Source organism: Chiloscyllium punctatum, chromosome 24, assembly GCF_047496795.1.
Source record: "Chiloscyllium punctatum isolate Juve2018m chromosome 24, sChiPun1.3, whole genome shotgun sequence".
NCBI lineage: Eukaryota > Metazoa > Chordata > Chondrichthyes > Orectolobiformes > Hemiscylliidae > Chiloscyllium > Chiloscyllium punctatum.
Genome location: NC_092762.1, coordinates 82531289 through 82642653, shown reverse-complemented (window position 1 = coordinate 82642653; position 111365 = coordinate 82531289). Strand labels below are relative to the sequence as shown.

Genomic DNA, 111365 nt, shown 5'->3' with positions numbered 1-111365 from the left:
CGGTCTGGGGGAGGAGAGAGAGAGAGAGAGAGTGTGTCGGTCTGGGGGAGGAGAGAGAGAGAGGGAGTGTGTCGGTCTGGGGGAGGAGAGAGAGAGAGAGAGAGAGGGGGAGTGTGTCAGTCTGGGGGAGGAGAGAGGGAGAGAGAGAGGGGGAGTGTGTCGGTCTGGGGGAGGAGAGAGAGAGAGAGGGGGAGTGTGTCAGTCTGGGGGAGGAGAGAGAGAGAGGGGGAGTGTGTCAGTCTGGGGGAGGAGAGAGAGAGAGGGGGAGTGTGTCAGTCTGGGGGAGGAGAGAGAGAGAGGGGGAGTGTGTCAGTCTGGGGGAGGAGAGAGAGAGGGAGTGTGTCGGTCTGGGGGAGGAGAGAGAGAGAGAGGGAGTGTGTCGGTCTGGGGGAGGAGAGAGAGAGAGAGAGGGAGTGTGTCAGTCTGGGGGAGGAGAGAGAGAGAGAGTGTGTCGGTCTGGGGGAGGAGAGAGAGAGAGAGAGAGTGTGTCAGTCTGGGGGAGGAGAGAGAGAGGGGGAGTGTGTCAGTCTGGGGGAGGAGAGAGAGAGAGGGGGAGTGTGTCAGTCTGGGGGAGGAGAGAGAGGGAGTGTGTCAGTCTGGGGGAGGAGAGAGGGAGTGTGTCAGTCTGGGGGAGGAGAGAGAGAGAGAGTGTGTCGGTCTGGGGGAGAAGAGAGAGAGAGGGGGAGTGTGTCAGTCTGGGGGAGGAGAGAGAGAGAGAGAGGGAGTGTGTCAGTCTGGGGGAGGAGAGAGAGAGGGGGAGTGTGTCAGTCTGGGGGAGGAGAGAGAGAGAGAGAGGGAGTGTGTCAGTCTGGGGGAGGAGAGAGGGAGTGTGTCGGTCTGGGGGAGGGAGTGTCCGGGCCGGGAGTGGAGCCGGGGCCGGAGCCGAGGCGGAGGGAGCGGGAAGGAGCCGCAGCCCCGGGGCTGGGGGGTTCCGGGCTGTGTGTCGGTCGGTCGGTCAGTGAGTGTTGGAGAGTCGGTGCCGGGAGCGGGGCCCCGGGGCAATGCGGTGGAAGCTGCTGGTGATGGTCTTGTTGGGATTCGGTCTGGGGCTCTCCCTGTGGCTCCAGAACCTGAGCATCAGCGGCCGGAGCATCAACCCCTGGAACATCCCCCAGCGCTGGCACTGGAGGGACAGCGGCGGCAGCACCCCCCGGGGGACAGGTACCGGGGGGGGGACAGGTACCGGGGGGGGGGGGCAGAGAGAGGGAGGGGGGAGGGGGGAGAGAGAGGGAGGGGGGAGGGGGGAGAGGGGAGAGGGGAGGGGGGAGGGGGGAGAAGGGGGGGGGGGAGAGGGGACGGGGGGGGGGGAGAGAGGGGACGGGGGGGGGGGAGAGAGGGGACGGGGGGGGGGGGCAGAGAGAGGGAGAGGGAGGGGGGAGGGGGGAGAGGGGAGAGGGGAGAGGGAGGGGGGAGGGGGGAGAGGGAGGGGGGGGGAGGAGGGAGGGGGGAGAGGGGAGAGGGGGGGAGAGGGGATGGGAGGGGGGGAGAGGGGACGGGGGGGGGGGGGAGAGAGGGGACGGGGGGGGGGGGAGAGAGGGGACAGGAAGAGGGAGGGGGGAGAGGGGAGTGGGAGGGGGGAGAGGGGACGGGGGGGGGGAGAGGGGAGGGGGGGGAGAGGGGACGGGGGGGGGGGAGAGGGGAGGGGGGAGAGGGGACGGGGGGGGGAGAGGGGACAGGGAGAGGGGACCGGGGGGAGAGGGGACAGGGAGGGGGGAGAGGGGACAGGGAGAGGGAGGGGGGAGAGGGGACGGGGGGGAGAGGGGACAGGGACAGGGAGGGGGGAGAGGGGACAGGGACAGGGAGGGGGGAGAGGGGACGGGGGGGGGGAGAGGGGAGAGGGGAGAGGGAGGGGGGAGAGGGGACGGGGGGAGAGGGGACAGGGAGAGGGAGAGGGGAGAGGGGGAGAGGGAGGGGGGAGAGGGAGAGGGGGGGGAGAGGGAGAGGGAGGGGGGAGAGGGGACGGGGGGGGAGAGGGGAGAGGGGAGAGGGAGGGGGGAGAGGGGACGGGGGGAGAGGGGACAGGGAGAGGGAGGGGGGAGAGGGGACAGGGAGAGGGAGGGGGGACGGGGGGGGGAGAGGGGACGGGGGGGGAGAGGGGACGGGGGGGGGAGAGGGGACGGGGGAGGAGAGGGGACGGGGAGAGGGGGGGGGAGAGGGGACAGGGAGAGGGGGGGGGAGAGGGGACAGGGAGAGGGAGGGGGGAGAGGGGACAGGGAGAGGGGGGGGGGGAGAGGGGACAGGGAGAGGGAGGGGGGAGGGGGGAGAGGGGACAGGGAGAGGGAGGGGGGAGAGGGGACAGGGAGGGGGGAGAGGGGACAGGGAGAGGGAGGGGGGAGAGGGGACAGGGAGGGGGGAGAGGGGACAGGGAGAGGGAGAGGGGAGAGGGGACAGGGAGGGGGGAGAGGGAGGGGGGAGAGGGGACAGGGAGGGGGGAGAGGGAGGGGGGAGAGGGGACAGGGACAGGGAGAGGGAGGGGGGAGAGGGGACAGGGAGGGGGGAGAGGGGACGGGGGGAGAGGGGACGGGGGGGGGAGAGGGGACAGGGAGGGGGGAGAGGGGACAGGGGGAGGGAGAGGGGACAGGGAGGGGGGAGAGGGGACAGGGACAGGGAGGGGGGAGAGGGGACAGGGACAGGGAGGGGGGAGAGGGGAGAGGGGAGAGGGGACGGGGGGTGAGGGGACGGGGTGGAGAGGGGACAGGGACAGGGAGGGGGGAGAGGGGACAGGGACAGGGAGGGGGGAGAGGGGAGAGGGGACGGGGGGGTGAGGGGACGGGGGGGAGAGGGGACAGGGAGAGGGAGGGGGTAGAGGGGACGGGGGGGGAGAGGGGACGGGGGGGGAGAGGGGACGGGGGGGGAGAGGGGACAGGGACAGGGAGGGGGGAGAGGGGACAGGGACAGGGAGGGGGGAGAGGGGACAGGGAGAGGGAGGGGGCAGAGGGGACAGGGAGAGGGGACAGGGAGGGGGGAGAGGGGACAGGGAGAGGGAGAGAGGGAGAGGGGACAGGGAGAGGGGGAGAGGGGACAGGGAGAGGGGACAGAGAGAGGGAGGGGGGACAGGGAGAGGGGACAGGGAGGGGGGAGAGGGGACAGGGACAGGGAGGGGGGAGAGGGGACAGGGACAGGGAGGGGGGAGAGGGGACAGGGACAGGGAGGGGGGAGAGGGAGGGGAGCGAGAGGGAGAGGGGCAGAGGGAGAGAGGGGGGAGAGGGGGCAGAGAGAGAGAGAGAGAGAGGGGACAGGGAGGGGGACAGGGAAAGGGAGAGGAGACAGAGAGGGGAGGACAGAGAGGGAGGGGGGTCCAGGAGAAGGGGGGGGACAGGGAGGGAGGGGGGGGGTCCAGGAGAAGGAGGGGGGACAGGAAGGGTTGGACAGGGAGAGGGGACGGGGGGACAGGGAGAGGGAGGGGGGACATAGAGAGAGGAAGGAGTGTGGGACAGAGAGAGGAAAGAAGGGGGAGGGATGGAGGGTGTACAGAATAGAGAGATGGGGGACAGGGGCAGGTTGGAAGGAGAGGGAAGGTCAGGGAAAGAGGCAGGGAAGGAGGAGAGGGGCAGGTAGGGAGATAGGATTGGGAGTAGGGGCGATAAAGGAGAGTGGAGGAGTGAACGGTTGAGGAAGAATGGTGATGGGGAGGGGGAAGGGGTGGAGTTGGGAAACAGGAGGTGGAAGGTGGGGGTTTGGGGAGAGAGAGAGAGAGAGAGAGAAGGGCAAGGAAGGGAATGAAGGGGAATGGGGTGTGTGAGAGGTGGGAATAGAGAGAAAGTGACCTTGGGGAATGAAGTGGAGGAGGAGAGAGGAATATGGAGGGGAGAGAAGTAGGGGGAATATTGGGAAGGAGGTGAAGTGAGGAAGGTAAAGGGAAGAGGTGGAGAAGGAGGACAGAGGGAAAGAGATGGAAAGGAGTGGAGGTGGAGAAAATGAGGCGAGAGCAGTGAAGGGCTGAAGGGAAGAGGTGGCAGGGATAGGGTATGAGGAATAGAGGGAAAGCAAGGAGGGTTTACAAAGGCAGAGTTAGGAAGACAAGGGAAAGGGACAAACATCAGTAGAAGAGAAGGAGAGTTAATGGGAAAGAGTTTGGGATAGAGGGTGACCAAGCTTGGCAGAGATGGGAAGTGAGGTGAGGGGGTGGGAGCGGGGTGGGGGGAGGGAGGCGGGGTGGGGGGAGGGGGTGGGAGCGGGGTGGGGGGAGGGGGGCGGGGTGGGAGCGGGGTGGGGGGAGGGGGTGGGAGCGGGGTGGGGGGAGGGGGGCGGGGTGGGAGCGGGAGAGAGAGAGAGAGAGGAGGATTTGAGGAAAGGGTAAGAGACAGACTCTCCTCTCTCGTTATGGGGTTAGATTTCTGTTCACTCAGAAAATGGCTGTTATGACTGTGCATTATTTATTGAAATAGTTTGAGAGCTGGAGCAGCTGTGGAGACTAAAGAGCTGTTTCATATCAATTTCTCGCTGCATTTGGGAACACTTTTCCCTTAGAAATAATTGTAGAAGGAAATAGAATTTTACCTTTGCATTTTGTCCCCTCATCACTACCCCAACCCAAGGGAGAACCTGGAAATGTCATATCTTTCAGTACAGGTATTAAACCACGCCTTCACCCAGGGTGAGGGGGTGGAAATATAAAAGACATTCTGTTTGCATTATTGCACATTAGTTTAATCAATATCCCAGTCATTACCGTCAGTTCAGGAGGCTGAATTATCTGGGTTCAGATCATGTTCCATCTGTGGGAGCTTTCTGAGTGCAAATTAGTTATTGTGTTTCCTACATTCAAAGTGCTGTCATTGGTTGTGAAGTGTTTTGGGAAATTCTATGGCTGTGTAAAGAGCTGTGAAAATTCTTCCTTTAATGGTAATGATAACTCATCAAGAATTTTTGGGACTGAGCCCAAGTGTCTTTAAAGGGACAGTCGGTTGCAGCCTGTAATTCATAAAAGGAAAACCACAGCAAGAATGGTTGTACAGAGTGTCGCTGTGATTGGTGGCTCAGTGCTGAACATTGCTGCCTCACAGTGTCAGGGACCTGGGACCTTCTGAAGCAAAGCCATACCAGACTCCACTCTCTCCACGATTCGACCTGTTCAAAAGGAAGGACTGTAGACTGCAGTACATTAAAGCTTTTGTTTAATAAAAGCTATGTCCACACAGCAGTTCCTTTACAAATACTGGTACAAACGGCAGAGAAGTTTAAATATCAAAAGTTGAAAATGAAACTTATTTCAGTGCCTGTTTTAAGAAAGGGTCCTCAATTGCATAGCGCAAACATCATCAATGGCTACTCTGATGATGCAAGAGATGCAACATCATAAGATGTCACCAGGAAGTAAAGGATATCAATACAGAGAGTGGCCTTTTAAATGGGAGGGTGTGTAAAAACAAAACAACTTCAAAATGAAGAAAAAACTTTAAAGAGTGACACTTCAAACATGGCTTTTAGTGATTCATATTAAACAGTTTATTTTCTTGTGTGTACTTGCAAATCCCAATTAACTTTTGGGTTAGAACTGTGCGATTGAAAGGGTTATAGTTTGTAAATCAAGGAGCATTATTTATAAATTAATGCATATCAACCAATAGAAGACTATTCATGACTGACTAATTTGCATGTGTTGATGTTGGAAATATGAATTTTCAAAACACATTTAAAAATACCTAATGACAGCAGACTTGGTAGTTGAATTGAGTTAAATTGTGAAGGATTAAACTTGTTTATCAGCTTCGATGCAGTGGACAGTGCTGTTGCCAAGCCAGCATTAGGACCACAGCAGTCTTTGAGTAAACAGTAAAGACCTGGATAGGAAATCTAAGAGTTGTAACTACATGGAACCATGGTAACATGCAGGACAGAAAAGGCTCCTTGGCCCATCACATCTGCATCAATAAAAAAACTACTTTTAAATCTACACTAGTCCTACTTCCTGGCACTTGGCCCATAGCTTTGATTGAATGTTATGGCACCTGTCAGAATGTAGTAAATCGCAAGGATGAGATCAGGTATCAGATGTAGAGGGACAGTGGAATGGACACTCCCATCATCAGGTGAAATTTAGGGGTGTGGGTGGTTTGAGTGGGAGGTAATGTAAGTGAAATGAATAGTCTTTGAGGTACAGAGACAGAGAGGTATGTAGTTGGTTAGTGGGGTGGGGCAGAGTAGGTTTTTAATAGAGTCCAGTTGGTTTGTTGCAGTAAAAGGAATGCTCACTAAAAGACTCAAATGAAAGATAAAGAAAAGTCCAGAGACAATCTGAGGAAATCAGGTATTTAGATTAGATTACTTTACAGTGTGGAAACAGGCCCTTCGGCCCAACAAGTCCACACCGACCTGCCGAAGCGCAAACCACCCACACCCCTACGTTTACCCCTTACCTAACACTACGGACAATTTAGCATGGCCAATTCACCTGACCTGCACATCTTTGGACTGTGGGAGGAAACCGGAGCACCCGGAGGAAACCCACGCAGACACGGAGAGAATGTGCAAACTCCACACAGTCAGTCGCCTGAGGCGGGAATTGAACCCGGGTCTCTGGCGCTGTGAGGCAGCAGTGCTAACCACTGTGCCACCCACAAAAATTAAATAAACAGCAAATTGTTGTGTTCTGGAGCGGTGGAACCAGAATAAATGTCAATTTTCAGAAGATGTGGAGGTGCCAGTGTTGGACTGGGGTGGATGATGTTAAAAATCACACAACACCAGGTTATAGTCCAACAGGCTTATTCGGAAGCACTAGCTTTCGGAGTTACCTGATGAAGGAGCAGTTCTATGAAAGCTAGTGCTTCCAAATAAACCTGTTGGACTATAACCTGGTGTTGTGTGATTTTTAACTTTCAGAAGGGAATCGGCTGAAATTTCAATGTGGAACGACATTACAGGGCTATGGGGGAAAGGGAGGGGCAAAGCTAATTTGTTTTCTCGTGTTGCTGCAAGTTTCCTGGCCATGATCCTCCAGGGTTTATTATCTGATTGTGCCAATTATTTCCAGTCCTTATCAGTCACACCTCTTTAATGTCTGACTGAGAGACAGCCTGTTAGCAGGGCACTGAAAGCTGAGTTATAGTTAATCAACACTGAAATGAAGCAACCTTGCAGCTTTTGAGATAATTATACATCTCAAAGAGATTTAAGGAGAGATATTGAGTAAATGTTGACATCGAGAGACGCACATGGTTAGGGCAGATGACTAAAAGATCATGTTTTTAAAAGTTCCAGCCGCATCTATGGAGGAATCATTTCGAGTCTGGGACTGAAATGTTAGCTCGATTATCCTCTTCCATAAACAGCACCAGACCTGCTGAGTTTCTCCAGCACTTTCTGTTTTTGATTTTTATAGATTTCCAGCAACTGCAGTTCTCTTTTGAAACTCTAAAATAGTGTCTTGAAGGAGGAAATTCCAGAGTTGATGGTGTCAATAAAATTGGGGATGTGTAGGGTGCCGGAATAATGCAGCTGATTCAGGGCACGTTGTTTGGATGGGACCTGGTCTGAGATGGTGTAGATGCAATGGAGATTTCACAGGCCTCAGTGCATGCAGGTGGTAGATGAGAGACCATTCGAATGCATGTTGGCATAATTGAGAGATGCCAATGGCATGCAGGGGAGGGTATCAACAGGAGATGAGCCAAGGCAAGGGAGGAGAATGTGATTGGGTTGGAGAGTGACAGACTTTGCATTGGGGCGAATGATCGTAAGCCCATCTTCCAATGCACTGCAATTGCAGCAACAAAACAGAAATTGCTGGAGAAACCCAGCCGGTCTAACAGCATCTATGAAGAGAAAGCAAAGTTAATGTTTTGGGACAATTTACCCTTCTTCGAATATGATTGTAGCCAAGAAAAGGTGTATACACTGAAGCCATGGGTTTGGAGTGTGGTGGTTTGGGTGTAAGGAGTGTGTACAGGTGGGGCTGGAGCCCAGAGTGGGAGAGAAGCTGGTAGGCAGAAAGGAATGGATCAGGGTCAGCCAGGGATTTTGCGAAGCTGATAGTGGGGACCATAAGTTGGAGAAAATGGGTTGGCTGTGTTGGAAGCAGTCCATTGTTGGGGTTGGGGTGGGTGGAGGTCCAAGATTGCAGAGTGGTCTGGTTCACCCTCAGGTTGTTAGTGGCAAATGGGGGGAAATATATCCAAAACAACCAGTATTCAGTTGGAGGAAACAGCGAAATGTCCTAAAGGGAAACATAAAGCAGCAAATTGCACCAAGTTGATAGACCCTCATGTTGAATGAGATGTGTAAACTAGATGGGAGAGGATCATTTTCTGGGATCGTACTGTGCATGACTTGGGTATTGTTCCGTACTTTACCCCATGAACCTTTGGAAGTGCTCCATTGTCTGTGAAATACCATGGATGGGTCCTGAGCTGGTGAATTGCATGTGTACAACTCCAGATCTTTCCCTGCACAAGTCTTACAGGACACTAACAGAGGAACTGAATTTTCTTACCAGTCATGGCTGGCCAGGAGTTAATGGGTTAGGAATTGGGTACAGTACGCTGATGCAATTGGAGCTCATTGTTAAATGAAACCTACCCTAAACAATAGGGTGGCCAACATCATTGTCGACCCCAGAGAGTCAGATCCACAGCACAGAGAAAGGCCCTTCAGCCCATTGAGTCTGGGCCAGTCAAAAACAGCCACCTAATGATTCTAATCCCATTTTCCAGCCTTTTTGCCCATGGCCTTGTATACTTTGGCACATCCAAATATTTCTTCAACGTGATGAGGGTTTCAGCCTCTCCCATCCTGACAAGCAGTAAGCACCCAGATTCCCACCACCTTCTGGTAGGGGAAAAAAAACCCTTTCCTCTCATCCCACTTCACAAAAACGTGATCTCCAAAATCTACATTCCCCATTTCCCCCCACTTCACCAATAATCCAATTACACTCAATAATCTAAACTGGGTCTCTATCTTTCTCTTCATGAACCAGCCTGCTAGCTTTTGAAATGATTGTTGGTTTTTGTTCCTGAGACTGAAATGTGTTTGACCCATCTTTGTAAAGAGTCCTGGCGGTCAGAGCCTGAGGAGCAGTCTGTATTTTTGTGTTTTCCCCGTTCTTGGTTGTGATTTCTGGGGGCTAGTAAATGTCAGCCAGTTCCATTACGAGACCATAAAGAGCAGAATCTGGCCATTCAGCCCGTCAAGTCTACTCCACACTTAAGTGAAATCATGGCTGATCTGACAATCCTCAGCTCCACTTTCTTGCATTTACCCCTTACTGATTAAAAATTAGTCAATTGCAGTCTTGAATGTACTTAATGATACAGCCTCTGCGCTAAAGAATTCCACAGATTCACTCCCCCCGAGAGGAGAAATTCCTCCTTGGCTTTGTTCTAACTGAGTGACCCCTCACTCCAACGTTAGACCCTCTGGTGCTACTCTCCCATGAGGAGAAACCTGGGAGAACTATCCTGTGCTTTTTTTTGGATGGTGTCTGTTCAGATAAAACTCTGAGGGCAGTGGGGGCCCTGGGTTTAGTGCCTCCACTGTAAGGTGATACCCCTCAGCACTTTGTCAGTCTCAGGCTGCTGAAGTGATGCCTGGATTTGGAACTTAGGCCTCCGGCATCAGACTTGAACCCGTGTCAGAGTAACCCGGAATCTAATCAAGAGAATAACACACCATTGCCACCGCTAGCACAAATTTAATTTTGACAGGTTCCCTTTGGGCCTCTGTTGTTTACCCTGGCACCTGGCAGTTTGCTTGAATTGAATAGAAATCCCTGCTCTCACTGATAATGTCCAGCTGGGAGACAGCCTTTACAGCAACACTGCACAAAGAATGCAGCAAAGTCTGAATTAGGTGCTGCAGAGAAGCAAAAGCATTCACAACAAGTCCATACATGTTGGTTTGTGAGACAGGACAGGGATGTAGAGAGTTAGACACAAGCCCTATTCTGGCAACACTGGCAATAAAGCCAAGGTCTGCCTGTGTTTAAATTTCATTGATGCATCCTGTTCCAATGTTGAATATTTGGAGATGACTTGACTGATATCTCCAGCTGGCTAATTTCCCCTCCCCCACAAACCCTGGAGCTCCAGTTAATAGCAAGCTGCGAGAGAAAGCTCTGAGCACTTCAGTCTCTCACACGGAACCCACCCTCTGCCTATCTGATCCATGAATAAAGAGTGGGCATCCAGATTTAGAGGGATTGGCAACAGAGTCCCTGGTGATGTGAGAGGACACCTTTATGCAATGAGGAGTTAGGATTTGGTTTGGTTCTCATTAATTGGCGATGTCTATGTCTTTAAGTACCTTAGAGTGTAGCTGTGGTGTGGAAGGAGATGCAGGATGGATTTTCAAAGGGGAATTGTGAAGGAGAACGATGATGTTATGAAGGAAAAGCAAGGTGGGGAGGACAGGAATTAGATGTCCATTCAAAAATCCAATCAGGGGACAGTAGCCTGTATGGTCTCTTTCTGGTTTCTCACTTGAGGATAGTGCTCTGTCCTTGACCATTCCTAATCTGGCACTGCTGGTGAGTGTTGACATAAGGTGTTTCTGACATCTCTGGTCACACAGTTATCCTGTGCTATGCCAGGAATGCTTTGAGTACTGAGACTCTCAAGTACCGTACTTGGACTAACACAGTTCGAAGGTTGCACAGTGTGCAACGTTGTTTGGTTAATTGTGAACCAAAACTTTCCAACACGTTATCATTTTGTTGTTCCGTTGCTGTCTGTGGGTGCTTGCTTTACGCAAGATCACAGCTGTGTCTCCTGCATTACAACAGAGCGTGCTCTGTAAAAAATATGTTGTTGACTCTAAGAGGTTTTGAATGTCCTCGGGTAGTGAAAATCTAGATAGAAACGTAAGTTCTTTTTTGTTAAACTATTCACGGAGACCCGTTTAGGTCAAAACAGACTGCGAAGTGTGAAAGTAGTGCCATGAAAATCATCTTAAATCTTCTCTTTTAAGCTTCTAATTGAAAGAGGATTTGTGTCAAGTGTTTGCAGTATTTCTCCAATTTAGCTCTCTGTTTGGCAGCAAATGAGAGACGAACCACAGGGGATATTAACACCAAAGGAAAGCACACAGCAAAGTCTCACCAAGGCAGCATCAGTGATTTGGAATCAGTATAATGACGGAAGCTTTGAGAAGCCGAGTTGATTTTTACTCGTGGAGATTGGCATTTCAGCAAACAATGGAAGGACTTGATGAGAGTAGGGAGGAATTTCTTGAATGGATAATAAGTGATGGAGAGGCATCTGTTTATAAAAAGATGTCACAAAAAGACTGAGGAGAGGTCCAAAGACATTTCTTTGTAGAGTCATGGAACAGAAAGGGGCCATGTGACTCATTGTGCCAGCCCTTCAGGGATGAGGCTAGATTGAAGAAGTTGGGACTGTTCTCTTGGGAGAAAGGAAGATACCAGAGGGGTTTTGATCGAGTTTCCAAAATGTAGCAGGCTGCATAGTATACATAGGGGGAAGCTGCTCCTATTCATAAAAGAGATTGAAAGCAATGTGCAAAGAAAACACGCATGATGTAAGCAGAAACGTTTCTTTCAGGGTGTGGAATGCACTGCCTGGAAATGTGATGGAAGCAAGTTCAATTGAGTTATTCGAGAGGGATGGTTACTTGAATAGAAATAGTGAGCAGGGATTTGGGGAAAAGGCAGGAGATTGGCACTGGGTAGTAGAATCAGTGCAGGCTGAATGGCCTCCTCTGCACTGTAACTATTCTGCTCACATTTTGAGAGAGCCATCCCATTAATTTCACTCCCATCTTCCTCCACATGGCCCATCAAATGTTTCCTTTTCCAAAACATTATCCTGTTCCCTTTTGGGAAGTTCCTATTGAATTTGCTTCCATTGCCCTGTCAAACAGCACATTCCAGATTACAACATCCTGATGCAAAAACCTCATCTCACCCTCCCATTCATTTGTCACTTCCCTTAAGTTTGTGTCCTCAGGTCTGCAATTCACCATGAACAGATTCTGTCCATCAATTCCAGTTAAGCCCCTTACAAAATGTTTAAACCTCTCTATGAAAATCTTCCTTGATTGTTTTCAGTCTGAGGTAAGTGATCATAGCCACTCCAGTCATTGTTATTCAAGGGATGCTTTCTTTTTTAGAAAATAAATCACACATCAGATGTGGGCGTTGCTGGTTGGCCCAGTGTTTATTGCCTATCCCCAGATGCCCTTGGTTGTCAGTTGTCAACTGTCTTCTTGAGCTGCTGCAGTCCATCTGCGATAAAGGTGTATTTGAAGTTGAGATCAGTGCAGCTTCTAAGACGTGAGGGATTCAACATTTGAATTGGAAGCTCCGAGCTCTGTAGAGAAAGCTGGACTATGGATTTTCTCCTTACCCCACCTCATCCTAGTTTCAAACTTCCAGCTCAGTTACTGTCTCCTTGACTTGTCCGACCTGCCTATCTTCTTTTCCACCTATCCACTCCACCCTCTCCTCCTTGACCTATCACCTTCATCTCCTCCCCCACTCACCCATTGTACTCTATGCTACTTTCTCCCCATCCCCACCCTCCTCTAGCTTATCTCTCCATGCTTCAGGCTCACTGCCTTTATTCCTGATGAAGGGCTTTTGCCTGAAACGTCGATTTCGCTGCTCGTTGGATGCTGCCTGAACTGCTGTGCTCTTCCAGCACCACTAATCCAGTATTTGGTTTTCAGCATCTGCAGTCATTGTTTTTACCTTATGGATTAGACTAGTCTTGTGCTGGAAAAGCAACAAGCACAGACACAGCTTGAATGACTCCCCATAATTTTGGTAGAAGCCTTCATCACGGTTCGAAACACAGAAAAATAACAAACAGGACATTATTAAAAGATGAGAAGCTGGGCAGGTTGTGTATCCTGGGGACCTGGGTGTCCTTTCTCATGAATCACTGTATGTGCAGCAGGCAATTAGGAAGGCCATTTGCCTTCATCGCAAACAAATTTAAATCCAGGAGTAAAGATCCCTTTCTGCATTTGTATAGAGCCTTGGTGAATCATGATGTGAAGTTTTGCTCTCTTTATCCAATCAAGATGAAGTTGCCACAGTCAGAGTGCAGTAGAGATTGCCCTGTGTGCTACCTGCGATGGTGGGATTGTTTCTTGAGGACAGTGTCCTGGAGTTTTGAAGGAGGAGGTGGGTGACCTCATTGTAGTTGACAGTATTCCTCCAGGGTGTGAGAGGGTGGATGCAGGAAGGACATTTCCCCTCGCTGATGAGTTTGAAACCAGGGGATCAAATCTCCAGATAAGAGGTGGACCATTTAAGAGTGAGATGAGGAGGTAGTACTTCACCTGGAGTATGCTGAAACTGTCGAATTTACCATCCCAGAGGGTTGTGGCAGTTCAGTCAATGAGCAGGTTCAAGATAACAACTGGCAGATTTCTGCAAATGACGTTAGGGGATATAGGGAGATAGAGATGGATAGAGCAATAGAATCTCACAGCACACAAACAGGCTCTCAGTCCAGCCAGTCCATAGCGACCATGATCCCAAACTAAACTCCTCCCACCTGCCTGCGCTTGGCCCATATCCTTTTCGTTTTCATGAACGTTTCCAAATGTCTTTCAAACATTCTAACTGTATCTGCATCCACCACTTCGTCTGGAGGTTCATTCCACATACAAACCACTCTCTGTAAAATAAAAGTTGCTCCTAATATCCTTTTTAAAAATTTCTCCTCTCACCTAAAAAATATACCCCCTAGTTTTGAACTGCCCCACTCTAGAGAAAAGACCTTTGCTATTCACCTTACCTATGCTCCTCATAATTTTAAAGACCTCTATAAGGTCACCCATCAACCTCATACGCTCCAGTGAAAAAATTGTCCCAGCCTCTCCTTATAACTCAAACCCTCCAATCCCAGTAACATCCTGGTAAATCGTTCCTGAACCTTCTCCAGTTTAATAATGTCCTTCCTATAACAGGGAAACTAGAATTGCACACAGTACAAGAAGAGGCCTCACCAACATCCTTGACAACCTCAACATGATCAATCATGATATAATTACAGACCGGTCAGTCTTGCATGGATAAAGTATTGGAGAGGATTCTGAGAGACAGGATTAATGGTTACTTGGAAAACCATAGTTTGATTAGAGATTGTCAGCATAGCTTTGTGAGGGGCAGGTCATGCTTCACAAACCTTATTGAATTCTTTGAGGATGTAACAAAACATGTTGATGAAGGTAGAGCAGTGGATGTGGTGTACATGGATTTTAGTAAGGCTTTTGATAAGGTTCCCCATGGTAGGCTCATTCAGAAAGTAAGGAGGTATGGGATACAGGGAAAGCTGTCTGTCTGGATACAGAATTAGCTGGCCCATAGAAGACAGAGGGTGGTGGTAGTAGATGGAAGTATTCAGCCTGGAATTCGATGGTGTTCCAGGGCCTCTACTCTTTGTGATTTTTATAAATAATGGTGGAGTTGTGAATAATGTGGAGGGTGGTTGTACATTGCTATGCGACATTGACAGGATGCAGAACTGGGCTGATAAGTGTCAGATGGAGTTTAACCTGGAAAAGCGTGAAGTGATTCACTTTGGAAGGTCAAATTTGAGTGGAGAATACAGGATTAAAGGCAGGATTCATGGTAGTGTGGTGGAACAGAGGGATCATGGAGTCCTTGTCTATAAATCCTTCAAAGTTGACACCCAGGTTGATAGGGTTGTTAAGAAGGCTTATGGTGTGTTGGCTTTCATTAGCAGGGGGATTGGTTAAGAGCCTTGAGGTTATGCTGCAGTTCTATTGATTCCTGCTTAAATCACATTTGGACTATTGTGTTCAGTTTTGGTCGCCGAAAGATGTGGAAGCTTTAGAGAGGGTGCAGAGGAGATTTGCCAGGATGCTGTCTGGACTGGAGGGCATGTCTTATGAAGAAAGGTTGAGGGAGCGAGGGCTTTTCTCATTGGAGTGAAGAAGGATGAGAGGTGACTTGATGGAGGTATATGGGATGTTGAGAGGCATAGATAGAGTGGATAGCTAGAGATGTTTTCCCCTGGTGGAAATGTCTATCACGAGGGGGCATAATGTTAAGGTAATTGGAGGAAAGTTTAGGGAGGATATCAGAGGTAGGTTCTTTACTCAGAGAGTGGTGAGTGCATGGAATGGACTGCCCGCAATGTTAGTAGAGTCAGATACATTATGGACATTTAAGCAACTCTTGGATAGGCCAGGGAAGTTAGTACAATGAAAGGTAGGTCGGTTAGTCTGATCTTTGAGTAAAATAAAAGGCTGGCACAACATCAAGGACCAAAGGGCCTGTACTGCGCTGTACTGTCCTATGTTAAGGGTTTGTACTGTGCTGTAATGTCCTATGTTCCATATATATGTTCTTGGAATGGCAGAACATGCTATTCCCAGGTTTCTGTCATTAATATATTCATCCTCTGTCTCCTTTCTAATTGAAGGGTTATAGAGAGCAAGCAGGAAAATGGAGTTAAGGTCAAGATGAGATCAGCCAGGATCAGATTAAATGTTGAAGCAGACCCAAGGGACTGAATGGACTATCCTGCTGCTAGTTCTTTGTTTTTACTTTATTCTTAAGGACCGTGCTACCTCCCTCAATTATTTTTATGTTGTGACAGCTCCTACCATCTGCCAAGTCACTGAGAGTCTACTGTTCTCTCAGCTGGGATCACAGCACCCATAGGTTATAGCACCTCAGCTGCTTATCCACCTGTTTTTAACCACCACTGTTTCCAACAACAGGTTCCAGACACCCACCTCCAACCGAAATAATTAGCAATGCCCCCCCTCCAAAATCCTTCTGAATACTTAAATCTACGCCCATGAGTTACTGACCAGTTAGCTAACAGAAAAGGGTCTTTTCTATACACTCTGTGTGAATGCATTACTTTATACACTTCACATAAACTTTGCCCTGGCCTGCTCTGTTCCAAAGGATCCAACCCTTGCCTATCCAATCTCTTCCCAAACTGAAGTTTAGATAACCAGATAACTTCCTCCCAAATTCTCTCTGAGCCCTCTTTCACACAGTCACATCTCTGCTATATTATGGTGGGCAGAATTGGAGGGACTATGTCTCATCCACAATAATGGGAATGCTGGAGCAGACTTAAGGCTGAATGGACTTCTCCTGCTCTTACGTTGCGATATTCCTCATGTTTTATCAAGTTCTAGCTATAGGGAAAAGGCAGGAGAGAGTGGCATTGAGGATTATCAGATCAGCCATGATCTTATTGAACGGTGGAGTGGACCCAATGGGCTGAATGGCCTAGGTTTTACAGCCTCCTCTTATTCTGTGCCACAGTTAATACAGGAAACTGCCGTGCCCCTCTCTGATCTTATCCACATGTCCCATCACTTTTGTGGATCGTGTATACTCCAAGGTCCCACTGTTTCTACTCCCACTTTCAAAGAATGAATGTTTTAATAAGATCCCGTCAAGGCTAGTGCTGCCCCTTTTGGACATTGGGCCTGCAACACCCAAATGTTTTACCTCTGGCTCACAGCTAGTGGCCAAAGTTTCTACTTAATCAGAAACAGAAATTGCTGGAAAAGCTCAATCTGTGAAGAGAAATCAGAGTTCACGTTTCGGATCCACTAGATCTGAGGAAGGGTCACTTGACCCAAAACATTAACTGATTTCTCTCACAGATGCTACCAGACATGCTTTCGTTTCTGATTTACAGCATCCGCAGTTCTTTCGGTTTTCCTTCTGCAGTCAACCTGGCAGTGCGTACACGATCTGTTGCCAGGGCTTCACAGAGTCTGAATCATTGTGGCAAAGTGCACTCTCCCTATGTGTGTTCTAGACAGGAGTAGTCAAGGTCCGATTCTTTCTGTCATGTGGCTGACCTGAAAACCCCTCCTGCCTTCACTGCCTGCCATTGACGCATGTTCAGGAAGGTTAATAATCAGCTGCATTATGTACACACCTTCCCCAGACCCAGAGCTTCCACCTCAGACCCCCGGGACATAGGCCACTGTCCCACATAGTCCCACATAGATCCCCCATTGTGTCCGACCCTGTGAAGGGCAAACCTAACTGGGAGTACGTTGTAGCAGCAAATGGACCATTTATATATTTATGCCAACAGTTTGACAAGTTAGAATCCCTATAGTGTGGAAACAGACCCTTTGGCCCAACAAGCCCAAACTGACCCTCCGAAGAGTAACCCAGCCAGCTGGCACCCTCCACTCCTGCCGAAAGTGTTGCTTTCACGTTCCAGCTGATGCTGTTAGTCACGTGCTGAATAATTACAGTGAATGGAAATTAAGTGCAGTTCAGCTCACTAACCTTCTCACAGGTAAACACAAAGGTGGCTGGAGAAACTCAGCAGGTCTGGCAGCAACCGCGGAGAGAGAAACACAGTTAATGTTTCGAGTTTGATGTGACTCCTCTTCAGAACTGGTTTTCAGAGAGTTCTCTCAGTTCCTGACCATTCAGTGAGATTGTGACTGATGACAGATCATGTTTTGTGTCTTCTCCCCACCCTTCCCCATGTCTCTCCATATCCTAAAATATCCTGGACTAATAGAATCCTTGATCTCCAATATAGGACTACAAGATGGAGGAGATGAATGATTAGATTAGATTACAGTGTGGAAACAGGCCCTTCGGCCCAACAAGTCCACACCGACCTGCCGAAGCGCAACCCACCCATACCCCGACATTTACCCCTTACCTAACACTATGGGCAATTTAGCATGGCCAATTCACCTGACTTGCATTTCTTTGGACTGTGGGAAGAAACCGGAGCACCCGGAGGAAACCCACACAGACATGGGGAGAACGTGCAAACTCCACACAGTCAGTCGCCCGAGGCTGGAATTGAACCCGGGTCTCTGGCGCTGTGAGGCAGCAGTGCTAACCACTGTGCCACCGTGCCGCCGTGAAGTAGGTGATTCAGCCCATCAAATCTGCTGCACCATTCACTGAAACCTGATGATCCTCAACTTCACTTTTCTGTCTTGTCCTATAACCCTTGATTCCCTCGCTGATAAAAACTGTCTGTCTCAGCCTTGAATATACATAAAGACCCAATGGTAAAGAATTCCGCAGATTTGCTACTCTCTGAGGGAAGACATTCCTCCTCGTTTCTGACTTTAACGGATGCCCATTTTGAAATAACTCGACAAAGGCCAGTATCCCCTCACCAAGTCACCCTTTATTTACATGTGTGTAGTACAAACTCTGGCCCAGCTAGCTCACAGCCAGCTCCTAAAGTGAGCAGAACCCCTGACCCTTTTTTAAAATTATTTTTTCTTTTTTTTATGTTTTTTGACACTTGCCCTCATTTTATTTGTTCATTAGACTTCTGATTTTCATCTTTCGCAGGAAAAATACAATTTTTTCATATAGAAAAGGCAACTCACCTGAAATACAATCAAAATTAGAATTCTGACAGTGGAACTGGAAGCCTCAAATTTGGCAGTGATTTACATTACCCATTCCAAGCATTGCAGGTCCTCACTCACCTGCTGTATGACTAACAGATGTTGTGGTGAAACTGTAAATGTGCATCGGGGTAGTTGACACAGTTTCCACCAATCACCAGCCTTTGTCCCTCCTCTATCTGTCAGCCAGGGCTTCCTGATTGGACCAGGTTAACAGCCCCAATCAGGGAACTCATATTCTGTGATATCCAATCCCTACACCTTTATTCTGAGATGATGATCCCTAGAGGAAACCATCTCTTAACATCTACCCAGTCAGGTCCCTATGAATCTTTCAATAAAGTCTCCTCTCATTCTTCTAAATTCCATTTAAGTCTATTAATTGAGTTAGTATTGACTGTATTTTGTGGGAGAGAGTTCCAAACTTCTACCAATTCAGGCACGAAGAAATGTTTCATAATTTTTCTTTTGGATGGCCTGCCTCAGATTTTCAAGTTGTTCACTTGTCCTAGACTTCCCCAATTGTTTAATATTTCCTACTCCACCAACTGTATCCAACATCCTAAAACCTCAGCTGTAGTTACCCAACAGCAGGGATGCTACACAAGAAGGGAATATTTTTCCAATGCGATGTTATAAATTTAAATAGCACCTTTTCCAAACTCAGGGGGCCTCATAGAGGGTGTGAAAGATCCCAGGGTCTCTGTGACGGAGGAAAGTACAGCTTCTGATGGCGAGGCAAGAGTGGTGTCAAGAGGAAATGTAAAATATGTTTTCATTCCCAGTAAAGGAGAAGGCACACCATCCTCTAATGGCATTGTGGGTCAACCCAGAGCAAGTGCAATGCCAGTTCAAGAAGGCAGTTCACTACCACCTTCTCAAGGGCAGCTCGGGACAGGCAGGAAATGCTAGCGACACCCAGAAATGAACTTTTAAAAATCCAATTTCCATCTTCTCCCAATGCGAAGAGGGGCTGGGATTTTAGATTCCTAGATCATTGGGACCATTTTTAGGGAAGGGGGACATATACAATCAGGACCGATTGCACCTGACCCACATTGGGACCAACATCCCTGCGGGTAGGTTTGCTAGTGCTATTGGGAGGAGTTTAAACTAACCTAGCATGGGGGAGGGGGCTTGGTATCGATGCAACAGGAACACCTAATGCTACAGCAAAGGAAACAAGTCAGAGTGGGTTCAGCTATGTCGAGTGTCAAGAGAGTAAGGCAAAGCTGGGTGCTCTCTACTTTAATGCTAGGAGTGTAATAGCTAAGACTGATTTAATGGTGTGGATTGACAGGAAGGTATGATATTGTTGCTATCACAAAAACACAGTTGAGGGAAGGGCTGGACTGGCAACTTAAAATTCCGGTCTATTGGATCCTTAGGCAAGACAGAGGAGTGTTACCAACACTGGGAGCTATGTTGTCAGAAGGTGGGATAGTTTGGACTGGGATAGCTTCTGCAATTCAATGAACCAACTTGAGGATCATGTTGTTAGCACCAACTATAGGCATGAGGACCAACTTGTTGGCCACATATGGAGTATTAGTGGGACAGGAGGGGAAATGGCAGAAGCAACAAGTTTACGTGCAGGAATAGACGATGAACTCATTGACAAAATGCAAGACTGGTCCTTCATATAATTTGACTCACAAAATGACATCATCTCCCTGACTGGAATGTTTCATCTACCAGGACATTGGGTGTGCAGCAGGTGTATTTCTGAAAGATCACAACTCTGTAAACACTTGGCTCTCCATGAAAGGATGTCTGTTTTGTTTTTTTTTTGATGTTGTGAAAGGCTGCTACCGGTTGGAAAGATGGGACCCCGTGACCCCCAGCCTTCCATAGACATCGGAGTGAAATGGACCATCTAGCCATTGAGTCTGCTCTGTCATTCAATTCAATCATGGCTGAGTCAATAATTTCGAGCTCTACCTTCCCACGTTTTCCCCAGAACCCTTCGTTCCTTGCTGGTTAAAAATCTCTATCTCAGTCTTGAATATGCTTAATAACCCAGCCTCATCTTTGCGTAAAGAATTCTACAAATTTCACAATCCTCTGAGAGAATGAAATCCCTCCTCCTCTGTGTCTTTAATGTCCCTTATTCTGAGGAGACCCTCTGCTCCTGGATTCTCCCCACAAGAGAAACTAAGCTTTCCACATCTACCCTCTCAAATCCCCTAAGAATCTTGTACGTTTCAATAACATCGCCCTTCATTCTTCTAAATTCCAACAAGTACAAGCCCAATTTGCTCGACCTCTCTTCATCAGGCAGTCCCTCCTTTACCTGGTATTAGCCAAGTGAACCTGCACTGCACTGCCTCCAATGCCAGTATATATCTCCTTGGGTAAGAGACCCAAAACTGTTCATAGTGTTCCAGCTGTGGTATGATTTAATATCAAAAGGTGCGGTGCTGGAAAAGCACAGCAGGTCAGGCAGCATCCGAGGAGTGGGAGAGTCGACATTTCGGGCATAAGCCCTTCATCAGGAATGTGACTGGGCTGATGAAGGGCTTTTGCCCGAAATGTTGATTCTCCTGCTCCTCGGATGCTGCTGTCTTTTCCAGCGCCGCACTTTTCGACTCTGATCTCCAGCATCTGCATTCCTCACGTTCTCCATGGTATGATTAGTGCCTTAGCAAAACATCCATCAATGAGTCTGCTCTGAAATTAAAGAGGAAGAACATTGCGTTTATATGGTAACATGGTAAACATGGTCAGCTCAGGAATTGAATCCCCGCCCTGCATTGATGTAAAGTTGGAAACACAGCAGCCAATTTGCAAGCGGCAAGCTCCTGCAAACAGCAATGTTCTTTCATGATCATTTATCACTTATCTGGTTGCTCTGCAGAGTTTGGTGGTCAGCCATCTTCTTGAAGCACCCCAGTCCCTTTTGTTTAAATCGACTCACAATGCATATGATGTCCCTCAAGTCACAATGCTATATGGTTTGGGGAGGGACATTCACACAATGTGATTAAGATCAGATAATATTTGTATGAAGCAAACAAACACAGAAATTGCAGGAGAAGCTCAATAGGTGTGGCAGCATCTGTGAAGAAAAGATGCCATCGATATCATATATCGGCTATGGATAAGGTGAATGGCAGGTGTTTTTTCCCTTTGGTGGGGGATTTCAAGACTACGGGGCATATTTTCAAAGTGAGAGGAGAAAGATTAAAGAAAGACGAGGGGCAATTTTTTTAACACAGTGGTTCGTGTGTGGAATGAACTTCCAGAGGAAATGGTATTTATGGGGACAATTACAACGTATAAAAAATATTTGGAAAAGAATGCGAATAAGAAATGGAGGGATATGGGCCAAGCGCAGGCAGTTGGGAGCAGTTTAGTTTGAGGACAGGTTGGACCAAAGGATCTGTTTATGTGCTTTGTGGCTCTCTCATTTCAAAGAAAGGTCACAAAACTTGAAACATCAGCTACGTTTATCTCCACAGATGCTGAGTTTCTCCAATGAAACAAAGTACAGTAGTGCAGTTGCTGGAGATCAGAAACCAAAACAGAAAGGTTTGATGGAGAGAGAGCCAGCATGTCTAGCAGCATCTGTGGGGAGAGAAACAGAGCTCACTTTGAGTGCAGAATGGCAGATTCCTGAAGAAGGGCTCATGCCCGAAACGTCGATTCTCCTGCTCCTTGGATGCTGCCTGACCTGCTGCACTTTTCCAGCAACACATTTTCAGCTTGAGTGCAGTGACCCTTGTTCAGAAAAAAAATCCCTGTGAACTTCCCCTGCTGTGTGTTGCAGTGCTGACTGTGGGGTCACCACCTGAAAGGGCAGACAGAAGCCCCAGTTTACCCTGCAATCTTGAAGAGAGCGTCCCTGTCAGTGCAGCACTCCTGCAGTGTGACAGTGGATCGTCAGTCTAGATTCTGGAGTGGGGCTGTGACCGGACAAGCTGAGCTGTGTGTTGTGAGCTTGCTTGGTTCCCACAGCACATGACAAAGCCTCAGGAAAAGGAGAACCTGAAATGCACATAACAGTGGCAGTCAGCTTTTTCTGCAGCCATATCATTCTTGCATCTTCCCCTCCCCCCTGCACTTCACATTTCCAGTCTAAAAGCTCTTGGAAGCTACACTCAGCCACAACCTTCTTCCTGTCACATGAATTGTTATCACAATCCAGATAGACTCGCCTGTTCTTAAATGTATTTAAGGTCACGTTCTTTAGGAGGATAAGGAAATGGTACAGTAATCCTCACTGTTAATACGCTGAGAGATTATGAACCCACACAGCGTCGCCTGTATTTTAAGTGGAAAGTGCAGCCTGGGAGGTTATTAATTGTTCACCGCATGCTTTCACTGAAGGGTGAAAGTTCAAAGCAGTATTTAGCATTGGGCTGACTGCACCATTCATACAAAGGCAGCTCTGTGTCAGAGCCCAGGGAATGTGTTTGTTCCTGTCGCTCGTTCTCAGGATGTGGGATTTACTGTGTCTGAGCCAGCAGCAATTGCCAATCCTGAGAAGTTGAACAACTTCAATTTTTAGCGAATTGAAATTCACAGAAATGAGCCATTCGGCCTGACTCGTGTGTACTCTCGAGCCTCCCCTAACCATATTCGGGCATTTGGCAAGTAAACTGTTTTTAAAATATACTGTAGATCCAGGAGCACGGATCGTGTGCAGACAAGATGCCTGCTTTAGGGAAACAGTGGAGCAGAGACTGGGGGAGGGAAATTCACTTTCTTCCTGGGCAGCTGTCAGTGAATCCACTCCAAAAGCTCCTTGGCGATGTTTGTCGATTCCAGCAATTTTGCTTGCACATTTTTTTTTCAAATTTGGGTTCAATGTTTTTTTTAAAAGGCAGACCCTGCAATTCTAGGAGCAAGTGAGGATTTCAGATGCTGGAGAGTCAGTCGAAAAGTGTGGTGCTGGAAAAGCGCAGCAGGTCAGGCAGCATCCGAGGAGCAGGAGAATCAACGTTTTGAGCATAAGCCCTTCTTCAGGAATATGGAGTAGCCTGTATATCAGGAGAAAGTGAGGACTGCAGATGCTGGAGATCCGAGCTGAAAATGTGGTGCTGGAAAAGCGCAGCAGGTCAGGCAGCATCCAAGGAGCAGGAGAATCGACATTTCGGGCAGCCTGTGTATCAGGAAGGATAAGGTTGCATGAGAGAGGCCACTCCCCACATTCCTGATGAACGGCTTATGCCCAAAATGTCGACTGTCCCGATGCTGCCTGATCTGCTGTGCTTTTTCAGTGTCACACTTTTTGATGCTGGAATCCTAAGTCTGGCCTGTTTTTTTTCTCAGTCCAGGAACACTCATTCCACTCAGTAATGATACTAATCCCATGCATGAATAAAAGTTCTCGTTTGGACGTTCAATAACACAGTTTTTATTTAATCCATCAAAGGGATGTGGGCATCATTTGGCTAGATCAGTATTTATTGTCATCCCTAATTTTCCAGACAGTAACCAACCACACTGCTATTGGTCTGGGGTCACCTAGTCTGGCCTTACGCGTAAGGATGGCAGTTCCCTTCCCTGACGTGAACCAGATGGAGTTTTCCTTAATAGAATCCTTGCAGTGTGGAAACAGGCCCTTCAGCCCAACAAGTCCACACTGACCCTCCGCAGAGTAACCCACGCAGACCAATTCCCATACCCTGACTTATGCCCCTAACCTACACATCCCTGAACACGATGAACAATTTAGCATGGCTAATTCACCTAGCCTGCACATCTTTGGACTGTGGAAGGAAACCAGAGCACCCAGAGGAAACCCACGCAGACACTGGGAGAATGTGTAAACTCCACACAGACAGTCACCCAAGGCAGGAATTGAACCAGGGCCCCTAGTGCTGTGAGGCAGCAATGTTAACCACTGAACCACTGTGCCGCCCCCAACAGTGGATTCATGGTTATCATCAGACTCTTAATTCCAGATTTTTATTGAATCCAAGTTCCACCGTCTGACCTGGTGGGATTCTCTGGTTGCCAGAACATTACCAGGTCTCTGGATTACTGCTGGTGGGGGAAGGTGGCAAAGAGTACAATGGGTGAATGGGGGTGGAATGTCCTATCACCTCCATCCCCATCCCCATTCACCAATTTTACCTATCACCTTCATCCCACCCCCATCCACCCTTTGTACTCTTTGCCACCTTCCCCCACCCTCCTCCCTGACCTATCCCCTTCATCCCCACCCCCACTCACCTATTGTACTCTATACTACTTTCTCCCCACCCCCACCCACCCTCTTATTTATCTCTCCACCCTGCAGGCACTCTGCCTTTATTCCTGATGAAGGGCTTTTGCCTGAAACGTCAATTTTCCTGCTCCTCAGATGCTGCCTGAACTGCTGTGCTTTTCCAGCACCACTCCAATCCCAAGCGCATGAATAGGAAAGGATGAGAAGGATATGGGTCAAGTGCAGGGAAATGGGGTTAGGGTGGATGGGCATGTTGGTCAGCATGGACCAGTTTGGGCCAAAGGGCCTGTCTCCGTGCTGTCGGACTCTATGATTGGCCTCTGGTATATGCGTGGGCCATCTGAGCCTAAACCATGAGCAGTATTCCACGCAGGAAGCAATATCTGATTGCTCTCACACTGGGTTGGTTTTGTTTTTTAAGGAAGGGGAGGATTTTTAAAATTCATTTGTTGGATGTGGGTATTATTGGCTGTGCCAGCATTTCTTGCCCGTCCTGAATTGTCCTTTAGAATGTGATGTTGAGACAGGATTCCTGGTGAACTGGACAGGGTGGATGTGGAAAGGTTCTTTCCCCTTGTGGGAGAATCTAGGACTAGAAGCATCACCTCAGAATCAGGAGTCACACATTTAACACACAGAAGAGGAAGAATTTCTTCCCTGAGCATAATGAATCTGTAGAATTCTTTACCACAGATGGCTATTGAGGCTGAGACACAAAGGCTGAGAAAGACATGTTTTTAATCTGCAGGAGAATCAGGAGTTATGGGGAAAAGGCAGGAAAGTGGAGTTGAGCGTCATCAGATCAGTCATGATCTCATTGAATGGAAGAGCAGACTTGATGGGCTGAATGGCCTCGTGCTGTTCCTATGTTATGTCATTAAGATCTTGAACTGCTGCATTGCATGTGCTGTAGGTAGATTCACAATCCTGAATGGGAGCAAGTTCCAGGATATTGACCCAGTGACAGTGAGGAAGTATTTCCATGATGGGGTGGTGAGTGGCTTGGAGGGGAACTTGTAGGGAATGGTGTCCCTATGCATTTATTGCCCTTGTGCTTCGAGATGGAAGTGGTCATGGGTTTGGAAGGCGCTATCAAAGGAACCTTGATGAAAGGCATTCTGTCGTTGATGCGCACTGCTGCTACTGTGATGCTGACGTGAATTATTTCAACTGTGCTGTGATCAGCTAATTGGGAGAAAGAGGAGGGCGCAGATGTTAGAAGGATCCGCTTTAATAAGCTGTACTCAAACCAGATAGATGAGCCATCAGGACTGTGTGCTCTGACAATATAGGGGCAAAGTGCGTGGCCATATGGCCTATTGTGCCCATGCTAGCTCTTTTTCGAAACATGAAACCAAGGCACCATTTGTCTTTTCACGTGGGATGTAAAAGAGCCCGTGGCACGATTGGGAAACAGAGCAAGGGAGTCGCCCTGGACTCTGGGCCAATATTCATCCGTAACCAGACAGATTATTTGGTTCTTATCACATGATATCACATTTGGAGAGCTTGCTGTGTGCAAATTGGGGCTGTCAAATTTTACTACATTACAGCTGTAACTGCACTTCAAAACTATTACATTGACTGTGATGTGCTCCAAGTCATTTTGAGGTGATTAGAGGTGCTACATAAATGCAAACTGATGTTTAACCCTGGCCTGGGTCTGTCTCAGTGTAAAGACAATGGGTCTGGCTTCCTTTTGGGTTTACCCCTCTGAACAGGAAACCCAGCTTTCAAAAGATGCTTTTTTTTAAGGATTTACAAAATGTGAATTCAAGCCAAACCCATTCTGTGATGGGGAATGTTACCATTGACGAGAGTGTGTGCTGCTGGAAAAGCACAGCAGGTTGTGCAGCGTCTGAGGAGCAGGACAATCAATGTTTCGGGCAGGAGCCCTTCAGCCCTTCCTGATGCAGGGCTGCTGCCCGAAACATCGATTCTCCTGCTCCTCAGATGCTGCCTGACCTGCTGTGCTTTTACAGCACCACACACTCTCGACTCTGATCTCCAGCATCTGCAGTCTTCACTTTCTCCCAATGTTACCATTGAGACGGACCTCATTACTTCTCAGGACATAGAACTCAAGATTAATAGCCTTTCAAATATAGAGGTCTCCCTTGGGGCGGCATAGTGGCTCAGTGGTTAACACTGCTGCCTCACAGCACCAGGGTCCCAGGTTTGATTCCAGCCTTGGGTGACTGTCTGTGTGGAGTTTGCACATTCTCCCAGTGTCTGCGTGGGTTTCCTCCGGGTGCTCCGGTTTCCTCCCACAGTCCAAAGATGTGCAGCTCAGGTGAATTGGCCGTGCTAAATTGTCCATAATGATAGGTGCATTAATCAGAGGGAAATGGGACTGGGTGGGTTACTCTTTGGAGGGTCAGTGTGGACTTGTTGGGCTGAAGGGCCTGATTCCACATTGTAGGGAATCTAATCTCTCTCAGGACCAAATCTTAATCTTGAATTATGTTGTTGTTAAGGCATTTACGACTCTGTTTATCACAGCCCTCAGTCAGCTTCCTGTACCTTATACACTTCAGCTTAGTTCTTATTCTCCTTCTTCACAGATGGTACTTCAACCTTAAGCAACGCAACATCAGTCACCAAGTCTCCTGAAGCTAACCACTTGGAGAAATGCCCTGACGATCCACCAGAACTTGGTAAGTGAAGAGAGGAAATTGTCAAAGCCTCGTTATTGACACAGCATTTTTAGCATAAAAAGGTAAAAGTTACAGAGTCTTACAGCACGGAAACAGACGCTTCAATCCAACTCTTCCATGCTGACCAAGTTTCCCAAACTAAACTAGTCCTATTTGCCTACATTTGGACTATATCCCTCTAAACCTTGCCTATTCAAGTACTGACTGAATGACTTTTAAATGTGATAACTGTACCTGCCTATGTCATTTCCTCTGGCAGGTCATTCCACATATCAACTACACTCTGTGTGGAAAAAGTTGCCTCTCGGGTCCCTTTTAACTCCTTCTCTCCTCTCACAATTATGCCCCTTAGTTTTGAACTCCCTAACCTGAAGGAAAAAGACATTTACAATTTACCTTATCTAGGCACCTCATGATTTTATGAACTTGGAGAAAGATTACCCCTCAACTTCCTAAGCTCCAGTGAAAAAAAGTCCCAGCCTATCCTTGTAACTCAAACCGTCCAGTCACAGCAAAATCCCTGTAAATCTTTTCTGAACCCTCTCCAAATTAATAACATCCTTCCAATAGCAGGGAGACCAGAACTGTACATTGTCACTAGATGTTGAAAATTCCTCTAGTTCATTATCGGGACTAAAGTCACTATCCACAGACTATCACAAACTTCGCTCCCTGGGTGACAGTTCCATCCTCCTCAAAGGTGGATCTTAGCTGCTCACATGTCATATTGAAGTCAAGATGAACTTCCAACCTCTTACCTGTTTGTTCAGTGCTTTACTCCCACCCCTGCCTCAACTCGTCTGCTGCTGAAACTCCCATTTGTGTTTCTTCCCTAATCGCTGGTCTTGAATACTCTAATGCTACACACCGCGCCCCCCCAAATCCCCCCAGCCGGCCTCTCATCTCCCACTCACCGTGAGGCCGGACTGATCTCTCCTGCCTCTGTCCTAACTCTCACCAAGTCCTGTTTCACCATCGCCCCTCTGTTTGTTAAACTCCATTACCTCTCAGTCTGGCAAAAAGCACAGTTTTACAATTTCAGTATTGCTGGAAACAGACATATTTTCATCTTGCGCTCTTTAGGACAATTTGCAAGAAATACCAGTTCAAGAGGAAAGCAATGTTATACACAGTGAGGATAATAATGATTGGTTGGCAAATGGAATTTGATTGGTAGAGGCATTTCTTTAGTAGCAATGCTCTACCAATCAGAGTCCACTCGCCACCCAATCATCAATTTCCTTTGAAACAGGATAAATGTGTTTCCTTGATGTACACACGTTGATGGGGCCAGTAACATAAGTGACTGCACTCCATTACCTGCACTGTGATGTCATTACATGTGCAGACTGCCCCACTTTTAGTTAATTGTAATCAGTTTCCCAAAGGATCCCCCTTGCTGCCCTGGGCTCTTCCAATGTCATCTCTGTGACAGGCAAGTGGAGACCATGGCCTAGTGGTGTTATTCCTAGACCATTAATCCAGAGGCCGAGGTAATGTTCTGGGGACCTGTATTTGAATCCCAGCACTGCAGATGGTGGAATTTGAATTCAGTAAAAGTTTGGAAATAAGGGAAATCATGAGATCATTGCTGATTGTCAGAATACTCTGTCTGGGTCACTATTGTCCTCAGGGAATGAAAATCTGCTGTCCTTACCCAGGTCATAGAGTCATACAACATGGAAACGGGCCCTTCTTGGATTCATGGGAGGGTTTATTTTAGCAGAGAAGCCTTTAATTCTCACATGTAAAAGTTGGCATTATATTAACCTCTTCACTTGCAGGTAAACGTAACATGGAAACAGACCCTTCAGTCCAACCAGTCCATGCTGACCATTTTTTCCAAGCTAAACTAGTCCCACTTACCTGCATTTGGCCCATTTCCCTCCAAACCTTTCCTATTCATGAACTTATCCAAATATCTTTTAAACATTGTAATTGTACCTACGTGCACCACTCCCTCTAGAAGTTCATGCCACACACGAACCACTCTCTGTGTAAAAAACACAAGTTGCCCCTTATGTCCTTTATAAATCTTTCTCCTCTCACCTTAAAAATATGCTCCGGAATTTTGAACTCCCCCACCCTGTGGAAAAGACCTTTGTCATTCACCTTATCTACACTCTTCATGACCTCATATGTTTGGCTTATATGGATCTCTAGACATAGTGATGTGTTCAACTCACAATGGGCAATAAATGCTGACCTAGACATTGCTCCTGTAAATGAGTTTTTACAAAGCCCTTAGTTCTGTGTTCGTGGGTGGGTGGGTGTGTGTATGTGTGTGTGTGCGCGCACATTCCTGCATGTGTATGTGTGTGTGTGAGCACATTCCTGCACGTGTATGCGTGTGGGTGCACGCGCACGTGCGCATTCCTGCATGTAGATATGTGTATGCGCACACGTGTGTGTTTCAGCACATACGTGCATGTGAGTGTGCGCGTGCTTTCCTACTCAATGGGGGCATTCACATTAGACATTTTGATTCAGTAATGCTGCTGTGAAGCACCTTGGGATATGTTACTATGTTAAAGGCACTATATAAATGTAAATTGTTGTTGATTAACACAGACTGGATAGTCCACCTACACTCATAATCATATTTATAACTCTCCAGTAGTACTGGCTTAGTTCTGCACAGTGACAGGATTTTTCCAGCCCTCTCAGTGAGGGGGCTGGTTGGATTCACCGAATGGCAGTATCCCACCAGGGTTTGCTCTAGAATTCTAAGCCAGAGCAGCTGTCACTATTCGTCAAGGAGAAGGAGTTCAATATGTCCACCCTCTGACTCAGGAATATTACCACAGAGCCAAAAGCTGACTCCAGCCCTTTCTGGTTTTGTCAGTCTTCACTGTGGCTCCTCAGACATCTCGCCTGTCTCTGAATACAAAGACTGGGGTTCAAATCCTTTCAGACTAAACTCCAGACTGACACTGCAGAACATTGTTCTCCTTTAGACATTGTTTTAAACCCGAGGACCTATCTCCCTCTGCATAAATGCAAAAGACATAAAACTAAAAGCATGACGTTATTCTGAGAGCCACAGAATTCCTGGTCTACTGTTTATCTCTAAGTGAGCGGCATTAAAAACAGATTAACTGGGATCTTGCTCTATGAAATACACAAGCGTATTTTCAACATTAAGAAAGTGAGTACACTTCCATACTATTTAATTTACCACAAATTAGTGTTTGGTAATTATGCTAGTTTAGGTAATAGCATATGTAAAATGTTGTTCTAACATTTTACTTTCTATTTATAACATACACAGCATGCTATAATTGGGTGTCCTGAGGTGATGAAAGGGACTTTGGTTTGTAAACAGTCAGGTCTGTCATCCTTCAAAAAGATTATTTTAAATCAGTTCATCCAGGACAGGTGGGACTTGAATCCAGATGCTCTGGCCTGGAGATTCTGCATCACAAACTCCTTCTTTAATAGTTAGCTGAAAGAGACACAAATATGTTTACAGAATCACAGAACTGTAACAGTGCAGGAAGCCATTCAGCCCATCATACCTGCTGTCTGAGCAGTTTAACTTTATGCTGATGTCCTGCACTTGCCATAAAACCTTTCTATTTAAATAACCATCTCATACCCTCTTGAATATCTCAATCGCGTCACATTCCAGGCAATGCATTCCAGATCATAACCGCTCGCTGTGTGGAAACGTTCAATCACATGTCTGATTTGTTTCCTTTGCAGAACACTTCAAAATCGTGTGCGCTCACACTCGATCGGTTTCTGAACAGAAACAGTCTCTCCCTATCCACTCTGTGTAGACTGCTGATGATTGTGAAAATTCCAGTCAAATCTCCCTTTAACCTTGTCCTCTCCAACAAAACTAGTCCCAGCCTCTCCCTCATAACTGGAGCACCTCCTGTCCCAAAGTGATTGGCTCATGTGGAAGGAGTCTTTCAAATGAACCAGAGTCATTCAGGAGTTGGGACGTCATGCTGAGGTTGTGCAGGATGTTGGTGAGGCTTGTTCTGGAGTACTGTGTGCAGTTCTGGTCACTCTATTCTAGGAAGGATATTGTTAATGTGGAGAGGGTTCAGAAAAGATTTATCAAGATGTTGACGGGAATGGAAGGTTTGAGTTATAAAAATAGACTGGAACGACTCTGACTTTTTTCACTGGAGTGTAGGAGATTGAGAAGTGACCTTGTTGTGGTTTATAAAATCATGAGGGGCATGGATAAGGGGAATGACAAGAGTCTTTTCCCGAGGGAGGAGGATATCCAAACTAGGGGGCGTACGTTTAAGGTGAGGGGAGAGAGATTTAAAAAGGACATAAGGGCAACCGTTTTGCACAGAGTCTGGAAAGAACTGCCAGAGGAAGTGGTGGGTGTGAGGGCAGTCACGACATTAGTTACAAAAGACATTTGGATAAGTGTATGAATAGGAAATGTTCGGGGGTATGTGGGCCAAGTGCAGTCAGGTGGGGACCTGTTTAGTTTGGGATTATGGTTGGCATGGACTGGTGGACCAAAGAGTCTGTTTCTGTGCTGCATGACTCTCTGACTCTATCTGTGAGGACTTACTGTGCACAAATTGGTTGCTGCATCTACAACAGTTTAGATGTACTTTATTGACAGAAGAGCTCTTTGGGATGGCCTGAGGTTGCTTAGGGCACTATGCAAATGCAGATTCTTTCCTTATTTCCTCTTAACCAGACGATTTGTTCACTCATCATTGCTTGCAACTTTAATGGCTATACCTCAAATTACTGAACCATTTTAGGGGGCAGTTTAGTGCCCTCCCACATTGCTGCGGGTCTGTAATAATGTGTGAACTTCAGTGGATTATATAGTTGGGTAGATACTAACTTAATATTTTGGATTTTATTGAATTCAAATTCCCCAGCTGCTGAGGTAGGGCTTGAGCCCTTGTCTTCAGATCATTGTGTGGAGGTGCTGGTTTTGGACTGGGGTGGACAAAGTCAAAGATCACACGACCCCCCACTTACAGTTCAAAAGGTTTATTTGAAATCACAAGTTTCAGATCATTAGTCCAGCCTCTGGTCTGCTAACCTGATGACATAACCCACTATCAAGGTGGCACAGTTTAGGGCTATTGACCTTATACAGCACCTTTCAGACCCACAAATACTACCATCTGGAAGGATAAGGGCAGCAGATACATGGGAACACCACCCCCTGCAGGTTCCCCTCCAAGCTACTCACCATCCTGACTTGGAGGTGTCTCACCATTCCTTCAGTGTCACTGGATCAAAATCCCTAACAGCATTATGGGTATCCCAGTAACCCATGGCAAGAATCCGCTCCCCCTCACCTTCTCAAGGATAGCCAGGGAGGGGCAATAAATGCTGACCCAGCAAGTGACACCCACATCCTCCTAGTCATTCTTTTAAAACGTGGACATATCAATGAACTAATCTTTCAGAGAGCCAGATCAATTCTCTGGTGACATGAGTTGACAGAAATTGGAAGCTGATGGAGTTTAAGTTTGATTAAGAAATGGAAACTATAAATCTAGTCTCAGTAATTTTTTCTTTGGAGCGTTGGAGGTTGAGAGATGACCTGATAGGAGTTTATAGAATAATGAGATGTACAGATAGAGTTAGTGGTAGTTGTCTTTTCCCTGAGGTGGGAAATTTCAAGACTAAGGGACACATGTTTAAGGTGAAAGGAGATAGATTTTAAGACATGAGGCAATTTTTTTACAGAGTGGTTTGCGTGTGGAATGAACTTCCTGAGGAAGTGGTGGATGTGGGTACAATTACAATGTTTGAAAGACATTTGGATGAGAACATGAATAGGAAAGGTTTGGAGAGATATAGGCCAGGAGCAGGCAGGTGGGACCAGTTTGTTTTGGGATTATGATTGCAATGGACCGGTTGGACCGAAAGGGTTTGTTTCTGTGTTGTAATACTCTGATGGGAATCATTGTCAACTAGCATCGAGTAAAACCCCATCTGGTTCACTAATATACTTCATGGAAGGAAATCTGCCACCCTTACCTGGTCTGGCCTACATGTGACTCCAGACCCACAGCAATGGGCTTAACTCTTAACTGCTCTGTGAAACAATCCAATGACCTACTGAGTGTGAGGGCAGTTAGAAATTGCCAGCGATACCCACATCCCACAGAAGAAAAAATAAATGCTACCATATCTCTTGAGTTATCTTCAAGTTTTTTCCAGTCATTTTCTTTTGAACTCTTATGAAGGATTGCAGTAGCTTTATTTTATCTTGTCTGTCTTGGGATTTATTGTCACATGTACTGAGATACAGTGAAAAGTATTGTTTTGCATGCTGTCCAGACGAATCATACCTTAGATAAGCGCATTGCTGATATTCTGTGCCTATCCCCAGTTGCCCTTATGAGAGTCGAGGACTATTGGGGGTGGGGTGAGTGAGACAGGAAAGCGAAGTTTGAGACCACGACCGGATTGATAATGAGCTTTTTGAATACTGGACCAGGCTCGAGGGGCCAAATGGCCTTTGCTCCTACTGTATTCCACACTTCAGAATGGGGCTCAGTATGACCAGTGTATTCTTTTCCAAAACCTTCTGGCATTTCCCAATAGGAACCAACGGGATTAACAAATTCCTCTGCTTTTGTATTTTTACTGGTTAACAGTTGGGCCCCTGAGGATTGTGTTCGATGAGGAGCAGTCAATGGAACAGCTGGTTGAATTAAACACCTACGTGGAGTTTGGAGGCCACTACAAGCCACCGGACTGCATTCCCCTGCAACGCATTGCCATTATTATCCCGTTCCGAAACAGGGAGCACCACCTCCGGCACTGGCTGTACTACCTTCACCCGATCCTGCGTCGGCAGCAGGGAGAGTATGGGATTTACGTTATCGAGCAGGTACCTCATACCTCCATTACCAGATCTCTGTCCTCCAAGGTGAAAGGGGGGATTTGACAGAGGCGTTCAACATTTTGGAAGGTTCCACTGGAATAAACGCTGTCTCCAGTGGTGGATGGGTCAGTAGTCAGACAATACGCAGATTCAAGAACCAGGGACACGAAGTATTACTTTACATGGGGATTTGTCATGATCTGGGATGTGCTGCTTAAAACTGTATTGGATGATCCAATAGATCCAACCTCGATCTTTTGATGTTTAGTCAAAGTCCAAGGTGACTTTATTCAAACATACAGCACAGAAACAGACCCTTCAGTCCAACTTGTCTATGCTGACCAAGTTTCCCAAACTAAACTTCGTTCCATTTGCATTCGTTCCATATCCCTCTAACCTTTCCTATTCACGTTCCTGTCCAAATGTCTTTTAAATGTAACTGTTTCTGCATCTACCAGTTCCTCTGGCAGTTCATTCCACACATGAACCATTCGCTGTGTGCAAAAGTTGCTGCTCAGGTCCCTTTTAAATCTTTCTCCTCATAGCTTAAAGTTACACCCCTGAGTCTTGAACTCCCCACCCTCATACCCCTTCAGTCTCACCTTCACACCCCCACACTCTCACCCTCACACCCCAACATTCTCACTCTCACACACTCTCACTCTCTCTCTCACACACCCACACATTCACCCTCTCACCCCCTCACTCTCACCCTCACACCCCCCTCACTCTCACCTTCACACTCACTCTCTCATACCCACATTCTCACTTTGATATCCCCACACCCTAAAACCCACACTCTCACACCCTAACACACACACCCTCACACCCCCACACTCTCATTCTCACACTCTCACCCTTACACCACCACAGTCTAACCCTCAAACACCTACACTTACTCTCACACTCTCTCATACATACACACCTCTGTCAGGAAACACAGCACTGAGGAGGGCATTATGTTTGTCTGATATAGCTGATGGGTTGGGGAGCTCCTTTAGAATGGGGCTGTTAGGAAATAAGTCCATGTTTACATTTAATCCAGTGGCTGGATGAAGTTTTGTGATTTAGACAGCAAAGTGTTGCTCAATAGAGATCAGCAATATCTGTTTAATGATTCATTCAACAAAACTAGGTCTGATTTTCCAATGCGATCACTCAAATCCAAGCCATACATTAGGTGGGCCCACTCAGTAAATCAGCTCGGCAACGGAAACCTTGGTTCTCCGCCCGTTCGTGTTGCCTCATTTCCTAGTATCGCTTTCTGTGTCATTGCCACGATTTTTGGTTAAGAGATACTTCTTGCAATTGAAGCAAAAATGATGTCATTTCCTTTTTCCTCTCCAATTCAAACAGTGTCCTGTGTAAGTCTTTAGCCCCAGCCTCCACCCCACAGAAAGGGGAAGACACTCCTAAGTTTGTGTCAGTATAGTTAGAACATAGGTCAGTACAGCACGGGAATGGGCCCTTCGGCCCATGATGTTGTGTTGAACATGACGTCAAACTAAACTAATCCCTTCTGCCTGCCCTTGGTCCATATCCCTCCATTCCTTGCACATTCATGTACTTGTCTCAAAGTCCCTTAAACACCCCTAAAATATCTGCCTTCACCACCACTTCTGGCAGCGAGTTCCACACTCCTACCTCTCTCTGTGTAAAAAAACTTGACCCTCACATCTCTTTTGAACTTTCCCTTCTCACCTTAAATGTATGCCCCCTAGTTTTGGACATTTCAACTCTGGGAAAAAGATTCTGACCGTCAACTGTGCATCTCTGCAGACCATGTGGTGTAGGTGGACCTATAATGGGCCACAAGTTTTTGGAACTCTCGGCCTAAGAGAGTATTGGAGGCAGGATCATTAAATGTCTTTAAGGCTGAGTTAGATACATTCTTGATTGACAAGGGAGTCAAAGGTTATTGAAGGGATAGATGGCAATATGGAGTTGAGACCAACAAAGATCAGAGTCAGGAAATGCACAGCAGGTCAAGCAACATCCAAAGAGCAGGACAGTCGACATTTTGGGCATAAGCCCTTCATCAGGAATCCCAAAATGTCGATTCTCCTGCTCCTCAGATGCTGCCTGACCTGCTGTGCTTTTCTAGCACCACACTCTCAACTCTGACCTCCAGCACCTGCAGTCCTCACTTTTTCCTAGCCCACAAAGATCAGTCACAATTTTATTTAATGGCAGAGCAGGTTTTTAAAGTGGTCTCTTGGAGGGAGTTCGAGGATTCTGACGAAGCAACACTGAAGGAATGGTGATATATTTCCAAAGGAGGGTGAGTGGCTTGGAGGGGAACTTGCAGAAGTTGGTGTTCCCATGTATCTGCTGCCCTTGTCCTCCTTGATGGTAGAATGTGATCGATGAGAAAAACACAAGGGAAGGTGTTCAAGAGGGTGGATGACAGGAGAGATGCAATAACAGGAGGCTTCATGGTGCATACTCTCAACAGTGTCTTGTACAACCATTTCCAAACTAAACCTCCCTACTTTTACCTTCTATTCCCTTAAATTAACTGACAACATTCCTTTTGGCTTCCTAATCACTTGTTATTCCAGTGTACTAATTAATTTGTGATTCATGTACTGGGACATCCAGGGCCCTCTGTATCTAAGAGTAGGTGTAATATGGCTTGGATCTTGCGGATCATGAGTGAATGTTATACATTGCAATATTCTTTTCCATCACACTCCTGACCTGTGCCTTGCAGATTGTAGACAGGCTCTGGGGAACCCGAAGGTGAGTTACTCACCAGGAAATTCCTGACCTCTGACCTGCTGCTCTAGCCACTGTGTAATGTGGTTCACCCAGTTCAGTTTCTGCTCAATGGTAGCCTCCAGAACATTGATGGTCATGCCATACAATGCAAGAGAAGTTAGTTAGAGTTTCTGTCGTTGGATTTGGTAATTGCCAGGCATTTGATCAGCATGACTGTGATTTACTGTTTGACAGCCCAAGCTTGGATATTGTCCAGGTCTTGCTACCTATGGACATAAGCTGCCTCAGTATCTGTCAATGAACATTCCCACTTTTGACATTATGATGGAAGAAAGGTCATTGATGTTGAAGGTCATTGGACTTTGAAAATCACCCTTCGGCATCCTGAAGCCAGGTCCATGATCAAGATAGGTCTGAGTGGATTGGCCTTCAGCAACCACAAATGACTCCAATCAGTGACGAGTTCTTCTCTGAATGCATGTTATAGCCAGCAAGATATTCTTGAGGCAAGGTATCCAATAGACAAAATGTAGCAGTCAGTTGGTGTGCAGCAAGATCCCATAAACAGCAATGCGGTCATCTGTTTTAGTGACACTGTTTGAGGGATACATTGGCCAGCATGCATTCTGCTCTGCTTTGAAGTACCATCGTGGGATCTTTGATGTCAGGTGAAAGGTCAGACTGGGTCACATTGGAATGTTTGCGTGCGTGTTTCTGAGCTTCAGGAATTGTTGTTAATCTGTTGGTCCCTTCCCACCAGGCTGGTGAAAACACCTTCAACCGAGCAAAGCTTCTCAACGTCGGATTTGTGGAAGCGTCGAAAGAGAACAATTACGACTGTTTCATATTCAGTGATGTCGATATTGTACCCGAGAATGACCGGAATCTCTATCGCTGCTCTCAGAATCCACGACACCTGGCCTGTGCCATGGACAAATTCGGATACAAGTAGGTACCTGAGCTGTAGCTGCTCGTCTGAAGAGCTACCTGTTCTCTCTTTTCATTTCCCCTTTTTCTCTCCTTTTCTCTCTTGATTTATTTTGTTTCACTTTATCTCCTAGACTCTCCTCATATCCTCTCCCTCTCTTTTCATCTTTCTCTCTTCCCATTCCTCCTCTCCTTTCTTTTGTCTCCCTCTTTTTTACAGTCTTTCCCTTTCTCCTTCTCTCTTTCCCTTTCTCCTTCTCTCTTTCCCCTCTCATTTTATTTCTCTTCTTTCTCTTTGTTGTTTCCTTTTGTTCCCTCTTTCCTTTTCTCTTTCTGACTTTTGTCTTTCTCTCTCTCATATTCTCTCTTGATCACTCTCCTGCTGTCTCCTTTATCTTTCTCTCCTTTTCCCTTTCTTTATCCCTCATGCATTCCGTAGTTCTTTTTTCTTTCTGTCGCTTTTCATGTTTCAATTTCTATTTTTTTCTCCTTTCCTTTTTCCTCTTTCTCCTTCCTTTCTGTCGCTCCCTTGTTTTCTCTCTCTTGCTCGTTCAGTTGCATTCCTTACTTCTTTTATTCCACTGACGTGCACATCCCCTTTTCCTTAGCAGCATTTTTCACTGAAATCACTCACAGAGACAACACCAGCCCCTTCCTCCCACATTGCTCAGGGTTTGGGATCCCTGCACCAACAATACAGTTGACTTGTTTGTTTGCCCCAATGAGTCTCTTGGCCAAGGGCAGTCACTGGCTGAGTTTTACCAAGCAAGAGGCTTAGATGCCTGGTCTGTGCTATCTTCGTCTACATGGTGGCTCAGTGGTTAGTGCTACTGCCTCACAGCGCCAGGGATCTGGGTTCACTTCCAGCCTCAGGTGACACACTGTGTCGCGTTGACACATTCTCCCCGTGTCTGCATGGGTTTCCTTTGGGTGCTCCGGTCTCCTCCCACAGTCCAAAGATGTGCAGGTTAGGTGAATTGGCTATGCTAAAATTGCCCATAGTGTTCAAAAGTGTGTTGGTTAGTTGCACTAGTCATGGGAAATGTAGTAATAGGTTAGGGGAATGTGTCTGGGTGGGATACTCTTCAGAGGGTCAGTCTGGACTTTTTGGGCCAAAAGGCCTGTTTCCACGCTATAGGGACTCTCTGATTATAATATTTTGTAATGAAAATCTGTGTTTTGTGTGTGTAGGGAGCACTGACTCAGGATGGCACATGTACAGATATCTAAGTGCACAGGGATTGGTTCAGCCAATAAAGCATTCTGTGGTCGAATAGTCTGCCCACATTCATAGACGCTTGTTCAAGCTAGTTGCCCTGTTGAGGAGTTGATGAGTCAAGGGAGTGGCATGGAAAGAAAGCAGACAGAGTGGAGACACTTTTCTTTAAACATTCCCTGGCGTGATATTGTTTGAACTCTCAAGTAGTTGGTGTGGTTTCTCAGTGGGTATTAACTGCAGTCGGATTTGTTGTTTCATGCACTGCTCCAGCACTTCTAATATTCCTGGTGTGTAATTAAAGGAGATGTAATTGGAGTAATGGGAGAACTGGTTACTACACAATTAAAATAGACAAGACGTAGAGTTTACAAGAGGGGCGGGGTTAACAGGAATGGGACAAACTAACTGTTGACAATACTGGGCGGTGTTGGTGCAAAACCATTCCAACTAAGCAGGGGTGAGTGATGGGCATCAGCAAACCCCACAGATCATTCTGTGCGAACAAGGGCTGGTATTGATAAAACCATAAGGATATAGGAGCAGAAGCAGACCTTTCAGCCTATCGATTCTGCTCTGCCATTCAATGAGATCATGGTTGATCTGACAATCCTCAACACCATTTTCCTGCCTTTGACCCATAACACTCAATTTCACTTGCTGATTTCAAATCTGTCAATCTCAGCCTTGAATATACTTAATATCCCAGCTTTGATGGTCCTCTGCAATAAAGAATGCCACAGATAAATGACCTGGAGGAGTGGCTTGAAGGCTGGGTGAGCAAGTTTGCGGATGACACGAAAGTCGGTGGAGTTGTGGACAGCGAAGAAGGATGTGGTAGGTTACAGCGGGATATAGATAAGTTGCAGAGCTGGGCAGTAAGGTGGCAAATGGAATTCAATGTAGCTAAGTGTGAAGTCATTCACTTTGGCAGGAGTAACAAGAAGATGGATTACTGGGCTAATGGTAGACTACTTGGTAGTGTGGATGAGCAGAGGGATCTTGGTGTCCATGTACACAGATCTTTGAAAGTTGCCACCCAGGTAAATAGCGCTGTGAAGAACGCATATGGTGTACTGGGCTTTATTGGTAGAGGAATTGAGTTCCGGAGTCCTGAGGCCATGTTGCAGTTGTATAAGACTCTGGTGCGGCCTCATCTGGAATATTGTGTGCAGTTTTGGTCGCCATACTTTCGGAAGGATGTGGAGGCACTGGAACGAGTGCAGAGGAGGTTTACCAGGATGTTGCCTGGCATGGTAGGAAGATTGTATGAGGAAAGGCTGAGGCACTTGGGACTTTTCTCATTGGAGAAAAGAAGGTTTAGGGGAGATTTGATAGAGGTGTACAAGATGATTAGGGATTTAGATAGGGTTGACAGTGAGAACCTTTTTCCGCATATGGAGTCAGCTGTTACTAGGGACACAGCTTTAAATTAAGGGGTGGTAGGTATAGGACAGATGTTAGGGGTAGATTTTTTACTCAGCGGGTTGTGAGTTCATGGAATGCCCTGCCAGTGTCAGTGGTGGACTCTCCCTCTTTAGGGTCATTTAAGTGGGCATTGGACAAGCATATGGAGGTTATTGGGCTAGTGTAGGTTAGGTAGGCTTCGGTCGGCGCAACATCAAGGGCTGAAGGGCCTGTACTGCGCTTAATTTTTCTATGTTCTAGATTAACTACCCTCCAAGAGAAGAAATTCTTTTTCATCTCTGTCTTAAATGTACGACTCCTTACTGTGTGAGATGATGCCTTCTGGTCCTAGACTCTCCTGATTGCTTTTGCAAAAGGAAGGCTTGAACATTGAAAATGAAGTGTTTCAACTAACTAAATATTGGCAAAATACTACAGATGCTGCAAATCTGAGAGAGATACAGAAGATGATGGAGAAAGCTAACAGGTCTGGCAGCATCTGTGGACTGAGAAACAGAGTTACCATCTTGAGTCCGGCATGCTTGTTCTTCAGAACTGAAGAACTCTGAAGAAGAGCTATACTGCACTCGAAATGTTAACTTTGTTCCTCACTCTACAGATGGTGAGTCGAAAAGTGTGGTGCTGGAAAAGCATAGAAGGTCAGGCAGCATCTGAGGAGAAGGAGAGTCGACATTTCGGGCATAAGCCCTTCTTCAGGAATCTTGAGGGGGGGAAGGGGCTGAGAGATAAATTGGAGGGTGGAGGTAGGGCTGGGAGGAAGGTAGTTGGGAAGGAGATAGGTAGATGCAGGTGGGGGTAACTGTGATCGGTTGGAGGGGTGGGTGGAGCCAAAGCCTCAGTTTCACTCATTGAAGAGCTCTTTGACATTGATCCCTCAGGCAACATTTACCTTGGTGCCTGTGGGATCTTGCTGTGCACTGATTAGCTGCTGCACTTTCTCACAGCAGTCAGTCAAATTGTGTTTCGAAATTTGTCTTATTGGCTGCAATGTGGTTTGAATTATCCTGGGGCAGTATGAAAATCTGACTCATTTTCCTTCTTCCCTGCACTCACCTGACGGTGCTCCCAGTTTCCAGCCTTGTCCCATGATGCCAATTCATGCAATTAACTGTCTGTCTACCAGAAATCAGTGCTGCTACTCTCTCGCCATCATCTCCGCCCCCCGCCCCCCAACCTTCTGTCACTCTCTTTCTCTCGCCCCCTCTCCCACCTAACCTTTCTTGCTCGCAAAAGCCCATCTGGTTTACTAATGTCCTTCAGGGAAGGAAATCTGCCATCCTTACCCGGTCTGGACTACATGTGACTCCAGTCCCATAATAATGTGGTTGACCCTTTGATACATCATCACAAGGCACTCAATCTGAGGGTTGATACTGGTCTTGCCATCAATATCCTTAACCCATGAAAGATTGAATAAAAATATCTAGTTAGTTCGCTCTCGCGCTCTCGCGCTCTCCCTCTCTTGCTATCTCCATGGTATCTCTCTCTCTCTCTCTTGCGCTCATGCTCTCTCTCGCTTTATGGGTAGCCCTGTCTCTCTCTCTCTCTCTATGGGTATATATATCTTTCCCTTTCTGTGGGTAACCCTGTCTCTCTCTCTCTCTCTCTCTCTCTCTCTCTCTCTCTCTCTCTCTCTCTCTATGGGTATCCCTGTCTCGGCTATGGGTATCTCCTAGTTCTTTGTTCAGTCTAAAATGAAAAACAGGAAATGCTGGAAATCCTCAACAACTCTGGTAGCCTTTGGGACAGACACTCATCGAGCATGGTTTTGTATGTGTTATGCATTGGTGCTTGGAGACTGGGACTAAGTGGGAGTCATATCCTACACAGTTTGACTCATACTCAGCTGGTACTGATTTTCCCTAAATTGGCCAATCAGTGGGCAGAGTGTGGGATTTTCCTTTTTCCATTCACAGGATGTGGCATTGCTTGATCGGCAAACGTTTATTGCCCAGATAGCAGTTTAAAAACTCAACCACATTGCTGTGGGTCTGGAGTCACATGTAGGCCAGACTGGGATAAGGATGGCAGATTTCCTCTCTTAAACAGCGTGAGTGAACCAGATGAGTTTTTTTGTGATAATCAGTAATGGTTTCGTGGCAGATTCATAATTCCAGATTATTATTGAATTCAAATTCCACCATCTGCCATAGGAGGATTCAACCAGGAGCCCAAAACAACACTTGGGTCTCTGGGTTAATAGTCTAGCAATTAATACCACAAGACTATCACTACCTAACATCGAGGAAACAACAGACTGCAGATTAGGGAGAGAGAGAAGGGTGCCTCAAAGTGGATTTCTCCTTTGAGTTATTTAAATGAACTCTCCGGGTACCTTTTCCAGGCCATTCCACGAAGGTCATGTTTGTATCCCACCATTACTGCTCTAAAACATTCCCATGGCATTTCACAACAGCGAGTGACATCATTTTTTTAAAAAATGGACCCCAAGACAAATTAAGAAGATATTGGGACCAGTGACCAAAAACTTGGTCAAAGAGGTAGATTTGAAGAAGCACCTTAGAGAGAAATAAAAGACCTAGTGGGAATTCCAGAGCTCAAGGCTTCTAGTAGCTGATGGTACAGCCCCAAATAAATGTTGGAATAAAGGACATGGAGGAACTTTCTTTGAAGTTATTGATGCATTTTTCTGAGGTGGCTCAATTGGGTTCTGGTGACATAATTAATTAGATTGATAGATATAAGCATGGAAACAGACCCTTCGGTCCAATTCGTCCATGCTGACCAGATGTCCTAAATTAATCTAGTTCCATTTGCCAGCATTTGGCCCATATCCCTCTAAACCCTTCCTATTCATGCCCCCGTCTAGATGCCTTTTAAATGTTGTAATTGTACCAGTCTCCACCAATTCCTATGGCAGCTCATCCCTTACATGTACCACCCTCTGTGTAAAAAAGTTTCCCCTTTGGTCCCTTTTAAATCTTGCCCCTCTCACCCTAAACCTATGCCCTCTAGCTCTGGACTCCCCCACCCCAGGGAAAATACTTTGTCTATTTATCCTATCCATGCCCCTCATGATTTTATAAATCTCTATAAGGTCACCCCACAGCCTCCGACACTTCAGAGAAAACAACCCCAGCCTATTCAGCCTCTCCTTATAGCTCAAATCCTCCAACCCTGGTAACATCCTTATAATTCTTTTCTGAACACTTTCATGTTTCACAAGATCCATCCAGTAGCAAGGAGACTAGAAATGAATATAGTATTTGAAAAGTGGCCTAACCAATGTCCTGTACAGCTGCAACATGACCTCCCAAATTGTTATTAAATTATTCACTACTCTTGGTCTGATTATTTATGAAGACTTGGGTGTAGGTTGCTCGCTGAGCTGGAAGTTCGTTTTCAGACATTTCGTCCCCATACTAGGTAACATCTTGAACTCCAAATGAAGCACTGGTGGTATAGCCTGCTTTCTATTTATATGTTTGGGTTTCCTTGGGTCAGTGATGTCACTTCCTGTGGTGACATTATTTCCTATGGTAATGTTATTTCCTGGGTTTTTTTCTCAGGGGTGATCAATAGAATCCAAGTCAGTGTGTTTGTTGATAGAGTTCCGGTTGGAATGCCATGCTTCTAGGAATTCTTGTGTGTGTCTCTGTCTGGCAGTCATTTCTGAGATGTCTTTGGTGTAGGGGAGAGTGGCTAGGGTTTCTGGACGTGTTTTATCTGCTTGTTTGGGTTTGTTGCTCAGAAATCGGCAGACTGTGTTCATTGGGTTCCCATTCTTTTTGAATACAAGATATAGATGATTTTGCTCTGCTCTGCATTGTTCCTCTGTGCTGTGGTGGCTCATTGAAATAATGTTCTAATGCAGCTTTGTTTGTGGATGTTGGGATGATTGCTTCTGTAGTTCAATATTTGGTCTGTATGTGTTGTTTTTCTATAGATGCTGGTTTGAAGTTCCCCATTGGCTGTTTGCTCTCCTGTGATATCTAGGAATGGCAGTTTGTTGTTGTTTTCCTCCTCTTTAGTGGATTTTATGCCAGTGAGGGTATTATTGATGGTCTTAAAGGTTTCCTCTAATTTGTTTTGTTTAGTGAGGACAAAGTTTGGGTTGGATGGTTGGCAGAGCTGTTTGTTCGAGTCTCTGCATTACTGCCTCTGCTAAGAACCCTGATATCGGAGATCCCATGGGTGTTCCGTTGGTTTATCTGTAGGTTTGGTTGTTGAAGGTGAAGTGGGTGGTAAGGCATAGGTCCCCTAGCTTGACAATACTGTCCTTGCTGATGAAGTTAGTTGTGTTTGGTATATGTGTCTTTGGGTCTTCTAATAGTGTTTCCTTGGCCAGGTTAATGTTGATTGAAGTAAACAGGGCTGTTCCATCAAAGGAGACCATTATTTCATCCTCTTTTATCTTGGTGTCTTTGATGGTCTTCAGGAGTTCTTGGGTGGAGTAGATGGAGTGGTGTGAGTCTTCAACTAAGTGTTTTAGTCTTTGGTGTAGCTCCTTGGCCAGTCTGTAAGTTGGTGTTCCAGGTAGTGAGACTATGGGTCTCAGGTTTGTCAATTTTGGGTAATCTGTAGAAGCATGGTGTGTTGGATCCATCTGGTTTCATTCTTTGCAAGTCAGTCTTATTTATTTCTCCCGATTTCTGATGTCTTTTGAGTAGGGCTGTGATTCAGTTCTCTAGTTGTGGGGTTGGGTCTATCGCTACTTGTTGATAAGTGTTGGTATCTGCAAGTAGTGCATTTGCTTTTCAATGTAGTCTCTTTGATTTAAGATGACTGTCAAGCATCCTTTGTCTGCAGGTAAGATAACAATATTTTTATTTTTTTTAGTGCTTTCTTTTCTTGTCTATTGAGTGTGTTTCCTTCCATTTTCCTGTTTAATGTTTGTGTGACTGTCTGTCTGATGGTTTGTTGGGTTTCTTCTGTGAGTTAGTTGTCTTTCAGTGTTGTTTCTAATGCCGATAAGAAATGTTTCTTGTCCACATCCTGGAAGTTGTAATTTAATCCACTTACTAAGGTGGCTTTTTCAGTGTCTGTTAAGGGTCGGTCAGATAGGTTTTTTTATCCATGCTTCTGTGTTCTCAGTATTGTTATTTTGTGTAAGGTTGTCTAGTTTTTTTTCATTTTCTGTGTTTGTCGCTGTCTAATATCTATGGCTTGATGTATTGTGTCTGTTGCATTAGTGAGTAAAGAGTTTTGATACAAAGTTTCACAGTTGTACTTAGAGTCTGTTGTGGGCATCATTAATCATTTCTTTTAGCATTCTGCAGCCGTTTTGCTCTGCTATTCTTTTGGTTAGCAGAAGTTTATATTTAAGATATTTAGGTAGCACCTGTTTCCTTCGGCATTTGTACAGGAAGTGCAGCTGTTTGCGGATGGCGCTCTGTTGGATGGCATTGGTTTCCCATTTTTGGGCCAGTTTTAACGTATTGTGATTATAGGTGTTAGCAAGTTTTGAGAAGATTTGTAGCTCAGGTTGAGTTTCTGGATGTAGGTTTGCTCGCTGAGCTGAAAGGTTCGTTTTCAGACATTTCATCACCCTACTAGGTAACATTTTCAGTGAGCCTGCGAATGAAGCACTGGTGGTGTAACCCACTTTCTATTTATATGCTTGAGTTTCCTTGGGCTGGTTATGTCATTTCCTGTGGTGACATAATTTCCTGTGGTGAAGTCACTTCCTGTTCTTTTTCTCAGAGGGTGGTAAATGGGATCCAAGTCAATGTGTTTGTTGTAGAGTTCTGGTTAGAATGTCATGCTTCTAGGAATTCTAGTGTGTGTCTATGTTAGCTTGTCCTAAGTTGGATGTGTTGTCCCAGTCGAAGTGGTGTCCTTCCTTATCCGTATGTAACAATACTAGTGAGAGTGGGTCATCTCATTTTGTGGCTAGTTGATGTTCATGTATCCTGGTGGCTAGTTTTCTGCCTGTATCCTTACATACAGATGAGGTACATACCACTTCAACTGGGACGACTGTGTCTGAAAACGAACCTTCCAGCTCAGCGAGCAAACCTACAACCAGAACCTCAATATGAGCTACATATTTTCTCAAAACTTGATTTATCAAGACTATTTCAGGGGGCAGAAACTTGCACGCAATGTGGCCTGATTGAGCTTTGCACCTTTACCTCATTTCTGTGTCTCTGTTTTGATCCAGGTTGCCGTACACAGGATATTTTGGAGGAGTTGTGGCATTCACAAAAGAGCAGTACTTAAAAATAAATGGTTTCTCCAACAATTACTGGGGTTGGGGGACTGAAGATGATGACACATACAAGAGGTAAATTAAAGCAGACTTTTTAAAACTGGCAAAGTGATGTTTGTTGAACTTCCAGATGGGGCTTACTCTTTAGATTTGAGTACAATCATCTCATTTTCATCTTCCTGTATTAACATTATAGATTTTGGATAGATGAAACTCAGATGCAACAACTTTGTATAAGAATTGCGTGTGTATTAACTTGGGAAGACTACAGAGTTTAGTGTGCTGTTTTGTATCTCACAACTTTAAAGGAATAAAACAGAGAACTGCAGCTGCCAGAGATCTGAAACAAACCTAAAATTGTAGGTGAGCTCAGATCTGATGAAGAGTCACCGGACCCGAAGTGTTCGCTCTGGTTTCTCTCCTCGGATGCTGCCAGACCTGCTGAGTTTCAACGGCAATTTCTGTTTCTGTTGCTTTTAAGGGACATGCTCATAATGTCATTATTATATCACTGCATACGCCATTCAACTCAGTGAGTCAGCTCCACCATTCAATAAGTTTGTGTCTGATCTGATAATCCTCAACTCCACTTTCCTGCCTGCCTTGTCCCCATTAGCCTTGATTCCCTTCCTGATTAAAAATCTGTCTGTCTCAGCCTTGAAGATACTTGACGACCCAGGCTCTACAACCCTCTGCAGGACAGAAAACATTTCCTGAGAGAGAATAAAAATCATCCTCATCTCTGCCTTAAATTGATGACCACTTATACTGAGATTATGCCCTGTGGTTATAGACTGTCTCACAGAGGAAGCAACCTCTCCACATCAACCCTGTTAAGCCCTGGAAAAATCTTATATGTTTCAATAAGGAGTTCTGTCATACTTCTAAACATTAATTAGTGCAGGCCCAACCTACTCAACTTCTCCTCTTGAGAAAATCCTTCCAAAACTGGTGTTAGCCTAGTGAATATGCACTGCACTGCCTACTTTGTCAGTATATCTTTCCTTAGATAAAGTGTTCAACACTGTTCATAATATTCTAGGTGTGGTCTAACTAGTGCCTTATATAGTTTTAACAAGACCTCCGTATCTTTATATTCCATTCCCTTTGTGTAAAGGCCAACAGTCCATTTGCCTTCCACTTACCTACTGAATTTGGAGCTAGCTTTTTGTGATTCATGCACAAAGACTCTATCGTTGTTCCTTTACCATCTTTTCTGCTAATCTGCATTCTCAATCCACACCAGCCTACTCTTCATTTATCACTATCTAATTAGCCTTATCTAAGTTTAGCACAGTTGTTCCTAAACTATGTTTCGCATTCTCAAACTGAATGCTTAATTCTACCTTATTACGGGCACTGTTTCCTGGGGAATCTTTTATCTGAGATCTTTAAATCAATCAGATCCAAAATAGCCTGATTCCCAGTTGGATCCACATAGACTCTTCATGGCTACCTCTGCCAGTGTGATTTCTTCAATATACGTGAAGATTAATATCATTCACAACTAATGTAATTCTTATTTACATGCCCTTGTTATCTTCTAAGCTATTCTGTAGCGTACAGAATAGTTAATATTATGGGGCCTGTAGTCTATGCCGACTAATAAATTCTTCCCTTGTTATTTTTTAGTTCCACTCATTTTGGATCTACTAATCCAGATCATTTCTTCTGATTGTATTTAAACAAAGCTACCCCACCTCTTCCAGCTTGTAGTTTCAAAATAACCCTGCATTTTTAGATCCTGGATTTGATTTCCTTTAAACTGTGTCTTTGTAATAGCAGCAAGATCATACCCATTACTTGATGCTTGTGTCATTAATTCATTTATATTCTTTAGAATGCTATGCACATTTAAGAGCCATTAATTTTGCTGCCTCACCATATTCCCCTCTGACACTATTTACTGCTTTCTTAAAAGCTTGTACACTCTATCCCTTCTTATTGCACTCTGGGTGTCATTATCTAAGTTGTTATTCTGCAATGCCACCACCAATCTTTATGCTTTGTAAGCTGGGGATGCCCCTTCTCAAACACACAGTACCCCCTCTAATTAGTGTAAACACATCTACTTTGTCCATAAAGCATTCCAGTGACCTGTTGTTAACTGTGTTCCAAGGTGCCAGACTCCAGGCCAAAGTAATAAAAATAACCAGTGATTAAGGAAGTGTGAAAACATATCATTTGTGGCTCATGGAAGAGACAGTTCTTTCAGCAGAGTCATCGGACTCGAAACATTAACTCTGCTTTCTCTCTACAGATACTGCCAGATTTGCTGAGTTTCTCTAGCAGTTTCTGTTTTTTCCTCAGATCTCCAGCATCTACAATTCTCTGTTTTTGTTTCTTTCGAACATCCTATTTGCTAGTTTGTTAATTGATAAACGTTCCAGTTATAGAGTCACTAAGTTGTACAGCACGGAAATAACGTATCCATGTTAAATTTTAAATTAATCTAGTCCCAGCATTTGGCCCTTTCTATTCAGATACCCACCCAGATGCCTTTTAAATGTTGTAATTGTACAGGCCTCTGGTAGCTCGGTCCATACACGCACCACCCTCTGCATGAAAAAGTTTCTCCTTCTGTCCCTTTTAAATCTTTTCCCTCTCTCCTTAAACCTGTGCTGTCTAGTTTTGGACTCTCCCACCCTAGGGAAAAAACATTGTCTATTCATCCTGTCTATACCCCTCATGATTTTATAAACTTCTGTAAGGTCACCCCTCAGCCTCCGACACTCCAGGGGGAATAACCCCAGCCTGTTCGGCTCCCCATAGCTCAAACCCTCCAACCCTTGCAACATCCTTTAAACCTTTTCTGTTTAACAACATCCTTCCTACAGCAGCGAGACCAGAATTGAACGCAGTATTCCAAAAGTGGCCTAACCTAGTTCCCACTTGTTAGATTTTACATAGGTCATTCAAGCTGGAATAGGTTGGATGATCCAGTAAGCCTGTTCTGCATTCAGTTAGATCATGGCTGATCACAGATTATATGTAAGCTCCACACCTTATACTATCCCCAAAATCCTTGTAGTCTCCAATAAAGGATCTTTTAGATACAACCAGCAAAACTAGCATCATTTACATAATACCATGCAAGAACTGTGGAGAAAAAAAATACATCGGACAAACAAGCAGGAAACTTGCCACCAGGATACATGAACACCAACTGGCAACAAAAAGACACAACCCACTATCACTAGTTTCTATACATACAGACAAAGAAGGATATCACTTTAGCTAGGACAACACACGCATTCTAACTGGAACTCCATCAATAAACACATCGATTTAGATCCCATCTACCTTCCCTTGAAAAAAAGAACCGGAAATGACGTCACCCACCTTAAGAAACCAAGACCTGTAAATAGAGAGGTGGGACATACCACCAGCGCTTCACCGGAGACTCTCACTGGTGATGCTCCCTAGTCATGGTGACGAAACGTCTGAAAACAAACCTTCCAGCTCAGCGAGCTAACTTACATATTATCATCAGCCTGAACTACAAATCATCTCAAAAATTGCTATGGATCTCAGTCTTGGCTGGACACAATTAGTGAGCACTAGTCTGTCTTGAATCCAAACCACACAACAGAATGCTACAGAAATGGGATTTGGTGGTGGTGTTATTGAAATGAGGAGTTAAATAATGCTTATCAGACCGCGTACTGAGAAAGTGTCTTTGTTCTATATCTCATAGAGTAACACTGAGTGGGATGTCAGTTGATCGACCCGATCGCAACGTTGGAAGAACCAAAATGATACGGCATCAGAGAGACAAAGGGAATGAGGTCAATGAGAAAAAGTGAGTCAAAAATTGTCACTTTGCACATGAGGGTGAAAGAGTAGTGATACTGGAGGTCAGAATCATTACTTTGATACAGCAGAATGGAGGTATTTGTCATGACACAGTGGCAAATGTTACAAGGGTGCAAGTATTTGTGATGGTTATGTAGTGTTTACAGTGGCATCTATTTTCATCCTCCTTAACATCACCCTGTTTTGCTACTGCCTCAGTGCATTTACTGAAGTCACTGTCCATGCCATTGTCATCTTCAGGCTATTAATCTGAGACCCAGGTTATCTTCTGGGGATCCAGGTTCAAATCCTGCCACGGCAAATGGTGAAAGTTGAATTCAATTAAAATCTGGAATTAAGAGTCCAACAGTGACCATGAAACCTTTGTCGATTGTTGGAAAAATCTACCTGGTTCACTAATTCCTTCAGGGAAGGAAATCTGCCGTCCTTGCCCCGTCTGGCCTACATGTGACTCCAGACCTGTAGTAATGTGGCTGATTTTTAACTGCCTCCTGGGCAATTAGAGAAGGGCAATAAATGCTGGTCTAAGCTTCATCCTATGAATGATTTTCAAAACCCTTTGTTGATGGCAGTCACCCAAGAGATCCTGATGGGTTTGATACAAAACTTTGTAACTCTCTTCCTTGAAAGACAATAGAGCCAGGGTCTTTGAATATTATAAGGCAGCGGTAGATAGATTCTTGGTGTAAGCGAGTGCGTGAAAGGTTTTCAGGATGGTGGTGGAAATGTGAACAAGTCTGATCAGATGTGATCTTATTGAATGGTGAGGGGGCTCGAGACTTTGTGTGGTCTATTCCTGCTTCTACTTTGTACGTTTATATACTTCATATCTAAAATTCTTGTCCTTTTCCCTTATTCCATTATAATCACAACCACCTCTAATTCAAAAAGCTTTGTTTTGTCTGTATCTCTTACACTCCATTTGCTCCACCACTGGCCACAGCCTCCCACTGTGACCTCTGTTGTTCCCTCCCTGAATCTCTTCAGCTCTTTCCCTCCTTTATTACACCCCCCTTAAAACCCATGTCTTCAATCAGACTTTAGATCAGCAGTCCATGTACCTCCTCTTTTGATCTGCAGTGCTATTTTGGCTGAACATAAAGGGAATTTGGATGTTTATCTGCAACAAGTTGTTTCAGTTATCAACATGTTTTTAGAGATTGCTGTGTCAGTGCAGGCTGCTCAATATGTGCCATTGTGTTGAAAGAAGCTAGACTTCACAACTAGTGCCAAGTAGGAATTCATCCAATGTCTTTGTTCCCGAGTCAGTGAAAGCTAATGTTCAATGCAGCGAGCAATTAGGAAGGCAAAAGTATGTTGGCCTTTATTGCAAGAGGAATTGAGTAAAATAATAGAAATATCTTGCCTAAATTGTACAGGACTTTGGTGAGACCACACCCCGTGTATTGTGTACAGTTTTTACCTCCTCATCCAAAGAAGGACATGTTTGTCATTCACAGCGAGTGCCATGAAAGGTCCCCAAACTGATTTTACAGATGGCAGAATTGTCCTCAGAGGAGAGACTGAGCCTGTATTGTCAAATAATCTCACTGAAGCCCTCAATTCTTACAGGCCTCATAAGGAAGGGTGTTGCATTCAGCTGGGGGCAATTAGAACAAGGCGTTCCGTGGACTTCACCAATTTCCTCATTTCCCCTCCCCCCACCTTATCCCAGTTTCAACCTTCCATCTCAGCACCATCCTCGTGGCCTGTCCCACCTGTCAATCTTCCTTCCCACTATCCGCTCCACCCTCCCCTCTGACCTATCACCTTTACCCCTTCCTCCATCCACCTATTGCACTCCCAGCTACCTTCTTCCCACTCAACCCCTTGCATTTATCTCTCCACCCCCCAGGGTCCCAGCCTCATTCTCGATGAAGGGCTCCTGCCCAAAATGTCTATTTTCCTGCTCCTCGGATGCTGCCTGACCTGCTGTGCATTTCCAGCAGCACTCTAATCTTGGTTCAGAATAAGAGGCAGGCCATTTAGGACGAGGAATTGCTTTATTTGGAGACTGAGGAATATTGGGAATTCTCTACACCAGAGGGCTGTGGAGGCTCAGTCAATGAGGGTATGCAAGATGAATCAATGATAGATTTCTCAATCTCCAAGATATCAGGACACAGAGGGATAATGTGGGTAAGTGGCCTTGAGGTAGAAGATCTGCTATGATCATATTAAATGGTGGAGCAGCCTCAAAGGGTGGCCAAATGGCCTACTCCTGCTCCTCTTTTCTATACACCTACAAAAGGTCACTAGGAGGTAAGATAGTGGTTGTTTCTCCTCAATGCCTCTTTATCCCACCCCCACCCCACTAGAAAACTGACCATTTCTTATGAAAATGATTGACCCCCATGGAAAGATGATGTTATCTTTGTCACACTCTCCTCATTTTACTTCCCTTCTGATTCATTCTGTGTCCCTTTGCAGCATTCACTGACAGTGGCCCAGAAGGTTCCTGCTTTTCCTTTCAGATTTCATACCATGGGCACCTGCAGCTGTCCAGTACTTGCTCCAGCATCTGAGCTTTGTCTGACTGTTGTCACGGAGAAGGCAGCTTGGCAGAAACCAAGCATATCCAAATATCGGTGGATGTTCGAGCAGAGAGCTCATTGGATACTGGTGGACAGAAACCCTGTCTTATTCTCTCCCTCAAACCTCTGACAAACTGGGCTCATGTGCCACTTCATTGGACAGCCTGTCTCCTGGGTGCTGATCCACTGAAAGTTGGACACAGCCTGAGATTGTTGCCTCTCTAGCTTGCCTTTAAGAGACTTCACCTTTAGGAATTCCATGTGCTGTGTGCATACAAGATTGTGACTCTGCATCGTTAATTTGCCTCGGAACACTTCAACCCCAGGAATCAAAATGGACTTCACCAGTTTCTTCCTTTCCCCTCCCTCCACCTTACCCCAGTTCCAACTTTCCAGCTCAGCACCGCCTTCATGATCTGTCCTACCTGTCCATCTTCCTTCACACCAATCCGCTCCACCCTACTTTCCAACCTATCACCTTCATCCCCACATCCATCCACCTATTGTACTCTTTGCTACCTTCTCACCAGCCCCACCCTCCTCCCATTTGTCTCTCCACCAAGGAGGCTCCCTGCCTTCAGTCCTGATGAAGGGCTTTGGCCCAATTCTCCTGCTCCTCGGATGCTTTTCCAACACCACTCTAAACTTGACTCTGATCTCCAGCATCTGCAGTCCTCACTTTTGCCTATAAGTTAATCTATGATGTGGAGGTGCCAATGTTGGATTGGGGTAGACAAAGTTAAAAATCACACAAAACCAGGCTGGACTGCTTCAAATAGCTGACATGGTGTTATGTGATTTTTAACTAAGTTAGTCTAGGTGTCAGTGTGCAGGCTGCACACACACACAAGTCAGTTACTGTCTTTTGTAATGTCTGTGTTTTATTATTTTGAATAAACTCACCCGCAGAGTTAATCAATCCCTGATGAGCAATTATTAAACCATTATCATTAACATGATAAAAAGTAAAGCCATATGCTGTCTCAGCCACACCTGGTGCCCTTAATTAATGGGTTAATGTAACCAAACACCCAAAGGTGGCTCCCCAGGAGGTGGGCGTGAGGCATTGAATTGATTGTCATGTGTACCGAGGCACGGTGAAAAGCTTTATCTTGCTAGCAATACAGGCAGATCAGTTAAGTAGCATAGGTAAACAGCAGCAAAAACAAAAAACAGGTACAGGTGAATGTTAAGAATTTGAGAGTCCATTCAGTATTCTAATAACTGTTGGATAGAAAATGATTTGAAACCGGCTGGTGCGTGTGTTCAGGCTTCTGTACCTTCTCCCCAATGGTAGACGTTGTAAAAGAACATTGCCAGGATGGGATGGATCTTTGAGAATGCTGGCGGCCTTTCCTTGACAGCGGGCCTGGTAGATGGATTCTATAGATGGGAGGTTGGCCTTTGTGATTGTCCAGGCCGAGTTTACCACTCTCTGTAACCGTCTCCGATCTTGAATGGTACAGTTGCCATACCAGGTAGTGATACACCCAGACAGAATGCTCTTGATGGTGCATCTATAAAAGTTGGCAAGAGTATTCGCCGTCATGGCAAATTTCCTCAGCTGTCTGAGGAAGAAGAGACTGGGAGGTAAAACCAAGCAGACAGGAAGGTGGTGAGGTTAATGTCAGAGGGTCTTGAAGGACCTGTCTAAGTGACAACATAGTGCAGGTATGGCCATGGTCTGAAAGGGCTTGCTAGAAGAGATTGGGAAAAGAGGAAAAAGAGCTTTAGAACAAAGTCAACAGAATTAAATGTATATGCTGTGGGTCTCATCTAGAGGCTGGATAGGCCCACGTAAGGGCCAGATTCAGCAGGGGTTTAAAAAGCAATCTTGAACCTTCCTGCAACTGGCTTAGTGACAGCACAACATTGATGGGCATCTTCCCTCCACAATTGAATGCCCAGGCATCAAATTCCAAACAGGGGCGGTAGCGAGGGGGGGGCGGGTGTGGTGCGGTGCAGGTGGGTAAATGACAGTGTGTTAAATTCTGCATAAGAATTATGAAGACAGTGTGGTTCAAGATAATGGGAGATTTTAAGGGGAAATATTCACTTTTATATCCAGACATGCTCTTACAAGTAAATTATTTTTGCCCATCACCTGTGATTTTATTTTATCTATTAACCATCACCAGTAGATCACCCATGTTTTCCAAATGATTAATTTACTTGCAAAGTCCTTTAAGGGTAGTGTTCACTGTATGTAAATTTGTGGTTAATTACATGCAGGTGGAGGGAATCAATTGGGTTTTACTTGAGCATATGAAAAGATCCTTAATTTAAGGGTTGTTTTGTGTCGTAATAATGTCCTTATCTCTGGACTAGAAGATCCAGGTTCAAGTCCTACCTCGAAATGTGATGTCCACAAAGTCCAAATGATTGATTTTTTAAAAATACCTTAATTGAAATTACAACTGGCTGGGTGGAAAGGGATATGTTTGTAATTTTTTATTCAGTAAATAAATAACACAATTAAGGCTTTCTGGAGCATATATACATTAAACAGTGAAAAAGATTCCATTAAAGTAAAGTATGTTTTGAAACGTGAGGTTCAGTGCCCTAACTTTACAGTTTATTTACAGACAATGGCGTTAAAGAATGTAGAAATGAATAACTTTAAAATCAACGTATAAATTCAGGTCTCTTCTCTCCCCAGTTATGTTGTTTATAATCGGATGAAGTATACAAGGAACCAGGATGGATATATATCTCTGAAATATTCACTCATCAAGATAGAAAAAAATCAACTCTTCACCAAAATAACAGTTGATATTGGAAAGCCTCCATCATAAAGAACTGGAAATGTGCCTTTTTGTCTCCAACTGGAGTGGAATTAACCAAAGATATGTGTGTAGCTGCTGCTTGGGATGACTGCTCACACATTGAAACAAGAAAACAAAATGGAGTCCTGTGACTGAAGTCTCTTCATCTTGAAGAGAGTCTTCAATTCTGTCTCTTCCTTCTGTAAATCTGAGGGAAGTGAGGTGTTGTTGCTGGTTTGCTTCTCTCTGGTAGAGAAAGAGTTTTGAACCCTACGTGGACGACTGGAAGACTCATGGGGGTGTGAGTACAAAGGAATGATGTTTCACTTGCGCGCACTGCTCCTCAGATTCAAAATGGCGTCTTGCATTGATTCTGCCCATCTTCCCTTTTGAACTTCTCACTAATATTTTGGGCATGAAAGAAGCAATGAACCATTTGGGCTGTTTACAAATTGATTGGCAGATTTCTCGTTGAAGCGAGACACCTGTATTTGTTCTTTAAAACTTCATTCTGTATCAGGGGTTAGTACCAACTTGAGTCCTACCAGGAAAGAAGGAGAATCCTTTGTCTGCTTCAGAGTCCATAGAAACTCTCAGGTATGCTACTTCAATATTTTTAAAAAATTTATGACTTTTTTTTGCAAAGTTCCTATTTTGGCTTCCAAGTTAATATCTTCCCATAGGTAGCAGGGAGCATATGTTCTCCTGCAGTTTGAACTTTTCATCACTTATGATGACCACCTCTTCCCCCCCCCCCCGCCCACTCCCCCCATCAAGACTGCCCAACATGGGCTTGGCTGTTGTCCCTAGCATTCCTGGCTGTACAACACACTAGCTCCTAGGACTCACACCAGCGTACAAGTTCTACAGGCACCTGGTATCCTTCAGTACTTTCACTCAAGTGCCCATTCGCAGTGTAAGAGACTCAAAACAGCGTTATTCCAACCACAGGTCTTTATGGTTGATGCTGATCTGGCCCTCGTTCATTCACTTCAAGTGTCTGGGCACATGGGTATTCACTGGCTAGGAATCAGGAGAAGGAAACCATGATTGGTTTTTCCCAAATTGTAGGGAAAACATAATGCAGTTGGTTGAGTTGAGCCAACTCGACATGGATCCAAGACTGAACCTGTGATCTGCTGACGGACTCTCACTGAGCAGTGCTGTTACCAGCTGAACAATCAGTTAAGCACCTTTTCAACCGAGCACTGTTTTTATAAACTATGTTGCCTGACTTTTTATTCCATTTGTTTACAGCATTCTGTAAATGGCATTATGTGTACATTGATGTTACTGACACACCCTTCATTCTAACTCCCCCATTTCAACCCACTCTCAACATTAACCATGATGGTAACCAAATCCCTTTAATTGGGATGGGGAAGGGCAAACAGAAATCAAAACCCTTTTAAACTCAGTTAAATGTACCACCAATTCTTTAAAGCAATACTGTTCTTATAATTGCAGTCTGCATGATTAACAGGGAAGTTCCATTCCTTCTCTCTCACCTCTGTTAATTTTAGATTGTAAAGCTCAATTTGTAACCTGCTTTTTATATAAAAAAAATTGTAAATAAACCAAAGATCTCTGCAAAAATGTTTAAAATAACATTACTTGTAAAACAGAATATTAGTTCAATTGTACCACATGTCTATGGAGCTGAAACTGTGCAGATTTTATGATAATTGCATAATGAATGACGTGGGGTTGATTATATTTTTAAATGGGCTTATGTAGGGATTCATTGTATAATTTTGTTGGACCTTTTATTTATTGGAATTCAACTTTCTGGGACAGGACATTTTTTGTTCCTACCATAAAAGGCTTACTCATTGCCTATACAAGCGTAATAACAGACTCTTGAAAACAGACCTGTCTGACCATTTCCTCTTTCCATTCCAGTCCCATTTGGCCTGAGTTGGTTAAAGCAGCAAATAGCTGAGCCAATAAACTAAAAAGGTCCCAGATCCCACTGCCCCGATAGTGCTGAACTTGATACTAGCTAGGAATAGCAGTAGCAGGGGCTTTGTAGTAGGTGGGAGGAGTGGATCTCTAGGCTAGGGAGAGGAATGATCAACCAAGGTTCCGTCAGTTGCTCACTATTTAGTGACTGACCAATACTGGACACACATGTGTGTGCATGTGAATAGACAATGACAGGATCTGGACTTCCATCATGTGAAGAAAGCTCATGGGTGACTACTGTTGCACGAGTCTGCAAGATCAAAGGAAGAGAGAAGAAATTGGGCAGTTTCTTTTTATGGAAGTCCTGTGCTCCTGAAGGAAAGGGTGTCAGTGCTGGGCAACAGAACAAGATTGGTTTTGACCTCAAGCATCAGATAATCAGCTTCATTTGTTAGACATAGAGTAAACCCTCCGTGAACTGTTCTAATCTATCCTCGGTAGAATCCCCTTTGCTATGGTGGAATGGCTTACCGCTCTATCCCATATCATATGGTGTCATCCCTGCTCTGGTTGGGACTGATTAATTTAAGACCAAATTAGGTACTTGGAATTGAATTGAATGCATCCAAATAAATCTAACATTGGGGCCTTGTGAATAGGGTCATACCTTCAATTAGCACTGAATCTGGGACCCTGCAGCCAACTCTCTCGGCCCATCAAACAAATACAATTGCAGATATTTCATCACCCTGTGGCCTAACGAGAAACATGGTTTGGTGTGCCATCTGCACTCTTCTCTTCGAAACTTTCAGGGAGTCATCTTTACTTTTTGAGCACCGTTTAAGTGTTAAATTATGTTATCCCTTCCGGAATGCATTGCATGAGAGTGAGCCATTGGATTACACCCACTGCTGGAGGAGGGAGGGAAACGTAGAATGGGATGGGGGTAATGATGTCATAAACAGAATGTTCTCGATGCATCTATTACTGTATCCTTTTTGGAATTAAACTTGAAGTGTGTAACTTTCGCATAGTCCCAGTTTGATTGCTGTCTGACAAACTCTGCAGACTCCTGAACAATTTCCAGCTGGGGGAGGGAAAAGGGAGCACACTGCAACGGGTGAGAGTCATGTGCTTTGAAACACAAAATATTATTTCTTGCTGATGGCAGAAAACTTATTGTTTGTTGAGGAAACATTTTTATGCAAAGTGTGTTTAATTAAAATTTGTTGAGTTGTGCCCTTTCTATGTGTAACTGCAGATAAGTAGGCTGGGCGTTGGAGGAGAGAATAAAGTTCAATGATTTTACAGAGTAGACCTGTGTGGGAAGGGGTCATGTATGCAGGGGTTAGCTGATGTTCACAGCTGGTCCCAACACATTGAAAACTAAGACACTGCCTCCTTATGTTCAACATGGCCTACAGAGGACCTCATATCGGAAAATCAATGCCATGTCGGGAAAAATGTCCCAAAAAAATTGATTGGCTGCACAAGTTTCCTGTCTCACTTTAAGTGCAGAGCTGCAAAAATGGCAGAAGAAAAATTATAGCCATTCCTTTTAGATTGGAAAGATTTACAAAGATGTTACCAACATAGGAGAGTTTGACCTATAAGGGAAGGCTTGGGGCTATTTTCTCTGCAGCGTGGAGGCTGAGGAGTGACCTTATAGAAGTTTATAAAATCATGAAGGGCATAGATAGGGTGAATAGCCAAGATCTTTTCCCCAGGGTGAGAGAGTCCAGAACTATAGGGCAAAGGTTTAAGGAGAGAGGGGAAGGATTTAAAAGGGACCTAAGGGGCAACTTTTACATGCAAAGGGTGGTGTGTGTATGGCATGAGCTGCCAGGGAAACTGGTGGAGGCTGATATAATTACAACATTTAAAAGGTATCTGGATGGGTATATGAATAGGAAGGGTTTAGAGGGATATGGGCCAAATGCTAGCAAATGGGACTAGATTAGGTTAGGATATCTGGTCAGCATGGATGCATTAGACTGAAGGGTCTGTTTCTGTGCTGTACATCTCTCTGCCTATGACTATGTGGTGGTCGCTCTTACCAATACTGTCATGGACGGATGTACCTGCAGCCGGCAGACTGGTAAACATGAGGTCAAGTATACTTCCCCTCTTGTTGGTTCCCTTGCCACCGGCCACAGAGCCAGTCCAGCAACTATGTCCTTTAGGACCCAGTCAGCTCAATCAGTAGTACTGCTGATGGTGGTAGTAGACATTGAAATCCCCGACACCCCCTTGCCACTCTCAGTGCTTCTTCCAAGTGGTTGTTCAATATCGAGGAATAAAGGAGGTAAAGACAATGACTGCAGATGCTGGAAACCAGATTCTGGATTAGTGGTGCTGGAAGAGCACAGCAGTTCGGGCAGCATCCAAGGAGCAGCGAAATTGACGTTTCGGGCAAAAGCCCTTCATCACGAATAAAGGCAGTGAGCCTGAAGCGTGGAGAGATAAGCTAGAGGAGGGTGGGGGTGTGGAGAAAGTAGCATAGAGTACAATAGGTGAGTGGGGGAGGGGATGAAGGTGATAGGTCAGGAAGGAGAGGGTGGAGTGGATAGGTGGAAAAGGAGATAGGCAGGTAGGACAAGTCTGGACAAGTCATGGGGACAGTGCTGAGCTGGAAGTTTGGAACTAGGGTGAGGTGGGGAAAGGGGAAATGAGGAAACTGTTGAAGTCCACATCGATGTCCTGGGGTTGAAGTGTTCCGAGGCGGAAGATGAGGCGTTCTTCCTCCAGGCGTCGGGTGGTGAGGGAGCGGTGGTGAAGGAGGCCCAGGACCTCCATGTCCTTGGCAGAGTGGGAGGGAGAGTTGAAATGTTGGGCCACGGGGCGGTGTGGTTGATTGGTGCTGGTGTCCCAGAGATGTTCCCTAAAGCGCTCTGCTAGGAGGTGCCCAGTCTCCCCAATGTAGAGGAGACCGCATCAGGAGCAACGGATACAATAAATGATATTAGTGGATGTGCAGGTAAAACTTTGATGGATGTGGAAGGCTCCCTTAGGGCCTTGGATAGAGGTGAGGGAGGAGGTGTGGGCGCAGGTTTTATAGTTCCTACGGTATACCAATTCATCAGTTGAGGGAAGATAGTATGTGGTGTTGCAAAGTTGGTGCGTGTAAAATGGGGGACAGCATTGCATGGTCCCTTTAAAAGACTGTGTTTTCTCAATGCGTAGGCCCATATCCTTATAAACGTTTTCTATTCATTATTTGTTCAAAATTCTTTTAAATGTTGTTAATGTACCCACCTCAACCACTTCCACTGGAAGCTCATTCCATATGCGTACCACCCTATGTCTGAAAAAGCTTCCCATCAGGTTCCCCTTTATTCTTTCTTCTCTCACCTTAAACCGATGCCCTCTACTCTTCGATTTCCCCACACCTGGGAAAAAGACTGAGTGTATTCACCCTATTCATACCTCTCATGATCTTATATGCTTATATAAAATCCAACCTCAGTCACCTTCACTCGAAAGAAAAAGAGCTAGTTTAGCCAACCTCACCCTATAACTCAGACCTTTGAGTCCTGGCAACATCCTTGTAAATTTCTTCTGCACTCTTTCCAGTTTAATAACATTCTTTCTATAGCTTTTCTACGCTTTTAAACAGAAAGTAAAGCTTTCTGTATACTGTCCCCATCAAACAATCCCAGGACACATACAACACTGGGTAAGATACAGAGTGAAGCTTCTTGACGCTGTCAACATCATACAGCCCAGAGTTAAGCACCCTGGAGACTCCCCATCACACATTTCAGGACAGGGACAGCATGGGATTAGAAACAGATTAAACCTGCCTTGACTCCTTTAAGCAGAAAGTAAATTTATCTTCACCCTGTCCCCATCAAATACTCTGAGGACAGGTCCAGCACAAGGTTAGAGATGAAATAAAAATCTCTCCACTCTTTTTAAACTGAAAGCTCTTTCGACCCTGTTAGACTGAGAGTAAAGCTTTCACTATACTGTGTCCAAAAAATACTCCCAGCACAGTGCAGGGTTAGTCACACAGAAAAGCTACTTCTACTCTTTTAAACTGGGGTAAAGCTCCCTCTACAGCGCCCCCATCAAACATTCCCAGGGCAGGGAGTTAGATACAGATGTTACAACACGGGGTAAGCCTCCCTGCTTCATTTAAATCAGCAACACAGAAATGGTTTATCCTGTGCAGTAATCTGTAAAAATCAGAGGCCAAGAACTATTTAAAGTAAAAATTAACAACTTTATTTTTTAAAAGTCTAACATAAAACAATTATTTAACAATTATTTACAACTCCTTTCTCTAACCTATCTTTTACTAGTCCAATAAAACCCCCAATTAAGATTTACCAAAAAATTCAAATTTCAAAACCAGCAGCTGTTGAATCTTCTCCTTGTATCTTCCTGTCTTATTTTCTTCTTCTTAGGAATTATGTTTCACAGGTCGATGCTAGATAAAGGTACCTTTAAGAGAGCTATTTTTGGGGTAGTCTGTACATGCTGGTGGCTTGACAGTTGTCCCCTTAACTGTTCAATTTTTCCCAGTCTTAAATCCCAAAGCATCAGATTATTTCATTGGTTTTCAATATTGTCAAAATGCTAAATTCAAACTTGATTGGAGGTTGGTATTTTGAGGTATAATTTGATTGACCTTTTATTTTAGCCTGCTGGACACACTTTCCTCATTCCTGAAGAAGGGCTGATGCCCGAAACGTCGATTCTCCTATTCCTTGGATGCTGTCTGACCTGCTGCGCTTTTCCAGCAACACATTTTCAGCTCTGATCTCCAGCATCTGCAGTCCTCACTTTCTCCTTGACCGAATTCAAGTTTGTTTTTGTCGATAGCAACTCAACCTCTGCTGGCTGCTGGACCAAATGTTACATTGTAAATTCTCCAGCACTGTGTGTGCTTGCTGAGTTCTTCACTCTCTTAAAGGTATGGTACATCTTCATAACAACCCCACCCCCCCCAAGAAAAAATGAACCATCATAATGAAACGATGGCTTCATTTTTTTCTACACACAGATAACTTAAATTAAAGTTCATCTTAACTTCTCCCCATTATTATATATAACATTGGATAGATGCATCTTATCTAAACTTTATCAGTTAAATTCACAATAACACATCTGTGATTACATTCTTATGACCCGTTATATGTATGATTTTTAAATTAAAAGTCTGTAACATAAGACACAAACAAAAGTCTCATATTCTTGTCTTTAAAGCATTCTAAGAATGTAAGAAGACTGATCCGTGTACACAACTGTCTCCAACACATTGTTCATGACATACAGATTAAAATGTTGTAAGGCCAGTATCAAACTCAATAGTTCTTTTTCGATCATGGAGTAGTTCCCCCAGTGGATGTTGATCTTCTCTGAAAAGTAACCAACTGGCAGTTCAATCCCATCCTCATCTTCCTGTAGGAGTACACCTCCAACTCCTATGTCACTAGCATCGATGGCGACTTTAAAAGGTTGTGAAAAGTTTGATGTAGCTAAAACTGGTTTGGTGGTTAATATTGCTTTCAAATGGTCGAATGCCTCTTGGCATTGTTCTGTCCACTGAAACTTTGTTCTTCTTCAGAACTATCCGTTTGGATACAGAACAGGTTCAAAGGTAGAAGACTCGAAGGTTGTACTCCCCATATTCCATGAGATCTAATCATGCTAACCAGTCTGCCATGGGGAACCTTGTTGAACATGCCCAAATATTAACTCGAAGGGAGTGAACTGAGTAGATTCATTTGGAGCATCTCTAATTTGTAAAACAATACAAATGGGATACCTTTGTCCCAATCATTCGGCTAATCCTGACAGTACGCTGTCAACATGGTCTTCAAGGTCTGATGCACCTTTCTAAAGCTCCCTGGGATTCAGAATGAGATGCACTGGATTTAAAGTGCTGTATACTAAGCTAACCGTAACCTCCTCAAACAGCCTATCAGTAAAATTTGACCCTTGGTCTGACTGAATCTCTCTGGGTAGCCAATACCATGTGAAGGAAGCTACTAACTCCTCTACCACCATTTTTGCCTCTACGCTCCGTAATGGAATCGCCTCCGGAAATCTGGGAGACGCATCCATCATGGTCAACAAGTACTGATTCCCACTTTTAGTTCTCGGGAAGGGACCAACACAATGAATTATATCCCGCGTGAAAGGTTCTTTAAATGTGGGAATTGGCAACAAAGGGGCTGGGTTTATTCCCACCTGTGGCTTACCTACCATTTGGCATGTATGACACGTACAGCAAAAGTTAACCACATCCTTGTGTATTCCAGGCCAATAAAAATGTTTTTTTACCTTAGCCTGAATCTTTCATACCCCTGACTTCCTACAGGTAGTTCATGTGCTACCCCATAACATTTCCTGTCTGTATGCTACCAGCAACACAATCTGGTGCACTTTGGCTCATTTCTCCTCTGCACTAACTTGCCGTGATCTTCATTTCTGTCATAGGATTCTATCTTTCAGATAATAACCCTCCAGAATATTCTCTGCCTCCTTTTCGGAGTATGCATCCACGTATATATCTTTTATTGTCTTGTCTTGCCTTAGTCATTCAGAACTAAATACTTCTGTCTGACCCTCTGCCTGTTCAGGTTTTTTCTGCACCATTACATCAAACAGGGTGTCCGCTAACTGAACCTCAACGCTTTAATCTTTCTCTTTACTTTTCGCTTCGTGCTGTGACTTATGATAGTGGGATCTGGTTACTACATAGTCTGGCAAAATAAAAGGATGTTTCTGTTTTAACTCCTCAGTTCATTGGTCTTCCTGGGGCTTCTTCACAATAAGGAGTGTCACTTCTACCTTAGATTCAGCCAAATCATGCCATGGCACTCCAACCTGATCTTACACAGGGGAATGCTAAACTTCAGTCCATTTATTCCACAAATTACCACACTCAGGTAACAGATCAGAAACATTGCATATTTGCTCATCTCTTACTGTCAGCAACTGGTTAGATCCTGTATCTCTCAAAATTATAACTTCTTGTCTTTCTACCCCTCTTCTTTGAGTAAACTTTACCCATAGAGGTGAATTCTTTGTGGAGATCAGATACTAATTCCATACCCAGCCTCTGCCTAGGCTGTACAGTCTCCTGCAGCTCCTCGGCTCTTTTTGGGGTCTCCTTGACTACCTTCACTAATGCCACTGGCTTAGCTTCTTTTACTACAACTTTTCCCACATCACCTTTCTTTAACGACCGACACTGTGTCTTTACATGCTCCACCTTCTGGCAGTGAAAACACCTTTTGCCCAGTGCCCTTCTGAAACCACTGGCACTGTAATTTTCTGTGTCCCACTCCCTTACAGTGTAAACACCTGAGGCCTTTCACCTCCTGACCACCCTCTTGGGCTTCTTTATTAACCTGTGGTAAACCCTTACCAGTGTTCTATACTCTTGGTTTCATAGTGTAGGATCTCCCGTTCTCCCAACTTCTATCCCTCACAGGATGATATTCTGGCCGGAAGCTTGTCTTCTGCACCAACATGTATTCATCTGCTGATTCTGCTTCCCTTCTCACTTCCTGAACTTTCTGTCCCTCGACGTGAAATCTTACCATCTCTTGAAGTGAGTTTTTAAACTCCTCCTGCAGAACAATCTCTTGTAGAGCCTCAAAGGTATTATCTATTTTTAAAGCATGCACCAATCAATCAAATGACTCTTTAATTCTTTCAAACTCTACATAAATCTGACCTGGCTCCTTCTTTATGTTTCTGAACCACTGTCTGTATGCTTCTGGTACCAATTTACAAGCAGTTAACATGGCCTGTTTAACCTCTCCATAATTTCTTGAACTGACAGCATAGCAAATCCCTCACTAGCTCTGCCTACCAGTTTAATCTGAACCAGTATTACCCATAAATCCACAGATCGCCACATCTGCCAAGCTAATTTTTCAAATGAAATAAATTAGGCTTCAACATCTTTCTCATCAAAACGTGGCAGAGTTTTGACATATTTATATATATCGCTACCTTCTCTTTTAATCTCCATCCTGTTAACTTGACTTTACTAGCTAAGTCACTACTTCTCAAGTTCAAATTCTCTGTCTTTCTGCAAAGCTAAGAACCTTCTCTCTTTTTCCTCTCTCCCTCTCCCCCTTTGCTCAGCTAAGAACCTTCTCTCTCTCTCTCCTTCTCTCTCCCTCACTTCTCTCCCTCTCTCTTTCCTCTTTCTTTCTTTGTTTATCTTCTAAATCCATTTTCCTCAATTGTAATTTAAGTTATTCCATTTCTACCGTACTTGTCTGTTTCTCTGATACACCGAAGGATTTGACTAACTCTCTTATAATTTCAGCTTTACTTTGGTCTCTGGTTAAACCCAAACCTAACTTATTTGCTAATTCTAAAAGTATGGTCTTTTTCTTTCCTTCTAAACTTTCTTGGCAAATTTGAGAATTATCTTCAAATCCCAGAACTTCATTTGCAATTTTAAGAGCCATTTCTCTCACTTTTAATTTAATCAACCACAAGTCACCGAAATTAAACAAATTGCCTCACCTATGTTTTATTTAAAGATCTAGGACACTAACCTGAAAGTGTTTAAATCTGCTGGGAGTTTTCGTATCCCCAAATCTATTCAGATCTGTCTAAACTAGTTCAAATCCCGGATGAATGCCCCCAAATTGTTACGACACAGGTAAACTCCCCCTGCTAATTTAAACCAGCAACACAGAAATGATTTATCCCATCCAGCAGACTATGAAAACTTGAGATGCCAAGAACTATTTAAAATAAAAATTAACAACTTTTTTGTTTGAAGTCTAACAGAGAATAGTTATTTAACAATTATTTACAACTCCTTCCTCTAACCTATCTTTTACCTTCCCCTTCTACAATACTAGTCCAATAAAACCCCCGATTAAGATTTACCAAAAAATTCAAATTTCAAAACCAGCCAGCTGTCAAATCTTCTCTTTGTATCTTCCTCTGTCTTATTTTCTTTTTCTTAGGAATTGTTTCACAGGTCGATGATACATAAAGGTACCTTTAAGAGAGCTATTTTTCAGCAGTCTGTCCATGCCGATAGCTTGACAGTTCTCCCCCGAACTGTTCAATGTTTCCCTTAGACCCCAAAACATCAGACTGTTTCATTGGTTTTTAATATTGTCAATATACAAAATTCAAACTTGATTGGAGTTTGGTATTTTGCGCTTTAATTTGAACTGACTGGCTGAATTCAAATTTGTTTTTGTCTCATACCAACTCAGTCAGTGCTAACTGCTAAACCAAATATTACATTGTAAATTCTCCAACACTCCGTGTGCTTGCTGAGTCCTTCACTCTCTTAAAGGTACAGTACACCTCTACACTTTGATTACACAGAGTAAAGCTCTCATAGAACATAACAGCGCAGTATAGGCCCTTTGGTCCTCGATGTTGCGCCAACACTTGCGCCGAAAGGTAGGTTGTGCATATTTTGTGCAATAAACTACCCTGGGGAACCTTATCAAATGCCTTACTGAAATCCATATACATATCAACCGCTTTACCCTCATCCACCTGTTTGGTCACCTTCTCAAAGAACTCAATAAGGTTTGTGAGGCACAACCTACCTTTCACAAAACCGTATTGACTATCCCTAATCAACTTATTCCTTTCCAGATGATTATAAATCCTATCTCTTACAACTTTTTTCAACACTTTACCCACAAAAGAAGTAAGGCTCACTGGTAGGATTGTCTCTACTCCCCTTCTTGAACAAGGAAACAACATTTGCAATCCTCCAGCTTCTGGCACTATTCCCGTAGACAATGATGACATTGTCATCACTCCCTATAGCTCAAATTCTCCAACCCTGGCAATATCCTTGTAAATCTTTTCTGAACCCTTTCAAGTTTCACAACATCTTTCTGATAGGAAGGAGACCAGAATTGCACACAATATTCCAACAGTGGCCTAACCAATGTCCTGTACAGCCGCAACATGACCTCCAACTCCTGTACTCAATACTCTGACCAATAAAAGAAAGCATACCATAAGCCGCCTTCACTATCCTATCTACCTGCGACTCCACTTTCAAGGAGCTATGAACCTGCACTCCAAGGTCTCTTTGTTCAGCAACACTCCGTAGGACCTTACCATAAAGCGTATAAGTCCTGCTAAGATTTGCTTTTCCAAAATGCAGCCACCTCGCATTTATCTGAATTAAACTCCATCTACCACTCTCTGGATTAGTGGTGCTGGAAGAGCACAGCAGTTCAAGCAGCATCCGAGGAGCAGTAAAATCAATGTTTCTGGCAAAAGCCCTTCATCTGCAGTCATTGTTTTTACCTAATCCATCTGCCACTCCTCAGCGCATTGGCCCATCTGGTCCAGATCCTGTTGTAATCTGAGGTAATCCTCTTCGCTGTCCACTACACCTCCAATTTTGGTGTCATCTGCAAACTTACTAACTGTATCTCTTATGCTCGCATCCAAATCATTTATGTAAATGACAAAAAGTAGAGGACCCAGCACTGATCCTTGTAGCACTCCACTGGTCACAGGCCTCCAGTTTGAAAGACAACCCTCCACCACCACCCTCTGATTTCTACCTTTGAGTCAGTTCTGTATCCAAATAGCTAGTTCTCCCTGTATTCTGTGAGATCTAACCTTGCTAATCAGTCTCCCATGGGGAACCTTGTCAAACGCCTTACTGAAGTCCATATAGAGATCACATCTACCACTCTGCCTCATATCTGGAAATATTTGAAGGAAATATTTGACCTCTCCTTTCCTGTTTCTAAGCTCAGCCCATTCTACCTCAGTAGACAAGTCCTCAAACATCCTTTCTGTAACCTGCAACAACCATTCCTGTCCCTGTGCTATCCACATCACTGAAACTGCCACAACATCAAGGCCTCAGCTACCAACCATGCAAGTTCACTCACCTTATTCCAAATGATGCTGCCATTGAAGCAGACACGCTTCAAACCAACTTCTTGTTTACCAATGCCCTCTTGTGACCTGAAGCCTTATTTCTCACCTCACGTCTCTCAACCTCCTGTACCCTCGAACTACAATTTAGGTATCTTATCGACTTAGAGACATTAGAAGACATTTAAGCAAATATTTCAATGGACTGACAAACCAAAGTCATCAAAAAGCATCACTGAGAAGATGAACTGCCTCTGGTTCACAAAGCGGATCATGAATTGCGTGGCACGGTGGTTAGCACTGCTGCCTCATAGCGCCAGAGACCTGGGTTCAATTCCCGCCTCAGGCGACTGTCTGTGTGGAGTTTGCACATTCTCCCCGTGTCTGCGTGGGTTTCCTCCGGGTGCTCCGGTTTCCTCCCACAGTCCAAAGATGTGCAGGTCAAGTAAATTGTCTATGCTAAAATTGCCCGTAGTGTTAGGTAAGGAGTAAATGTAGGGGAATGGGTGGGTTGCACTTCAGAGGGTCAGTATGGTCTTGTTGGGCCGAAGGGCCTGTTTCCACACTGTAAATAATCTAATCTAATCCCCGCACTGATATCGTTTCCTTACTCCCGCCTTTCTCTCATTATTTGTGCAATGATTGTGGACTTGCCTGGACTTCATTTCCCCTTTTAAACGGTTTTGTTTTGTCATAAAGTTCCTCAATAAAGCCCCGCCCCTCATGTTGCTAGGCGACCCGCCACCATTCGAACTTCCTCCCCCATCGATGTGAATGACAGCCCGTTCAGACATCCGATTGGCTGCCTTATCCTGAAGGGCGGGACCTCCCCTAAAATGTAGCCTTGCCATTGGTTATTATAGATGTCAACCAGTGTTCCCTTCCGGCGTCTCCGTTCCCGGCGCAGGTTTAAAGTCCATTTTCGGCTCGGGAATGGACGCGGTGGCAAATGCTCTCGAGTCTTATCGGGGTCGCGATCGGTTCGTGCGGACTGTGTGCTACAGCTCGCGGCTGTTGGGTGGCCTGCTGGCGGTTCAGGCGGGAGTGCGGCCCGAGTTGGGCCGCCGGCTGCTCCTGATCGCCCAGCAGCTCAGCAACTGCCGGGCGACGCTGCGTCTCTTCGATGACCTCTCCATGTTCCTGTACTCGCGGGGGTACGGGCTGGGTGGCACGGTGAGGGCCAGCGGAGAGGGTGACGGGGCCTGAGGCCTGAGGCCTGGTCACTGGGGGAGGGGGCGGGGCTGGCGGGTCAGGGGTCATGGGAAGGGCGGAGCCTGGGTTGTGTGGGCCGTGCCCGAGGTTGTGGGGGCGGAGCGTTTACAGTGCGCGCGCGACCGGCTTGCGTTGCTCGTGGTGTGGGCGTGGCCACGATATTGGAGGCGTGCGCAGGCGTACGGGGTGGGGCCAAGGAAGCGTGGGCACGCTTCATGGGTGTGGCCAAGGGCGTGGTAACTGGCTAATTGGATAGGGGCTGGCCCTGGCAGAGAGGTGGAGCCCTCTAACTAAATGGGCGGTGCCAAAGGATGAAGGGGTGGGGTAGATTAGCCAATGGGCTCAGCCAGCAGGAGGTAGGCAGAGCCTGTGGACCAATGGAGATTTAGCTCCAGAGCCAGGGGTGGAGTTAGTAGGAGGTGGGGCCCAGAATTGTGGGTGTGCCCAATAGCCATTGGTGTGTGGCTTCTGGTTATGGGTGTGGTCTCGGCCAGAGGAGGAGCCTGTTGGTAACGGATTACCTCAGGCACAGGATGTTAGAAAGTGGACCATAAACAGCCTCTGATATGAAGTCGTACAGCACAAAAACAGACTCTTTGGTCCAACCAAGTTCATACTGACCATAGTTCTGAACTAAATGAGTCCCAACTGCCTCCACTTGACCCATATTCCTCCAAATATTTCTTATTGATGAACTTATAACATTTAAAAGAAATTTGGATAACAGCCTGTGTACACCACTTCCTCTGGAAATTCATGAGCACATGAACTACCCACTGTGTATATTTTTTAAAAAGTTGCCCATCATAAGTCTTTTTAAAATCTTTCTCCTCTCACCTTAAAAGATGCCTGCAATTTACAACCCCCCCCCCCCCCACACCAGGGAAAACTCACCTGCCATTCAATTTATCTATGCCCCTCATGATTTTATAAACCTCTGTCAAGTTACCCCTCCACCTCCTATGCTCAAAACAATTCAAGTATATCAAAGTTTGGGAGAAGATTTGTAGCTCGGGTGCTCGTTGTTGTGGTTCTGTTCGCCGAGTTGGGAATTTGTGTTGCAGATGTTTCGTCCCCTGTCTAGGTGACATCCTCAGTGCTTGGGAGCCTCCTGTGAAACGCTTCTGTGATGTTTCCTCCAGCATTTATAGTGATTTGTATCTGCCGCTTCCGGTTGTCAGTTCCAGCTGTCCGCTGCAGTGGCCGGTACATTGGATCCAGGTCGATGTGCTTATTGATTGAATCTGTGGATGAGTGTCATGCCTCTAGGAATTCCCTGGCTGTTCTCTGTTTGGCTTGTCCTATAATAATAGTGTTGTCCCAGTCGAACTCATGTTGCTTGTCATCTGCGTGTGTGGCTACTAAGGATAGCTGGTCGTGTCATTTCGTGGCTAGTTGGTGTTCATGGATGCGGATCGTTAACTGTCTTCCTGTTTGTCCTATGTAGTGTTTTGTGCAGTCCTTGCATGGGATTTTGTACACTACATTGGTTTTGCTCAAGCTGGGTATCGGGTCTTTCGTCCTGGTGAGTTGTCTGAGAGTGGCTGTTGGTTTGTGTGCTGTTATGAGTCCTAGTAGTTGCAGTAGTCTGGCTGTCAGTTCAGAAATGTTTTTGATGTATGGTAGTGTGGCTAGTCCTCAGATGACAAGCAACATGAGTTCGACTGGGACAACACTACTATTATAGGACAAGCCAAACAGAGAACAGCCAAGGAATTCCTAGAGGCATGACACTCATCCACAGATTCAATCAATAAGCACATCGACCTGGACCCAATGTACCGGCCACTGCAGCGGACAGCTAGAACTGACAACCGGAAGCGGCAGATACAAATCACTATAAATGCCTGAGGAAACATCATAGAAGCGCTTCACAGGAGGCTCCCAAGCACTGAGGATGTCACCTGGACAGGGGACGAAACGTCTGCGACATAAATTCCCAGCTCGGCAAACAGAACCACAACATCAAGTATATCAAGCCTCTCCTTATAACTCAAACCCTCTATTTCAGCAACTTCCTAATCAGGTTAACATGGTGCCCTTGGGAAGATGGAAAATCCACTGTTTAACCTGGAACTGAGGGACTATAAAATAAAAACAGAAATTGCTGGAGAACTCGGTGGACCTGGCAACACTTGTTGATTGAGAAAATGAGTTAGCTTTATTTTTGGAGTTGAATATGACTTCATTAGAAGACTTGAGTCAAATCCAAAACCCTGACTGTCTGAGAGAATGAGGCTTATTAGAATTTACAGCACAGATTAAGGCTATTTGACTCAATTGGTCTATTCGTGTGAACTTGCTGCCATTCCCCTTCATTGTACCCTATTAGCATCGTTTAGTTCATTTCTCTCTTCATGTAGCTGCCTATCTCCCACTTAAGTATTCAAGATATTATCTTGGTGAAAAAGTGCTGGAAATGAAGAGTCCAAAAAGTTTAATTTTCAATGTGAATAAAATGCACTGACTACACTCTTTCCCCCAGAACTATATTGAAGAGAGAGATGCAGGAATTCACTCTGGGATGCTCGACACTAGTCTTCCGCCAGAGTTATGAAAAGCAAGCTATCTGTTTGTTTACTTCTGTGCCAATTGTGGGATATTGCCTGGACAAACTGGCTCCTAAACTTCCTAGGTTTCAACACAGAGTCATAGAGATGTACAGCCTGGAAATAGACACTTCAGTCAAACTCACCCCTGCTGACCAGATATCCTAAATTAATCTAGTCCCATTTACCAGCATTTTGCCTGTATCACTCTAAGATTAGATTCTCTACAGTTTGGAAACAGGTCCTTTGGCCCAACAAGTCCACACTAACCCTCTGAACAGTAACTCACCCAGACCCTCATTCCCCTACCTTATATTTACCCCTGACTATGGGCAATTTAGATTAGATTACTTACAGTGTGGAAACAGGCCCTTCAGCCCAACAAGTCCACACCAACCCGCCGAAGCGCAACCCTCCCAGACCCATTCCCCTACATTTACCACTTCACCTAACACTACGGGCAATTTAGCGTGGCCAATCCACCTAACCTGCACATTTTTGGATTGTGGGAGGAAACCGGAGCACCCGGAGGAAACCCACGCAGACACAGGGAGAATGTGCAAACTCCACTAAGAGAGTCGCCTGAGGCGGGAATTGAAACTGAGTCTCTGGCGCTGTGAGGCAGAGCCATGGCCAATTCACCTATCCTGCACAGCTTTGGATTGTGGGAGGAAACCCGAGTGCCCAGAGTAAACCCTTATAATTGATCATTTATTTAATTAATTTAATAATAAAGGTTTTTTTTAACTAATTCATATACCCATCCCGATCCCTTTTAAAAGTTGTAATTGTACCCATCTCCACCACTTCCTCTGGCAGCTCATTCCATAATCGCACCACCATCTCTATGAAAAAGTCTTTTAAGTCTTTCCCCTCTCACCTTAAACCTATGCCGTCTTGTTTTTGAATCCCCACCCTTGGTTATTCACCCCCATCCATGCCCCTCATGTTTTTACAAACCTCTATAAGGTCACCCCTCAGCCTCTGATGCTCCAGGGAAAATATTCCCAGCTTGTTCAGTCTCTCCCTGTAGCTCAAACCTTCCAACCCTGGCAACATCACTATAAATCTTTTCTGAACCCTTTCAAGTTTTACAACACAGTGACTGCACTTGAAAAGTAACCAATTAGCTGTAAAGCATTTTGGTCAGTGCTCAGGCTGTGAAAAGTGCTATCTAAATGATCATCTGTCTATGTGACTCATGTCCTGCCTTGTGCAAGCTGAAAGCAACTTGCTGATAACGTGCCCATCTGATCATGGATATACAGAGTGGAAATCCTTCCACTATTGAGGCTGTTTTTCTCCTTTGTTCTCTCCTACACAAAAGCTGATGAAGTCTTCCGGTAAATGATAGCTTGTTTCAGTTGCTAACAATCTGTGCCTTTGATCGGTGAGCTACAGGAAACAATGCAGTAAAACCCAGGCCGACATGTCATCGCTTTACCAAGGGAGTGTTGCACTGCCAGTGGTGTTAGCTTTCTAATTTATCTCATCATTTCTGTTTGTGGGATCTTGCTGTTCCCTAATATCCATGCATGGGAAGAAAGTATTGCATTATGTAGTGATTTTTCTACATCAGAACAACCCAATGTTGCTGCCAGTGTAAGACTTTTACAATGCCAACACTGTTGTAGGAAGTGCAGCAACCAGTTTGTACACAGCAAACTCCCATAGTCAATGTCACAACAATGAATTAGAATTAGGTTTCATCGTCATGTGTACTCAAGTATAGGAGTACAGTAAAAAGCGTATAATGTCACCATTGGCACTATCTGAGGTTGAACGTACCTCAGTACGAATCTTATATTAAAAAAAGTTGCATTAATTTAGTGATTCATAGTGTAAGTTGGAAATAAGACATAGTTAAAAGGATAAACATTACAGTCAGATTATAGATAATCATAACGTTGCAGTAGATCAGCACAGGGGCTTCCACACATGGTCTGACTGGCCTCTCAAGCTGCTGACTACCTGCACCAGACCCCAGTCCAACAACTGTCCTTGCCCCTCTCTAGCTGTTAGCCGCTCCAGACCTTCAGATGTTGATTGAGTGATTGAATATTGGCCAGGAAACCAAGGAGAGCTCCCTTGCTCTCCTTCAACATAGCACCTTTGGATCATTTACATCCATCTAAGAGAGCAGACAGCACATCAGGTATACAAGACATTTATCTACAGAGTGTCCCTGATTTACGGATGACTGACTTGAGAGCAATCATATTGATGAATGCAATCCTTTACAGGGGTGTAATTTTAATGATCTGACAGATGAACATTTTCTGTACTTACGGATGGGTCCTACCTATTGTCCTGAATTGTGTTCTGATTTGTGTACAAATCAACTTGCAACTAACCCAAGGTCCAATCCGCAATCCGGGCACTGCTGTAAAATATTTCACAATCTTATCCCAAAGAACTTTACATCTAAAAAACATTGTTCAAGTGTAGTTACCATTACAGGAAATGTGATGGCAAATTTCACACAGTGAAATCCTGTAGATAACCAGCAGATAATCTCTTCCTGTCATGTTCATTGATGGATAAATATTGGCCAAGGCATCAGAAAGGACTCCCCTACTTCCCTTCAAAATCGTCCCTTGGGATCAGTCACATCCATCTGTGGGTGTATTCCCAAAAGATGCAGCACTCCCTCAGTATTGCACTCGATGTCTATCTTCAGATTTCCTGGGATTTGAGCCCCCCCCCGACTCCCAACTAATGAGTAACAGTTGACACTGTCTCTCATCCAAAAGATAGCAACTGCATCAGTCGTAAAACCTCCATCAACATATCCATTGGCTGAATTGCTAAGGCATGTTATGAGGGTGTAAAATACATTTTATAAACTCTGAAAGGTGTGATGTTGATTTTAGGTTTTCTTATTTGCCTCCAAAGGAGGAAGATACAATTTTGCGGTTGCTCTCTGTAACAGGAAACCTGGCAGATCAACTCTATTACCCCTGCGAACATTTAGCCTGGGCTGCTGACTACAGAATTCTAAACATCAACTCAGAGAAGTGGTGGATGTTCAGTAACACACTGTGGACACTGTCTCTGGTACTGGGAGCTCTGCGGTGAGTGGCACTGAGTTAAGATTACCATTTTCCCCTTTTTCAGTCACCTTCAGTAAAGAAAGCTCCATCTGACACAAGAGTGTCTACACAGCAAACTATCACCAACTGAAATCTGATAATGACATGATAATTATTGGATGAGATTGTGAAATTTATTCTCTCACAGCCTCTCTGGGATTGTCTCAGGGAGCAATGCAGACTAGGTCACTGAATAGGAGTTACCCAGATTTCTAATCATACAATTCCCATAGTGCAGATAGAGACCAATCAGCCCATCGAGTCACCACTGACTCTCTGAAGAGTATCCCACATTGACCTACCCCTGCCCTATGGCCTTAACTCTGCATTTCCTGTAGCTAATCCATCTAGCCTGCACATCCCTGTGCACTACAGGGAAATTTAGCACAGCCATTCCACCTAACCGGCACATCTTTGGACTGTGGGAGGAAACCCATGCAGACTATGATGCTGCTGCTCCTTTTTAACAAGGTTATGTTGTCCTTGGGGTTTTTTTTCAGAGAGGTCATAAAAGACACAGACTCTGAAGAGTCTGAGTTTGAAGGGTTTTAGGATCAGTTTGATTATAGCTAACTGATACTGCCTCAGGCAAAAGGCTGTCAAGTTTTAAAACAAAACACTTGTAAAATGAAAGGGGAGTGGCCAGTTCTCCCAGTTCAGCATTACTCTGGTTTGGTTTGTGGGTTTGTTTTTGGTGGTCTGTCTATTCACTGCAAACAGTCAGGCTGTTGTAAAGCTGCTGGACCCAAGAGAAGCAGGTCCACGCTGACCCTTCTTCTCTGACATCTCTCCTGTAAGAGCCTGTGTTTGACTTTACCTTTTGTGCCACGGGGTGTTTATGGGGATTGTTGCAAGTATTTGGAACAGCATCATTAAGTCGGAATAATCTGTTGCGATGTTGGAGAAGTTAAGTTATTCAGTATTGTAATTCTCTTCTGTTTATGTTTCACTTGGTGATCTTGTAAATAAATTCTGTTTCGTTTAACATTAAGCGGTTTTACCAGCGGCAATTATCCTGGAATATCCACTTTACACCTGCTTAAAGCAACTAGCAATGTTACGGTCTGGGCTACTTTCTTAAAATGTTTTGACGGAGTCTGGCCTGGTATATAACAAGACATGCAGAAAACTCCACACAGTCACGCGAGACTGCCCACTGAGCTACCAAAAGGGTTAGGATGAGGACAGTTAATCCCTTGTAAATCAACAATTGTGGGGAGTGGGACAGGGAAGAATGTAGTATTAAGGCCAAAATCAAACTTATCAGGCTCAAGGGATCAAATGGCATTCTCTAGCTCCTATGTCTTTTGATCTCCATATGAAAACATGCAAAATTTCTTCATTTTTTTGGTGAAATTAGGATCTTGGTTTGAGAGGACAGTCAGAGCTTCAGTGTAAGGGCTTGTCCAAACCACAGCACCCTCCAACTGTGCAGCACTGTGCCAGTACTTCATTCAATGTCATACTACATTTTGAGTTCAGGTCTCCGGAATGGGACTTGAATCCACAAGCTGCAGTGCTGTAACTCACAGCTGTCAGCACTGTGACCTGTGCTTACAAGCAGCTTGGGAGACCTAAGGATTAACAGGAGCGAGCAAGAAACCCCATCTTCCCGACACACCAAGACTCCATGACATTCACACCTCAAGAAGATTGAAAGTTTGAGATAGTCTGCGCCAAATAGACAACCCCAGTACCTGGGTGTTGTACTGAGCTATACCGGCCAGCTCTGTTTCCCCACCTCTCTTGAGGTAACTGGTCTCAGCATGATGGCAGTGACGGTGTAATGTAGGCAGGCTTGGAAAGTGACCATGGTTCTAGTTCTTGTTTGATGCACAGTGCTCAGTCCTCACTAAATCCTTTGTAATAATGTGTAACATCCCATTAGCCTTCCTGATTACATGCTGTGCCTGTATATTCACTTTTGTGCTGCTCTTACAGTTGAATACTTAGAACTCTGCAAATTGTAATTCTGCAGTCATTCTTCATTTGCGTAATACTCTGATTTTACATTCTTCCGGCCAAGGTGAATAATTGCAGTTTCCCACATTATACTCCATCCGCCAGGTTCACTCAGTCAACCTCAGCTATGTCCATCTGTGTCTTCCTTTTGTCCTCTTCACAGCATACCTTCCTACCTGTCTTGTCATCTGCAAATTTAGCTGCCATGCATTTGTTCACTTTAGTGTGGCACTGGGGAAACACAGCAGGTCAGGCAACATCCAAGGAACAAGAGAGTCAACGTTTCGGGCGTAAGGTCTTCGTCAGGAATTCACACGCTTTAGCTAAGCCATTGCTTTAAATTGTAAAACATTGAGGCCCCAACACAGATACATGTAGTACTCCATTGTCACATCATGCCAATCAGACAACGATCTATTTATGGTAAAAACAATGACTGCAGATGCTGGAAACCAGATTCTGGATTAGTGGTGCTGGAAGAGCACAGCAGTTCAGGCAGCATCCGAGGAGCAGTAACATCGACGTTTCGGGCAAAAGCCCTTCGTCAGGAATAAAGGCATGGTGTTGAAGTGTTCCAAGGCACCCTCACATACACTGCCCCACACCACGCTAGTTCTTTCTCCAGGCGTCTGGTGGTGAGGGAGCGGAGGTGAAGGAGGCCCAGGACCTCCATGTCCTCAGCGGAGTGGGAGGGGGAGTTGAAATGTTGGGCCACGGGGAGGTGTGGTTGATTGGTGCGGGTGTCCCAGAGATGTTCCCTAAAGCGCTCTGCTAGGAGGCGTCCAGTCTCCCCAATGTAGAGGAGACTGCATCAGGAGCAACGGATACAATAAATGATATTAGTGGATGTGCAGGTAAAACTTTGATGGATGTGGAAGGCTCCTTTAGGGCCTTGGATGGAGGTGAGGGAGGAGGTGTGGGCGCAGGTTTTGCAGTTCCTGCGGTGGCAGGGGAAGGTGCCAGGATGGGAGGGTGGGTTGTAGGAGGGCGTGGACCTGACCAGGTAGTCACAGAGGGAACGGTCTTTGCAGAAGGCGGAAAGGGGTGGGGAGGGAAATATATCCCTGGTGGTGGAGTCTTTTTGGAGGTGGCGGAAATGTCGGCGGATGATTTGGTTTATGCGAAGGTTGGTAGGGTGGAAGGTGAGCACCAGGGGCGTTCTGAACTTGTTACGGTTGGAGGGGTGGGGTCTGAGGGCGGAGGTGCGGGATGTGTACGAGATGCGTTGGAGGGCATCTTTAACCACGTGGGAAGGGAAATTGCGGTCTCTAAAGACTACCTCCGTGACTACCTGGTCAGGTCCACACCCCCTACAACCCACCCTCCCATCCTGGCACCTTCCCCTGCCGCCGCAGGAACTGCAAAACCTGCGCCCACACCTCCTCCCTCACCCCCATCCAAGGTCCTAAAGGAGCCTTCCACATCCATCAATGTTTTACCTGCACATCCACTAATATCATTTATTGTATCCGTTGCTCCCGATGCGGTCTCCTCTACATTGGGGAGACTGGACGCCTCCTAGCAGAGCGCTTTAGGGAACATCTCTGGGACACCCGCACCAATCAACCACACCTTCCCGTGGCCCAACATTTCAACTCCCCCTCCCATTCTGCTGAGGACATGGAGGTCCTGGGCCTCCTTCACCACCGCTCCCTCACCAGCAGACACCTGGAGGAAGAACGCCTCATCTTCTGCCTCGGAACACTTCAACCCCAGGGCATCAATGTGGACTTCAACAGTTTCCTAATTTCCCCTTCCCCCACCTCACCCTAGTTCCAAACTTCCAGCTCAGCACCATCCCCATGACTTGCCCTACCTGCCTATCTTCTTTTCCACCTATCCACTCCACCCTCCTCCCTGACCTATCACCTTCATCCCCTCCCCCACTCACCAATTGTACTCTATGCTACTTTCTCCCCACCCCCACCCTCCTCTAGCTTATCTTTCCACACTTCAGGCTCTCTGCCTTTATTCCTGATGAAGGGCTTTTGCCCAAAACGTCGATTTTACTGCTCCTCGGATGCTGCCTGAATTGCTGTGCCCTTCCCGCACCACTAATCCAGAACGATCTATTTATTCCTACTCTCTGTTTTCTACTGGCCTGTCAATCTTCCATCCATGACAATGTGTTCTCTGTCATATCATGACCTTTTATCTTCCACAATAAACTTTGATGTGGCACGTTATTCAAGTTAAGTCCAGAGGCTCCCCTTTATCCACAAGCATGGTACTCATTCGAAGATCTGCAATTAATTGGTTAAATAAATAGAACCTTTCCTCAATCGAGGGGTTTCAGAGAATTAATACCAATGCTTCTGCAAGCTTATTAGCCACTTCTAATATCCTAAAATGAAGTCCAACTGGACCAGGAAGACTAGAACTCCATCAGTTTGCTTAGTACCACTTTCCTCGTGATTGTAAGCTCACAAAGTTTCTCTCTCCCTTCCACTTTCTGATTAACAGCCACTACCGGAAGACTGAAGCAAAAGTTAATTACATCTGCCATTTTCTCACTAACTATTGTTAACTCCCACTCTTTGGTGGAGCAATATTTACATTTTTTTACTCTTTTTCATTTTTAAATACCCACATAAACTTGCTCTTGGTTTTCACACTCATAATTAACTTGCTCCCATATCTAAATTTCTTCCTTCTGGTTGAATTTTTATTCCTCATTCTCTGCCGTTCTTTAAAATCTGACCAATTGTCTGACCTGCTACTTATGTGCTTTTTCCTAAAGTTTGATACTTTCCCTAACATCTTTAGTTAGCCACAGATGATGAGTCATCCCTTTAGACTTTTTTTTAAATAGTAGGAATATACTTGTTCTGAAATATCCCCTTAAATGTCTGATATTGTGTCTGTAATGATTTAGCCGACTATACCAATAACTTCAGCTGGCTCAGCTCTTATGCCAACAGTTGCCCTTACTTAGGTTTAAAATACAAATCTTAGATCCAGTCTTCACCCATTCAAACTGGATGTAAAATTCAATCATATTGTGGTCGCTGCTGCCTTGGGGTGACTTTACTCTGAGATCATTTTTTAAAATTCCTGTCATATTGCATAATATCAAGTCTAATAAAACCTGCTCACTGGTCAGTTCTGGAATGTGCTACTCTAAGAAACAATCTTGAACCCATTGTATAGCTCCTCATTCAGCCTACTATTGACAACTTGATTTTCCCATCTTGTATGTGGATTAAGCAACCCAAGATTATTGCAGTCCCTTTATCAGAAGTATCTAATATGTCTTCCTGTATACTTTGTCTCCAGTTGTGGTTACTGTTAGGAGGCTTGTAGTAGTGGTAGTGACTTCCTCCCCGACTATTGCTCACCTCCAACCAAAATGATTCTGTATTCTGATCTCCTGAACTAAGTCATCTCTAACTATTGCACTCATATTATCCTTGATTAGCAGTGCTACCCCTCCACCTTTACCTAACTTGCTAATCTTCCTGAAAGTCACAGACTCCTAATTTCCAGGACTAGATCCCATGTATCCTTCAGTAATGACAATCAGATCACTTCTCTTTCAAAGTGAGCTACAATTAGTTTATTTTGCTGCGAATGCTACACACTTTCAGATACAGAACCCTTAGTTTTGTCTTTTTGTTATCTTTGTAACACATAGTCTTGATTGGTGTATTCCTAGACTTTTTTCTCCCTGTTCCCTTCAGTTCCCATATTACTATTTTCATCTCTTGCCTTTCCTATATTATTTAATATACGTCATCTTTCCACATTTTTTCTCTTTGCCCCACTCTTTAAACCCATCTCTATTCCCCTAGATGTGCAGTTTGCAAGTATGTTGGTCCTTGCATCCTTCAGTTGTTGACCATCCAGACATACAGCAGCCCTTTACTAATGCCAGTGTACCATGACCCAAAGCCTACATCTCCTGTGCCAGTGTTCTAATTTTAGGTATCACAGTGTCCTTTAGTTGCCTGCTCCTTTGAAACTAACCTTAAAACTAATTGTGAAAAATCTATCTGGTTCATTCATGTTCCCTAGGGATAGAAATGTTGCCATCCTCACTCAGTCTGCTTGCACATGATTCCAGACCCACAGTAACATAGTTAAACATAGGAGCAGGAGCAGACCATTTAACCCTTCAAACCTCCTTTGCCATTCTCAATCTTGTTGATCATGTATCTCAACATCCTACTCCCATGCTGTCCCAAACCCTCAATGACAATAGTAACATGAAATCTATCAGTCTCTGTATTGAACCTAATGACTGAGTTGCCACAACCCTCAGGAGTAAAGAATTTCAAACATTCACCACCCTCTGATGCAGTTCTGCTTCATCTCAGTTCTAAATGGCCTTTTGTACTGAGACTCTCCTCTAGTTCCAGCTTTTGACTTGACTAGGCCAATCCTTCATTTGTTAAGAAGGTAGCACACGTGCAGTTAGGGATGGACAGTAAATGTAGATCTTGCCTCTGTTAATCGCATCTGTTAATGAATTTTAAGAATACTTTGTGTGTGTGTGTGTGTGTTGAAAGCTAAGAAACAGAGAAATCTTTGTAGGGAGGGTGGGAGGGGATTATGCTTTTTTTTTGTTAATTATTGTTTGGGATTTTGTAAGTATCTAGTCAATTAATAAATTGAGTGAATAATTTGTCTTTCCTCTTCTCTTTAATGTGAACAGGTCCTTCAGAGTTGTGCAGATGCTGAAGAAGAAACTAAAGGGAACCCAGAATAACACTTACCTCAGAACAGAGTATGGTGACAGAATATGTTTTTTTTTAATATTTAACCTTTTTTTCGAATCAACCTGTCTAAAGATTTTAATACATGCCCCTGGAGCAGATGGGTCTTGAATCCAGGCCTCCCTGTCCACAGGTAGGGAGTCCCTAAACATGGTTATTTATTTCAGGGTTTACAATTTAGCACAGCTATAAAAAGAGTTGTCCATCCGGAAATTGCACTTAATTTGATTAACTACAAACATGGTTGATTTTGTTTTGGCAGATAATACATTAAAAGTACCACAGATGATTTGGGGATGAGAAAATTATTCACTTATTTAAAAAGAAGAATAAGGATGCAAAGTGAAGGGCCCAGTGGCTGTAGTTCTGTAACAGGAGACCTAGGTTCAAGTCCCACCTGCTCCAATGGTGGGTAATAACTTTTTCAAACAGACTGATTGGAAATATCTAAGGATACAAACTGACGTGTGTAAATACAGAGGTTTTTTTTTAGTGACTCTTGTGGCAAAGCTGTGGTGTTGCTGGTTCTGAGCTAGGCCACCCAGATTCAAGTCCCACCTCTTTGAGAGGCGTAAACTGATCAGATTGATCAGAAATATCTATCCCACTCACTTTACAGAGGTGCCTCAAGGTCCTGTAGAAAATATCCTGTTTGTGCAGGGGAAGTGGTGGTGCTGTGTTTGTGCAGTGGTAGTGTCCCTACCTCTGAGTCAGGAGACCAGGGTTGACATCCCACCAACTTTGATGTATCTAATAATATCTCTGAACAGGTTGATTAGAAAGTACCTGAAGATATGCAGTGTTTCAGTTCTGTGGTTTATAAGCTTCTTATGGTTTGGGACTGTGTCTTTAATTCCTGATGAAGGGCTTTTGCCCGAAACGTCGATTTTCCTGCTCCTTGAATGCTGTCTGAACTGCTGTGCTTTTCCAGCACCACTCTAACCCAGACTGTGTCTTTAAAGAAAGGCAGAGTGATCGGGGTATGGGACCTGTTCTGACAGCAAGCTGCAGGTGATTTGATTTTTTGAGATTACAGGGCACCCAGGTTGTTTTTAACCAGAAAGAAAGTTCAAGGTGTTTGTGCTTAATCATAATGATAGCAGCCTGTATGTTAACAGTAGATAAACAGGGAGTCTCCAAAGTTCCATGTAGTGTTGAGTTTGTCAGATTATAAACAGTTGTACCTTAAATTGTCCGCTAACTTCCAGAATAAAAGAGGTGAGGTCTCAAGGTTAGCTAATTGACATTTCTTTATGGATATAGTGCCCATGTGATTCACATTGTCATATAAAGGGGAAAAGTTTGTATGATATCCATGGAACTTAAAGACAAGATAGTCTGCCAAGATTTGGGAGAGAGAGAGCAGCTGTCAGCAGCAGGATGCTGAGGTTCATCATACAGGAACATGGATGGATTGAACAAACCAAATTCATGGGGAGATTGAACAAGGGTGGAAGATTGACCCAGCTTGCACTAAAGGAGGAAACTTTGGGCTAAAAGCCCTCACTGTGAAAGACAGTTCTCACATTACGGGTTGCCTAAATGAGAAAGGAAAAATACAAGAACACGCCATTGGCCCTCCATCTTAGATTGGTTCTGGAATAATTACAGATACACTTAAAGGACAGTGTAGTATATCCATGGAGCATGTTTTCAGTTGTCATCAAAGGAAGAGGAGAAAGTTCTGTTTTGAGGTTAAGGTATACATTGTCTACAAAAATAATGTTGAATCAATAGTGCTTTTGGTCGCCTTGCTACAGTAAAAATCTTACATTTTACCTTTACATGTCATAATTCCAGGTATAAACTGGAAGTTTGAATTTCTTTTTACAACTCATTGGACTTTATAGAGTTAAAAGAGGGAGCCTGCATAGAAGGTGGGATGGTACCATCATGGATGGGTAGAATTAATGACTGAATTTGATGATATCCTATAAGACAAGATTGTCAAACGTAAGAGTGATTAGGTGTGGGGCAATTTTTCTTTAAAAAGCTGTGAGAGATAGAAGAAAGAGAAAATTTGAGGGAAGTGGGGAATTTCAACTCCTTAAGTCCAAGTCGGAAACTTTCTTAACTTCAACAGAGTGATGATAGAGGGATAGAAGAGGGTAGCAAGGTGGGACTGCAGGAGCGTGGGATGGTTGGGGCCTCAAAAACATACATCAGGGGGAAGACCAATGACCAGAGGTTTGTTTTGAGAAAGGCAAATAGATGCATTGGGAAGAGAGAGGTCAGAGATGAAAACTGAGAAGAAAAATCATGCAACACCAAATTCTTCTTGTAACCTTTTCCAGGACCTTACGAGTGAGGGTTGTTTGCCCAGATTGTTGAACTTTAATCAGGGAAGCAAGAAATACAAAGGGATAATTTAGCAATCTGAAGAGATTTATATAATTGTCATTAAATGCACAAGCATTCTGCATTTTTGTCCTTCTCTTGCTGCAAGTATCTTGAATCCGATTAACAATTCCCTCTGTGCCAGTTTGGAAACTTGGGAACACAAGTCCGACATTCCATGGCACCCTGGCATGATCATCCACATGGAACCCGTTAAATGCCAACCTGTCTATACACCTGCATCTATTTTCAGAGGTTCCAGCTGTTCTAGTTTATGGGGCCCACAGGCACTGTGAACACCAGGCAGTGTAAACACACACTGGGCTATGCTTAGGCAAAGCTGTATTGACAAACACTAGTACACATGCTAGAATGCACCACCCCCACCCCCACAACCCCCGGGGAGGCAGCTGTGGGTCCTAGGGCACACTCGGGGCTTTGAAGACTGTGATCAGAGACTTTGTCAGGATCTAAAAATATAAGTTGGCCGTTTGTCCATGCTCCACCGTTCAATACCAATATCATCAAAGACCCCTCCCACCCCAGTTATAATCTCTGCCAACCTCAGGAAGAAGGTACAAAAGCTTAAAAACACTTACCAACAGGTTCAAGAACAGCTTCTTCTATGCTATTGTTAGACATCTGAATGGTCTTCTCACATTTCAAACCTAATGTCGGTCTTGCTTCTTCTCTGCAGCTGAAGTGTTGTGATCCCCGCTCTGTTCAATCAGCCAATGATCTTTGTACGGTATGATCTGCCTGTACTGCACATAAAACAAACATTTCACTGTGCTCAGGACCATATGACAATAATAAATCAAATCATATCAAATTAAATCAAATCAGAAAGATCAGAGCAGATTATCGACCTCAATGCCACTTACCTGCTCTAGCTGCTTGTACCTCAATTCCATTCAAATCCAAAAGAACTGCCAACCTCTAGCTGAAATTTACTCTACACCTGAACATCCATAATTCTCTGGGATCAAGCATTCAAACAATTTACAACCCTTTGAATGAAGAAATTTCTGCTCATCTCAGACCTGACTAGCTGACCCTTTATTTCTTACATGTCGCAAAGCTTTTACGATAGTCACTCATAAATGCGGGATAATTGTGAATAAATTCGATGAAACATTCATGAGAAATATGTCTTCCCGATGGTGGTGAGAATTTGGAACTCCTGATCCCAGTACGTGATGAGGATAATATTTAATGGGAAGCTTGCAGGAGAACCCATGTGAGAGAAAGCACAGAACAATAGGCCAGTGGGGTTTTGGGGATAAGTCAATGTGGAGCGTTTGGATCAAAGGTCTGTTTCAATACAGGAAATTTTATGTGCTTGTCTATCACAGCAGGGAGAAGGTGCGGACTGAGGGTGCTGGAGTTCAGAGTCAAAAGGTGTGGTTCTGGAAAAGCATAACAGGTCAGGCAGCAGGAGCAGGAGAGTCGATGTTTCAAGTTTCAGGAACATGGGGGAGGGGTACCAAGGGGGCTGAGAGATAAATGCTGGGGGCGGTGGGTGGGGGGGGGGGAGTGGGAAGTTGCTGGATTTGCCTTAACATGTGTCTGCTTTTGAAATGTTACCCTCTAGTGAAGCCAACCATTTGAGTAGACAGGCATATCAGGCACGGATGCGAGCGGAAATTCTCAACATCATCAGCTGCCTGGCTGACCTGACAAATGCTATCCACTGGATGCCACCGGGTTTCCTGTGGGCAGGGAAGTTTCCTGAGTGGCTGGTGGGGCTAATGGGGACCGTTTCGTCGGTAATCAGCCTCTATCAGATGTCTTGCGGGAGCTGCAGCAACAAGGACCCATAACAGGAGAGGCACATGGTTTTGATTTGGGGTGTATAACCTGGCAACCCATCAGAGAGAGTGCTCAAGCTTGATCCATTTTATTGGTGTGTTTGGGAGACCGTTATTTATTTATTGGGGGAGAATAGCTTCCGTCCTGTCTCACGAGAAACAGACTTTACCACCTCCCCATCATCGGATCTCGTCCATGGAGAACAAAAGCTCGTAGACTTTGTTCTGGGAAACTATGGCTCTGTCATTAACTGGCTTATCGAATCTGACAATGACACGGCAACATTTCACTTCCTTTCTGCCAAGTTCAAATCCATCCATTTTGGACCAAGTTTAGCTATCTCCTTCTTCTCATCCCACCCTTATAACTCAAAGTGTGGCCATTCATCCCATTGTGCCTACGCTGGCCCACACATCCCACTTTGATTTTAGTCAGAGCCATTTTGTGGCAGTTTCCTTTCCAGCATATATTTGCTTTGGGGAATGCAATAGGGATTACAAGCTTTCTTGTTGAACCAGTGCCTAAGAACATGCACCAGTACTAGGGAGGTTCAGAATTTGACTTTTAAAAAAAAGACAAATTACTGCTGGATGCTGGTGATCTGAAATAAAAGGTGAAAGTTGTGGAGAAATGCAGAAGATCCAGCAGCATCCGTGGAGAGTGAAACTGAGTTGATGCTATGAGTCCAACCTTCTTTGAAGGAGAATCATTGGACCATCATCATTAACTTCAGAATTCGATCTCTGTTCTTTCTCCAGCCTCAGCTCTTTCATGGGGGCTTTACCTACTGGGCTGAACACTCCTGAGGTTAGAGTACAGAACAATCAATCAGAGACCAACTGTAGGCTGACACACTCACTATAAATATGTGTGTGTGTGAGTGACACTGCGTGTATCTTTGTGTGAAAGAGAGAGAGAGAGAAATACTATGCATATGCATATGTGTATGTGTGTGTGTGTGAGAGAGAGAGAAACTGTGTATGTGTGTGAGTGAGACATTGTGTGTGAGAAAAAGAGACATTATGTGTGAGTTAGACATTGTTTGTGTCTGTGTGTGAGAAAAAGAGACATTGTGTGTGAGTGAGACATTGTTTGTGTCTGTCTGTGTGTGTGTGTGTGTGTGTGTGTGTGTGAGAGAGAGACTGTGTGTGCATGTTCACTGTATTGGGGATTAGCTGTGATACCTTCAATTTATTGATCCAAACCTCAGCAGATTTATGGAAAATGTCCACTGGAGGCCAACCTGACATGATTCACCCCTTTCAGAGGAGGTGGAACTAAAACTGAGTAAATTTGAAGATGCAATAACTTCAGTTCATTGGTAGTTCATGGAAAAATAAAGACTGAAAACTTGCATTTAAAACTGTGCATACTCGGTTAGGTAAGGGCACGATATTTATTTCTGGTGAATTTTATTGATGAGTCCAGATGAGCCTGACTTATGCTATCCTTCATTTTTTCTGTGTCACTGTCTCAGGGCCCCTCGCTCCTGTGTTAATCGTAGAAAGAATTAAATGTTATTGGGACACAGCAACAAAACTGACATTAATTGTTCAACAAATCTAAAAAATGATAACTGACAGCCAGTAATCTAAACTAAGTATAAAAACTTTCAGAATAATTTGAAAACTGCAGACTTAAAAAACAAATGCAATTAAAATAAACATTTTCATTTTGAATTTCTTCCTCTCTGTGATGTTTTGATACTGATAAGGAATTGTGTCTTCATTTATCTTTGAATTATTGTGGTGCTGCAGAACACAGTATTGCTTAATTTGTGGTAAGGAGATCAGAATTACCTAATCAACTGAACTTTGCAATGTAAGGAAGAGAGCAAAGTGAGGTTTTAAAAATATAAATACCAAGTTGAATCTTACAATTTGTTCAAGGGTGTGAGCCAGGCCCAACATTATTTTTTAATTCAGTTTGTGGGGTGTGGATGTTGTGGGGTGTGGGCCAGCATTTATTGCCCATCCCTACTTGCCCTTGAGAAGGTGGTGGTGAGCTGACTTCTTGAACCGCTGCAGTCCACCTGCTGTGGGTTGACTCACAATACCATTAGGGAGGCAATTACAGGTTTTGACCCAGCGACAGTGAAGGAACAGCAATATATTTCCAGGTCAGGATGGCAAGTGGCTTAGAGTGAAACTTGGAAGGTGGTGCTGTTCCCACATATCTGCTGTCCTTGTCCTTCTGGATGGAAGTGGTCGTGGGTTTGGAAGGTGCTGTCTGAGGATCTTCAGTGAATTTCTGAACTGCATCTTGTAGATCGTACACACTGCTGCTACTGAGCATCGGTGGTGAAGGGAGTGGACACTATAATCAACCACACTGCTGTGGGTCTGGAGTCACATGTAGGCCAGACTCCCTTCCCTGAAGAGAATTAGGGAAGCAAATTGACTTTTTCCAACTGTCAAAGGTGGTTATACGCTAGTTTTATATTGAGTTGAAACTTTACCAACTGCCACATTGGGATTCAAACCCATGTCTCTAACATGTTAAACCTGGCATTCTTGATTCATCATCCAGTGACATTGGTGCTGCACTGTCACCTGTCTGAAATCTGAGACTATTGTAACTCAGTATTGAAGAGGATGAGAAACTAACCTGTTGTATGCTGTTTTAATGTTCCTGGGTCCTGGAGAACAGAATTTGTGCAGCTGAAAGCAAGTAAACTACCCAAGAAATCCTCAATTTTAGTCTTAAAGATGTTAAATTTCAACTTGCTATAAATGAGCCTGGCCCATTGTACCTCTCTCAGCAGCACCATCAACTCAGGGTCACAACATTGGGGATTTCAGTCTGATCTGGGAGACTTGAGCATAGAATTGAGACTGATAAAGGTAGATAAATTCCCAGGACCTGATCAAGTATAAAATAAAACTCTGTGGGAAGCTGGGGAAGTGATTGCTGAGGTATTTGTATCATCAATAGTCACAGGTGAGGTGCCAGAAGACTGGAGGTTGGCTAACGTGGTGCCACTGTTTAAGAAAAGTGGTAGGGATAAACCAGCGAACTATAGACCGGTGAGCCTTACATCAGTGGTGGGAAAGTTGTTGGAGAGAATCCTGAGGGACAGGATGTACATGTATTTGGAAAGGCAATGACTGATTAGGGATAGTCAACATGGCTTTGTGTGTGGGAAATCATGTCTCACAAACTTGATTGAGTTTTTTGAAGAAGTGACAAACTGTATTGATGAGGGCAGAGCAGTGGATGTAATTTACATGGACTTCAGTAAGGCATTGGCAAAGTTCCTCATGGTAGACTAGTTAGATCTCGTGAAGTATAGGAAGAACTAGCCAATTGGATACAGACTGGCTTGAAGGTAGGAGACAGGGTGATGGTGAAGGGTTGCTTTGTGACCAGCGCTGTGCTGCATGGAACTGTACTGGGTCCACTGCTTTTTGTTATTCAGATAAATGATTTGGATGTGAGCATAAAAGTAAGTTTGCAGATAACACCAGAATTGGAGGTGTAGTAGACAGCAAAGAAGGTTACCTCAGATTACAACAGGATTTTGATCAAATGGGCCAATGGGTTGAGAAGTGGCAGATAGAGTTTAATTTTGATAAATATGAGGTGCTGCATTTTGGGAAAGGCAAACCATGGCAGGACTTGTACACTTAATGGTAAGGTCCTGGGGAGTGTTACTGAACAAAGAGACCTTGGAGTGCAGACTCATAGTTTCATGAAAGTGGAGTTGCAGGTAGACAGGATAGTGAAGGCGGCATTTGGTATGTTTCCCTTTACTGGTCAGTGCATTGAGTACAGGAGTTGGGAGGTCATGTTGCAACTGAACAGGACATTAGTTAGGTCACTTTTGGAATGCTGTGTTCAGTTCTGGTCTCTTTGCTATAGGAAGAATGTTGTAAAACTTGAAAGGATACATAAAGGATTTATAAAGATGTTGCCAGAGTTGGAGGGTTTGAAGTATAGGGAGAGTCTGATAGACTGGGGCTATTTTCCCTGGAACATTGGACGCTGAGGGGTGACCTTATAGAGGTTTATAAAATCTGAGGGGCATGGATCAATTGAATGGCCAAGGTCTTTTCCCTGGGGTAGGAGAGTCCAAAACCAGAGGGCATAGGTTTAGGGTGAGAGGGGAAAGATTTAAAAGGGACCCGAGGGATGACTTTTTCATACAGAGGGTGGTGTGTGTGTGGAATGAGCTGCCAGAGGAAGTGGTGGAGGCTGGTACAATTGTAGCATTTAAAAGGTGTCCGAATGGGTAAATGGATAGAAAGGATTTAGAGGAATATGGGCCAAGTGCTGGTAAGTGGGACTAGATTAGTTTAGGATATCTGGTTGGCATGATGGATTAGACCGAAGGGTCTGTTCCTGTGCAGTACATCAATATGACTGTGTGATGTTCCCAAAGCAGTGCAGGGAGAACACTGGTCCCAAATACTGTGGAGGGGAGAAGTAAAAATTTGGATGCCACTAATCCAAAGAAAAGCAGGGAGTTCCCCCAGAGTTCTAGCTCTGCTGACAGAATTATTGACTATTATCAGATTGCTGTTTGTGGAACATTACTGCCATTTTACTTATTTTTACAACAGTGACCCCATTTCCAAAAGCATTTAATTAACTGTAAAGTCCTTCGGGTGGATTGGAAGTTATGAAAGGTGCTTTGTAACTGCAAGGCTGTCTTTGTTTATTTAATAAACGTGGGAAGTTGTCATTGCTATTTCCATGAGAGGCTCAGCACATTGAGAAGGGGCAGCAGAACATGAGAGGTAAGATCACTGAGCATTGCCTCAAAAATAAGCAGCAAAATGCAGTAATGTTGCTGAATTAAAAAGCAGACAAACACTGGGGAAAAGACAGCGGCTGGAAAAGGGAAAGAGCGGCCTCTTTGTATTTAGTCTTTGTTGCATCTTTTCCAAGCAGCTCTCCGAGTTGGTAACATGCGGTTTGGAAAGGTCCCTCCTTCGTGCAACGTTTACTTTGTGGCTGCAAACATGACACGAATGTGTTTACACGTTGCCATGGCAAGTTTCATCCTGACTGAAGGAAAGCCTTGTTCACCCTCGAACAAAAGGGGCTTGACAAAGAAGTGGAAGGGGAGAGCTCATTGAGATTCCGTGAGCATTGATGAATAAATAATTGCTTGCAGTAGTGTAAATGGTCATATTAATGGACTGGGGGGTTCAAGTTCCACAGAACCGCTCTCCAAAGATGTGACCATATACCGGTGAGATTATCATGAAACAGGAATTGATTCACTAATGTCATTTAACGGTAGACCTTACCAACCTCACCTGGTTTGGGCTTGTACGTGACTCCAGTCCCAATCAAGCTTGACTTTCAACTGACCTCTGAGATTAAAGAATAAACCACTGTGTTGTATCCTGTGTGTGGGGACGGACAATAAATGGAAGCCTTGTCAGTGATGCACACGCTCTGGCAGTACGTTTAGAAAATTTGGGTACTCATGCCCGCAGTCTCCGTAACCAGGGATGCTCTGGAGCTCAGAGACAGAGAAGTGAAGGAGGTAGTTACAATACATCCACAGAGCATCTCAAAGATGTGGCTCAGAGAGCAACATTGTCAAGTTCAGGGGATCCTCGTTAATATTTAGGAGAGAAGGCTGTGGGACACAAAGCAGCATTCTGTTTCCAGCTCTAGGGCTGCCTGGTTGATCCAGCAACAATGACGCACATTCCTAAAGCACCTTTACCATTGTAACGGGAGCATGGATTGGATAAAGTGGGAGATTAGGTCCGTGGCAGGAAGGCCTATGGATGATCTGTTCACCCATAAGCAACATGAGACCCTCAAGTGGGTGATTAAAAGGCTAGTATCCAGTGCCTTGAGTGGGGTTTGTACCAGAACAGACACTTGCCTCCAGGGTGGTGTGGTGAGGTTATGTATTTTGACCTGAAAAAGGATAGACCAGGGTACTTTGTTAGAAGGCACCAAGCTAAATACAGCAGATAGGTAAAAACAATGACTGCAGATGCTGGAAACCAGATTCTGGATTAGTGGTGCTGGAAGAGCACAGCAGTTCAGGCAGCATCCCAAGGAGCTTCGAAATCGACATTTTGGGCAAAAGCCCTTCATCAGGCTTTATTCCTGATGAAGGGCTTTTGCCTGAAACGTCGATTTCGAAGCTCCTTGGATGCTGCCTGAACTGCTGTGCTCTTCCAGCACCACTAATCCATAAATACAGCAGATGTGGGCAGCACGGTGGCACAGTGGTTAGCACTGCTGCCTCACAGCGCCAGAGACCCGGGTTCAATTCCCGCCTCAGGCGACTGACTGTGTGGAGTTTGCACGTTCTCCCTGTGTCTGCGTGGGTTTCCTCCGGGTGCTCCGGTTTCCTCCCACAGTTCAAAGATGTGCAGGTTAGGTGAATTGGCTATGCTAAATTGCCCGTAGTGTTAGGTAAGGGGTAAATGTAGGGGTATGGGTGGGTTGCGCTTCGGCGGAGTGGTGTGGACTTGTTGGGCCGAAGGGCCTGTTTTCACACTGTAAGTAATCTAATCTGTAAGTAATCTAATGTCCAACGAGATTTGCGTTTTCAAGTGCAGAGCTCTTTAAAATGCCTTGAACAAATACAGACAATAGACAAGAATGCTAATGGAATGGCTAATTCTCAAATCTGAAGAGCTGGAGTATAGAGATGTAGGTGCTGTCTTGCAGTTAGACAGAAACCCCAGTAGGATCTCACTTGGAGCAAATCTGAGCACCAAACCTTAGGAAGGACGTTTTGACCTGGAGGGAGTTCAACTCTGGTTTACAAGGATGATAACTGGGATATCAGGGGTTACGTTATGAGGAGAGATCAGACAAATTAGGCCTTTATCCTCTAGAATTTAGAAGGTTAAGAGGTAACCTAATCGCAGTCTTCAGGGTATTAACTGAAAAAGGCAGAGGAGAGAAAGATAAATTCCACTGGAGGAAGATTCTAGAACCAGGAGGATTAGTCGAAGAATTAGGGCCAGGTCATTCATGAGAAATGTTGGAAAGCACTTCGAAGCAAAAAGAGCAGTGGAGATTGTGTTAAATTTAAATCTGAGATCGACTAATTTCTATTAAGCAAGTGTTTCAAGGAATATGGGCCAAAGGCAGATGCAACGAGTTAGGCCACAGACCTTATTGAATAGAAGTGCAGTAATGAGGGGCAGAATGGCCTAATCATGTTCTTATAATCCTAAAAGTTGAGACCCCCATCCTCTCCATTAAATACCATCAATTGCTTTGATTGCTCTTAATTTCTTGTCACCTTTTCATTTACATATTCACATGATATTAATGTCAATGGTTAGAAAAGCATTATCACCTACCCTTGAGAAGGTGGTGTTGATGATCCCTTTCTTAGAATCATACTGTGTGGAAACAGGCCCTTTGGCCCAATAAGATCACATGAACCCTCCAAAGAGTATCCCATCCAAACCCATTTCCCTTACCCTATTTGTCTACATTTACCCCCAACTAACACATCCCTGAATACTATGGGCAATTCACCTAACGTGTGCATCATTTAGACTGTGGGAGGAAACCCACACAGACACAGGGAGAATGTGCAAACTCTACACAGGCAGTCACCTGAGGCCAGAATTAAACCCCAGGCCCTGGTGCTGTGAGGCAGCAGCGCTAACCACTGAGCCACCATGCTTGGATTATACCAGTCCATGGAGAGTAAGGACACTCACAGTGATATTGGGGGAGTGATATTCCAGGATTTATAGCCAGCAATCCCAAAGATACATTTCCAAATCAGGATGGTGTGTGGTTTGGACGGGACATACCAGGTGGTGGTGTTCCCATATATTTGCTGCCTGTGTCCTTCAAGATGGCAGTGGTCGTTGATGAAGGAGTCTCAGTGAGTTGTTGCAGAGCATCTGACAGATGGTACACGTTGCTGTTATTGTGCGTTGGTGATGGGGAGAGTACATATGGAAGATGGTAGATATGGTGCTAATCAAGTGGGCTGCTTTGTTCTTCCTGTTATTAATTTTATGGAGTGTTATTGGAGTTGTACCCAACCAGGTAGTGAGTATTCCCTTATATTCCTGACTTGTGCCTCCAAGTCCATGTTCCTATAATGTAGATTCCATTTGGATTGAACTCTTGTTCAGAACAGAAAAGTGCTGGAAAATGCTGTTTTTTATGTTGTAGACAGAGGGGGAGTAAGAATGAGGGGAACAGATGGTGAGGGTGCCCAGAGCCAAAGGCAGAGGTTGTTAATGGCAGTGAAGGAGCAATTGAGATGTCAAATGTATATTAATGTCAGTGTGAAAGGGAGAAAGTGTCCACACTGCCCAGAGCAAAGTCAACAAGGCACAGTCTTGTGGGCAAATGAAAGAAAACTGAAGGTAAACCAGGGCAGGGCTTACACAGTTAACGATAGGGCCCTGAGGTGGCACGTGGCTCAGTGGTTAGCACTGCTGGCTCACAGCGCCAGGCTCCAGGTTCGATTCCAGCCTCGGGCAATTGTGTGGAGTTTGTACATTCTCCCCGTGTCTGCGTGGGTTTCCTCTGGGTGCTCTGGTTTCCTCCCACAGTCTAAAGATGTGCAGGTCAGGTGAATTGGCCATGCTAAATTGCCCATAGTGTTAGGTGCATTAGTCAGAGGGAAATGGGTCTGGGTGGGCTGAAGGGCCTGTTTCCACACTGGAGGGAATCTAAACTAAAGAGACCTAAACTAAAGAAAGCATTTAGTACGCTTACCTCCTTTGGTCAGAACATCGAGTAAACTTGTTATAATGCAGCTTTACGGAACATTGCTGAGGCCACTTTTAGAATTCTGTGTTCAATGCTGGTCACCCTTCCAATAGGAAGGATATTGTTAAACTTGAGAGGGTGCAGAAAAGATTTATAACAGTGTTGCTGAAACTGGAGGGTTTGAGCTACAGGGAGAGGCTGGGGCTTTTCTCCCTGGAGCATCAGATACTAAGGGGATAGCCTCATAGAGGTTGATAAATTTGAGGGGCACGGATAGGGTAAATATCCAAGGTCATTTTCCTAGGGTGGAGAAGTCCAAAACCAGAGGGTATAGGTTTAAGGTGAGAGGAAAGCAAATTAAAAGGGAACCGAGGAGTAACTTTTTCACCCAAAAGTGGTGCATGTATGGAAAGACCTGTCAGAGGAAGTGGTGGAGGCTGGTACAATTGCAGCATTTAAAAGGCATCTGGATGGATATATGAATAGGAAGGGTCGAGAGGGATATGGGCCAAGTGCTGGTAAATGGGATTCGGTCAGATGGTTGGACTGAAGAGTTTGTTTTCATGCTGTACATCTCTATGACTGTATGTGCTTTGAAACTCCTCAATTGTTGCTCTCTGTACCCTAAGGTAAAGCATCAAATCTGCCTGCTGTCTGTCTTCAGTCTTAAAATGAAAGACTTCAGTTCTTTGGAGAGACTAGAGAAGCTGGGATTATTTTGTTTGGGGTACAAAAGATCAAGGAGAGATTTATGATGGAGCTCAAGGGTATAGAGTGTATTTGATTAAATCAATAATGATAATCTGTGACAGGTGAGTCAGTAACCAGAGAAGACAGATTTAAGATAATTGGCAACAGAACTGTATCTTACGCTGTACTAACTCACAACCTCTCCAATTTTAAATATCTCTTTAGATAGTGCAAGGGAGTAATGGAATAAATTTGAAAAATTGGAAAGGTTATAAAAAATGCAACTATCTGGTTATGTTAAACCAGTCTTTTAAAGGATATTAAAAAAAAGATAATATACTGTTTAATCAGTACAGTGCACACACGCCATTATAAAATCAGCAGACACATGGAACTCATTAAAAGGATATAATGTTATCTCCAAGTAAAGACAGTTTAAGAAAACAAAATTTCCTTGGGCTTTGAAATTGCTGTTTTTTATGTCAAAAAACTACCACCCATAAGACAACTGCCATCTAATCAGAGCCAGATTGTCACACAAACCTAATTTTTCCAAAAAGTACACCATCAGTGAGGGAATAACAGCAGAAATTCTTTAGCAGTCTGTCAGAAACGTTACTCCCGAACTTCATTGTTTTGTATAGAAGAGTGGGGAGGTCCATGGCTTGGGAAAGGACTCATGTGATAGATCTAACGAAGAGCCACAAATGGTGCAATGAGCCAAATGGCCAACTACAGTGTTAGCTTATATTCATTCGTTCAAGGACTGCAGGAACCATTGGAAATGCTGAGTATTTGTTGCCTATTTGCTCTTTAACTGAGAGGTTTGCTGGGCCATTTCACGGGGAGGAGCTCCCACGAGGAGGTTGAACAGTTCATCAACTTCACCAACGCATTCCACCCTGACCTCAAATTCACCTGGACTATCTCTGACACCTCTTTCCCCTTCCTGGACCTCTCCATCTCCATCAACGGTGACCAACTCAACACTGACATTTTCTATAAACCCACTAACTCCCACCACAACCTGGATTACACCTCCTCCCACCCTACCTCCTGCAAACATGCTATCCCTTATTCCCAATTCCTCCGCCTCTGCCGCATCTGCTCCCAGGAGGACCAGTTCCACCACAGAACACACCAGATGGCCTCCTTCTTTAAAGACTGCAATTTCCCCTCCCACGTGGTTGATGATGCCTTCCAGCACATCTACATCCCGCACCTCCACCCTCGAATCCCACCCCTCCAACAGAACCCCACTGGTCCTCACCTTCCAACCCACCAACCTCCGTATACATCGCATCATCCTCCACCATTTCCACCACCTACAAATGGACCCCACCACCAGAGATATTTTTCCCTCCCCACCCCTATCCGCTTTCTGTAAAGACTGTTCCCTCCGCTACTCCCTCATCAGGTCCACGCGCACCCCCCCAACAACCCACCCTCCCCTGCCACCACAGAAATTGCCCTCATCAACGTCCAAGGCCCCATAGGTGCCATAGGAGCCTTCCACATCTATCAAAGTTCCACCTGCACTTCCACACACGTCATTTATTGTATCCATTATTCTCGATGCAAACTCCTCTGCATTGGGCAGACTGGACGCCTACTTGCAGTGCGCTTCAGAGAACATCTCTGGGACACCTGCACCAACCAACCCCACCACCCTGTGGCCAAACACTTCAACTGCCCCTCCCACTCCACCAAGGACATGCAGGTCCTGGGCCTCCTCCATTGCTGCTCCCTTACCCCAATGCCTGGAGAAAGAATGCCTCATCTTCTGCCTCAGGACACTCCAACCCCAGGGCATCAATGTGGATTTCACCAGTTTCCTCATTTCCCCTCCCCCACCTTACCCCAGTTCCAAACTTCCAGCTCAGCACTGCCCTCATGACCTGACCCACCTGCCCATCTTCCTTCCCACCTATCCACTCCACCCTCCTGTCTGACCTATCACCTTTACCCCCATCTCCATCCACCTATTGTACTCTCAGCAAGCTTCCCCCCAGGCCCGCCCCCCCCCCCCCTCCCATTTATCTCTCTACCCCCAAGCCTCTTTTCTGATGAAGGGCTTCTGCCCGAAACGTTGATGCTCCTGCTCCTCGGATGCTGCCTGACCTGCTGTGCTTTTCCAGCACCACATACTCGTCTCTACTCTCCAGCATCTGCAGTCCTCACTTTCACCCATTTCACAGGGCAGTTAAGAGCCAGCTACAATACAATATTCCTGGAGTTACACATGAATCAACTCAGATAAGTAAAGATGGCAGATTTCTCTCCCAAAGAACATTAGTGAATCACATGAACAATTATTATCACTTTTCAATTCCAGGTTCTAGTAATTGTTTAAATTCCTCCAGTTGCTATTTGAACCCCTGTTCCCAGATCATTAGCCTGGTACTCTGGACTAGTAACTATTAAATACTATCTCACTCTAGCAATACAATCAAAGATATTGATTAGAATATATACTTAACTTGTTGTTAATTATATCCCATCTGTATTGTATCTTGCGGATGGTTTCAGAGAACATCTCTGGGACACCTGCACCGCCCCGTGGCTGAACAGTTCAATTCCCCCTCCCACTCCGTCAAGGACATGCAGGTCCTGGGCCTCCTCCACCGCCAAACCCTTACCACCCAAAGTCTGGAGGAGGAATGCCTCATATTCCGCCATGGGACCCTGCAACCACACGGGATCAATGTAGATTTCAACAACTTCCTCATTTCCTCTCCCCTCACATTATCCCACTCCCAAGCCTCATACTCAGTACCACCCTCCTGACGCGTCCATCACTCCCCCCTCTGACCTATCACCTTCTCTCTCACCTTCATCCACCTATCACTTTCCCAGCTAACTCCCCCCAACGCCATCCCCCCTCCTATTTATCTCTCAGCCCTGAACCACAAGCCTCATTCCTGATGAAGGGCTTATGCCCGAAACATTGATTCTCCTGCTTCTCAGATGCTGCCTGACCTGCTGTGCTTTTTCCAGCACCACACACTCGACTTGTAATAATAGCACTAGACCATAGCCTCCTCAGGCAATTATTATTATGTATGAGTTCTGTCATTGATGTCGGCATGATGTTGGGGCAACTTATAAAACCTTTCACTGTATTTTTCATGTAAAAGTACACATAACAATAAATTTATATTCTACGCCAGGGACCCAGGTTCGATTCCAGCCTCAGGTGACTGTCTGTGTGGAGTATGCACATATGCATGGGTTTCCTCCGGGTGCTCCAGTTTCCTCCCACAGTCCAAAGATGTGCAGGTTAGATGAATTGCCCATTCTAAATTGCCCATAGTGATAGGTGCATTAGTAGGGAGTAGGGAAATGGGTCTGGATGGGTTACTCTTCGGAGGGTCGGTGTGGACTTGTTGGGCCAAAGGGCCTGTATCTGCACTGTAGAGAATGTAATCCAATCTATTCTAGTTTCTACTTCTTTTAAGTGGTGCAATTGCAGTTAATGGAAGTTGCCACTAAGTGGCACTAACATCAAAGATCTGGAGAGCACTCTGTGGCTGTGTAGTGAGCAGCAGGGGGAGGGAGAGAGAACAACTCTGCTGAGAAACAACTTATAATTTGGAGGTGCTGCTGTTGGATTGGGTGTACAGGGTTAAAAATCACACAACAACAGATTTATTTGGAAGCATTAGTTCTTGTTTCATGTCATCAGCATCTACAGTCTTATTCTCTCAGGAAGGGAATTGTTTGAAAAACCCACATTCTGAGGCTGGCCCAGTGCAACACAAGCCAAATCTTCTGCACCATCCCTAGTATACAACAGGCAAGTTCGCTTACGCTGCATGGACATTCTGGCAAACAACTTGGGTCAGGCCAAGTTTTAAGAAGTCCGTTGAGAGATGCCCTCTGTCAAATGCACTGAGGAAATGTGCTGGAAATTGAGCCCCCCTCTTACTGGAGTCATCGAAAAATGAAATCCAACTATCTAAAGTCCCCAGATTATCTCACTGTTCAACTCAGATCAAAAGAAAACACCAAACAGATTGCAACAGAAGAGCAACATGAGTTATTAACATATCACTCCCTACAACCTAAACTCAACCACTTTTTAAAACATTCCCGTACAACATACAGGCAGATACACCATGACAGGACAAGGCACAACCATTATAGGTGGAGAAGAAACAAAAAGTAGGTTTAGAGTTTCCATGTGTATTCAAGTTACAAAAGCACAAGAATACAGTTAAAATTGTACAATATCACCAACAGAAGGCAACATCTTAGGTACAAAGTACCTAAGTACAAATCTTAGGTACAAAAAGAGAAGAAAATAAATAAATAGAGGTTTACAAAATGATGAGGGGCATGGATAGGGTAAATAGACAAAGTCTTTTCCCTGGGGTGGGGGAGTCCAGAACTAGAGGGCATAGGTTTAGGTGAGAGGGGAAAGATATAAAAGAGATCTAAGGGGCAACATTTTCATGCAGAGGGTGGTACGTGTATGGAATGAGCTGCCAGAGGAAGTGGTGTAGGCTGATACAATTGTAACATTTAAGAGGCATTTGGATGGGTATATGAATAGGAAGGGTTTGGAGGGATATGGGCCGGGTGCTGGCAGGTGGGACTAGATTGGGTTGGGATATCTGGTCGGCATGGACTGGTTGGACCGAAGGGTCTGTTTCCATGCTGTACATCTCTATGACTCGATAAACAAACTTACAGTACATTCTTAGATTAGATTTGATTATTTACAGTGTGGAAACAGGCCCTTCGGCCCAACAAGTCCACACCGCCCCGCCGAAGCGCAACCCACCCATACCCCTACATCTACCCCTTACCTAACACTATGGGCAATTTAGCATGGCCAATTCACCTGACCTGCACATCTTTGGACTGTGGGAGGAAACCGGAGCACCCGGAGGAAACCCACGCAGACACGGGAAGAATGTGCAAACTCCACACAGTCAGTCGCCTGAGGTGGGAATTGAACCCGGGTCTCTGGCGCTGTGAGGCAGCAGTGCTAACCACTGTGCCACCGTGCCGCCCACTATATTTACATTACAGGTAAATATAGTGTACATTAGGGAAATGAGAAATAAAGCTAAGAAGATAAACATTACAGTCTTTCTATGAGGGCTTCCACATGGTCTGAGGGGGCTCCATTGATTCCCAATCAGTAACCCACTCCACTCCAGGTCATTAAGTGCATTGTGGGAATCCCTTCACTCAGAAAAATGCACAAATCCAAGAAGGTCAAATATCACCTTCTCCACAGGGCACAGAGACTGGGCAGAAATCCCCAGTATCATGTCCAGCACCTTCTGTACACACCTAGGGTTCAGTCACAGCAGTGGAAGGCATAAAGTTAATGAAGCACAGCCCTGGCTCCAGACCAGATTATAGAAGTTAAAGAGATGATTTCCTTTCATTCGCTTCCAGTTCATTTCACTCTCTTTGATGAGGACATCAGGTTGTCAATTCTCAATCTTTCATTCACTGGGTGAGGATTTACCCTATTGGTGTCTCTGAGGGTGGGTTATTCCCTTTACCTTTAAATGAGGGAACTTGGTAAGTTTTGCCAACAGTGTGGGTTCAATTGCCTCACCCAGCTGAGGTTACCATAAAGGGTTTTCCTTCTTCACCTCTCCCCTTGCCTGAGGCAGGGTGACCCTCAGATTATACCACCAACAGTTACCTCTGTCTAATAGGAGATCAGAGCCGAAAATGTGTTGCTGGAAAAGCGCAGCAGGTCAGGCAGCATTCAAGGAGCAGGAGAATCACCGTTTCGGGCATAAGCCCTTCTTCAGGAAGGGCTCATGCCCAAAAAGGCGATTCTCCTTCTCCTTGGATGCTGCCTGACCTGCTGTGCTTTTCCAGAAACACATTTTCGGCTCTGATCTCCAGCATCTGCAGACCTCACTTTCTCCTCCTAATGGGAGATCAGCCCAGGCTCTCTGGGACTGTGAAGACTTTATTCAAGGCTTGAGCCCACAATGTATTACTGAAACCTCCTCACCCACATCGCTGTGTGGGGTTAGTTGGGACATTGATACTTCATGACTCCTTACAGTGTGGAAGCAGGCCATTTGGCCCATCATGTCCACACCAACCCTCTGATGAACATGCCACCTAGACCCAACCTGTCCCTGTAACCCTGCATTTCCCATGGCTAATCCACCTAGCCCACACATCCCTGGTTACTACAGGCAATCTAGCATGGTCAATCCACCTAACCTGCACGTCTTTAGACTTTGGGACTAAACCAAAGCACCCAGAGGTAACCCACACAGATACAGGGAGAATGTGCAAACTCCACACAGACAGTTGCCTGAGGGTGGAATCGAACCGGGGTCCCTGCTGCTGTGAGACAGCAGTGCTAACCACTGGGTATTGAGCCAATTAGTTTAGTTCAATTAATTCAAGGTATCTTCATTGATTAATCTAATATATTATTATGCTTAACAGTAACAGATGTTGATTTTAGCATTTTAATACCATGTGGGTTTGTTAGACTCACTTGATAAATTAATACATTAGAGTGATGGCAACGTGCTATGTCTTAGAGTTACAGATAAAGGCCAGGGTCTGCTGGTTGGATATTTTCCTAAGAAAACCGGCTCAGGATTAAAAATCACCCAACACCAGGTTAGAGTCCAACAGGTTTAATTGGAAGCACTAGCTTTTGGAGCACTGCTCCTTCATCAGGTGGGTGTGGAGTATAAGAAAGGTTGTGAAGGAGCAGTGCTCCAAAAGCTAGTGCTTCCAAATAAACCTGTTGGACTATAACCTGGTGTCGTGTGATTTTTAACATTGTACACCTCAGTCCAACACTGGCATCTCCAAACCAGCTCAGGATGTTATTGCACATCTCTGGAGCAGGTAGGACTTTAGCCAGGGTATCTGGGCTCCGGGGTATCTGGGCTTCAGGGTATCTGGGCTTCAGGGTATCTGGGCTCCGGGGTATCTGGGCTTCAGGGTATCTGGGCTTCGGCGTAACTGGGGTCCGGGGTATCTGGGCTTTGGGGTATCTGGGCTCTGAGGTATCTGGGCTCTGGGGTATCTGGGCTCTGGGGTATCTGGGCTTCAGGGTATCTGGGCTTCGGCGTAACTGGGGTCCGGGGTATCTGGGCTTTGGGGTATCTGGGCTCTGGGGTATCTGGGCTTCAGGGTATCTGGGCTTTGGTGTAACTGGGGTCCGGGGTATCTGGGCTCCAGGGTATCTGAGCTCCAGGGTATCTGGGCTTCAGGGTATCTGGGCTTTGGGATATCTGGGCTCCGGGGTATCTGAGCTTTGGGATATCTGGGCTCCGGGGTGTCTGGGCTTCAGGGTATCTAGGCTCCAGGAGTATGGACACTATTACTGCAGCAGAAGAGATCCCTCTCTCATTTTGTTTATTCTGATGTGATGATTGCGGGAACAGCAAACCTCATGTCTGAATAAGACAAGTTAGCATCCTCCCAGCTCATTAAATCCGTATTGAGTAACCAAGAAAGAATGGAGTGAATGCACATGATTGTAGCTGTGCTTTTTTGTTTTAATTGGTTTCAGAAGAGAGGCAATTAGTTCTGATTAAACTTAATTTTTTATATTCGAGGTAACTTTGTATCGATGTGTGTTTAAGTTTGTAATTATGTAATCGTTACACTTTCATCGCTTGAGATTATTTATGGACTGCATATAAAAGAATATGTCACTACTTCAATCTTTTTACATACTCTCAATAACAGTTTTGTTTAGATTAGTACTCTGTGATCTTCTGTATTAACTTCATGTAGTTTTGAGGTTATAAGCTACTTTAACACAAAATCCTTTGTCTTTAAATGTGGCTTCTTGGCAGGTATTCAAACACCGAGACAAAAACAAAATCTCCAAACAAATCATCTTTAAAAGCAAACGGTTAAACAAACACATGACATCTGAGAATAAAACAAATGGTCAGTGATAATGGGAACACACAACAGCTAAGCAAAAATTGAAATGATGAGCTCAAGGGTATCAAATATTTGGTCATGGAGGTTTACAGAAAAAGTCCCTTTGATCCATTGTGTCTGTGCTGGTCAAAAACCTACACCTTAATTATTCTAATCCCAATTTCCAGCCCTTCGCCCACAGCCTTGGCATCACGAGTGCACATCTGAATACTTCTTCAACAATTTTGGAGAAGATTTATAGCTCAGATTGTAAGTTTGCTTTCTGAGCTGGTAGGTTTGTTCTCAGACATTTCGTCACCGTGCTAGGTGACATCATCAGTGAGCCTCCAATGACGGGCTGGTGCTTTGTCCTGCTTGTTATTTATGCCTTCCGGATATCACTTCCGATTCTTTTTCTGAGAGGTTGGTAAATGGGGTCCAAGTCGATAGGGGTCCAAGTCTCATTCCTAATAAAGAGCTTTTGCCCAAAACACTGATTTTCCTGCTCCTCAGATGCTGCCTGACCTGCTGTGTTTTTCCAGCACCACTCTAATCTTGACTCTAATCTCCAGCATCTGCAGTCCTCACTTTTGCCTCCAAATCGATATGTTTGTTAATGGACTTCTTCAACATTTTGAGGGTTTCTGCCTCTCCCACCCTTACAGGCTGTGAGAGTCCTAGATTCCCACCACCCTTTGGGTGAGAAAAGCTTTACTCACATCCCCTGTAAACCTCCTGCCTCTTGCCTTAAATCTGTGCTTTCTGGTCATTGATCCCTCCATCAAGTGGAAAAGTTTCTTCATGTCTGTCCTGTGTCCCTCATACTTTTTTACATCTCATTCATGTCCCCTTCAGTCTCCTCTGCTCTAAGGATAAGTTTTAGTTTCAACTCCAGTCTGTCCAATCTCTCTTCATAACTAAAACCTACCACCTGAACAACATCTTAGTAAATCCCCTCTGCACCCTCTCCAATGCAATCATATCCCTCCAACAATAAGGATTCCAGAACTGCACTCAATATTCTCGCTGTGGCCTAACCAATGTTTTACACAGTTCCTCTTTTTAAATTCTATGCTTCAGCCTTCTAAATGCTTTCTTAATGTTTCTATCCCGCTATCAGGAGGGACCAGTGGACTTGCACAGCAAGATCCCTCCAACCCTCTGTCTTTCCAGGGTTCTACCATTCATCATTATCGGTATTCACCGCTCTTTCAGAAAACAAATGTCATAAACTATCCTTTTATTTCACCCAAACTCATAAAAGTAACCATAAGAACCCATAATGGGCTTATGGATAATTGGCAACTTAAGGAATCATTCAGGAGATAATGGGAGGTGACATCAGTCAATGTCTATCACCCTTAAGACCCAATTAGAGATTGATCGATTATCCCTTAAGCCAATTTGAAATGAGCCTTACCTCAGGGCAATCAGAAAGTAATGACCTGTTCTGGGTTGTGGCTCAGAAAAAGTTAACAAGCAGCAACTTTCAGTGACTTTCAGTACCAAGTTTAAATTCGAGAATGTCATGCTGTCTAACCAGGAGACCCTGGGGATGTTGAAGAGAGACCAGGGCCTGAAGGGTATCCTCTTGTCCAAAACTGAACAGAAAGCAAGAGCCCTAGTCCACCTGTAGAGTTACTGCCCTTCTCTGAAAAGTGTAAAGTTTCCTGAGTTACAACACCAGCCTCAAATGAACAGGTAGAGAGTGGGATTTGAGTTTAAGTAGTCTCCCAGAACTGAGAACTGTCTCTATTCCCCGCTTACTGTCAGCTATCTCTCATTGATTGAGGAGCTGAAATGGCTGTGTCTCGGTAACTGTAGTAACACATTGACTATGCATCACCCGTACTCTCAACACTCCATTTACAAGCCCTCACTTTGCCTTCATAAGAAAAGGGTTCAGTCTGTTTTATTGTGAATTGCTGGGTAAAATGTCCACCATCAAGACGCCAAGGAAGCACAGGGGGTCAATTGTCACTTTTAAACCATGCACAAATTCATACAAAATAAAGGTGAGGAAATCTGTGTATGTGTCAGAGCTAATATCACAGTGCATGCAATGTGGTGACGTCAACAGTGCATGCGTTGATGCTGACATCACCGTGAGTGCAGTGTGGTGACATCAACAGTTCATGCATTGGTGCTGACATCACTGTGAGTGCATTGTAGTGACATTGACAGTGCATGCATTGGTGCTGACATCACTATGAGTGCAATGTGGTGACATCAACAGTGCATGTGTTGGTGCTGACATCACTGTGAGTGCAGTGTGGTGATATTGACAGTGCATGCACTGGTGCTTGCATCACTGTGGATACAGTGTGATCGCACCAACAGTGCCCGCGAGGCTGCATCCTGAAGCCTGTTGTGGTTAGCTGATGTCACCAGCCCCATGTGTACATGTGCTGGTGGCCAATTTGACACGTGGAGTAACATTAAATAAGCTGGAAGATACCATCCCCCTCCTCCAGTATAAGAGCCAGAATTCACTTGCCCTCTGAACACAGTGTGTCTGTGCTCACTGGGCATCCTCTTCATCTCAACTGAATGTGAGACTGTGGGATTACAGGAGATATGTCCAATCAATCTGCAATGGCAGCTAACTATCAAACTACAGCTCCCTCATGAAAACAGAGCAACACTCGACAATTGCAAATCAAACAGCAATTAACTTGGATTAGAAAGTCATTGCATCTGTACATCTGTCATCTCCACTTCCTTGCAATGACATCCCACGAGTATAATGTTGCAGACATAATGATCCATTTGTAAATTGTATAATCCCACAAATGGCAGAGTGATAATGATCATGTAATATTTTTGTTTTGTAACTTTGATTAATTTTGTGCTTAAACACTAGACTTGAAAACCCCCAAACATGTGACTCACAAACAGACCCAGCAAAGCTCTGTCAAATCCACCCTTGTTTCGTCCCCGAGGCTTGACAATGGTGAGGGAATTAACTTGTCTTTAAAGCATTAAGTACCTCCAGAGCTCTTCACCAGACGGAGGTCCCGATCTGGTTATTCGTTCATGGGATGTGGGTAACACTGGTAAGGTCACCATCTGTTAGCCCATCCCTAACCAGCCTTGAACTGAGCGACCATTCCAGAGATCTTTCAGAGTCAACCACGCGTTGATGTAGGCCTGGAGTCACATGTAGGTAAGGATGGTGGATTGTCTTCCCAAAAGAACATCCATGAACCAGAAATCAGTGATTGTTTCTCACCATCATTGGGAATAACCTCCCATTCCAGATTTTATTAATTGAAGAGTGTAAAGTTTCCTGAGTTACAACACCAGCCTCAAATGAACAGAGAGAGAGTGGGATTTGAGTTTAAGTAGTCTCCCAGAACTTATAGCTGACTCTATTCCCCATTTACTGTCGGTATCTCATTGATTGAGGAACTGAAATGACAGTGTCTCGGTAACTGTAATAACGCATTGACCATGTATCATTCATAATCTCATTCCAACAGCTGCTATGGTAGAATTTGAACGCATGTGCCCAAGTCATTAGCCTGAGCTGCTGGATTATGGTGATAGTGCCATTATGTCAGATTCTATCCCACAGACTAGCATGGGGAGGGTTAGGCATTGGCTATGTTGTAGTATCAGTGGTTGGCCTCCCAGTTGCTGCTATTCAGCGCAATGAGTCCACTTGGACCCTTCAGACAGCATCCCCTCCATCCCCCATAAACCTGCATTTCCCATGGCCGATCCACCTAACCTGCACATCTTTGGACTGTGGGAGGAAACCCACACAGTCGCAGGGAGAACATGCAAACTCCACACAAACAGTCTGTTCAAGGGTGGAATTGAACCCAGGTCCCTGGCGCTGTGAAGCTGCAGTGCTAACCACTGAGCTACCGTGCCGTCCAAAGAGCTGACTTTTGAAATGCCTTGGAAGGCACTCAGTTTAAATGCAATTAGGGATGGACAACAGTGGTTGGCCGTGCCTGTGACACCCACATCACATGAAAAAATAAAGGATGAAAGAACAGATATTTCTGGCATCTCTTTTATAAATCTTCTCCACACCCTCTCCAGTGCTTCTGCATTGTTCTGTTTTAATAACGTGGTGACTGACCACACACACACACACACACACACACACACACACACACAAGCACACACTCTCTCACACACACACACACACTCTGACACACACGCTCTCTCTCACTCACACACACTCACAAACGCACACACACTCACATGTGCACACAGACTCTCACAAAAACACACACACACACACACACACACACACACACACACACACACACACACACACACACACACACACACACACACACACACACACACACACACACACACACAGGGAGCAGGGAGACCTTGGCAATGTGCTGACCCAAATATCTCACTGCACCAGGTACATCGGAAACTCAGATTAGAGTTTCTATTTGCATTGGAAGCTAGCCTATTATTCACAAGGTGAATGGTGTTTGTTTCTGAGTCAGCTGGGAAAAGTTCATTGCACAGGTGAGTTTCATGAATGAGTTATGTTTGGTCTCATAACTTTTTAAGAGGCGTGTATAATATTGTACGAAAGAAAAGTTACATTTTCATAGCACCCTACAAATCTGAGAGCAACACAAAGATCTCACAAAGTCAGTTTGAACTCTAATTGCTGTTACATAAACAATACCGTTGTATACACTAAACATTCCTAAATAGCTAACAAGTTGAATAACCACCTACAGTTTCAGTTATGCCAGGGGAGTGCTTTATTCGATCTGAATGGGGAGACAGAGCTCCTCACCCAGACAATGGGACCTCTGACAGTGCTGAATTACGTCAGCAGAGTTTGAACACCCAGTTTCCTAACTCAGAGGTGAGGGTGCCAATATTCCTGATGAAGGGCTTATGCCAGAAACATACCCTCCTGCTGCTCGGTTGCTGCCTGACCTGCTGTGCTTTTCCAGTGCCACACATTTTCAGCTCGGATCTCCAGCATCTGCAGTCCTCACTTTCTCCTTCGTGCCAACAGTCAGGCCAGACTAATCATTCAGAAAGTGAACAGATTTCCTCCACCAGGTTCACTCTCCATTTTAGTCCATACTCAACAGGTCAAAGGCTGTTTGGCTGAAAATGTGGTCCTGTTCAGTGAAATGCTGGGATGGCATGGTGGCTCAGTGGTTAGCACTGCTGCCTCACAGCGCCAGGGACCCAGGTTCAATTCCAGCCTCGGGTGACAGTCTATGTGGAGTTTGCACATTCTTCCCATGTCTGTGTGGGTTTCCTCCCGCAATCCAAAGATGTGCAGGTCAGGGTGGGTTGGCCATGGGAAGTTGCCCATGGGGATGGTGTGGACTTGTTGGGCTGAAGGGCCTGTTTCCACACATAAGGATTCTAATTCAAATATGGTGATTAGTTAAAGGAGATGAAACACAAAATGTGACATTTTCCCCGCTATAGCAACTGAGATACAGGAAGAGGAACGGGCCATTCAACCTATTCTGCCACTCAATTAGATGTTTATAAAATCATGAGGGGTATAGCTAGGGTTAATGATAGGTGTCCTTTCTCTAGGATGGGGCATTTCAAGACTGGGACTGGGAGGAATATTTTTAAAGAGATAGGTTTGAAAAAGACACAGGGGTAAATGTTTTACACAGAGGGTGGTTTGTGTATGGAATGAACTTTCTGACCAAGTGATGGAGCTGGGCACAGTTAGAACGTTTAAAAGACATTTGGTTAGGTACAAGAATAGGAAAGGTTTGGAGGGATATGGGCCAGGAGCAGGCAGGTGGGACTAGTTTAGTTTGGGATTATGGTCAGCATGGACTAAATCGACCAAAGGGTCTGTTTCTGTGCTGTACGACTCTATGGCTGATCTGGACTTCAAACTCCAGTTGACTGTCTTCAACACACAGCCCTGACTGAATAGAAAGTCTCAAATGTGAGGGAGCTACTTCTGCACAAAGTGTTGTTCAGAGTAAACCTGAAGTAACTGCATTCAGATTGGGGCACCAGACCTCAGGAATAATGTATCAACTTTGGGGATGAAAGGGTTATATGGTAAAGACAGGCTGCACAGATGTGGACCACATTTCCTTACATTTTGAAGGTTCAAGGGTGATGTAGGAAGGTATTAACAAGAGTGGACCACTCGGCCCTTCAAACGTACCCCACCATTGAATAAGATCACGGCTGCTCGGATTTTAACCTTTCTTTTATTCACAGAATGTGAACGCTACTGGCCCAGTCAGCATTTATTCCTGATGAAGGGCTTTTGCCCAAAACGTCAATTTTCCCTCTCCTCGGATGTTGCCTGACCTGCTGTGCTTTTCCAGCATCACTCTCTTGACTCTAATCTCCAGCATCTGCAGTGCTCATTTTAACCCAGCATTTATTGCCTGTCCCTAATTGCCTAGAGGGCAGTTAAGAGTTAACCACATTGCTGTGGGTCTGGAGTCACATGTAGGCCAGACTAGGTAATAGATGGCAGATTCCTACCCTAAAGGACATTAGTGAACCAGATGGGTTTTTCCAACAGCGGGCATCATCAGACTCTTAATTCCAGATATTTAATAGATGCCAGTTCCACCATCTGCCCTGATGGGATTCGAACCCGGGTCCCTGGGACATTGCTTGAGTGTCTGGATGAACAGTCCAGCGATAATGCCAATAGGCCTTCACCATCCCCAACTCTACATTCCTGCATATCCCCAGAAAATCTTTCATGCCCAGCTAATAAAGAATCTGTCTAACTCCTACTTAAAAATATTTCAAGATTCTGCACGAGATTTAAATCTGAGATAAGTTTCTCTTGTTAAGCAAATGCATTAGGGGATATGGGCCAAAGGCAGATTTAACGAGTAAAGCCACAGGTCAGCCATGATCTCACTGAATGGTGGAACAGGCCCGAGGGCTGAATGGCCTCCTCCTATTCCTATATTTCAATTAGCAACTGTCTTTTGAGGAAGAGAATTCCAAAGACTCTAAGAAAAAATAAACATGGAACATAGAACATAGAACAATACAGCACTGAACAGGCCCTTCGCCCCAGATGTTGTGCCGAACATTTGTCCTAGCTTAAGCACCTATCCATGTACCTAGCCAATTGCCGCTTAAAGGTCACCAATGATTCTGACTCTGCCACTCCCGCAGGCAGCGCATTCCATGCCCCCACCACTCTCTGGGTAAAGAACCTACCCCTGACATCCCCCCCGATACCTTCCACCCTTCACCTTAAATTTATGTCCCCTTGTAACACTCTGTTGTACCCGGAAAAAAAGTCTCTGACTGTCTACTCTATCTATTCCCCTGATCATCTTATAAACCTTTATCAAGTCACCCCTCATCCTTCGCCGTTCCAATGAGAAAAGGCCTAGCACTCTCAACCTATCCTCGTACGGCCTATTCTCTATTCCAGGCACATCCTGGTAAATCTCCTCTGCACCCTCTCCAAAGCTTCCACATCTTTCCTAAAGTGAGGCGACCAGAACTGCACACAGTACTCCAAATGTGGCCTAACCAAGGTCCTGTACAGCTGCAACATCACTTCATGACTCTTGAATTCAATCCCTCTGCTAATGAACGCTAATACACCATAGGCCTTCTTACAAGCTCTATCCACCTGAGTGGCAACTTTCAAAGATCTATGAACATAGACCCCAAGATCCCTCTGCTCCTCCACCTTACTAAGAACCCAACCGTTAACCCTGTATTCCGCATTCTTATTTGTCCTTCCAAAATGGACAACCTCATACTTGACAGGGTTGACTCCTCAGCCCAGCTCTACATCATATCTAAGTCCCTTTGCAGCCTACAACAGCCCTCCTCACTATCCACAACTCCACCAATCTTCGTATCGTCTGCAAATTTACTGACCCACCCTTCGACTCCCTCTTCCAAGTCATTAATAAAAATTACAAACAGCAGAGGACCCAGAACTGAACCCTGCGGAACTCCACTTGTAACTAGGCTCCAGGCTGAATATTTACCATCTAGCACCACTCTCTGACTTAGACGGGTTAGCCAGTTCTCTATCCAACTGGCCAAATTTCCCTCTATCCCATGCCTCCTAACTTTCTGCATAAGCCTACCATGGGGAACTTTATCAAATGCCTTACTAAAATCCATGTACACTACA

At 44.9% G+C, this 111365-nt stretch overlaps 2 protein-coding genes across 3 annotated transcripts; both read left to right on the top strand.

The window, feature by feature from the left end:
• Positions 1 to 839: 839 nt before the first annotated feature.
• On the top strand, positions 840 to 58490 carry LOC140494754 (beta-1,4-galactosyltransferase 2-like). 2 transcript variants are annotated; one of them, XM_072594317.1, is made up of 7 exons: positions 840 to 1179; positions 27052 to 27144; positions 33750 to 33985; positions 37461 to 37648; positions 46396 to 46518; positions 50141 to 50245; positions 55453 to 58490. In XM_072594317.1, exons 1-7 carry the CDS (start codon positions 1002 to 1004, stop codon positions 55586 to 55588), a joined length of 1059 nt encoding a protein of 352 aa, XP_072450418.1. In that variant the 5' UTR covers positions 840 to 1001; the 3' UTR covers positions 55589 to 58490. The 2 variants fall into 2 exon arrangements, with proteins under 2 accessions (XP_072450418.1, XP_072450419.1); XM_072594318.1 differs by having other exon boundaries at positions 842 to 1161.
• Positions 58491 to 69211: 10721 nt separating this feature from the next.
• Positions 69212 to 87678, top strand: pex11g (peroxisomal biogenesis factor 11 gamma). Its single transcript, XM_072594319.1, has 4 exons — positions 69212 to 69493; positions 74977 to 75155; positions 81790 to 81861; positions 85782 to 87678. The coding sequence occupies exons 1-4, from the start codon at positions 69254 to 69256 to the stop codon at positions 86008 to 86010; spliced, it is 720 nt and encodes a 239-aa protein (XP_072450420.1). The 5' UTR covers positions 69212 to 69253; the 3' UTR covers positions 86011 to 87678.
• The last annotated feature ends 23687 nt before the right edge of the window (positions 87679 to 111365 follow it).

What these genes read in the sequence shown, in the direction of transcription:
- LOC140494754 (XM_072594317.1), top strand. Translation starts at nt 1,002, where the DNA reads ATGCGGTGGAAGCTGCTGGTGATGGTCTTGTTGGGATTCGGTCTGGGG. An exon ending in GGATTTACGTTATCGAGCAG is followed by an intron (nt 33,986 to 37,460) that starts GTACCTCATACC and finishes CCTTCCCACCAG; the next exon opens with GCTGGTGAAAACACCTTCAA. An exon ending in GATGATGACACATACAAGAG is followed by an intron (nt 46,519 to 50,140) that starts GTAAATTAAAGC and finishes TATATCTCATAG; the next exon opens with AGTAACACTGAGTGGGATGT.
- pex11g (XM_072594319.1), top strand. Translation starts at nt 69,254, where the DNA reads ATGGACGCGGTGGCAAATGCTCTCGAGTCTTATCGGGGTCGCGATCGG. An exon ending in GGTACGGGCTGGGTGGCACG is followed by an intron (nt 69,494 to 74,976) that starts GTGAGGGCCAGC and finishes TTGCCTCCAAAG; the next exon opens with GAGGAAGATACAATTTTGCG. An exon ending in CTGGTACTGGGAGCTCTGCG is followed by an intron (nt 75,156 to 81,789) that starts GTGAGTGGCACT and finishes TAATGTGAACAG; the next exon opens with GTCCTTCAGAGTTGTGCAGA.